This window comes from Zingiber officinale, chromosome 4B, assembly GCF_018446385.1.
Source record: "Zingiber officinale cultivar Zhangliang chromosome 4B, Zo_v1.1, whole genome shotgun sequence".
Lineage (NCBI taxonomy): Eukaryota > Viridiplantae > Streptophyta > Magnoliopsida > Zingiberales > Zingiberaceae > Zingiber > Zingiber officinale.
Window position 1 is genome coordinate 97,140,407 of NC_055993.1, and position 144,179 is coordinate 97,284,585.

The 144,179-nt window shown below is 39.3% G+C and overlaps 8 protein-coding genes and 1 pseudogene across 22 annotated transcripts; 8 read left to right on the plus strand and 1 right to left on the minus strand.

Annotated features, from left to right (window-relative positions):
- Positions 1-18,482: 18,482 nt before the first annotated feature.
- Positions 18,483-19,228, plus strand: LOC121975636 (eukaryotic translation initiation factor 1A-like). The gene has a single exon (XM_042527399.1). It carries the CDS (start codon positions 18,601-18,603, stop codon positions 19,033-19,035), a length of 435 nt encoding a protein of 144 aa, XP_042383333.1. The 5' UTR covers positions 18,483-18,600; the 3' UTR covers positions 19,036-19,228.
- Positions 19,229-36,072: 16,844 nt separating this feature from the next.
- LOC121978423 (zinc finger MYM-type protein 1-like) lies at positions 36,073-38,357 on the plus strand. Its single transcript, XM_042530771.1, has 4 exons — positions 36,073-36,178; positions 36,422-37,919; positions 37,974-38,115; positions 38,217-38,357. The coding sequence occupies exons 1-4, from the start codon at positions 36,073-36,075 to the stop codon at positions 38,355-38,357; spliced, it is 1,887 nt and encodes a 628-aa protein (XP_042386705.1).
- Positions 38,358-40,389: 2,032 nt separating this feature from the next.
- On the plus strand, positions 40,390-46,308 carry LOC121975637 (COP1-interactive protein 1-like). 2 transcript variants are annotated; one of them, XM_042527400.1, is made up of 3 exons: positions 40,390-40,513; positions 42,543-42,712; positions 43,394-46,308. In XM_042527400.1, the coding sequence occupies exons 2-3, from the start codon at positions 42,625-42,627 to the stop codon at positions 46,123-46,125; spliced, it is 2,820 nt and encodes a 939-aa protein (XP_042383334.1). In that variant the 5' UTR covers positions 40,390-40,513; positions 42,543-42,624; the 3' UTR covers positions 46,126-46,308. The 2 variants fall into 2 exon arrangements, with proteins under 2 accessions (XP_042383334.1, XP_042383336.1); XM_042527402.1 differs by lacking the exon at positions 40,390-40,513 and adding an exon at positions 40,989-41,004.
- A 1,180-nt stretch (positions 46,309-47,488) lies between these two features.
- On the minus strand, positions 47,489-84,606 carry LOC121975639 (probable protein phosphatase 2C 52). Of its 14 annotated transcripts, none has more exons than XR_006110378.1 (16): positions 84,418-84,606; positions 83,902-84,159; positions 83,310-83,437; positions 83,138-83,236; positions 82,879-83,037; positions 82,236-82,322; positions 81,887-81,978; positions 81,178-81,252; positions 80,521-80,789; positions 76,375-76,901; positions 75,721-75,774; positions 75,533-75,632; positions 52,194-52,295; positions 51,609-52,065; positions 51,468-51,502; positions 47,489-48,170 (listed from the first exon to the last, which is right to left on the minus strand). XR_006110378.1 is itself a non-coding variant. In XM_042527404.1 (9 exons), the coding sequence occupies exons 2-9, from the start codon at positions 84,006-84,008 to the stop codon at positions 80,586-80,588; spliced, it is 951 nt and encodes a 316-aa protein (XP_042383338.1). In that variant the 5' UTR covers positions 84,009-84,159; positions 84,418-84,606; the 3' UTR covers positions 80,394-80,585. The 14 variants fall into 14 exon arrangements, 1 of the variants encoding a protein (XP_042383338.1); XR_006110373.1 differs by having other exon boundaries at positions 47,489-47,879; positions 48,086-48,170; positions 75,533-75,774; XR_006110374.1 differs by lacking the exon at positions 75,533-75,632 and having other exon boundaries at positions 75,633-75,774.
- LOC121975638 (RNA polymerase sigma factor sigE, chloroplastic/mitochondrial-like) lies at positions 77,722-80,205 on the plus strand. The gene is made up of 5 exons (XM_042527403.1): positions 77,722-78,483; positions 78,779-78,925; positions 79,188-79,424; positions 79,499-79,759; positions 79,835-80,205. The coding sequence occupies exons 1-5, from the start codon at positions 77,860-77,862 to the stop codon at positions 80,027-80,029; spliced, it is 1,464 nt and encodes a 487-aa protein (XP_042383337.1). The 5' UTR covers positions 77,722-77,859; the 3' UTR covers positions 80,030-80,205.
- Positions 84,607-88,689: 4,083 nt separating the features above from the next.
- On the plus strand, positions 88,690-89,076 carry LOC121978424. Its single transcript, XM_042530772.1, has one exon. The coding sequence runs from the start codon at positions 88,690-88,692 to the stop codon at positions 89,074-89,076; it is 387 nt and encodes a 128-aa protein (XP_042386706.1).
- Positions 89,077-105,465: 16,389 nt separating this feature from the next.
- Positions 105,466-108,389, plus strand: LOC121975641 (probable protein phosphatase 2C 8). Its single transcript, XM_042527405.1, has 3 exons — positions 105,466-106,242; positions 107,396-107,501; positions 107,873-108,389. Exons 1-3 carry the CDS (start codon positions 105,550-105,552, stop codon positions 108,187-108,189), a joined length of 1,116 nt encoding a protein of 371 aa, XP_042383339.1. The 5' UTR covers positions 105,466-105,549; the 3' UTR covers positions 108,190-108,389.
- A 32,060-nt stretch (positions 108,390-140,449) lies between these two features.
- On the plus strand, positions 140,450-141,925 carry LOC121977753 (sphinganine C4-monooxygenase 1-like). Its single transcript, XM_042530186.1, has 2 exons — positions 140,450-140,784; positions 141,211-141,925. Exons 1-2 carry the CDS (start codon positions 140,551-140,553, stop codon positions 141,775-141,777), a joined length of 801 nt encoding a protein of 266 aa, XP_042386120.1. The 5' UTR covers positions 140,450-140,550; the 3' UTR covers positions 141,778-141,925.
- A 1,930-nt stretch (positions 141,926-143,855) lies between these two features.
- LOC121975642 overlaps positions 143,856-144,179 on the plus strand; it is an 8,471-nt pseudogene continuing 8,147 nt past the window's right edge.

Sequence of the window (144,179 nt, forward strand, 5' to 3'; positions counted from 1 at the left end):
TTGTTAGCGTTGTATGCTTTTGTTTCTTGTATTTCCGCTGCACATCTATGAAGAAACAAGCAACGCAAATGACGAGCACGCGACGAGCTATTCATCCCCCCTCCCCCTCTAGCTACATTTCGGTCCCAACAATGTTGTCTCTTCCTAATGTTTATACAAACATATAGGCATAACTACAAAAAAAAGCATATAAATTAAGTATTGAAGTAATATACTAAGGTAGATTATACCTAGGAGGCATTTTCAAAGGTTGTGGAGGGGATGATGATGAAAAATGAGGCTTAAAGGCGCCTTGGTGTGGCTGAAATCGCGGAAAAGAACAAACAGAGAGCACCTCTGTTCGCTGGAAAATTCCAGTTTGAAGGCGCCTTCTATTCGTATGGAGGGCGCCTTCCATAACCCATGGAAGGCGCCGTCTATCGGTGGAAGGCACCTTCCACCGTTTTAGAGAGATTTTTCCCGCCACTCCCGAAGGCGCATTCTTTCTATGCTAGAGGCGCCCTCTGGGGGCACCTTCATTTTTCAATTTTTTTTAAATTTGTTTTAAGTTAATTAATTTTGAATTTAGTTTAAGTTAATTTAAAGTTAAATTAGTTTTTTAAAAATATTTTTAAGTAACAATGATTTTTTAATATAGTTTTTAAGTTAAAATAATTTTTAAAATAACTTTTAAGTTAAAATAATTTTGAAACTAATTTTTAAGTTAAAATAATTTTGAAAAAAAATTGAAAAAAATTTAAAATAAATTTTAAGTTAAAATGATTTTTAAACTAATTTTGAAGTTAAAATATTTTTTAAAATAATTTTTTTAAGTTAAAATAAATTTTAAGATAATTTTTAAGTTAAAATAATTTTTAAAATAATTTTTAAGTTAAAATAATATTTAGGTTAAAATAATTTTTAAGTTAAAATAAATTTTAAAATAATTTTTAAGTTAAAATAATTTTTAAGTTAATAATTTTTAAAATAAATTGAAATTTAATTTTAAATTTAATTTTAAATTTGATTTTATTTATTTTAATTTTATTTAATTTTAATTTTAGATTTAATTTTAATTTAAATTTAACGTCCTTAGTCATCTCACCTGATCTATGTTTTCAATCAGGAAATCCTATAATTTTTATGAGATGAAGTTAAGTTCAATTTTTAGGGTTTGGTTTAACTTTGTGTTAGCTTCAGGTTTAGCTTTGGGCTCAACAAACATGTATTTTTTGGATAAACTTCTATGCTATAATGAGTCACCTGGACATCATTAGAGTAACCATACCTTCAAGGTTTTCCAAATAGTCTTATGCACTGAACTTAATATAAAATCTTGGTCTAATTAGCTAGGATCCGTAAGAGGTAGTTTCAGTTAGTTTCACTCAGCCAAATGCACCAGGTCAAGTCATATCTTCCAAGACATAAATAGACAGAGTTTCCATAACCTACTATCATCCAAAACTTCACAAGTACAGTGGGTCAAGTTAAACTTTGTCTTTTTAAGCTAATCCTAATTATCCTATCGGATAGGTTAGTTTTAGAGGTGTCAACTAATTCGGAGTATCCCCCCTGAATTATTAATCTGGATTAAATTTTAGTTCTGGGTTTATGTCGATTACTTTTATAATTATAAAGAACTTGATGATAGTTTGAGTTTGATTTGGTTCTGTAGTTGTTTCTATTATTTGATTTTGGTTTAGTTAATTTAATTTATAGTTAGGATTCTGAATTGGGTTATTTGCTTTTACATAATATACTTTATTTTTAGGTATATATTATTGATTAATTCATACTTGCATGGTTATACACGCTTTTGGAACCCAAGCTTTAATTTGTATTTTATGTTGAGTTATTAGTGACATAAATGATTTATTTGTTGAATTTGGCTTGTAACCAAGCACGGATTTGTTGTATATCGCTTTTTGATTATCTAATATTAGGTCCAAATTTTTAGATATAGTTGTGAAATTTTCTAACAAATCTTTAAGTTTGTTAATTTCAATTTTTAGCGTTGAATTTTTCTCCTCAAGTTTTACGACTTGATTTGGATTTGTCTTTGCAATTTGTTTCTTGAGTTGTTGGTTTTCCTCAAGGAGCATTTTATTTTGATTTTCTTGTTCAGTTAAGTTTTTATTTAAACAAGAAATGACTTTAAAAAACTTTTTGCTTAAATGAAAGTTTACCTCATCAGAACCTTCGGAAACGAGTACAAACTCGTGGCTCGATTCGGGTTCGGACCCGTCTTTCGATTCGTCCTCCGATTCTAATTCGCGGGCCATCAGCGCGAGGTAGCTTCAGTGCTTCTGCTCTTCGGCTTCTGATTCCTCTAAGGATAATTCGTCCCACGTTGCTTTGAGTGTCTTCTTTTTAATTGTCTTGGTTTTGTCGTTCTTTAGCTTTAGGCACTCGTTCTTGTAGTGACCCTTCTTGTTGCATCCGAAGTAGGTCACATTCTTTGGTTCGGTAGTGGAGTTGATCTTCTATAGATCTTTTCTTGTAAAGCTCTTCTTTCTCCCGGTGAACATTTTTCTTACCAAGTTCACCAGGTGTTCTTCATCTTTTGAGTCTTGGTCAGACTCACCTTGTAACGACCCAACCTCCCTACTACTCTCTAGAGATGGACGCTACTTAACTATTGACTCTACTTAACCGGTATGATCGAAACCACGAGGAGTCCTTACCGAAAAATTTCGGTAGAGTCTCCCCTGTACCGGTGACCATAAACTGAGATACAAACATAGTATACATCAGCCACAGGTGGCTGGAACATATAATAAACTCTCACGCAGTTAAATAAGTGTCAAACACCAAAATAACTACTTATTAAACAAAACTCATCTCAGCATGCAATCTAAAACAAGGATAAACTCAAATGACATGGAGTATAAAATACAATCTCAAATGACATGAACTATAAAGTACAATCTCAAATGTTTACAGTCCACTAAAACATGGAAAACTTAATAACGTCCCAAGTCTCTTCCATAGTCCTGGCATCACACACCATCCGCGCTACCTTGTCGTCTTCCTTTGCTAAATCTTTTCCTTTCCTTTATCTGCAGTAAGAGGAAATGCAATCTATAAGCAAAATTGCTTAGTAAGCGCTATCTAACTCACAAAACTCGAATGTGCATATGAATATACTAAAATCTAAAAACTGAATGCTCAAAAGGAAAACTACTCATGCTCATCTACTAGTAAAAGAAACAAGACATGCTGAAATGCTAAACATGTAAAGCTTATTTCACTTGTTCAAAACTTATACTTTTATACTTCAGAATAATAAGTTTAACTGAACTGATACATAAGCTGAGCTAAACTGATGCTAGGCTAGTGCTGAATCTGAACTGTATTCACGTAACTGATTTGTGAAGTTTTGAAAACTATTTTCATAATAGATAAAAATAATAATCAAGCTGCTGATGAGTCTGGCAACTGTACTTGCTATGCGCGCATTCCTAACAGGACCTGAGGCAGCTAGTCCTGAATCTAGTAGGGTGTACTAGGTTATCTAAACCTAGGGACGACTATGGGAGCCCAACCTAAGGACAACTAAGAGTCCAGCACAGTGCCACTGATAAAAGTAAAATACTGATTCATAAGCTGATTTATCTTAATTACTTCTTCTTTAAATGCATTGGCATTTTAACAAGCACATTGTGTGCCAAAATCCCTAAAGTCTTGACTTTGGGATCTACTTAAGGCCTTGGCCTTTTTCTTTCTTATACTTTATCTTTCTTATACTTGTTAATACCTCTATTAAAAGGATGTCTCATACAAAACTGCACTAAAATGCTTATTAACATTGCACTGAAATGCTTAACAGAATTGCATAGAAGTACTTAATAAAACTGTACTGAAATACTTATTAAACTGCACTAAAACTAAATCTGCATACAAGCTTAATCAAATCTGCCTATAAGCTTAATCAAAATTCTGCACTATAAGCTTAATCAAAATTCTGTACTATAAGCTTAATCAAAATTCTGCACTATAAGTTTAATCAAAATTCTATACTATAAGCTTAATCAAAATTCTATACTGCTCTACTTAATAAAAATCTGCACTGCTCTACTTAACAAAAATCTGCACTGCTCTTCTTAATAAAAATCTGCACTGCTCTTCTTAATAAAAATCTGCACTAAAAGGATTCTATTCATCATCTAGCAAAAGGATTCTAATTGGAATGCTTAAGGAAAAGAGAAATGTTCTGTTCGTGTACATCAGAATCTGAAGTGCAGATAGGCCAGCTGATCGTGGCCATTTCATGGCACAAAATCAATTAAAACTTCGCTGGAATTTACATTCCTCTAACTCTCACTTTATGTTCCAAACACATATAATCAACCTCATAGGGAAACCCACTAGAATATTTTCCATAGTTTTCAAAAACCTTACGGAGAAACAGAATAGTGATCATCCAACTCAAGCCACCAAGAAACTACACTTATCCAACAACCATCCCTAACTGTTCACAAAGCACCAACAGAATTGATTCTACACCCTCATAATCCGTTCAACACTTCTATAACAATAGAACCAGCTAAGCATCTTCGGTTAAGGCTTGAACACTACTACAATGTATCCGAAATCTTCATGAACAAAAAAAAAACAACAAACAAATCAAACAAACAAACCTTAATTCCCTTCTTTGAGGTGCACGACAGCCACATCAATTCAACTAGAAATAACTACACTGTAGGACCGTTAGATTCGATAGAGGAGGGGGTGAATATCGATTCGAAAATTTAGAGTATAAACGCAGCGGAAAAGTAAAATAGACACAGATATTTTTTTACTTCGTTCGGAGCCTGTGACGACTCCTACTCGAAGGCCCGTGGTCCTTGACCACTTTCGTTGGGCAATCACTAACAAGTCGAAATATGATTACAGAATGAATACAGGAAATGCTAGTGAAAATAAAGCAATACCGACAAGGAAATTAAATAAAAACCGAAGTAGCACTTTGTCGGAGCGTTGTTGGCGTCGCACTGAACGTCGAGCAGTAAGACCAGCAGTAGAAGAGTTCTCAGATAAATTTATTATGAAGCTCCTGCCTGGGGCTTCTTTTATATGCTGTTAAGGCGCTGAATCCTTCCGGCGCACGGAATGTTGCTCAAACCGAGATGCTCCACGTGGCGATCGCAATCGGGATAAAGTTTGCCTCCGGGCGCCGGATCCCGGGCGACCTCAGCGCTGGATTCCTTAGGCCCGCAGAATCCGTCCTGCACGACAAACGTTAGTCCGGAGGCAAATATATATATCCTGTAAAATAGATTGTTAGCACAATTAAAGTTCAACAAATTAATAGCAAAGAGTATGACTTAGATTCCGTCTTTCCGAGACCGGAATCTAGGCACGATCTCGACTTAGACATCCGAAATGGATCTAAGCCGGATCGACGCCTAATGTTCCCTTCCCGGGAACGCGTCCTCGCAGTCACTCCCCTCCAGTGACTTACCTCACCTGCCAGACGTCCGGTCAGCCCGTCGACCCGTCTGGACTTCTCGCCAAGCGTCCGGTCAGCCCGTCGACCCGCTTGGACTTCTCGCCAGCTATTCGGTCAGCCCGTCGACCTAGCTAGACTTCTCGCCAGCTATCCAGTCAGCCCGTCGACCTAGCTAGACTTCGTGCTAGACATCCGGTCAGCCCGTCGACCTGTCTGGACTTCTCCTGCACACTTGATCAAAGTGTCAGACAACAACAAAACTAACTTAACCTATTTGTCATTCATCAAAACCTGGGTTAAATCGTTAGTGCTAACCGCACCAACATACACTACATGCTCAAATTACTTAAAACCTCTTCTCAACTTCCTATAAGAACTCACGGCAGCAAACACACAAGCAACTTCACAGCATGCTTCAAAAAAATCAAGAGAAACAAGGAAACTTCAATCAAATTCAGAGCCACTCTTACCGCAGGTGAGTAAGCAACTTACCGAGATGTTCTTGGACTTACAACCGAAGAAGGAAGGTTCTAGGGTTTCGGATAACTTGAAATCTCCGGCGACTCCTTGCGTCCCCGTGCTCTCCTCGACAAGGGAACCGTGAAGACGGAAGAAACTTCTCGGATTGGACCTTGGCCGGCTGCCGGAAAGCAAAACCCTAGCTTCTCTGCATCTTCGCCTGAGCTGAGGCCGACGCCGCGCGAGATAAAGAGGAGAGGTAAGAAATTAGGTCACGGGAGAAATCAAGCCCTAAGTTCCTCTCTTTATAACTTAGGTATTTCTGTTATCTACTACCATATAAATATTTTTCGCTTCCCTTCTTATCAAAAACACCCGCTTGAGCACTTGGTCAAACGGAACAACTTAGGGTTCGGGTCGGCTGGAGCTTGTGGGTTCAAATCGCGGCCGAATCCCTTTTATTCCTATTTATTTTCCATTTATTAACTACTACTTAAATAAATTTCTCTCTTCTTTTAATCAGCCACGCCTACTTGGGCACTTTGTCAGTCGAGACAACTTAAGACTTTGCTTAACCGGAGGTCTCCGGTTCGAACCTCGGCTTAATTTCTTTATTTTTTTGTAACTTGTTTCTTTTGGTAAAAATACCAAACGAACTCCAAAAATTACATAAAAATACTCTAAAAATCTCTAGAATATTTCTAAAGCATTTCTAAATATTTTTTAACCACTATTAGAACTCGTAATGAGAAAATTTGGGTCGTTACACACCTTCAGATTTAGGGTTGGTTCTTGACTTTTCCTTGGAGGAACTTGCAAAAAGGGCAATACCTTTCTCGGTTCTAGCGTTAGTTTACTCATGTAGCTCAAGTTCACAAAATAATTCGTCTAACTTTAACTTTGAAAGATTCTTTGAAATTTTGTAGGCATCCACGATGAATGCCCACAGTGCATTTCAAGGAAATACGTTTAGGGCGTACATTATTAAGTTGCGGTTCTCCATTTGGTGGTCGATGGTGTGAAGCTCGTTGATGATATCCTTATTCTTGCGTGGAGTTGACTCGCCGATTCTCCTTCCTGTATTTTTATATTATATAATTTGTTTAAATAAAGATCTCTTTTAGTTACCTTAGCATCGTTGGTTCCTTCGTGCAGTTTGATGAGTTTATCCCACAGTTCCTTAGTATTTTTGTGTGGACCCACTCGATTCAGCTCTTCCTTCGTTAGCCTGCATTGTAGTGTGTTGAGAGCTTTGAAATCTGTTTGGGCTTTCTTCTTCATCTCTGGGTTCCAATGTTCCGGGTCCATTGGATTTTTGAAGTTATCGATTGGAGCCTTATAGCCTCTGGTGACGCTGAACCACTGATCGAAGTCTATTTCAGGTAGACTTCCATTCGCTTCTTCAAGTATGAGAAGTCGTCACCATTGAATAGGGGAGGTCAGACAGTGCTGTAACCCTCAGTTTAGGCCATGAATTCTGCACATAAAGAGAGAAGAGAGAGAGGGTCCCAAGACTTGGTCTTGGATTAGTAGTGTGGGAGAAAGAAAAAAAAATGTATTACGACTAAATTGGTGTTGCACCAATTCTGATTAGTTTTCTATAAAACAAAACTTTCCAAAGAGGTAATTATACCAATTTCGATTATGTCGAAAAGCTAAAAAAGATGGAAAAAAATTACCCCCTTTGACTGACTGGTGGTTGCACCAAATCAGAGCGGTACATGCTCTGATACTACTTGTTGGATCATGGCGCACGTGAGAGGGGGGGTGAATCACGTGGTTTTCAAAACACTTCTTTTTTTATTTTTAGAAAACTCGAGTACGCAACGGAAAGTAAGAAGGAAAGCACCAGAAAAAAAAACACGAGCAATTTTTTACTTGGTTCGGAGCCTTCGGTGACTCCTACTCCAAGGCCCAGGTTCCGCAGACCTATCGATGGGCAACCCACTAAAAACCTCTTCCAGTACCCCCAGAAGAGAGAATCGAGTACACAAGAATTAGGTTAAGTGCAACAAACTGCACTTACCCTTTTATAGAAATTTAGTACAGAAAAATAATTGTTACCAACAGTCTTATGGGAATCAAAATGATACGCTTCGTGCTAATGTCTATCTGCCGGGGGCGATCGAAACTCCTCGGAGCAGTCGTCAGGCTCAGCAACTTCGTAGTAGAGTCGTAGCAGCAACCGGAAGCAGTCGGAGGCTCAAATGTGCACGCAATAGCTCGTATTTAGTTGTTATTTCAAATTCTTCTCGAGATTGCCTTATAAAGAGCTTAGAAGGCGCCTTCCAAAGGCCTTGAAGGCGCCTCCAATGGGATAGAATCTATCCCGAAGTGATCGGTGCTTATCTACGAACCAGTCAAATTTTATCCGTGGAAGGCGCCTTCCATAAACAGTACCTAGGCGACTTTCATATCCATGGAAGGCCCCTTCGGGTACTGTTCACCCGAAGGCAGCTTTGTTCATTTGCTTGCTTTCTTTCCCTGCAACAAATGTATTATTCCAAAATACCCTTCAAGACAAGTGTTAGCACAATATATAAAAAATAGGGTAATTAGTTCCTATCCTCCCAGGACCAGGAACTAGTCAAGGTCTCAGTTTAAGGATACCAAATGGACCTAAACTTGAATGACGCCTACTGTCCCTCAACTGAGACGCGTCCTCACAGTCACTCTCCTTTTGTGACTTACTTTTACTTACCTTTTGTCAGACATCCGGTCAACCCTTCGACCAATCTGGACTTCGTGCCAACTATCCAGTCGGCCCGTCGACCTAGTTGGACTTTGTGCCAGTATCCGGTCGTCGCGTCGACCTAGCTGGGCTTCATGTCAGATATCAGGTCAGCCTGTCGACCTATCTGGACTTCTTGCCAGCTATCCGGTCGGCCTGTCAACCTAGCTGAATTTCTCCTGCACACTCAGTCAAAGTGTTAAATCACAACAAAACTAACTTAACCTACTTTGTCATTTATCAAAACCTGAGTTAGACCGTTAGTACTAACCGCACCAACAATAATGAACTAGCTAACTTAGCTAGCTTATCTATAGCTTGATTGTCCGATCGAAGGCTCTTCTGTATAGTGACTTCTTGAAAATTTACCTTTAGCTTCTCGAAGGCTTCTGCATATAACTTGAATTGGGAGTTGCTAATCTCGAACGTCTCTGATAACTGCTGGGCGGCCAACTGAGAACCTGAGTGAATGAGGACCTTTGTGGCTTCAACATGTCGTGCTGCCTATAAGCTGACTATCAAGACTTCATACTCAGCTTCATTGTTGATGGCTCGATAATCTAGCCGAACGGAGAGTTGTATTCGATCTTCTCTTGGAGAGATCAGTAGTACGCCGATCCTATTTCCTTGTCGGGTGGAAGAACCGTCTATATATACTCTCCAAGTTGCTTTAGGTTCTTTGTTTTGGATTTCTGTGATGAAATCAGCCAAGGCCTGAGCTTTGATCGCCATTCAGTGTTAATATTGGATATCAAACTCGCTGAGTTTGGTTGTCCATTTGATTAGCCACCTGGATGTTTTTGGGTTAAGGAGGACTTTTTCCAGGATACTGTTGGTCATGACAATAATCTGGTGAGCAAGAAAGTATAGACGGAGTCTCCGAGCCGCAAGCACTAGAGCACAAGCTAACTTTTTCAGATCAATGTAGCGAGATTCAACATCTTTTAATATATGGCTTAAAAAATACACAGGTTGTTGTTCATGGCCGTTCTACTTGACCAATGCCGATTCGACCGCATGCTCGATGGATGACAAATAGATTCAAAGAGGCCCCTTGTAGAGAGAATAACTGACACAACGTGTAGTAGCTACTCGATACTAGCTGCTATACCCTGTAGAAGATTGATAAGACATTTATAGCAGTATTACAAAACATTTACACCACCTAGGCAAAATTTATAGGATTTACAATAAATTTACAATCAGTTTTACAATAAATTTACACCACCAACTTATCAGTAATCCAGTGTTTGTTAGTAAAATCCTTATGACCAACATGAAAACTGTATTCTCTCATTCTAGCTTGTCCGAAGTTTGTTGGTCTTCTGTACATTAAACTATCGGCGTATCGGATAACAAAAAATGCACAATCTAAACTGAAATATAGAGTTGATTTCACACTGTTAATAATCTAATGACAACCAGGATTGTGGAGATGTATAAAAAATATGGCTAAACATATACTTACGATCTTACTTGTGTAGGACCCGGGACTATAGATACATCAAAGTCTCTTGACATTAGCAATGGTAGCCTTGGATTCCGCATATCGTAATAAGATGGGTCCATATTTTTTAAAAAATCCACTAGCATTAGGATGAAGTTTGTAAGTAACCAATGCATATATAAATCCATTACATAATGATTTTTTCAACATGGCAGGTACTTACAAAACTTTGAAACTTAGATGTGTAGAGTTTTGAGGCTCCAAGGGAGTTATAATGCATATAGTGACCTTCTTGGATGTCTATGATCAGTAGGTGCCAGTGATCGTTTGCATTATTTAATGGACAAAATATATATCTGACTAGCTTGTCAGTGTTAGTGTTTGCTGATAGACCAAATGCCTCATAGTTTATCATTGCAAACAAATCCTATGTATGCACACAAACATTGTTGGAGGAATATATGGAGAATAAAAAATTAGGTAGTAGGAGTTGGTGTTATACTTACAGCAAAACCAGCAGGACAAAATATAGATGGCCAATAAGGTATGCCTAAAGATTTGACTTCCTTTGCAATGATTGCAAAATATGTATTTATGCAATCACCATCTCTGCCGACATTCCAATCGAAAATACACAAAAAAGATGACAAATTCAATGAAATCGTTCCGTTGAACCATATTGGCTTTGTCGTAGCCCTACATAAACCAAAAATAAAACATGCCTATAAATTTGGTTTTACATCAATAGTATCTATTGCTGCTACAATTGGAGCAGTTACAGAAATTATATATGTTATAGCAACTTCTAAATCAGCCATGGTTGATTTTATTCAACAATATAAATGAACTATTTGACATACAATAAGAAGATAATTCCAATGTAGTTTATCCTTTTGTTCACAATAGAAGTATTAACATAATTCATCATATATTTGCATTACAATAAGTGCATAACTCAAGAAACATTTGACTCACTTTAGCTGACTCAGTTTCAACAATGCCTCTGCCACCATATCATCTTTAGTTTTCTTAAAATATGACTTCACTTGCTAAACAAATGCATAAAGACAAGTTTTCTGTGTAAGTAATTATATGTGAATTAGGACTAAAAGATAAAACATTTAACCAACCAAAATCGTACCTTAATGATTTTAGATTTTTGTTTGACAAGCGTATGCAAGAGTTTAGTTGATGAATATGTGACAGCTATATTAGTAGATGAGACAAGGGCATCCGGTAGTTTAATAGGAGGCTCAAAATTTTCCTCTCCTTTGCCCTTAGCCATCTCTCTCTGTCTCCTGCTCATCTTCGAAAGTGACTCTTTTACTCCTTTTGGCCAAGGACACTCCCTTAATCTCTTTGGCAGTTGGGGGTGTCATTCTCTTTATAGCACACCTCTTTGACCTTGTTAATGGCCGATTGGTAGGTAATGGCACTATAACCTTGACAAGCAACTGACTTTGAAGATCTTGAATTTTTCTATCTTGCTCTGTTATAATTTGATCTTTTATATCTATAATTTTGTCCTTCTCATCAATTGTTTTGTCCTTGGAAGCTAATGAGGTTTCTGCATCACTAGCACATAATTGAATCTCAACAATTAACTCACTAATTATGGCCTCCATCTGGGCAATGAGTCGGTCATTGCCCTTAACCACAGACTCCAAATGAACAATTTTCAGCCTCCTTTCTTGACAATTTGTACAAGTCTCTTTCTCCTGCTCAGGCTATGCTTGGGGATTTTCCTGAGTGTCGACTGCCTATTTAGGAAATTGCTCAGGAACTTGTTCAGGATGTCGCTCAGCAGTTGATTGTAAAACCCCCTCAGCAATTTGTTGATTTATATGCTCTACGACATCATCTAGGGAATCGTTTGAGAGCAGATGTGTCTCTAGGTCCAATGGATTTAAATCAACAATTATTTTTGCAGCAGGTAATTTTACGATCCTAGACTTTATTGTCTCCACACAGGAGTCTGACCATTTCCATCTGCATATTCTTAGAAGGGCATACTGTTTGTAATGATCTATTATTTTGACATGTTCATACATCCAGACCTGCAATACAATAAAATTGTTTAAATGAGATATTTTCTACATAAATATTATGAGACTATCATTATATTTAAGCACTTACAGCTAGGAGCTGTGCGAACCGTTTAACCATGGGAGCTTGATTTCCTGCAAGATCTTTTGGTTTCAGCCTCTGGAAAAGAATCACACCAATGGCCCCCAGCCGTGGGCTCATATAGTTATATGCAGCTTTACACCAATTATACCTACCTAAATTAGCAAAATTATCTATAAAATCTATTAATGACTGTACTAGTAATCTAGATATACTGCTAGTAGTAGTAAATAAAACAGAAACAAAGAAATACAATATTAAAAATTGGCAAAAGAGAGTATCAGATTCAGTAGATAAAGGTTGTTTTACGGAGGTTGATCATCTTGCTCTTTAACTCCTTCTGTGTACACTCCACATTATTGAAGTGTTGAAGAAATAGTAGGGTGGTGACAGCCTGCTGGTGCAAATTTACTTCATTGTCTTGGTTTGGGAGTCCTAGAATCAGTGAAACATCTTTCCTTGTGAAGTTGATCTCCTTATTATGAAAGATAAAGCATCTGGCTTTAACGTCCCAATTGTCAAACATATTTTGTATAAGGCTTCGGATATTTGCAATTTCAGGCATGACTACTGCCCAAGAAAATGAGCTTCCATTGATCATCTCCATCTATCGATCGTTTATGTGTAGTGATGATAAAAAACTCTTGAAGTGTGGGTAATTACTTTTCCAATGCACTTTCTTACGGTATACCCGGGAAGCAGCAGTTCTCTGGCTCGCCATTTAATTATGTCAAACAAATACATAAGATCTTAGTGAGTAGTTGCTGCTAAACATGAGTAGCTGCTACACGTTGTAGCAGTTAGGGTCAAGTAGCTGCTACAATAGCGAGAAGCCAATCGAGACTGTAGGGTTTAACCACGTTGTATCAATCATTAGGGTTCAACTACAGTAGCTGCTACAACAAAGATTAACTTTTTTTAAACACTCTATTCTCTCAACCATAATCTTAAATCCGAAAGCCCTAAAATCATTAAACCCCATTGTAGCAGCTAGGAGATGAATCAAAACCCTACAAATTTAAATCCCTAAACAAACCGAGATGACTCAAAACTTTTATCCTTAACAGAATACTTACGACGGAGGCGAAGATTTGGATGAGAAACAAGTCGTCGCAGTGAGATTGATTGACGAAGATACTGTATGGGCACCGATCTACTATGATTGAAATTCTTTCAAAGTGTTTGTCACACGACGAGTTTAGGGGTTAAACCATTGGCCAATGAGAGTAAAAATGTACTTGCACAATAATTGTAAAAAGGTAATTGGTAAGAAAGGTTATTTGGAGATCAATAATACCTACTACGCGTTGTAACAGCTATTCTGGAGTAGCTGCTATAAAGTGTAGCAGCTAATTAGAAGTAATTGCTACACAGTGTAGCAGCCACTCTTGATAAGCTGCTACACCATGTAGCAGTTTCTGACGACTAGTTGCTTTAACGTGCCACAATTGCTTCCACAACGTGTAGAACCTTATTTAATTGATCTAAATAAAAAAACTGAGATTGCTATGATCTATTTATTATTGGTTGAAAATGCAGAGTAAAATATTGTTGAGCGTAAACTAAGAAATAACTGCTACACCTTGTAGCAGCTAACATTGCATTAGCTGCTACAAGGTGTAGCAATTATTTGTCAAAATAGCTGCTGTTGGATCGAAAAGAATTTAGATATCTCCATAATACTATGATATTGTCCACTTTGGGCCTAAGCTCTCATGGTTTTGCTCTTGGGCTCTACCAAAAATGCCTCGTGCCAATGGAGATATCTTTTCTCTTATAAAGATATAATCTTTCCCATGTGTTTTTAATGTGAGACTATGTTTGCAACCTTGCAACCCCAACAATCCCCCCTTCAAACAAAGGACCACAGGCTTCCCAAGTCCGATCCTCGACCCACCAGGTCTTCTTGCTCCTCAGTCCACCCGACCTACTAGGACTTCCTTACCTAGCCACAGCTAGGACTTCCTGCTTGGTGTATGGTCCTCTTGATCCGAACATAGGAGCCCCCACTTTCTTTGTTCGAGATCAATATTGTGCCTACATGGCTCAATCAGACCATTTGTCACGCCCCAGAGGAGTCTCTGTCCGAAGAAATTTCGGCAGCATCTCCCCTGTACGGCGGACAATATGAAACTTTCTACATATCACATATACATCAGCCACAGGCGGCTGGAATGATAACAAAAATAAAAACAAACACCACGCAGTTTATAAAGATATTCAGCCTCTGGCTGTCACAACCACGCAGTTAATAATAGTAATCAATAACAATAGGACTCTGACTCGAAATCCACCCTACTCCACTACACTCGTAAAGCTCAAATCCAACGAACTCACCTCTTCTGCCATCCAGACAGGCACGTAGTAGAATGAAATCCAATATCATATCAAAAATCCATCAAAAGGTATCACTCCATACAATATCCATAGGAAAAATCCAAAGACAATACTAAAACAAAGTCTGATATAGAAAAAGGCCAAAATAAAACAAATAACGAACTAGTAGAGAACTGGCTCTACGTGCAGATGGGGGGCCAGCGACTGGAACTGCTCCGGACAGCCTCAACCTGAAAATATCAACAATGGAGGCGGGGTGAGTCCAACACTCAGCAGGTACAACTGATATACATAATAAAACAAATAACAGATAACACTAATCATGCGTACAGTCTCCTGAATACGAGAAGGAATAAATGCAACTGAAATGAAATCAGGAGATAACTGTACTAACCGGAATCAAGGTACAAAGGTAACAGGTCGTCAGACCGGAGAAAATCATAATCCTGTATGCATGTCAATCAAATGCATCCATACAAATGTAGCATATAAGTGCAACAATCACAAACAATAAAATGCAATAAATGCATATGGTGACCGTGCACTCGGACATCACTGCTCTGACGGTGGTGAGTGGACGGAATCTTGTCAGTACTCATCCTCGGCCCCAAATCATAAATGGGGAGCTCGATGCTCTCATCTCCCAGTACACAATGACGGGAGGATATCTCTGCCGGCTACTGAGTCATCGACCAACGGAGCCAAACAAAGTCCACCATCTGGCTACTCTGTTGCTACACTAAATGCCGGTGAGCCAAACAGGCAGGCCGGCTACCAGCGAGTCCTCGGACCAGCAGACAAGCAGAACCGCCACACACTGTCGATATACCACTAACCCATGGGTGGTGGTGGTGTGTGCAGTACATGTAACTGGCGATGGGCTCAACCATAGTGGAGCCGACAATCGCACAGCATGCAAACATGATGCATGACACTAAGCATGGCAATCTCATGAATAGCATAGCAAGATCCATACATAAATACAAGGTGTACCACAAGTCAATGTATCAAATGGAAGGTACACAAACAGATAGGGTATCATATAAAACCCTAGGTCCAGAACATGATGTATCATATGGTTGGGTCACTACCGAAAGCATGTATGGCCAGATAAATAATAACATGCAGTGCATAATAAACAAACAACATGTAACAGATCATGTAGTGACCAACCGAATAAAATGGAAACACAATTCTTGTTATATGTTAAACACTTTATTATGCATATCAAAAGACATAAGTCAAAGTACCCGCCTCCAATCGAAATGGTCCAACTTCGGACATCGAGATGCTCGTCTCGAATCAAAGTCCTGTGATATCACACATACATTTTTATTTAGCTACAAATTAAACGAATAGCTAAACAAAAATCCTTAAGAACAATTTAGGGGAAAACCCTAAACCATAAGTCTCGACTCCTAATTTAAATCCAACGTTTAACTAGGGTTAATTACCTTTAACCCTAATGATAACGTTAGATTAAAAATCTAAAGCTAATCCAATCTACCAATATAAATTGATTACCTCATACCTAAATCAAATCTATTATCATAACAATCCAAACAACACACAATCCACAACAAGGTTACAATTCTCTACTCTTTACCTCAATTCACAGCCGTGTTTTGTGTTGAAACTCAAGATTGTTGTTAGAACACTTCACGGCAGAGCCTTCCTTTCCCTCACAGCCGTGACCACTCTTCCATTGAAACCCTACACCTGCTGGATCAGATCAGAAGGAGAAAATCAAGTGTGCAACCAAACATTTCCAGTGCAACCAACTCACCTTGTTGGCTAGGATCTAGGGCACGACACAGAGAAGGCACCGACGGTCGGCTAGCGTTGGCAGTGGCCCTCTGCTCAGTATCTCCACTGTTAGGGCAACAAGGAGTCGGCTGTGGCTCTAGTCGCCGGCGGCAGAGGAGTAGAAGGAAGGAGATCTCGGTTATGTGGCTCGGGCTCGAGGGCAAAGGAAGGGTGGTCGGCACTCTCCTCGTTGGCGGCAGAGGATAAGCAGCAGGGGAAAAGGATCGGCTCAGCCGATTAGGAACACGGCTGGGGTCGGCGAGGAAGACGCGAGGAGAGGAAAGGAAGTAGGACTCTCGGCGTCGGCACCTAGGGCAGAAGCGATTCTGTTCGTGCGGCATCGCCGGAGGAAGAAGAAGAAGAAGAGGGCTTCGGTGTGCGACTCAGGAAGAAGAAATCGCCGGCCGGTGGTTAGGGCAGTGAGAGGTTGCGGCGGCGTCGGGGAGAAAAGGGAAGAGGTGCGGGACTTTGGGTTTTTTCGGCGATGAAGAGAAGAGAATAAAGAAATAAGAAATATTTAAATAAAAAGAATTTATTAAAGGAACAATTCCTCACTTAAATCGGGTAGCCCAAACAGGCTTTTCCGAGCCCCGTTCCGGTCCCCGTTAACTCGTCCATACGAGCTCCGAAAAATTCCCGAAAAATATCCAAAAATTCTGGAAAATTCATTTATTATTTATCGTCATTTTTTTCCGGTATTTTACACCATTGCTCTTGTGCACAGTTAGTTATTAAACCTTATGACAGCTCGAGCTCTGATACCAATTGTTGGATCGAAAAGAATTTAGATATCTCCACAATGGTATGATATTGTCCACTTTGGGCCTAAGCCCTCATGGTTTTGCTCTTGGGCTCTACCCAAAAGGCATCATGTCAATGAAGATATCTTTTCTCTTATAAACCTATGATCTTTCCCATGTATTTTCAATGTGGGACTATATTTGCAACCTTGCAACCCCAACAGCTACTACAATTTGTAGCAGTAAAGCAAAGACACTGCAACAACATAAATAATTTTAAATAATTTTTTAGCAAGTTGATATACAGCTACAAAAATATTTTTACGGTTAATATCTGCTAGAAAATATAGCTAGTAAAAAAACAACTTACCAAGCGGCTGCTACAAGTTGTAGCAGCTACATGGAGAGTTAACTGCTACAAGGTGCAGCAGTTACATGTCGAAGTGGCTGCTACACGTTGTAGTAGCTACATGGACAGTTAGCTGCTACAAAGTGTAGCAGTTAACTGTCGAAGTAGCTGCTATAACTTGTAGCACCAAAGGAAAGTTTGTTTGTCCAAGTGGTTGCAGGCATTTGTAGCAAGCGTCGACCTTGCACATCATAGCATAAATTCTTCCTTTTTTCTACGACCGCCATTCCAAGTTAGCTGCTACAAGTTGTAGCTGCTGCAAAGACAGTTTGCTGCAAAGTAGTTGTTGCAACGTTTAGAAGCGATGCAAAGGCGCTGCATCAGTAAAAAAATAATTTCAAATAATTTTTTACCAAGTTGATATACATGAACTTAAATATTTGTAAGGGTAGTATCTGCTAGAAAAATTATCTACTAAAAAAATGACTTACCAAGTGCCTGCTTCACGTTTGTAGCTACAACAAGTATTAGCTAACGCGCAGATGTGGTTGTAGCCTGCAGTCGTTTGTAGACGCCGTCATTCCTGCACGTTATAGAATTAATCCTTCTAATATATGTATGCTATAACGGTGGAGAATAATAAATTAAAATGAAACGAATTACCATTGGGAATGGTGAGAGGTGGTAAGCTCTCACAGCATCTGTGAGATTGAAGACCCCGGTGAAATTTTTTCGACGGGAGCGCGAGATCTGACGGATGACGGAGATGGTGGGAGAGAGAGAGAGAGAGCGACGAGAGAGATTTTAATTTAGGAAATTTTCCACGCTAAAGTTTTGAATAGAAGGTGAAAGGAGAGAGAATAAATGATATTTTTTTTAGCAAAATCGAGTTGGCAACTCCATGTTTGCACGTCACTCACAGTCGCGCACAAATCGTCGCTTAGCATATATATATATATATATAATTTTTATTAGTCTTACTTTCAGATTCGTGCAGATTCCGATGGACGGCTAACTGCCCTCACCAAGGATTATAAAAAAGAGGTTCGCTCAATCACGGCTTCGGTGGCCTGGCCTTCACGCGATCTCCTTCGACGGCGGCGCGAACCATAAAAAAAAAGAGGGGTAGGTAACCCTTTCTAGGGTTAGGGGTTCGATCGACGCCGGAGAAGGATGCCGAAGAACAAGGGAAAGGGAGGGAAGAATCGCAAGAGGGGAAAGAACGAGGCCGACGACGAGAAGCGCGAGTTGGTCTTCAAGGAGGACGGCCAGGAGTACGCCCAGGTCCTCCGGATGCTTGGCAACGGCCGTTGCGAGGCAACGTGCATCGACGGATCCAAGAGACTCTGCCACATCCGCGGTAAGATGCACAAGAAGGTGTGGATTGCAGCAGGGGACATCATCCTCGTCGGCCTCCGCGACTACCAGGACGACAAGGCCGACGTCATATTCAAGTATATGCCCGACGAGGCCCGTCTCCTCAAGGCCTACGGTGAGCTTCCTGAGAACATCCGCCTGAACGAGGGCATTGGAGGCCTCGACGAGGAGGACGAGGGTGGTGCTGACGACTATATCGAGTTCGAGGACGAAGATATTGACAAGATCTAAGGTAGTGATGGGATCGATTGGGCCTTCTTTCTATCTCTCGAATGTTTCAATTTCAGTTTAGTTTATTGTACGTCTAAATTTGCTGCTTGAATGTTTTAAAGTATTTCATAAACCAAGTACGAAGATGCTTATTTGCTGTGTTTTGTGATTCTTATATTTAGATATATATATAAAAAAATCCTATCTTTGAGCACCTTTCGTTATGTTGAGTTTTCTTTCTGAACTTCTTATCAGTTTTCTTTGTTCTTATATCTGATTAAACTTTCACTTTTCTGTTTAAAATTGTTATACAAAGATGATATAAAATAAGTTATGAAGATGTTTATATGCTTTAAATGATCAATTTCTGTGTTTGTGATGCTTATAGTTATCTTTCATTGTCCTTGTTTCTCTGCCTTATATTTTTTTCCTAAATTTGGCCGCATTCTTAGCCAGGTTCATCTTAAGCTTTATTGATCTCATTTCATTCAATATCATAAGAGCCATTCAGGCAATAGCTTTAATTGTGAAGGCGCCACCTTTGTTTTCCCCTGTCTAACTTCAAATTAAGTAGAAAGCAAAACCACCTCTACATTTTAACCTCCATCTCAACTCCACAAAATAAGAGTATTTCCCCTTTGCCACTGTTTGTGTTCAAGCGTATGCGGTCATAAAATGTCTGAGCTTTAATTCATGAAATTTTCACACAGTTTACTTCTTGAAAGGACACTTTTTGATACATGCGTCTTTTCAACTAATGTTGTTTTCTGGAACATTGTTTGATTAGTAAACAATTTTTTTTAAAATTGGACTTCTAAATTTGCTGTAGAAATTTGGTTGAATTTGTTAGATTAACTAAGGATATTCATGTGCTTTTGAATTAACTTCTGTGATGGTTGTGGCCCGTGTAAACAAGATTATTTGAATTCTTACGTGTGGCTTGAGTCCGCCATCTTTGATCATCTTTATTGTTCTCAGAGACCATCTCAATATTTTTTCCTCTCTGTTTTTTTTTTCTCGTATATTAAATGGTAGACTGATCAGCCATAAACACTGCAGTTATGAATTTATTGCTTGAGCGAGCATACATTTGAGGGACTTGCCTCTTGATTGTTCCTTCATCGCCTTCAATTAATTAAATTTGCTTGGTTTTGGTGACACTAGCAAGTTTATATATACTTGCCTCTTGATTGTTCTTTCATCGCCTTCAATTAATTAAATTTGCTTGGTTTTGGTGACACTAGCAAGTTTATATATATATATATATATATATATATATATATATATATATATATATAGTTACAGTAAATCTTGTTGGCCAAATTTTTATCATCATAATGCAGTACATGCATGTAATTAAGTTATTGCTGTGGATCTGGTTGGAGCTTCAATGGTTTGCATTGCCTTGTGTTGATTGACTGATTGGTGACTTTAGTGCTGAAGATTTGATGGGTGTTTCTTGTTTTGATCCTTTCTAGGTCATTAATATATAACTGTTTGCAATAAGGGGATCGATAATTGTGATTTTGGATGGTATATTGACACACGAGAGCATCATTGAATCTCTGGGAAAATAATTCCTTAGACAGAATAAAATCCCTCTACTTAAATAAGTCGTTCAGTCACTCTTTTCATTTCATTGTTGAGCTGGTGGTGAGAAACCGTTTGAGGTGCGCAAGTCACCGTTGCCAGAGTAAGTTTTGGTGTGGGAAGTTTCTGGATTTCGTATGGCTTTTGCATCTGATCTGGTTTAGAGGAGAAAAAAATTGTAAACCGGAGAAAAGAAGGGAAAACTTTTTATTATGGGGGGGGGGGGGGGGGAATGGAGTGACCGGTGAAGTATTGCTCGTTAGTGTTTGTGATACATTCTCTCGGAGACACATTCTGCTTGTGATACATTCACTTGATTGCACATGTCCTCAGTTAGTGCTGTCAAACGGATGAATTTATGACCCGGTGAATTGAGAAATCTTCACTCCAGTTAAAATTTTTAAAGTTGAATTATGAATTAGGTGAGTCAAATCCATGAATTCATTGAGTTTTTCATTTTAGGTTCAAATTTTAGAAGATTTTTTTTTTCCCTCAATCCATGGGTCAATCCAACCCATGACGGTCTAATTTGCGTGGGTCACAGTCCAGACGGATCGGTGTGCTTGATATAAAATGGGTTAATAAAATTTAATTTAAGCTATTTAAATTATTAGGCAAAGCAAACAAATTGACGGATCAATGTGTTTGGATCTGTCTTAAAATGGATGGGTTGATAAAATTCAATTTAATCTATTTAAATTATTCGACGAAACAGATAAATTGAATTGACGGATCTATCCTCAACTGCTCTCGCTTGTGGTTTGCTCACACTGCCCTCTCCCATTTCTAGTCGAATTTTGGACTTCTATAAGTTAAATAAGTTGATTTTGAGTAAAACTATATATAAGAGCATTCAGACTAGCCGAGTTATACTCGGATGACAGTGTGCTTCATAAGAGCATGCAAAATTATAATTTTAGCCGTGATTGAATTCAAGTAAGCTCGTGTTGGATTGTAGTAAAAAGTCGTATGTTGATCTTAAGCGTCTCACCCAACTGGGTAAATTAAAAAAAAAATGTAATTGGTCAGCATGTGGAAGGATATTACGCACAATTTTTATCGAGATTGGAGACCATTGTAATAATACTATTATATATGCTAGCCAACTTAGTCATGAGTTAAATGAATCGTATCACAACATGGTTTGGTATATAACTTGCGGACCATTATTTGAATTATCAATTGAAAAATTTAGAAGTAAATAAATCTTAAAAAGAGTTAATTTTGAAAGATGCAGCATGCAACATGGATTACTTGTGCTTCCTAGGTCGCTAAAGAGTATCCTGCTTCCTTATCCAATATCATAGGTGTTACAGGATGAAAGGCGAAGGAACGGAATCTAAAATTTTAAAATGTTTTTTTTTTGTTTTTAAGAAATATAAATATCTATGTTATATAATTTGAAAAGGTTTAGAAGAAATAAAAATTATGAAATTGTTCATATCTGGTCAATAAATAATAGTTCCTTGCACATCCATTTTCATTAAAACAACAAAAATGGTTAATTTAAAATATTTTAGCACTAAAATAATATTTATAATACTTTACTCAATTCAAAAGTGCCGTGCGTATATACCAAATGACGTGGAAACCGCGTGTCCTCCAAATTAAGATATTTTATTTACATAGCTGAAAAAAATTAAAACTAGATTGATCGAAATAAAGAATATCCAATCCATCGTGATGAATATCACTCCGACTTATCTGGTTATTCAAAAAAAAAAAAAAAAAAAAAAAATCGTCACATTAATAACTCCATTAAAATCGATCCCACGGATATGAAGGGAGGTAAATGTAAATATACAACTGAAAGCACATAGCCGGAAGACTTAGTTGGTTATTCAAGTTGGCTGGCTAAGTACCCGATTGATCGAGATTAGGATTGATCGGACAACGGTGGGTAAATGTCCAAGTTGGCTGTCCAAGTTCCCGATTGACAGGGACAAGGATTGCTCAGACGAGAGTGGGTAAATGTATCTAAGTACTCTACTAATTGGAGCTAAGAGGACTTTGTCGGGCTAAGAGCATTCATAGGTTAAAGATGAAGAGACAGAGATGTTAATAATCGACAGACGTTGAAGATAATCATTGTACATATTAATAATAAAATAATAATAAATCGATAAAACAAGAAAAGGGGAAGAGACGGATATACTTAATAAGGAGAAGGAGAAACAAAAGAGAACATTCCATCTATATTTGTTATTACATCATTGAATGTAAAGAAGTCAAGACAAAGATACCTTATTTCAACAATTAATACTAGTTCCATTGAATGTAAAGAAGTCAAGACAAAGATGTTAGGACCGTTGGCCGACTAGAAAGGGGTTGAATAACTCTGCACAAAATCAAAACAAACGAATCCTTCTCGGACTTATAACTTAATTAAACACTTGCATAAACATAGAACAAATAATGAACTAAAAAGAAAGAGACTCTGGAATTTATTTGGTTACAACCGAAGAGGTTGTTAATCAAAGGAAGTGAAATGAACTAAATTCTCCTTAGGTGAAAAAGCCTTTTTACAACAATTTACGCACAGAAAGATGAAGCTAAATTAGAAAGGAAAGCACATAAGTGTTGTTTTAGTAATTGCTTGTTCTATTTAGCTTCTTAGATCAAGGTTATATTTATAGCTTTGGTCCGGGCGCTTGGACAGGTTCCAGATGTTTGGAGTGGATAGAATTCTATCCCTGACGCAACGGTCAACATCCACGTCGAAGTGGATAAAAATGAGGTTCCGAGCGCCTGGAATGGGTCCGGGCGCTCGAGCCCTAAAAGTCAATAGGGTTGACTTTTTCCGGTCCGGGCCCTCTATTCCAGTTTTGCTCGCCTCAGTCCACGTCTTCTGCTCCCGCTCCACTCGCTTGGGTGATTTCGGCCATCTGGAATAGGACTCACCCGAACCCAACTTCCGGCATTCTCCTCGAGGAAGCTTCGGCTCCGGCTTCTCGTACATCGGAATCGTCACATGCTTCCTTCTCGTCCGCTAGTGTACTTTTTCGCAACTTCGCCCCTCGGATGTACTAAGCCCGTCGGCTCTCTCCCATGCCGATCTTCTCGCTAATTGTGTCTTTTGCTCTCCGAGCAATCTTCCGCTCCAGTTTCTCGTCCCTCGGAAACATCGCACGTTCCCTTCTCGTCCGCCGGTATGCTCTTCCGCAACACTTCGTCCCTCAGACACACCTAGCCCGTCGACTCTCTCTCATGCCGTCCTTCTCGCTAATTGTATCTTTTGCTTGACTTTCTGTGTTTCTAAGTTCCTGCACATTTAGACACATGGTTAAATACAACAGAACCTAACCTAACTTAGTTGATCACATCAAAACCACATTGGGGTTCCAACAATCTCCCCCTTTTTTATGTGAGCAACCTAAGTTAAGATAGGGTAAACAACTCTAAAGTTAAAACAATAAATTTTGCAATAAAGTACAAAAAGTAACAAAAAATTTTAATTTTAAGCTACCTCTCCTAAACTTAATTTTTCCTTCTCCCCCTTTGATCACATACAAATTGGGGTTCCCAAAAAAAAAATTCTAAGGGTATTTTTTTTAACAACGATTAAGTTTAAGTCTGAAGAGAAACTCTTAGTTAAACTAGTAAATTTTTTTAACTAGTAAATTTTTTTTTGAAATTTCCTACGTTTTCACAAGTTTTGTAAAGCTAATATTGAACAAAAAAATCTTCTAAGTTAAACAAAGTTGCAAGCAAGACAAAAAATATATTTTTGAGAAATTTTCAAGTTAAAATTACAAAAAAAAAAATGTTTGAATAATTATTTAAAGCATTGAATACAGAATTTTTTCTTGACAATTTTTTAATTTTCCCTCATAATATTTAAATTTCTAATGTAGTTCTTTATCATTTCTAAAATTCGAAACAAAGAATTTTGAATATGTATGATTTTTTAAATTTTCTATTTCTATTTTCAATTGATCATTTTTCAATTTTAATTTGTCATTTTTTATTTTGATTTTATCAAAATCTTCTAATTGAGAGGCTCTTGTTAGAGTACCTTTTAATTCTTTATTTTCTTTTAATATTTTTTTATTCTCCATTTCTAATTTGTAAGACTCTTTCGACAATATTTTTATATATTTAAACAATTGGTCAGGAGGTAGAGACCGTACCTGAGTTACCTTGTCGATTTCTGATACTCCCCTTGAAGAGCTGCTTTCTTCCGAAGATTCTCCCCCTTCATCGATGCTTATCTGGGATGAGCTTTCTGTGTCCCCAGGAAGGAATTCGACTATAAGGGTTGCCCCGGCAATTTCCTTGTTTTCAGCTTTTAATGATGACTTGGTATCCATCAAGGAGTTGGATTCGGCTTCAATTGATTTTTCGTAGAACTTCAAGAAATTTTTCCAAAGTTCTTTTGCACTTTCGTAGTTACCAATTCTGTCAAAATCCTCCACCGGTAGTATGCTTATTAGATGATATTCAGTTTTACTATTTGACATGAAATTGTCGCACTGCTTTTTGGTTCAGAGGTGTTTTTCAATTTCTTCTCCGTTTGTGTCCTTTGGCGCTTCATAACCATATTTTATTATTAATAAAATATTAAAATCTGTTTTAAGAAATACCTTCATTCATTGCTTCCAAAATGTGAACTCCCCCTTGAACGTTGGTGGATAGATATTAACTCCGACCATCTCGTTGCTTTAGTCGGCGATTAGTCCTTCTGAGGCGTCCTGGCTTTGATACCACTTGTTAGAACCGTTGGCCGGCTAGAAGGGGGGTTGAATAGCCCTGCACAAAATCAAAACAAATGAACCCTTCTCGGACTTATAACTTAATTAAACACTTTCATAAACATAGAACAAATAATTAACTAAAAAGAAAGAGGATCCGAAATTTACTTGGTTACAACCGAGGAGGTTGTTAATCCAAGGAAGTGAAATGCACTAAATTCTCCTTCAGGCGGAGAAGGCTCTTTACAGCAATTTACGTACAGAAAGATAAAGCTAAACTAGAAAGGAAAGTGCACAAGTGTTGTTTTAGTAATTGCTTGTTCTATTTAGCTTTTTGGACCAAGACTGTATTTATAACCTTGGTCAGGGCACCTGGAGTGGATAAAATTCTATCCTTGATGCAACGGTCAACATCCACGTCGAAGTGGATAAAAATGAGATTTCAGCCCTCCCGGGCCCTAAAAGTCAATAAGGTTGACTTTTTTCGATTCAGATCCTCTGCTCCGGTTCTGCTCGCCTCGGTACGGGTCTTCCATTCCGGCTCCGCTCGTTTGGGTGCTTTCAGCCATCCAGAATAGGGCTCACCTGAACCTAATTTCCGACCTTCTCCTCGAGCAAGCTTCCGCTCCTGCTTCTCATACTTTGGAATCGTTGCATGCTTCCTTCTCGTCCGCCAGCGTACTCTTCCGCAGCTTCGTCTCTCAGACGCACTGAGCCCGTCGGCTCTCTCCTGTGCCGACCTTCTCGCTAGCTGCTGTTGGTGCAATATCCCTTAGGTCAAGGTTGACTGGCTTGACCAAGCTTGAGTCTTGGTCATAGTTTCGATGTTTGACAATACATGTAGACACATGGACAATGCAGGTGCAGTTGTTCATATGAGGAGATTCTGATCAGGGACTGATCAGTATGAATGAAGAAGAGTCAAGTAGGTCAAAAGTGACCGGATACCTGACTGGAAAGTCCTAGTGAGTGAAGCTAGGCAGAAGAAAATCCTGGTGAGTGAAGCCAGGTGAAAGTCCTAGTGAGTGAAGCTAGGCAGATGGAAAACCCTAGTGAGTGAAGCTAGGTGAAAGCCCTGGTGAGTGAAGCCAGGCAAGGGAAAATCCAGATGGATCAAGGATGATCAGACATCTAGTGTTGGGAAGTCCAAGTAGGTCAAAGGATTGACTGGATACTTGGCACGAAGAGAAAAGTCCAAGTGGGTCAAAGGGATTGACCGGACACTTGGTGGGGAGTTCTGGCAGGTCAAGGGAGTGACCAGATGCTAGGTATGATGTACCAACAGGTCAAGGTTGACCGGATGTTGGTTTGAGAGGCTTGGGACTTGGTTTTGGGCAAAAACCAAGAGCTGGATCGATCAGTGGATCGATCCAGGCCTTTCCTAGCGAACAGAGAGCCTCTGAATCGATCAGTGGATCGATCCAGAGGTCCCAATCGATCAGCCGATCGATTGGGACGCTGCTGCTTCGCGCGATAAGCGTTGGATCGATCCGTGGATCGATCTAGGCATTTTTCCAGAGCACAGAGGCGCTCTGGATCGATCCGTGAATCGATCCAAAGCCTCCCCGATCGATTGGGAGTTTTCGAATCGATCGAGATCCGACCGTTGCGTCGTATTTGAGCTGCAGGCGGGCGTCTCCTTCAGCATCTCTTCACCGATTCATTTCAGATCTTCACCAGCTCCTCCACAGTTTTTCTCAAACTCGAGATCGCCAGTTCTTGAAGGTTCTTGGAAGTTCTTCCAAGTCAAGAGGCGGATCAAGAGAAGAAGAAGAAACTAGGGTTAGGGTTTTTGCACTCATTGTAAGCTTGTAAGCTTGTATTTCATTACCTTTCCCTTTCTTCTTGTATTGAGTCTTGTAGGGCTTCTCCGCCCTTGGTAGTTACCATAAAGGAGGGTTTTATTAGTGGAGGGTGTGTGTGTAGGTGTGGATCCTTGGACTAGTCACCTCTTGTGAGTTGGATACCAAGTAAACCAACCGTGTTAGCGTTGTATGTTTTGTTTCTGTATTTTCCGCTGCACATCTTGAAGAAACAAGCAACGACGAGCATCTAGCACGCGACGAGCTATTCCCCCCCCCCCCCCCCTCTAGCTACTTTTCAGTCCCAACAAGTGGTATCAGAGCGAGGCCGCTCTTCACCAGAATCATCGCCGGAAGGGTCAAGCATAACAAGAAGAGCTAGAGGGTGAAGAAGTTGAAGCAAAATTGTCAAAGTCAAAGAAATTCAAAAGCTCAACTTCTACAATGGAATTCCGAGATGGGCTCGGATTCGACACGAGGGTGGCTCCACCATACACTTCCACGAGCTTCGATTCTTAGAAATCGAGAATCGAAAATTTTCTTATGATGGAGATAGAGCAATGGTTTGCTCTTATGGAAGGCTTCAAGACTCCAACAAATTCAAAGGGCAAAGTTCTCAAGAGGAGTAAGTGGAGCCAAGAGTAAGTTCAAAGATGCGAGGCCAATGACAAAGTGACCAAGCTTTTGGTCAATTTATTGTCAAGCACCATCCTTTGCAAAATTGGAGAATTTGAAGATGCAAAGAAACTATGGAGTAAATTGGCTAAGCTTCATGAAGAGATCCCCTCCACTGTACAAGAGCAAGAAGAATCCAGAGAGGGTGACTCTTTGGAGCAAGATCAAGAGGAGGACTCCGAAGTTGAGAGATGCTCAACTTCCGAAGAAGAGGAAGTCCAAGAAGCTTCATCCTCAAAGGAGTGCAATCAAAAGAGCAAGGAAGGAGCATATTTCTTGTTTCATGTACAAGAGGATGAAGAAGAAGGTGAAGCCTCCACCTCTAGGATTGAGTGGGAGCAATCTTCATTGACACCGGAGCAAGAGCAAGAAAAATCCTCCACATCCGGGTCAAGAGAAGATGAGGATGAAGAAGCTTCCACCTCCGTAAGTCAAGCAAAATCGAATGGAGGAATATCTTCGGATCAAGAGGAAGCTTCTACCTCGGGATCAAAAGGAGAAGATGCCACCCCTACAAGCAAAGGTATAAACATTTCAATTAATAATAAAAATCATATCATATGCTTTGAATGTAGGGAACATGGGCATTACAAAAGTAAATGCCATAAATTGGTCAAGAAGAAGGGCCAAGTGGCACAAAAAGGCAAGGTGAAGCCCAAGGAGACCATCCCCAATACAAAGAAGAGCAAGGAGCATATTATATGCTTCTCTTGCAATCAAAAGGGGCATTACCGAAGTCAATGCCCCAAGGGGAAGAAGATGGTCAAGGCTCAAAGAGGAAGCTCAATTCAAGGGGGAGTCTCTAATGTGAAAAGAAAGGTAACTTTCATTGAGCCTATTCCCTTGCATAATGGTAAAAAGCATGCTAATTCAAGTTTATATCATTTTAATGCTATTTACCATGAAAATAGGAGGCATGATAAAATTAAAGAAAATCATGTAGCTTATCATGCTAAGACTACTACACCTAGGATTAAGAAGATAGATAAAAATCTAGGCAATCACACTAAGGACCATAGTTATAAGCCTAGAAATAAAAATGCTCATGGGTTTAATGAAAAACCAAAATCTAAGGATTTAATGGTAGAAAATCAAGCCTTGAGGTCAAGGCTTGATAAAATTGAAAAGACCCTAAAAAGGATGAAAAATATCCTATTAGGGCAAAATGAGCATAACCTAGGTTTAGGGGTACAAAAGTCATCCAATGGCCATAGAGGTTTGGGATACAAACCCAAAGCTAAAAAGGATGTGCCTAGTTATCATAGGGTTTCATATAGTTATGGAACAAGTCCTAAGTCTAGTGGGCAAGCCAAAAATACTAGGAAGGTTATTCCTAAGAGTATTTTTGCAATAAATGTGACTAAGACTTCTAAGAAGTCTAAGCAAGTCACTAACAAGGTCACAAGGGAGGCTATCCCTAGAGTTGACCTAGAAAATGTGACCAAGGCTTCTAAGAAGCCCAACAAGGTCACTAGGAAGTTATCTAGGGAAGTTATCCCTAGTGAGTACCTAGAGCATCCAAGGAGCACCAATAGGTGTTGGGTTCCTAGGAGCATTTTCTCTACCCCATAGATGGGTTAGAGAGTGTCAACTCCGATTAGAAGGGTAGTTAACCCAACTTTGAGGAAATTGACACTCAAGGAGCATTTTCAAGGTTTTTGTTAACATTTGAAAATGAAATGAAATTATTATTTACTCTTTGAAAGAGTAAAATGTGTCTAATGGTGGAAAATTTGATTTTATCTTTAATGGCATAAATTGGGAAAACCTAGAGAAATACCAAGTTGGGATTTTGGTATTCTCTTAGAAATTTAAGGCAATCCGGGCCTTGATTTACGTGTTTACTCTTGAGGAAAAATGGAATATGCCAACATTTGAGGATATGCTTAATTTTTAAGTGGCATAAACAAATCAAGAGAAATAGAAATGCCAATTTAGGTTTTGGCATTTTTTTTAAGCATTTAGGGCAATCTAAGTTTAACGTTTTAAGTTAAAACAAGTGGAGATAGCTAAGTGGTTAAGGATACTTAGATAGGCAATCTAGGTATATTTTATTTATGCTAAATGTTGCCATGATTGTTTGCCCATCATATGTCATGACATCATGTCTATTTTTGCATTCATGTTTTATTATGAAAAATCCAAAAATACCATGTCATGACATTCATACATCATGTAGTTATAGGATATATTCTTTTGAAAAATTATTTCCTTTTGATGTATGCCATAACATAATCATGCATTAAGTTTAATTCCTTGTAATTAAAGACAAATGGCATTTAACAACACTTATTAACAAGTGACATCCTAGGTGGATGTCTAATATCTCTAAAATGCCTAGATAGATATGCATGATCCCTAGAATAGGGCAAAACCAAAATCTCACATCTCACAAGGACTATAAGGTGACTTGTATGTGTTTTAGTGCACATTAGATACAAGTGAGATGTTAGGAAGATGAATAAAACTCAAGATGTTGATTTCGTGCATTCTTTTGAGTTTTAGAGTCATCAAAACACATAGTTATGTGTTTTCCCATCATTGGGAAAGCTAATGTACAAGTCATGTGCATTAAGCCCAAGGAATGTGATGGGATATTGGTTTTGAAAATTATTTTAAAAGGTTTTTGGAAAACCTTGGTGAAGGCTATCTTATGATAGTAATCACCATTGAATAGTTAGACACAAACATGAAGAAAACGCTCAAGTTTTAGCAAGTTTTCAAGCTTGTGTCAATCTTTGAAAATATGATGTATTTTCATAGAAAACTATTTTTCCATGATAAAGTATGTCCTAAATAATGTATACACGAAATTTCATGATTTTTGGATTTTTGTAGAATTCTCTAGGGGTTTCTGAAGTTGACTGAATTTGAAATTCAGCAACTATCAGAGCTCCGATCGATCCATGGATCGATTGGAGTGTATGAATCGATCAGTGGATCGATTCAGAAGGCAATTCTCGTGAGCAGAAGCTCGCTGGATCGATCAGCCGATCGATCTACACATCTTGAATCGATCAGTGGATCGATTCAGCTAGGTTCAATCGATTGGAACCCAACTCCAATCGATCCAGGATTCTGATTTTGGTTGGGAAAACTTATTTTCAGCATTTTGAACCTATTTTAGTCTAGGTAACCATTCCTAACCCCTCAAAATACATTTGTATAAATAAAAAGGTGTTTTCATGTTGAAAACAAGGATGGATTGGTTAAGAGAGATTAAGTTGAAGTTTAGGTTGAAGTTTGCTTCAAATTTTTGAATATTTGAACCTCAAAACTTCGTAATTTGAGGTTTCTAAAGGTTTAGGGATTCCAAGTCATTGTTGGTGCAATGACAGAAGTTACTACCATGTCTTTAGGGGGAGGGACCCTTTAAAGACATTAAAATTATCTTTCATAAACCTTGGAAGGTGGTTAACCTTCTTTTCAGAAAATGCTCATGAATGAGCGTTTGAACTTGAAATGGGGAGTGGATATCCTCATTATTTCAAGTGATATTTCAAATGGTTGAAAAATGCTCAAGGTTGGGCATTTGTCTACTTTGAGGGAGAATATAGGGAAAATGAAGGGTATGAGACCTTCATTATGATGTTGATTACGACCTTGAGAAACTCTTCAAGGGGAGAGTTTAAAAAGGGATAAAGGTTCAACGAGTGAAGTTGTAACCAATGATGAGTATCTCTTCAAGGGGAGAGATAGTAGTTGCTTGATGTGTGCCAATAGGGGGAGAATGTGTGGTTTAAGTTAGGCCTTCATTACCTATGGGGGAGCCCATAGGGGGAGAATGAAGGGAACCAACATTCATACTTTGGCATGAAGAGAGTTAAGGTTGTGGGATTAGCTTAACTCAGAGTAGTCCTAACTTAAAGGTATTGTCAAACATCAAAAAGGGGGAGATTGTTGGTGCAATATCCCTTAGGTCAAGGTTGACTGGCTTGACCAAGCTTGAGTCTTGGTCATAGTTTTGATGTTTGACAATACATGTAGACACATAGACAATGCATGTGCAGTTGTTCATATGGGGAGATTCTGATCAGGGACTGATCAGTATGAATGAAGAAGAGTCAAGTAGGTCAAAAGTGACCGGATACCTGACTGGAAAGTCCCAGTGAGTGAAGCTAGGCAGAAGAAAATCCTGGTGAGTGAAGCCAGGTGAAAGTCCTAGTGAGTGAAACTAGGCAGATGGAAAACCCTAGTGAGTGAAGCTAGGTGAAAGCCCTGGTGAGTGAAGCCAGGCAAGGGAAAATCCAGATGGATCAAGGATAATCAGACATCTGGTGTTGGGAAGTCCAAGTAGGTCAAAGGATTGACTGGATACTTGGCACGAAGAGAAAAGTCCAAGTGGGTCAAAGGGATTGACCGGACACTTGGTGGGGAGTTCTGGCAGGTCAAGGGAATGACCAGATGCTAGGTATGATGTACCAATAGGTCAAGGTTGACCGGATGTTGGTTTGAGAGGCTTGGGACTTGGTTTTGGGCAAAAACCAAGAGCTGGACCGATCAGTGGATCGATCCAGGCCTTTCCTAGCGAACAGAGAGCCTCTGAATCGATCAGTGGATCGATCCAGAGGTCCCAATCGATCAGCCGATCGATTGGGACGCTGCTGCTTCGCGCGATAAGCGCTGGATCGATCCGTGGATCGATCCAGGCGTTTTTCCAGAGCACAGAGGCGCTCTGGATTGATCCGTGAATCGATCCAAAGCCTCCCCGATCGATTGGGAGTTTTCGAATTGATCGAGATCCGACTGTTGCGTCGTATTTGAGCTGCAGGCGGGCGTCTCCTTCAGCATCTCTTCACCGATTCATTTCAGATCTTCACCAGCTCCTCCACAGTTTTTCTCAAGCTCGAGATCGCCAGTTCTTGAAGGTTCTTGGAAGTTCTTCCAAGTCAAGAGGCGGATCAAGAGAAGAAGAAGAAACTAGGGTTAGGGTTTTTGCACTCATTGTAAGCTTGTAAGCTTGTATTTCATTACCTTTCCCTTTCTTCTTGTATTGAGTCTTGTAGGGCTTCTCCGCCCTTGGTAGTTACCATAAAGGAGAGTTTTATTAGTGGAGGGTGTGTGTGTAGGTGTGGATCCTTGGACTAGTCACCTCTTGTGAGGTGGATACCAAGTAAACCAACCGTGTTAGCGTTGTATGTTTTGTTTCTGTATTTTCCGCTGCACATCTTGAAGAAACAAGCAACGACGAGCATCTAGCACGCGACGAGCTATTCACCCCCCCCCCCTCTAGCTACTTTTCGATCCCAACAGCTGCGTCTTTTGCTCCCCAAACAATCTTCCGCTCCAGCTTCTCGTCCCCGAGCATTCGAGATACCTATCAAGTACTCTGCATTTCAATGAGCGATAATTTTGCTGCTAAAATTCATCAATGCGTGACAAGATGCTCTCGCTCGTATTGCAGAACATACTTTCAGGCACCTATCCAATTCCTGAGCATGTTTCTAAGAGTTGCAAGGATTTGTAATCCAAGATTTTTGTCGTCGATCCGTCAAAGGTAAATTTAATAACTCTGTAAACCTCAGATGTACTGAACTACTATCGATTCCAGGGCTTGTGTTGCATTTGTTGGATATTGGGGCCTTAATGGACCAATACGGTTTTATGAAAAAATCGGAATGTCATCAATAGATAAAAGTCATAATTGACTTCAAAATTGAAATCTACGTTTCGAGTAGATAAATTTAGACTATTAATTTGCTCAAAACTGATTAAAGGTGAATGAGAAATTAATTGTTTAAAGTCGGCCCAAATAAACATTAATTATTCATTAATGATATATATAAGGAAATGCATGGGAGAATAGTCCCACATCGAAAATTTTCGATGTGCATTCTTTGTTTATTAATGATGTTGTGTTAATGGAGTTAACTCAGAAAAAAGATCAGGTGCTCTCTTCTCAGGGGCGAGCAGGTGCTCGCACCTGTGAGCCCGCCACGTGTGCAATGGGAGCTTTGTAGGCGCACTTTGCACCATTGAGGAGCTTAAATTTATGCTCCATAGGACATTGCAGCGATCTAGAGCGTTGGATCAAAGAGGTGTGACGGATCACTTGTGAAGCGATCTAGAGCGTTGGATCGCGAAGAATCACGATCTGACCGCTTGGGATGAGACTTGATCTGAAGTGTCAGATCGAATGGATCAGTAGATCCAGATCCGATGGCTGATGACAATAGGCGAGATCTGAGAGTACAACTCTTCAGATCTGATTGATGAGATTAAAGTGGGATATGTGAAGGGTTATAACTCTTCAGAATGGACGATCCAGATCGATCTAGCCCAAAGAACACATCCTCTCACCCAAAAAGGCATTCAACCTCTTCATTTGGTATAAATAGAACCCTCCAAAACATTGAGTTATCATGTCATTAGTTTAGGGTTTACCTTTTTAACCATAGGAATTCTTTGTGGAGCAGTATGGGCTAATGAAGCATGGGGATCGTATTGGAGTTGGGACCCCAAGGAAACTTGGGCATTTATTACTTGGATCATATTTGCAATTTATTTACATACTAGAACTAGTACAAATCAAAGTTTGCAGAGTACAAATTCGGCACTTGTGGCTTCTATGGGATTCCTTATAATTTGGATATGCTATTTTGGAATCAATCTATTAGGGATAGGTCTACATAGTTATGGTTCATTCACATTAACATCTAAAATACTAAATAATTGAATAAACTACATAAAATAACGAGTACATATAAGAACAAAACATCATCCCATACCCATATTTATATATAAATATATAGTGAAAGTTCTTTTTTTGTGCGAGTTTTTTAGAACCCTTTGATGCTGGAAATATCAATTGAATCATCGAATTCATCTATTCTACTCTCTCTTGAGCATTCATCTCATCTTGTACATTTAAGAGTCCAAAAAGCCTACGAGAAGGTTCGTTGGTCTCGAAATTCGGAGTGCTACGATTCCAAGACGTTCGTCGTTGTATCTTGGGAACGAATTGCTGCTATCCATTAGCACCGTAGAGGAGCAATATCGTTTACGGAGATAGTGTTGAACACTAGCCTCGACGATCAGTATCAGTTTGCGCACTCCGGGAGATAACGGGAACAACAACATTTTGCAGAGGGGATAGCAATTGCTGGAATAAGAAGCAGAGGCGGATTTACATATGGACTGGGGGGGGCCACGACCCCCCAGTCCACGTGTAATATTTATAAGTAATATACTAATATATTATTATTATTATTTATAAGTTAATTAATGAGATAGGCAAATAGAACTCTGGTCTTGATTCTTTGGAGCGGCACGACGCAGAAAGGCAAATCATTTCAAACCAGTCGACGGCGCAGGTGGCAGCGGCACAGCACAACTCTGGTGTGGAGGTCTCAGATCTCTGCGAAACTACGACGAGAACGTTCTCGATCCCGATTCGAGAGAAAGGTGCAATTCCTCTTCTCCTTAATCCTTACTCCTTAGGGTTTTGAAACTCTTAGAACTGAGAAGGGAAAAAAAACTTTATTTTGGTTGGTGTTTCCATATTCATTTCTTTATCCTACTGTCCCTTTTTAGTTCCTCGATCGATCATCATTCTAAATTTTATTTGTAATATGTAGATTGTAGAACTTTGCCCTTTTTTTTGTTTAAGACTGTTGGCTATTGCCTGTTGATCCTAATAATCTTATTATTGTTTTAAAACGCAACCTAATAATCTTATTATCTAATAATTTATTAGATCCTACCTTGCCTATTAGTGTAATAATCTTATTATCGTTTTAATCCGCCACTATATATGTCACTGCATTTTAAAGGGAAAGTAGAATCTATCACATTATGATTATGGTTTATGAAGCTTACTAGCTTAACACAAATTTATACATTTATTTTATCATTTTTATCTTCATTTTCAAGAATAGGACGATATAAAGTTCACAATTTCGCTGGACTTCTTGATTTTGTTTGCTTTTCTACTTTTTATTTGATTCCTTGATTTTGTTTGCTTTCTCCTAATGATTAATTTAGACATTTTAATTTAATCTTGTTATTTTAGAAATCAAAGTGCATAAATAGTTGAAGTTGGAATTGCTAATTTAATAGTTAATGATCATGAATGATAAAACATTTGATATTTTTGTTTTTTATGTTGTTATTATTATTTACTTTTTATCATTGACTTAATGTTTGGTTTAATATTGTTGTTAATAATTATTATTCACTTATTTGAAATAATTCGAGTTTTCCATTGTTAAAGGTTTCATATACATCAAATGAGAAATACTGTTACGATTGATAAATTTTTTCTAGGGAAGAGAGCAAATGAACTGGATCTGGCTACTCCGATGACTCTATCGACAAGATCAAATAATGATGATCTTCCATCTGAAATTCCTCCTAAAAGATTCAAAAATACAGAAACTGAAAAGGTTGATCTTGATTCTTTAAAGCGTGATCCAGGATTGCGTCGACAAATTTGGGAATATCATCCTAATCAACGTGACGAGATTCGTCGAGTTTATTTGAATTTGAAAGCATATCAACCTATTCTTTAAGAATATCCATTAAATAAAAATATTAAGCACCCTGGAAGATTTCAGTCAACTTGGTATGAACAATTTCCTTGGTTGGTGTATTCACCCACTAAAGATAAAGCATATTGCTTTCCATGTTTTATCTTCAACAAGCCTTCAGGATGCTTAAATCAAACTACATTTACTGTTGATGGATTTGATAAGTGGAAGAAAGTTCGAAATGGAAAAGCTTGTGCTTTCCTAGGCCATATGGGAAAGGATAATGTATCTTCACCCCATCGTAATGCTGAAAAGGAATGTGAGGATTTGATTAATCAAACACAACATATATCAAGAAGATTCGACAATTTTAATTATGAACAAGTTGCAACTAATCGTCTTCAATTGAAGGCTCACATACACGTGGTGTTGTTGCTTGCACTTCAAGGAATTCCGTTTAGAGGACATGATGAGAAATCTAGTTCATCTAATCATGCCAATTTTCTTGAATTTTTGGATGTGTTGACCATGTACAATGATGAACTTTCAAAGGCAATTGCGAAAGCTCCAAAAAATGCCAAATATACAAGTCACGATATTCAGAAACAAATACTTCATGTGCTTTCGATGAGAGTGAAAAATACAATTCGTGAAGAAATTGGAGTTGCCAAGTATTGCATAATTGTTAATGAAGCCCGAGATGAGTCAAAAAGAGAGCAAATATCTATAGTATTGAGGTTTGTGGATATTAATGGATTCATTCAAGAACGTTTTTTTGGGCTTGTTCATGTATCTGATACTGCGGCTTTAACTTTAAAGGATGCTATATATTCTGCTTTGGCTCACTATAATTTGGATGTTCAAAATATTAGAGGTCAAGTCTATGATGGTGCTAGTAATATGAGGGGCGAGTTAAATGGATTGCAAGCTTTGATTATAAAAAATTGTAAAAGTGCTTATTATGTTCATTGCTTTGCTCATTGGTTACAATTGGCTTTGGTTGCAGCAGCAAAAAATGTGGCACCTATTCATCAATTTTTTGATAGATTAACTTTTATAGTTAATATTATTGGTTCTTCATGTAAGCGTAATGATGAATTGAAGAATGCTCATGCATATGACATTGCATATTTGATTGCTATTAATGAACTCGAGACAGGGCGTGGACTTAATCAGATAGGTACTTTACAACGAGCTATTGATACACGCTGGAGTTCTCATTTGAGATCATTGAAAGGTCTAATTAAGATGTTTAGTGCATCGTGTACGGTATTGCTCAAGATTATGGATGATGGGCTTCCTTCTCAACGAGCAGATGCAACAACTATTTATGATGAAATGACTTCCTTTGATTTTGTATTCATCTTGCATCTTATGAAAGAGATTATGGGGATCACAGATATTCTTTGTCAGACTTTACAAAGTAAGTCTCAGGATATTATAAATGCAATGGAGCTTGTATTATCTATTAAGAATTTACTTCAACAGATGAGGGATAACAAGTGGGATGATTTGCTTGTAAAAGTGAAATCCTTTTGTGAACTTCGAAATATTGACATTCCTGATTTCAATGCTCCATATATTAATAAACGAGGTCGAGGGCGTGCTCATCAAGACAATTTCACCATTGAACATCATTATCGAATAGACCTCTTTTATGCTTCGATAGATTCACAGCTGTAAGAAATTAATGGTCGCTTTAGTGATGATGCTATGGAATTGTTCATTCTTAGTAATGCCCTAAATCCTCAAAATGCAGCGGAGTCTTTCAGAGTTGTGGATATATGTAAATTAGTTGAAAAGTTTTATGCTCAGGATTTTACCAGAGATGAAAAAGAACAATTGGAGATGCAATTGAAGCATTACGAGTATAACGTAGTCAAAGGGTCCGACTACAAAAATCTTTCAACCATTTCAGAATTATGTCAATGGTTGGTAAAGACTAACAAATCTGTTACATACAACCTCATTTTTAGAGTGATCGTACTTGTGCTTACTCTTCCGATTTCTACGGCTACTTCAGAACGATCATTTTCTGCGATGAATATTGTGAAAACAAGGCTTCGAAGCAAAATGGAGGATACTTTTCTCTCAGATGCGTTAGTGGTATATATTGAGAGAGAAATTGTTAGAAGTGTGAGCATAGAAGCTATCATTGAAGATTTCGAAAATTTAAAAGAACGCCAAATTCCTTTTAATTAGAGAATTGTAATTAATACTTAATTAAATATACATTAACTTCATGTTTTTGAATCATGGTTTGTTTACAATACTGTCAACATATAGTTTGCTATCAAAGGAAGTTACTGATTGCTTTGAATTATCTCCTATGTTAATTGAAATAAATTGGGTTGATTATGTTTACTATGATGTTTTCGATTGCATCATATTTGTTGTTGCCATGATGAAAGGAAATTTGATTTTGTTATTTTCATTTTCTCATTTTTCTGATCTCTGATCGGTGATTTTTCCTTGTAACTTATAGAGTTTTTTTCTTGATGATCTTGGTAAACGTCGTTTCATCGAGGAGGTGACATTTGTGTTAGCAATGGATGTGAACAATATGTATCAATTTTGCAATATGATTTTTACAAGTTTTAGTGTTCATGTCCTGATTTACTTGTATTCATGTATGATTTTTGAATAATGTATGATTATTAGTGGTGGATGCACATGATTTTTGAATAATTTATGATTTTCAATTCAATAATGAAAAGTTGTGAATTAAAATTAAATAATATTGAATGTTAAATGATATTGTTTACTCATAGAGTTTTCTTCTTGAGATTATTGTTGATGTTTAGGATCTTATTATCAAGGTTTAAATAAGCTATTGAATATTTTCGTCGCTAAATTTAGTGACTGAAAATTAATATCTGTCGTTAAATTTAGCAATGGAAATTTAATCTCGTCACTAAAATGTCTTGACGATCTCAAAATTTGTGATTAATAATTTTAATCGCTATCGTATTTTTTTCTTATAATGTGCAACCCCCTCAAACTTAAAATTCTAGATCCGCCCCTGATAAGAAGGCACTCATGGTTATGAGGCTGTTGCCTAGAGCGATGGCCGGAGAGGTGGAAGTGAGGTTTCGCCATTGTCAAAGCTTGGAAGAGATATGGATGCTCATTGAGGAAGCAAGGACCACTCCGCCATGGCCTCATCTTCTAAGATGGTTTTGCTTGTGAACTGAAGTTAAAGAAGGAATTGCGTGATGTAAAGTTTGTGTGGTGTAACTGTAAAATATCTTAAAGATGCAGGGTGTTGTGTAAGGAACTTTTCCGAAAAGGATTTAGGTATATTATATACGAATTATTAGAACAAATGAATACACATTTTGTTACAGAAATAAGAAATATTAGAACAAGATCAAATCAATTGATCAAGAATCACTTCATCTTGTCTCGTAGTCCCTTGTACATGTTTCGGGTATTGTCTTTATTGCAATTCCAAATCACTCCTTATTAATCAATTGATGAAGAATCTATCGGCTCACATGCCACATTGTTAATCGGCTCACCTTATTTGTTTTAAATGCGTATATTTTTAATCAAATATTTTAATTTATTTTATAAAAAATTTAGGACCGTATTAATTAGGGATAAAATTATAAAAGCTTAAAAACCTAAGAATATATTTTAAGGGGTTTATTCACTTTTTTGAAAAATTCATAGGGTTTTTAAAAATAGTACAGAAATTAATTGTGCTAAATTAGAAATTTAATACTTTTAAAGAGTAATTTGTTCCTTAGGAAGTGAAAAAAAGGAAAATTTTGGAAGCATAATGAAAATGTCCATAACAATTTTGATTACATATGTGGCATCGCCTGCCGTGCACGTGGCACCTTCACTTGGCGGGAAACGAATAACGAGCTAGAGGAATACCAGCTGGCCCACGTGTACAACTGTGAATCCGGTACATTCACCGGCAGTTTGTACCATCCGCCTTCCGATATTGAAACTGATTCCTAATTGATTGCCACCAAATCGTACGGCCATGGATGGGCTCGAACAGATCGGACGGACGTAGGCGCGCATCGTCGGCATCACGACGCGGGACCCCACGCGGTGGTGACTGGTGCGTCCCGTAAATATTACCAAATTAGAAGGGCGTAACGGATCAGGAAGATTCCAAAAATATAATTTGCTCCGCTTTTGTGGAATCATATTAGTCCATTTTCTCCAGTGGAGCAGAGTGTGCGGGTTCTCATCGCCCTTTCCTGTCTCTCTCTCTGTTCATGACTGATTCGAGCATCCGTGAAGGTTGATTCAGGTGTGCTCTTCTCGCATCGTGATCTTTGCATGATTCTTGTGCTTGATCTCTTGATTTTTTTTTTCTTTTGAGTTTTCTCTCGTTTGATGTTGCTGTGCATGATTTGCTTCGGTTCGGCGATTGATACAGATGCGGTTCTTCTCGCATCGTCATCGTGGCATGGTTCTTTTGTTTGATCTCCCTTGGATTCCTTTTCTTGAGTTTTGTGTCATTTGATGTTGTTGTGAATTCTTAGAAACGACCGTGCAATTTGCTTCGTTCATTTTATGATTGTTGGGACAATCCGAGTTGGAGGGAGGTGATTTCATCAAATTTCAAGTCCTTATTTATCGATCTGAACTCTTGTTTGATTATTGAGGCGTTTTCTTTTGTTGCATTCTTCTATCTATTTGTTTTTCGTCGTCTTTTACTTGATTAAGCGTTCAGGAGCTCGTTTTGGTTTGTTGGATATGTTTTCGATGCTTCGAAGAGTTCGAACGATGAAGCTCCAGGTGCGTTCGAACGATTTGGTTTGTTGAATGGTTTTGATCCCTAATTTGTCGAAATCTAGAGTGAGATCGGATCATTTGGGGGAAAGGATATTTAGTCGTGTTTCATGTGATGTAGTAAAATTTTGTCGCATGATATGGAGGTATACTGCAAAAAATTTGTTGTTGGTAGAGAGTTAACATTCTTATTCTCCTTCTGTAGCTGGATATTTACATATTTGCATGATTTCACTTGATCATATGTAGTACGTTGGAGTCTAATGTTTTGGGTCAAACCTTGATTGAATTTTGGAATGAAAAAAATAGGTCGGATTTAAAACTGTATTACTTTTAGGATCATTGTTTATACCCTAACTTTATATGTTTCACTCTGGCTACTGGAATTTCAAGGCCGAGCATAAAAAAATATTTCAATGGAGCAGGCTGATTGTTGGAACAGCTTAAATTCTACAGTTCGTCTGTCAATATAGTGTTCTTGATATTTACTGAAGTCTATGATCATTCGTTTGGTTTTGGACTTTTTGGTCTCATGCATTAGGCAAAATAGTTCAGATGCAAAAATGTCTCGATTATATAAAATATTAAGCCAATCCATCCAAAACATGGAGAAGCGGAAACCTATATATCCTTTAGCAGTGCAGTGCGGTCCACCAATTCCACTAAAACAACTGGAATCTATATTATGGATTTTTAATACCAAAATCAATAAGTAAAAATGAGAAGGCTACTTGGGAGAAAGGGATCCATGTCCGATTGACCTTCAGTTGAGTATGTTGATTGCACGGTTAGCTTATTGTTCATGGTATTTACTGAACTGGGATCATCATTCTTATGGCTTGGCACTTTCCTATCCCGCGCAATAGCCAATTTTTTCCCACTTTTTCTAATCTTTTTTTCCTTCTGAGGATTTTTATACCAAAGTCAATAAGTAAAAATGAGAAGGCTACTTGGGAGAAAGGGATTCATGTCAGATTGACCTTCAGTTGAGTATGTTGACTGCACGGATAGCTTTTTGTTCATCGTATTTACTGAACTGGGATCATCATTCTTATGGTTTTGCACTTTCCTATCCCGTACAATAGCCAATTTTTCCCCACTTTTTCTAATTTTTTTTTCATTCTGACTTTGAGCATGCAGATTCTAGCAATCTGATTTGGTTGATATATTTTTTTCCTTTCAATTATAAGGCATCTGAACTGCATTTTAATTTCTTAAGTTGGTGACCTGTTCTTACATTTATCAATAAAAACACAATTAATCGTGTGATTCTGCCATTTTACTAAGATCCTCACTTTTTTGTGTTTTCAGTTTCACCTTGGAACGTGATGGTTACCCGCCACTGCATTTTACTATCTTTCAAGATCTTACTGCTTAGTATATTTATTGCTGGAAAATTATTTCTTTATAGAGGATTAATAGCTGTTCTCAAACTTTTATCAGTTTTGATGAGTTGAATATTCTTTTCTTTACGTTTTCTGTAGGCGAACTTATTATTAATTTATGAGTGCATCTCTACCGTACTAATATAATTGTCTTTACAGATATTTTTCCAACTAATTGGTATTAGGTTGCGCAATGTTGACTTTCCAAACTTAAATTGACTGCAAAAGGAATTGGGAAACGATGAAGACAAATAAATTTAGCAAATTTATCTCTTCCATTAAAACCCATATCCATCATGGGAACAATGAGAAACTGGAGAATAAGAAAGGTATGATAATCACAGAGGTCGTTTTCCTTTCATCCTATGAATTTTATACTCATGAAGAATCATGCACATGCAGAGTTTTAGTTAATTGCAGTTCAGAAGCTAGTTTTGCTAATATCAATAAGCACAATGAATTTACATTTATGGATCTGCCTTTGTGTATTCATAATGGTTTAAAGTTCATGGTTTACTTGAGAAATAGTAGTTAAAGGTGCGAGCATCCACATCAAATATCCTATTCAAAGATTTTACTCTAAATATTAGATAGGATAATTAAAAAAACCTTTGCATCAACTATCCTATTCATTCCCTAAATTATGCATTTATGAACAGTACTTCTCTAAATTTAGGAAATTAATTCCATTCCCTAAACATTATAGAGGAGAGACAAGAAATAGGAAAGTTGATATATGATGTATTAAAAAGTAGATATCTAAATTTAATAAAATAATTTTTTTACCCTAAATTATACATTTTGGATAGGGAAGTTGGTGTGGATGCTAAAGTTTCATATCATGATGTCTTCCTCTCTAAATTTAATTTTAGTTCAAATTTCATGTGATCGGACTTCATAAAGACATTCTTTGAGAAAATAAGTTAGAATTTTCTTGTGGGTGTGATTGTTATATGGTTGGACAAAAATTTATCTAATGTAATATCCTTCTTGTTCTCATTTTCTTGTAGAAACTGAGAACAAAGTAGATAGATTACTTCAGCTCATAGAGAATGGTACAATCTCTATGAATTCAGTAAACAAGTCTGAATTAACTACTCTTATTGAGGATATTCACAAAAGTTATCAAGCAATCTATGGGCACTACGATGAGTTGACTGAGTATCTAAAGAAGAAATTTCACAAGAAAGGAGACAACAGTGGCATATCATCTAATTTCTCAACATACTCAGAATCCTCCGATTCTTCAGATTCAGAATTAGTAGGGTTTAAAAATAACTCAATTGAGAGTGATGAGGAGCAGGAAGATTACAGTGCAGTGAAGGAGAGGCTTGAATCTATGAGTAGGAGATATGATGAGCTCAAGAGGGAATTTACCTTAACAACAGTGAGGCTCGAGCAGTTTGAAGGTTTTCAGCCCCAATTGTTAAAAGCTCTAGATATGAACAAAGACCTTGAGCAGAAGTTAGAGGCCTCCTTGGAGCAAAAACAAGAATTGAATCAAAGAATGAACACTATGCATTATCAAATTCAATGTCTGGAATCAGAGAAAACAGAAATATTGCAGAAGCTACAAGAGTCTGAAAAATATATTGAAGGATATATTTGTGAAATCAATCAGATGAAAAACAAGCTAATGACAATGGAATCTGATGGCAACCGTTTAAAGCAAGAATCTGAAGAAAAATCCAAGGAAATGACTAATGTCCGGGAGTATTGTGTTCTAGAAAAGGAAATAGAAGCTCTCATACTTCTCAGCAAGATGCAGGAAGATAAAACCTTGGCTGACCAAAGAGATGAAGCTATCCAAAATCTGAAAGTATCAAATGATGAGTTGTGCGCTAAGATTACACAGTTGTTGTCCGAAAACAAAACATTGAATCATGATTTGGATGCAGCTGACAAGAATGGACATGAATTAACCAGTAGATTGGAAGGTGTAGAAGAAGAGATTAAAGCTTCAAAGTCTGAGATCATTGATCTGAAAACAAAACTTAAAATTTCAAACAATGATATTGCCCATTTGCTCAGTGGCATTGAGAGTTTAGACAGGCAATTGGAAAGCAAAAATGCTGAAAATGAAAATTTGGCATTAAAACATCGAGAGGCTGCAACAAGTGCTGAAGAAGAACATGATAAAGTCGAGGTGCTTCAAAAGGAAATAGAAGAGGTGAAGGATGAAATTTCCCATGCATATGGAGCGTATAAATTAGAACTTCAATCTAAACAGCAGAGTGAACATAACTTGTTGATGGATACGAACACAACTACGATCGAAAAGCTTGTCCTGGTTGAAGAAAATAAAGAACTATTGGCCAAAGTAAAGATATCTGAGAATTTGATTGAGGGTCTAAAAGCTCAGCGAAAAAGGTGTGATATCTTGGTATCCGATTTTGAGGTCAAGACACAGAATTTAGAAATTGAACTGAAATCTGCAAATCTCCAATTGACTGAGGCAAAAAAGAAACATAAAACTAATAGTAAACAAATTACAAATTTGGCGATGAAGAACACAAAGCTGTTGGATGAGAAATATTCGCTGCATATTCATATAAGTGAACTGAAGAAACAGTTGACGTGGTCCAGAAACTTCAATACGGAAAGTATCAATAATTTCTCTGAACAAAGTCTGAGTTTATTAAATAAACTGGATGATACAGTTAAACAGAAGTTTTTGGAACAGGAAAACCATCTGATAACTCTAAAAGATGGCTTAAAGAGCTTACATACTTTGTCAAAGCAACTCAATCATCAGTTTCACGAATCGTGCCAGAAGTTGGATCATGCAGAAGCTGTTAGCCAGGAGCAGGCGAGAGAAATATACAAACAGGAGGTGAAGATTGAGGAGCTTCAGAAAACCTTAGAACTATGTGAAGTAGAGAAAGAAGCAGCGAGCAGAGAGATGGCATGCCTGAAAATCCAACTTGATCTTGCAGAAACTGCCAGCCAAGAGCAGGTGATACAAATAAACAAACTGACTGCCAAGGTCGATGACCTTCTGCAAAACCTAAAACTATCTGAAGCAGAAAAGTCAGAAACGAGCAAAGAGATAACATGTCTAAAAAGCCAAGTAGAAAGCCAACAATGTCTGTTCAATCAGAATCTAAAAACCATGGAAGCTGAGTACGCTGAGAAACAAGCGTCGTTGGAATGCAGCATCCAACTGTTGAGGCATGAGGTTGCGATATTGAATACTCAGCTAAAAGAATCAAGGCATGAAGTTTTTAAAGCAGTTCAGATAGGCACGATGGAGGTTTCAGAGTTTTGTCGGGAACTAAATATGTTGGAATCTCAGGTGAAGCAGGAGCACTTCGATAGGTTCACTCAGCTATCTTCCTTGACATCAGAGGCAAGGAATCTGTTGTTGCAAGTCCGCCAACTGATGAATGCTAAGCATGAAATGAACTTGGAGATACAAGACATGGCCCAAAGATTGAAGAACAGTGAAGAGACTATCGCAGCCTTTAAGCGAAAGGCAGAAGAAATGAAGGCTCAGTTAGCCGAGACGGAAAAGGAGATGGGGAATGTAGTGACGAAAAGTATTGAGTTGGATCGGCGGATCGATGAACTGGAGAGGTGCGTAAAGGAAAAGGATGAGGAGATAACGTCAAGGAAAATGGAGAAATTGGAGGCAATAAATCAATTGAGCATCATGATCGATTATCAGCAAGAGAAGTATCGGCAGTTGAGTGATTACGTACTATCACTCAAGTCCGCAAGGCGTTTGGTTGGGTTTGAATAGATTGGCTGATCCTTCGTGATTGATTCATGGAAGTGTAGAAATAAGGTAGTTTAGGGTTTAGTCCCGTAATTTGCTGGTATTCGCATAGCTCCTGTTTTTCCCTTTTTTTTTTCTTTTTTTTTTGTTGTTTGTTTCTATATGGTGGGTTTGTTGTAGTATTTTTAAGCTCGAGTTTTCTTCTTTCCTCTTTTTTTTTTCTTTATTAGCTTGACATAGAATTTCCTGGGTTAATGGTCTGTCCCAGTGCCTCTGCTCAGCAGCTGAGGCCTCAAGCAGCATGTTTGGTTTGGGTTGTGCTCCACCTATGCAACTGGGCCGGACCACACATGTATTGGGCTATTGCCCAAACGGATTACACAGATCGCACTTGGCCCACCATGTAATAAACTTGAGCCAACCCAATCGCAACACGAATTGAAATGAAACGTTTTCAGGCCTGTTACGTTGAATTGGGCCGGAGTTAGACCTAACAAAAACCTAAATGGACTTCTTTTCAGCCTAACTAGTGTGTAATATAGGCCCACTAAGGTATAATAGGCCGGATGTTAGGCATAACACCGATTTAATGGCCCGATCTTTGGCCCATCTTATTCCTTATTAAGCTATATTGGGCCCAACAATTACCGAGTTGATGTACATAGAATAAGAGACCAAGTCGAGTGAGACCTAGGTTAGCCTAGGCCCAACATGAATTACTCGGGCAACCATGCTCAAAAGCTGAACTGAGGTGGGCCTAAAAAACTGGATACAGCAGACATTGTCCACTGCTCCATTGGAACGCGCACTTTCCGTCCCAATTCAGATCCCTGATCTTTATTCCTGATTTACTATACGACTTCAATGCCTAATACCTTTTATCTATTGAATTCATTCGAAAAAAATTAACATTTAAATTATCATAATTCTGTACCTAAATTATATTTTTTTTTACCTTATCAATGATAATTTTTCAGATGAATTTACCAAATAAAAGACATCAAAATTATATAGCGCGCCAGTAGGGATCTGAATTTATTCTGCCATGACAGTAGCCAAAATTTTAGTAAAAAAAAAATAAAATGTAAAAATATTTTATTTTACAAAAGAGGATTAAAAGCATTTAGTGAGATTCTATATTTTTTAAACAAGTTTTCTTAGAAGTAAAAGGATAATAATGTAGTAAACTAAAACTTTCCATGTTCCAACATAATGTCGACACAATTTCAGAAACAACAAACAAAATCTCAGTTTAACTGTTTTTACCAATTTAAATTTACATTCGAGTAAAAAAAATTTTAAAAAAAAAGAGACGATAATTACACCTACCAAAAGATATATCTGATTTTCTCTCGAGTAATATCAGAACTGGCAATACACTACAATAAAACTATATACTAAAGAATATAAATTATATGGGTCTCATTTCAGTTGTTGGATAAAAAAAATAATAACAGCTGGCAACGACAAATTCACTATGAACAATCGAACTACTAAAAAGAACCTCCATACAAAAATTCTTATAGAGGCAAACGCTTCCTATGGAATTATATACAGACACCTAGAGGCATGCATACATATATCATTATCTACTGAACATTCGAAAACTAGGTAATTAAGGCCCTGGATTCCACTAGATAAACCTTCTGGTCGCGCACAAGACAGTGAAGAATCTATCGCATCCAAAATAAAATTACGAACTTCTAAAAAAAAGCGGTTCCAGCAATACGAATACCTCTACGGCTATACTCCTTGCAGAGATCAAAAGAGCCATCTGTCTGCATGAATATCCTTAATTCGTTCACTGGATACGTGGGGTTTTTTTTGGGAGGAAAAAACAAAAAACTTATAATATTGTCTCTCCAATTCAATTCCGGCTTCAGTTCGATATTCTTATTTCTACTCCAAGGATGTAATTTACAACCTCACACACGAAGGCTCATTAAATTAATAAATAATAAAAATCAAACAGCGAAAAGCTTACCTTAACTGAATTGGGTACTAGAGTCCAAAGTCTTCTTCGATGCACAGATCATTCACACGAGCTCCACCATCTTTAGGAAAAATAACTGCTCGTTACCACATGAAAACAGAAAGATCTAATCAACTGTGGGTTGTTTTATCAAATGAATTGAGAGTTAACACATACATGACCAAGGGATAAAAAAGTTTAGAATACACCTGATGAGAAAATGCCTGAAATTACTAGTTGATTCAATTGTAACGAAAAAACATCTAGTCAACATTTAATAAGTCCAGTTCCAAAGTCTCAAACATTGAAAATACAAAACATCCCATAAATGATGCATTTAAGCTTTTAACCAGCGATTGGTGTGCCAATGACACAAACGAAAATTGTGGTACTGGTACATTACCATAACTAGCTAGGATTAAAATCATTTTGCAACAACAGTTGGATGTGGCATGGTGTGTTAATCTCCTTGATAAATTATTGCGACTCCTATGAAAAATATACCGATCATTGCAGTGCTTGAGGTTATATCTGAATTCTGACATCACTTGAACAACAAATAAGACAGCAAATAATGATATATATCAAGTATAAGTTGTTGGTGCAGCGGGGACCGACAAGAGGGGGTGAATTGCCTGCAAGTAAAAACTAAACCCTCCTCAACCAATTTAAACTCAAATAGATGCAATAGCTACAAGATTAAACAGAACTAAAGTATGAACAGAAAAGGAAGACTCAGCTATTTTAACCTGGTTACAACCAAGAGGGTTGTTAATCCAGGACGATGAAAGGCGCAGTAAGAAACTCCTTCTCTGAAGGCGGAGAAGCCTTTTACACTTTGAAGAGCACAGAACTATTGCTTAACTAGAGAGTACAAGAGTTGAATTTCGTTCACTTTTTCGTTGTGTCTAGAGCTGCCCGAGAGCCTCTTTATATATGGGTACGGTTCTCGAGCTTATCAGATCACCTGATCCTTCGAGATCAGGTTTGACTCGAGAGGGATCGGTCGACCGATCCCCAGGTTCGGTCGACCGAACCTACTGTATCTGCCCATTCTTCCGTCCAGGTACAGCCTCTATGGATCGAGCTTAGGTTCGGTCGACCGATCCTTTTGTTCGGTCGACCGATCTGCCAACGGTCTCCAGCTGAGTTAGTCCAATCAAACTGCTCGACTTGGTCTCTGGATAAACTTGGATTCGGTCGATCGATCAGCATGTTCGGTCGACCGATAAGCTCTACCAACGTTCAGCCTCTGATGTGGCATTTGACGTGTCTGCTGAGGTTGGTTTCTGATAAAGAGAGGTTCGGTCGACCGATCAAGGAGTTCGGTCGACTGAACCGTTGACAAGTCAACTTCCTGTGACTTGCTTCGGTTCGGCTCTATGGGTGATTGCGGCCTATCGGAATAGGGCTCACCTGAACCTAATTCCCGGCCTTCTCCTCGAGCGGGCTTCCGTCTGGCTTCTCGTCCCTCGAACGCCGCGCACGTTCTTCTCGCTCCACCGGAGTACTCTTCCGCAGCTCTCTCGTCCTTCGGACGCACCGAGCCCGTCGGCTCCCTTCCCGTGTCGTCCTTCTCGCTAGCTGCATATTCCGCTCGACTTCCTGCACTCCTAAGTTCCTGCACACTCAGACACAGGGATCAGACAAAACGCAGGACCTAACCAACTTGGTTGATCACATCAAAACTACCACGGGGTCCAACATAAGTAGTGTTAGAAAATAATCTTCTAAAAAATACATAAATGTTAAAGAGAAGAACCTAGCACCAATTTTTGGGTAATACTTTTTTTTTTATCTTACTGTCATACCTCAGCCACACTCATTTGACTGACCATGATGTATGATGAAAAAGTAATATTCCTATGCAAAGTTACACTTAGTCCCTCTATAAAATTAGGGTTAACACTCAGCGTGCTAAGAATCATCAAGTTTCTCTGAATACTAGAGCAGGAGGTACACTTATGTGCTCTCTAATTAAACTGGATAACTTATCTTCGGAGCAGCCATTAGTTATGGGAATGATGCAGTGGACTATTAGATGACAGTTTGTATTGAAATTTTTGAAAATGATTACTTTTAAATTCCTGACAATATTTTTGGGAAATGACTATAGTTAATTAAGTAGATTAACGAGCTGTTGTAGAATAATAAACATTCTAGGATTGATAAAAATAAAACATGTTGAAGAAATTTGCGACCAGATTGGGAATGATACACGTGTAATTAATACCAAAGGCTGTGAAAACACCTGAAAATTATCAGTTTTTTAGAATTGTATTCTGAGGATGATATTAAAAATGATATTTTAGTTAGTTAATGACTGTAACTTATCATAACTTTTGAGACACTGTATTATTTGTCAGTGACCCAAACATCAAATAATTCCTACAGCCACTAAAAAGACCAGTAAAAAGTATCCCGATCTGATGACATTCAGTTAAAATCTTTTTTGACTCCAAATTGTTTATCATGACATTTAGTCACCTAATTATAGCAGTCACTACAAAAAAAAAATAATGATTTAGGGACGAAATCTGGGACAAAAAATATTCGTCCCAAAATTACAACAAATTTGGCGACAAAAACAAGCATCGACCCAAATTACCAACGAAATCTATAACAAAATAATTTCGTTTCAAGTTCCCAACAAACTATATTTTCGTTACTAAATTCATCCCATAATTTTGGGACGAATCGTCCCCAAATCATGTACTCCCTTTTAAATTGGAAGAAGAAAGTATGGTAGTATTTATAACAATCCATAATGAGACAATAAGCTAACTTTGCAATGAGAAAATAAAAAAACCTATACAATTAATACAAAAATGCCTCATAATTATTTAATCAAAAAAATAATGAGAACATTGATCAGGATTTTATAGCAACGGTAAATTAAATGGTAAGAAGCACCTTGAAACTAATATGAACCCTCCATTTCATAACAATGAAAAATTAAATTATAAGAAGTACCTTGAAGTTAACTATAAGTATCTTAAATATGATACAATCTATTTTACCACATCAAATTGTTATAATACAGTCTATTTTACCATATCAAACAATAACTACAAATATCCTATTCCCATCTGACATGGAGAGCATGAGATGTATTCTTAAAATTCCTATCATATGAAAATATCTCAAATGAAGAAAACACAAACTAATCAAGATCAATTAGTTGATACTAATCTTTTAGTACTCATGGTTACTTGGTTGCTAGACAAACTCTAATCATAATTCAAAATTTGAACTAATAATGCAATAGTAGCAAATTTCAACAAATTTATACAGAGAATGATATCCTTATTTAACTTTTCAAATGCAACTGATAAAAAAATAAATAATTAAAAGTATAAAATGTTCAACTAAGGGTGTGTTACTTAATACTTACTTTTTTTCTCCGACATATATTTCGCCTCATCAACCCTGTTAAAAATAAATTAACAATATTAATTAAAATAAAAATTAGAAAAGTTAACAAGCCATGGATTAATGTTTAAAACACTGATTATGAGACAAATAATCATCCTACATAATTAAAATCATGAATAACCATCACCGCCATCATCATCATTGTCTTGCGGAGGAATCTGACTTAGAGCGGAGCTCAACTGAAGGTGTCGCATGATAAAATCTTATTGTCGGCGCAACTCTCTCATATCTTGCTCCCTTTCTAGGTCTCTTTGCGCCCTTTCTAGGTCTCTTTGCGCCCTTTCTAGGCCTCTTTGTGATAATATTTCCTTCAAATTGCTAACCTCTTCAGTCAAGTTATTTACTTGGGTTGTAAGTGCTGGTGAGGAGGAAAATGTTCCAACTATTCTTTGGGTTCTGCTTAAGGAACTCATCCCTAATATCCTTCCCCCTTTTGGTCCTCCACTTGCCTCCAACCATAAACTCAAATTATTGCCAACAGAGTCCTCAAACCCTTAACTATCGACACCACCAGCTTGTGAGCATGTTTGGGCTAGCTCGAGTTCATCATACTTTTCCTATTTTTTTAAAACACATAAGATATTGATTAGATATAATAGAAACATATATAATATTAAGACAGTGAAAGTACTTAACTACTAAAATCTAAATCATATATTAAGATCAAATAAATAATAATTCCAACCTTTACTGCTTTTGCTCTTGCCCCACTCCAAGTCTCATCTTTTTTCCTAAAAGTGCGGGTGAAAGTATCAATGAAAGAGGGCTCCTTCCTCATCTCCTTGATCTGAAAAAACATGATTACAAATAATGAAATAATTTGATATAGATAAAAAATTATTATAAGAGTTAAAAAATTACCAATCTCCGTCTATACTCATCTATGTTAATGAAGCCTCCCGCATATATAACAGATGAGTCACCAGAATTGTGAGACTGACTCATTCTATTCAGGTTACTCCTTTGCTTACTCATATTCGTTGCCCAAAAGTTGGAGATCCTCTCCCAATTTTCTTCGGTGATGAAGTTTGACTTTTTTCCCCGATTCTTAGCGTGACTTAATACATGTCTGATGTGATTGCCACATTTTTTTAAAAATATTCTGCGGATCTCCATTTCATCATTCAGGTCCCAATTATTTAACCGTTGAAATGAAGAAAAATAATTTATTATATATTCACTTTAAATTTGATTTAAACTCATGAAAATATACCTTGAACTCGCTCCACCATAGTTGTTTTGTGGCTCGTGAAGTGTTTGAATATGTCATCGATTCTCCTCCCCAATGGTTATTCACGATTCTATTAATTTTGTGAACAACTTGTACAAGATTTTCAAATCTGCATTAAATTACAAACAAACGATGTTAAATAATTAAAATAGATAAAAACATAAAATATTTTATAGTACTTACGAATCTCCAATGGGGACTAAAAAAAACTCTATAACCTGTAGGAACAAATATGAGATGTCACCACTAATGATTTATAGAAACAAATACAGTGTATTAACTGATAAAATAAATAAAATTATAAATGAGACAGTATATAAAAAAACTCAGTGAGCTATAAGTTTGGTAAATTTACATATTAAAGATCAATGTGCTTGTAAAAAAACTAGTACCACAAATGTAAAAAAAATATGTCAAATTCCTTTAAATAAGCTAACAAAACTTATCCATCATCAAAAATCAAAGTTCTCATTGTCATTATCCTCCTCCTCATCATCATCATTATCAATTTCACTTGTATACACATTTATCACTATATCGCTGGGATCTCGTAAAGTTGGAATAATATATTCCTCAGTCTGAAAGGTGTTTGCAACTTCCTCTTGTTGATATGCAATGTTTTCCCAACGTGCCTCAATTTTTTTTCGTGCTTTGGTTTTACAAACAACCCACCAATCAATCTTATCACGTTTCAAACTAGGATACAAATAATAGAATACTTGAATTGCTTGTTGTGCCAACACAAATGGTTCATATCTCTTATAAAATCTCTTATGATTTATTTCGACCAAATTATAATGTGGATGTACCTTCATCCCTCTGACAGAGTCAAACCAGCGACACATAAATAATATAACTTGCATTTGTAGCCCTGGTATTCTACTTCTATAATTTCATCCAACAAACCATAAAAATCATTACTTGCACCTCCTTTATTGGATGACGATACGCACACCCCATTATTCATGGTATTCTTTCCCATTCCATATTCTTGAGTATGAAAATTATATCAATTTATGAAATATCCAAGTGCGTACTAATGATTTTGGACCCATGACAGATGGATTAGTCATTCTTGCTCAAGGTGAGCTTAAAATACCAATTGTTAAAAGTATGCATATGTATCAACCAAATATAGTTTGTTTACTTACATATGATTTGAACCATGCAGCAAATTCTTCTTCACAAAATCGATCAAACTCTTGTGTCGACAATTCAGAATATAAGTTTTGAAATATCCTACTAAAAAAAAACATATTATTATACAAACAATTTATGACATTAAAAAAAATAAAATAAAAATATATACTTACTCATAATATGACGATACTTCTGGACAATTGGATAAAATATAGGTCTGGGCCTGTCATTTTTTACCAGTTAAGTATCTTTATTTACACGGTCCACTTGGTCGACCAAGATAGTTAAAAATTGAAAATGAGTTCACATTTGGATCAATAGGACCCTCATCATTTCTGCCCGCTCTTCGTCTTTTGCTATGAACATGAGGTTCAAAATAATATGATGCAAAAGTTGTTACTTCCTCCATAATTTATGCATTAACAATAGAGGCTTTAACTCGTGCTTTATTTTTCACTTTTTTCTTCAAATGATATAAGAATCTGTTGATAATATAACAAATTATATTAAATATTAATATATAATCCAGGATTAGTAATTTTTTTTCATTCAAAGAGTCGAAATATAAAAAAAAAAAAAAAATTCTACCTTTCAAATGAATATATCCACCGAAAATAAAGAGGCCCTCCAACTTTGGCCTCATATGCCAAGTGAACCAAAAGATGTTCCATGAAATAAAAAAGGGTGGAAATATCCTTTCCAAATTGCACAAAATGATTGGAATGTCTCTCTCTAATTTCTCCATGTGTGAACGTCTCAAAACTGTTGAGCAAATATCATATAGGGAAATACTTAACTCCGTAATCGCTTCCCATACAAATTGTGGTAAGAGTTCTTTAAAAGCGATAAGAATCAGTTTTTGCATTATTATATGACAATCATGACTTTTCATACCAATTAACATGCATTCTTTCATATCGACACATCTTCCAAGATTAGAGACATACCTATCTGGAAATTTCAAAGATTTCAACCATTCACATAGGACACGTCGTTGATCCTTATTTAATATATAAACTGCCTTTGGCTTTGGTCCCCTGCTATTTTCATCGACATCAAGAGTGAGTCTTTTACAAATGAGTCGCATATCTTTTCTTGCATTGAGATTGTCTTTCCGTTGATATCCATCACTGTATTTATCAGATTATCAAAAACATTCTTCTCAATATGCATTACATCGAGATTATGATATATCAAATGACTAAACCAATACGGCAATGCTAAAATATACTCCATTTATGTGTACTCCCATATTCATATGTTGTACCATGTGGCTTTTCAATAACAGATGGAAGTGAAGCACTCTGTACCAAATATCTAGACCTGTCAATCTCAATAGCGGAAGTGTTCTTTCAATCCTATTTTTAGTGAATTCATTTTTATTCTTTCAATCCTATTCTTTATGAAATTATGATTTGCTAGTAAAAATTGTCTATGAGAATCAAAATAACCATCTCATCTTCCCATGATTCAATCTGATTGACTTTGATCTCTCTATACATATTGGGCATTCGAAGATCCCAACAGTACTCAAACCTGATAGCATACCGTAAGCTGGAAAATTATTTATGGTCCAAAGAAGAGCAACCTTCATTATAAACATTTGGTTAGAATGAACATCGTATGTAGGAACAAATTAATAGAAATGGTTGTATGTTATATTGGGAGATGATGCAAATGTAGATGTTTGTAAATTCTATAATCAAGATAGGTATAAGACAACCAGAAGGAATCAACAACGACGTAAATCATACAGCCAGTTGTTTTATTTACCTTTAACTCCTAGGATACAAAGACTGTATGCATCAAAGGCAACTACAGAACACATGACTTGGCATGCAACTCATCAAACAGAAGAGGGGCTAATGTGTCATCCATCAGATGCAGATATGTGGAAAAATTTTGATAGAACATATCCAGATTTTGCAAAGGAGATTCGAAACATTATATTATGTCTCTGTACTGATGGATTTGCTCCATTTGGTAAATCGGGAAGAAATTTTTTGAGTCTCCATCAGTACATAGACATAATCTAATGTTTCGAGTCTCCTTTGCAAAATCTGGATATGTTCTATCTAAATTTATCCACACATCTGCATCTGATGGATGGCACATTAGCCCCTCTTCTGTTTGATAAGTTGCATGTCAAGTCATATATTCCGCAGTTGTCTTTGATGCATATAGTCTTTGTATCCTAAGAGTTAAAAGTAAATAAAACAACTGCTGTATGATTTACGTCGCTATTGACTCCTTCTGGTTGTCTTATACCTATCTTGATTACAGAATTTACAAACATCTACATATGCATCATCTCCCAATATAACATACAACCATCTCTATTAATTTGTTCCTATATACGATGTTCATTCTAACCAGATGTTTATAATGAAGGTTACTCTTCTTTTAGACCATAAATAACTTTCCAGCTTACGGTATACTATCAGGTTGGAGTACTGCTGGCATCCGATGCCCCATATGTATGGAGAGATCAAAGTCAATCAGATTGAAACATGAGAAGATGAGATGGTTATTTGATTATCATAGACAATTTTTACCAACAAATCATAATTTCAAAGAATAAAGATGAATTCACTAAAAATAGAATTAAAAGAACACTTCCGCCATTGAGATTGACAGGTCTAGATATTTGGTACAGAGTGCTTCACTTCCATCTGTTATTGAAAAGCCACATGGTACAACATATGAATATGGGAGTACACATAAATGGACTAAATGGAGTATATTTTGGCATTGCCGTATTGGTTTAGTCATTTGATATATCATAATCTCGATGTAATGCATATTGAGAAGAATGTTTTTGATAATCTGATAAATACAGTGATGGATATCAACGGAAAAACAAAAGACAATCTCAATGCAAGAAAAGATATTCGACTCATTTGTAAAAGACTCACTCTTGATGTCGATGAAAATAAAAGGAGACCAAAGCCAAAGGCAGTTTATACATTAAATAAGGATCAACGACGTGTCCTATGTGAATGGTTGAAATCTTTGAAATTTCCAGATAGGTATGTCTCTAATCTTGGAAGATGTGTCGATATGAAAGAATGCATGTTAATTGGTATGAAAAGTCATGATTGTCATATAATAATGCAAATGTTGATTCCTATCGCTTTTAAGGAACTCTTACCACAATTTGTATGGGAAGCGATTACGGAGTTAAGTATTTCCCTATATGATATTTGCTCAACAGTTTTGAGACATTCACACATGGAGAAGTTAGAGAGAGACATTCCAATCATTTTGTGCAATTTGGAAAGGATATTTCCATCCTTTTTTTATTTAATGGAACATCTTTTGGTTCACTTGGCATATGAGGCCAAAGTTGGAGGACCTCTATATTTTCGGTGGATATATTCATTTGAAAGGTAGAATTTCTTTTTTTTTTATATTTCGACTCTTTGAATGAAAAAAAATTACTAATCCTGAATTATATATTAATATTTAATATAATTTGTTATATTATCAACAGATTCTTATATCATTTGAAGAAAAAAGTGAAAAATAAAGCACAAGTTGAAGCCTCTATTGTTAATGCATACATTATGGAGGAAGTAACAACTTTTGCATCATATTATTTTGAATCTCATGTTCATAGCAAAAGACGAAGAGCGGGCAGAAATGATGAGGGTCCTATTGATCAAAATGTGAACTCATTTTCAATTTTTAACTATCTTGGTCGACCAAGTGGACCGTGTAAATAAAGATACTTAACTGGTAAAGAATAACAGGCAACCCAGACCTATATTTTACCAAATTGTCTAGAAGTATCGTCATATTACGAGTAAGTATATATTTTTATTTTATTTTTTTTAATGTCATAAATTGTTTGTATAATAATATGTTTTTTTGAGTAGGATATTTCAAAACTTATATTCTGAATTGTCGACACAAGAGTTTGATCGATTTTGTGAAGAAGAATTTGCTGCATGGTTCAAATCATATGTAAGTAAACAAACTATATTTGGTTGATACATATGCATACTTTTAATAATTGGTTTTTGACATTAAGTTTATGGTAATTAAGCTCACCTTGAGCAAGAATGACTAATCCATCTGTCATGGGGTCCAAAATCATTCGTACGCACTTGGCCAGCATATTTCATAAATGGATATAATTTTCATACTCAAGAATATGGAATGGGAAAGAATACCATGAATAATGGGGTGTGCGTATCGTCATCCAATAAAGGAGGTGCAAGTAATGATTTTTATGGTTTGTTGGATGAAATTATAGAAGTAGAATACCCAGGGCTACAAATGCAAGTTATATTATTTATGTGTCGCTGGTTTGACTCTGTCAGAGGGATGAAGGTACATCCACATTATAATTTGGTCGAAATAAATCATAAGAGATTTTATAAGAGATATGAACCATTTGTGTTGGCACAACAAGCAATTCAAGTATTCTATTCTTTGTATCCTAGTTTGAAACGTGATAAGATTGATTGGTGGGTTGTTTGTAAAACCAAAGCACGAAAAAAAATTGAGGCACGTTGGGAAAACATTGCATATCAACAAGAGGAAGTTGCAAACACCTTTCAGACTGAGGAATATATTATTCCAACTTTACGAGATCCCAACGATATAGTGATAAATGTGTATACAAGTGAAATTGATAATGATGATGATGATGATGAGGAGGAGGAGGAGGAGGAAGAGGAGGGGGAGGAGGAGAATAATGACAATGAGGACTTTAATTTTTGATGATGGATAAGTTTTGTTAGCTTATTTAAAGGAATTTACTATATTTTTTTACATTTGTGATACTAGTTTTTTTACAAGCACATTTATCTTTAATATGTAAATTTACCAAACATATAGCTCACTAAGCTTTTTATATACTGTCTCATTTATAATTTTATTTATTTTATCAGTTAATACACTGTATTTGTTCCTACAAGTCATTAGAGGTGACATCCCATATTTGTTCCTACATGTTATAGAGCTTTTTTAGTCTCCAGATTCGTAGGTACTATAAAATGTTCTATGTTTTTATCTATCTTAATTATTTAACATCGTTTTTTTGTAATTTAATGCAGATTTGAAAATCCTGTACAAGTTGTTCACGAAATTAATAGAATCGTGAATAACAATTGGGGAGGAGAATCGATGACATATTCAATCACTCCACCGGCCACAAAACAACTATGATGGAACGAGTTTAAGGTATATTTTCTTGAGTTTAATTCAAATTTAAAGTGAATATCTAATAAATTATTTTTCTCCATTTCAGTGGTTAAATAATTGGGACTCGAATGATGAAATGGAGATCCGCGGAATATTTAAAAAGAAATGTGGCGATCACATCAGACATGTATTAAGTCACGCCAAGAATCGAAAAAAAAAGCCAAACTTCATCACCGAAGAAAATTGAGAGAGGATCTCCAACTTTTGGGCAACGGAGGAGAGTAAGCAAAGAAGTAACCTGAATAGAATGAATCAATCTCACAATTCTGGTGACTCATCTGCTATATATGCGGGAGGCTCCATAAATATAATAAGCAGGAATGTATTGCCCAAATCATCCTGGAACGCATAACTACACCTGAAGTAAAGGAAGTAGAACAACTAGGCCTGACTGAATGAGGGGCCTCGGGTTTTGGTTCTACAACACAACCGCAGGTTTGTACTAGCTCTAAAGCAAACCCTGAATGTTTGGGTTGTTATAATTGCTGTAGTGACGAAGAGGATGCAGCCACCTATGATGCCTATGTAGCACCAGATTCTTTATATATAGCCCACAAAGGCAAGCAGAAGGAGGTAATTTCACCTTTAGCAATTAAAACTGTTCCTGAAGAAGAATTATTAGCAGTACAAGCTAAAGCGCGACAGTATGCCATAGAGCAACATAAGATCCGAGAAGAAGAGGCTTATTTAGATTTATTAGCTGAAAATGATTCATTTGAACGAAGTTTTGCCATTTCTCGAAGGCAGTTACGAGATTCACGAGAATACAGGCGACAATTACAGGCTGAATTAGATACACTAAAGGCTCCTAAGGATACCTCTTCAAACAGAGCATCTTCTTCATCAACACAGTTCTTATGTGTTTTTTCTAACGAGGAAACTACAAATAGTAGATGGGAACCCTTGGGACAGCCAGATACAAATCCCAGGTGGGATACCCTTGGTGAACCCAGCGGAAGGTATAATTTTTATGTCAATTATGCTGCACCACCAACGGCTCCTTTTATTCCACCTACAAGATCCACATGGGATGATGACGATAATGATACTAGTGGCCATGATGCTGAAAGTAATGAAGCAGCTCATATTGACAACAACAGCAATGATGAGTACCTTGAGTATTTGCAATACTTAGCGTTGCAAAATACACCAATATCTCCCACACAACAAAATGAATTTATAAATCCATTTGCGGAAGGTGGTGGGGAAATAGTAGCAGCTGGTACTGAAGCTACTGAAAATACTGAAAAAATCCCAGGTATTAATAGATTTGATGATTGGGTTTCTGATTATCCTAAATTGCAGCAGTTGCAGGAACAGATTTATTCCCAGGCGGAATCTGCTTATAAACCACCTGCTGACACCACAATGAATCCTGTGGGATATCCCCCTAATCGAGCTCCAAAAGATGAGCCCGTAAGTTATTCAGCTCCACCTCCAAAACAGAATTTTAGAAGACAAGATCATTCTGAATGGTGGAATCTTCCCACAGCGCACCAGCAAACAGGAGCAATCTTGACACTACCTCCTCAGCTTAACAGAATAGAAGATGTATTCTTAAGGTGGGAAGCTATAACTAAAAATATAGTTGCTCTGCAAAATTTTTCAGATCCCCAAGACAAGGCCGACTACATTGAAAATTTATTAGGGGAAACAGAAAGGCTTTCTTCAACAATGGGAGGATACTATTACTCAACTCCAAGCCAAGCCCAACAATCAGGCAACTCAACATCTGAAGAGCCTTATCACTTTCTGGCTCAATACAAAGAAGTTACCCATAGTCGAGGCCCAGGAGTCTGCACTGTTCTCGAAGAAGACGCCAGGAAGCATCTTGCCGACATCGAGAAGACCGTTGCCAACCAACTTATCCACAACATCCTTGAGCTCAAGCTTATCCAAGATATCAAGGAGGCAGATTTCAGTATCAGATCTGAGCATCCTAAAGGACTCTACTTTAAAGATTCCCTGCCAAGGGTTACAGCTGTAAAGAGTTCTTTATTCGGCGCGTTTCTTCAGCTACAAGGAGTAATCCAAGAAATGGTGGACACTCCACCATGAGAAAAAGAATGAAGGAGCGTGGTGAGCCGTCCCATCAAATCCAAAAGAAGATATGCCTTTATTTTGCTTTAGAAAAGAAGATTCGACTTCACATGGACTGAGCCTCGGGGAGCCGTCCAAATGGAAAAGAATCAATTAGCCTTAGCTGTAAAGAGTCTAGGCTGTGTTGTAAAGGGGTAGACAAAGGAAAAGTAAGGGATACTCGTGAGTGATGATGAGGCCCACATGTGCACTCAGCTCATCCTTATCCCTCTCTTCCCTTCTCTATAAAACCCTCTAGTATACTCATTGCAGAACACACACCGAGTTCCGGTACAAGTTCTACTTTGAGAAGTGTTTCTTGTAAGTCTTAAGTTCTTAAGCAAGTTTTTCTTAATTCCTTTCTAAGTAATTTAGTCCTGTACTTTCTCTTTGGTACATTATCTAAGTTTATTTGGAAAGAAGACGTTTCCGCTTTCTTTTTGGTATCAGAGCTAGTTCTAATGGCTGAGTAAAACCTTACTCAGGGTATTCTCAGGGGAAAGGATGGGTATGGTATATAAATTTTTGGTATGTTGTTCTTAAAAACAATAAAAGACATCTTTCTTTAAAATTCGTACTAGCGAATTGCAGCAGTTGCAGGAACAGATTTATTCCCAGGCGGAATCTGCTTATAAACCACCTGCTGACACCACAATGAACCCTGTGGGATATCCCCCTAATCGAGCTCCAAAAGATGAGCCCGTAAGTTATTCAGCTCCACCTCCAAAACAGAATTTTAGAAGACAAGATCATTCTGAATGGTGGAATCTTCCCACAGCGCACCAGCAAACAGGAGCAATCTTGACACTACCTCCTCAGCTTAACAGAATAGAAGATGTATTCTTAAGGTGGGAAGCTATAACTAAAAATATAGTTGCTCTGCAAAATTTTTCAGATCCCCAAGACAAGGCCGACTACATTGAAAATTTATTAGGGGAAACAGAGAGGCTAACTTGGATACAGTGGCGTATGGCGTATCCAAATGAATATCAAGAGTTGATCAACTCCAGTGATGGAAGAAATGGCACTCAAAATATAATCTCCCAGATTAGAAGAGTGTTCATGCTAGAAGATCCATTCCAAGGATCGACGGATATGCAAGATAGAGCATACCGAGATCTTGAAAGACTAAACTGCCAGCAGGTAAAGGATCTTATCCCGTTCCTTACTGACTACATGAATCTTGCTTCCAAGACAGGAAGGCTTTTTACGGGACCAGAATTGTCTGAGAAATTCTGGCTTAAGCTTCCAGGAGAATTAGGCAGGCGAATCAAATCTGCCTTTGATGAAAAATATCAAGGGAATACTGTGGGAGTGCATCCCAGAGTAATCTTTACCTACAAGTACTTGGAGGAAGAATGTAAGAAGGCGGCATTTAGCAGATCCCTTAAAGATTTGTCCTTCTGCAGTCAAATGCCCATTCCAGGGTATTACCAAGATTCTAAAAAGAAATATGGACTTAGGCGGTCAACTACTTATAAAGGCAAACCCCATCAAACACATGCCAGAGTAGAGAAAAAGAAGCATCTACTCAGAAACAAGAAATGCAAATGTTTTCTGTGCGGTGAAGAGGGGCACTTTGCAAGAGACTGTCCTAAAGAATTCAAAAACACCAGAAGAGTAGCTCTTTTCGAGGGCATTGAAATTCCTGAAGATTATGAGATCATGTCAGTACAAGAAGGTGATGCACCTTCAGATGCCATATTCAGTATATCTGAAGGGGAAGACTACCAGGTGAATACGATCCTTAATCAAGAAATGTTATTTGTCTTCATAGAGCAAACAAATTCATACATGATAGGAAAAACGGAAGGATGGCAACCAATGGTGAAGGTGTCTAAGTTACAGCATTACTGTAACCACATCTGGGAAATCAATGGAGAAATAGCATCTCCATATCAGAAGTGTTCTTGCTGTAAAAGGATCACTATGCAAAAACACCGAATACATTGCAGTGTTTGCCAAATAACCTCCTGCGGGATGTGCACCCGAAATTATTTTGATATGAGCATACCAGTAGAAAGGTCAGTCCCTGTTCCTTTTACTCCTACTAATTTAATTCAGGAACAGCAAAACTATATTACTTGGGCAGCAGCCGAAATTGAGAGACTCAAGCAGGAAGTTGCAAGCACAAAATTATTAGCTGAAATACAGATTGACCAGCTCAAGAAAGAGTATGCTATTGAAAAAGAGGAATTACTCAGAATTCAAAATGCTAATATACTAGAAGTTGATACTGAGAACGAGGAGCTTAAACTAAAGATGGATCTTCTTGAACTTGAAAATAAAGATCTCAGAGGAAGACTAGAAAAAGGAAAGGAAGTTTTTCAAGAAGAAGAAGAAATATTCGAGGAAGAAGCTCATGTCCTTATTGATTCAGGGAAAGAGAAGGTATTCTCCATAGAAGAAGCCAAGCAGCCAAAACTGAAAACAAATGGGCTCTTTAATCTGGTAGTGGAACTCTCTATTCCGGGAATAGAAAATTTCAAAGTCAATGCAATCCTTGACACCGGAGCTACTACCTGTTGTATTGATCAGGTATCAATACCTCCTTTAGCTATTGAGGATAATACGTTTGTTGTCAATTTCAGTGGCATTAATTCAAGGACTTCTGCAAACAAGAAGCTGAAATACGGAAGTATGAAGATAGGGGAGCATCAATTCAGAATACCCTATACCTATGCCTTTCCATTGACATTAGGAGGAAATATTACAATGATTTTGGGCTGCAATTTTATCCGAGCTATGCATGGGGGAATCCGCATAGAAGGCAATGAGGTAACCTTCTACAAAAATATTACAACAATTCATACTCAGCAGGTTGTACCTACAGCCCCTGCAATAGAAGAATTAGAACTTGAGGAAGAAGAATACAATCAAATCCAGGAGCAGGTATGTTTATGGCAACCCGGGCAGCATCTCCAAGATTTGATTTCTGAATTAACCAATGCTGGTTATATTGGGAATAATCCTATGAAATATTGGGCTTCTAATCAAGTTACTTGCAGATTGGCGATTAAGAATCCAGATTTAACAATTGAGGATAGACCTCTTAAACATGTGACTCCTCAGATGATGGATTCTTTCCGCAATCACATAAAAGCTCTCCTTGATCTGAAAGTTATAAGACCAAGTACTAGCTGCCACAGGACTACAGCTATCATAGTACATTCTGGTACAACAGTTGATCCCAAGACAGGGAAGGAAACGAAAGGCAAGGAGAGAATGGTTTTCAACTACAAAAGGCTGAATGATAATACCCATAAAGATCAGTACAGCCTACCTGGTATTAATACCATTATTCATAAGGTTGGAAGAAGTAAAATCTTCTCCAAATTTGATCTTAAAAGTGGCTTCCACCAAGTAGCCATGGATCCCGACTCAGTACCATGGACGGCATTCTGGGTACCTGAGGGACTCTTTGAATGGCTGGTAATGCCATTTGGCTTGAAAAATGCCCCTGCAATCTTCCAAAGAAAAATGGATAACTGCTTTCGAGGTACGGAAAAATTTATAGCAGTTTATATTGATGACATCTTGGTTTTTTCAGAAACAGAGGAAGAGCATCGGGAGCATCTTAAGGTCCTTCTTAATATATGCCGAAGAAATGGGCTTATATTAAGCCCTACAAAAATGAAAATAGGCAGTCCCACAATAGAGTTCTTGGGAGCAACCATTGGAAATTCAAAAATCAAACTTCAACCTCACATTATTTCCAAGGTAGCTGATTTCAAGAAAGAAAGAACTGCAAACTACAAAGGGGTTAAGATCTTGGCTGGGAATTCTCAATTACGCCCGTACATATATCCCTAATCTGGGAAAGATTCTTGGGCCACTATATTCCAAGACATCCCCCAATGGTGAAAAACGAATGAATGGCCAAGATTGGGCTGTGGTTGATAAGGTAAAATCTATCATTAAGGATTTACCTGAATTAGCTATACCACCTGCACAGTGCTATGTGATAATTGAAGCTGACGGCTGTATGGAAGGTTGGGGAGGCGTTCTAAAGTGGAAACCCCAAAAATACGATCCAAAGACTTCAGAATTAATTAGTGCTTATGCAAGTGGGAAGTTTTCCCCTCTCAAATCAACCATAGATGCGGAAATTCATGCTATCATGAACAGCATGAATAGTTTTAAAATTTATTATCTTGATAAGGAGGAGCTTCTCATCCGGACAGATTGTCAAGCAATCATAAGCTTCTTCAATAAAACAGCACAAAATAAACCTTCACGAGTCCGATGGATTTCATTTACGGACTTTATTACCGGGCTGGGCATTCCTGTGCATTTCCAGCATATTGAAGGTAAGGATAACACTCTAGCTGACACTTTGTCTCGTTTGGTTTCTGTAATTACAGGCCCATGGATCCTTACAAACGACGACGAATCGGTTCTTCAACAATGGGAGGATACTATTACTCAACTCCAAGCCAAGCCCAACAATCAGGCAACTCAACACCTGAAGAGCCTTATCACTTTCTGGCTCAATACAAAGAAGTTACCAACAGTCGAGGCCCAGGAGTCTGCACTGTTCTCGAAGAAGACGCCAGAAAGCATCTTGCCGACATCGAGAAGACCGTTGCCAACCAACTTATCCATAACATCCTTGAGCTCAAGCTTATCCAAGATATCAAGGAGGCAGATTTCAGTATCAGATCTAAGCATCCTAAAGGACTCTACTTTAAAGATTCCCTGCCAAGGGTTACGGCTGTAAAGAGTTCTTTATTCGGCGCGTTTCTTTAGCTACAAGGAGTAATCCAAGAAATGGTGGACACTCCACCATGAGAAAAAGAATGAAGGAGCGTGGTGAGCCGTCCCATCAAATCCAAAAGAAGATATGCCTTTATTTTGCTTTAGAAAAGAAGATTCGACTTCACATGGACTGAGCCTCGGGGAGCCGTCCAAATGGAAAAGAATCAATTAGCCTTAGCTGTAAAGAGTCTAGGCTGTGTTGTAAAGGGGTAGACAAAGGAAAAGTAAGGGATACTCGTGAGTGATGATGAGGCCCACATGTGCACTCAGCTCATCCTTATCCCTCTCTTCCCTTCTCTATAAAACCCTCTAGTATACTCATTGCAGAACACACACCGAGTTCCGGTACAAGTTCTATTTTGAGAAGTGTTTCTTGTAAGTCTTAAGTTCTTAAGCAAGTTTTTCTTAATTCCTTTCTAAGTAATTTAGTCCTGTACTTTCTCTTTGGTACATTATCTAAGTTTATTTGGAAAGAAGACGTTTCCGCTTTCTTTTTGAGCATAAACGGAGATTGGTAATTTTTTAACTCTTACAATAATTTTTTACCTATATCAAATTATTTCATTATTTGTAATCATGTTTTTTCAGACCAAGGAGATGGGGAAGGAGCCCTCTTTCATTTATACTTTCACCAACACTTTTAGGAAAAAAGATAAGACTTGGAGTGGGGCGAGAGCAAAAGCAGTAAAAGTTGAAATTATTATTTATTTAATCTTAATATATGATTTAGATTTTAGTAGTTATGTACATTCGCTGTCTTAATATTATATGTGTTTCTATTATATCTAATCAATATCTTATGTGTTTTAAAAAATAGGAAAAATATGATGAACTCGAGCTAGCCCAAACATGCTCACAAGCTGGTGGTGTCAATAGTCAGGGGTCTGAAGACTCTGTTGGCAATAATTTGAGTTTATGGTTGGAGGCTAGTGGAGGACCAAAATGTTGGTGCAATATTCCCTAGGTCAAGGTTGACCTGGTTGACTAAGCTTGAGAAGACTCAAGCTTGAGTCTTGATGCTTGGGTTTCGATGTTTGATAGTACATGGAGACTGACAATACATGACGTTTGCAGGTACAATCGTTCATTTGGGGAGATTGTTGGTACAATTCTCCTCTGGTCAAGGTTGACCAGTTAGATGTGAAGAAGAGTCAAGTAGGTCAAGACTGAATGGATACTTGACTGGGAAACCCTGTTGAGTGAAGCCAAGCAGTTGAAAAATCCTGGTGAGTGAAGTCAGGTGAAAGACCTAGTGAGTGAAGTTAAGCAGAGAAGTCCTATGAGTGAAGTCAGGTAAAAGACCTAGTGAGTGAAGTTAAGCAGAGAAGTCCTATGAGTGAAGTCAGGTGAAAGACCTAGTGAGTGAAGCTAGGCAGAGGAGAAGACCTTGTGAGTGAAGCTAGGCAGTTGGAAAATTCTGGTGAGTGAAGCTAGGTGAAAGACCTAGTGAGTGAAGTTAGGCAGTACGAAAATCCTAGTCAATGAAGCTAGGTGAAGGTCCTGGTGAGTGAAGCCTGGCACGTGGAAATCCAAGTGGATCAAGGTTGACCGTGTTGGAACCCCAAGGTGTTTTGATGTGATCAAACAAGCTAAGTTAGGTTCTGCGCTTGTTTAACCCTTGTGTCTAAGTGTGCAGGAGCTTAGGAACACAGGAAGTCGAGCGGAAGACGCGGCTAGCGAGAAGGACGGCACGGGAGAGAGCCGACGGGCTCGGTGCGTCCGAGGGACGAGGTGACCGCGGAAGAGTACACCGGTGGACGAGAAGAACGTGCACGACGTTCGAGGGACGAGAAACCGGGAAGGAAGGCTGCTCGAGGAGAAGGCCGGAATATGGATTCGGGTGAGCCCTATTCCGGATGGCCGAGATCACCCAAGCTAGTGGAGCCGGAACAGAAGACGAGCTGAACCGAAGCGGAGCGATCGGACGGAAAAAGTCAACTAGAGTTGACTTTTGGGGTCCGGCGCGCCCGGACCGAAGTTTTGACCAGATCGAGCTCGATCTGAGCGTTGGGGATAAAGTTTATCCCTGTGCCGGAACTCCTTGGGCGCCCGATCTTATAAATATAAGACCGGTTTGAAAACATAACTTGTAATCATTTTCTTACATGTTTTCATTTGCTGTCAACGTCTGTAAGAGGCTACTCCGCCCAGAGGAGAATCAGATAAACTTACATATCTTGGATTTGCAATCCGATTACAAACCAAGTAAAACTCGTTGTGCCTTTTACTCTGTTTATTTTATTTATTATTTATTTGTGTCTTTATATAGTAGAAATCAAGAAAGGTTCGAGTTTTATTTCAGGGATCACCCTCCTCTTGCTGGTCCACGAGGACCTACAAGTGGTATCAGAGCCCAACGCTTCGAGGACTAACCGCCGATCAAGCAACAAAGATGGTCGGACCAAGCGTTATGGAAGCGCTGAATGGAGGTATTCTAAAACAGATTTTGAAATTTTATTTATTATGAAATATGGTTTTGTAGCCCACAGATAAAGATGGAAAAGAAAAGAAGAGCGATGGACAAAGAAGGAGCAGAATGAGTTCGTAGCAAGCAGAAGAGTTGAACATCACCTACTGAGTGTTACCGCCTCAAGAGGTCAACCGATCGATTTAAACTAATCGCTAAAGAACTTTGGGAGAAGTTCTTGGAACTCCACGAAGGCACGTCCGAAGCGAAGCTCGCTAGAAGGGACATCCTCCGGAACAAACTGATGAACATCCGTATGGAGAAAGGTGAGAAAGTAGCCGGTCTATATGCAAAGGTAAAAGAACTAGCTGGTCTCGAAAACCTTGGTGAAACGGTAACAAACCGGGACACTATACGCTACGCGCTCAACGCGTTTCCAAGAACTCCGGAGTGGACATCAATCGTTGATGCTTATTACATCTCAAAAGACCTGGAGGTAAGTACTTTAGAAGAGTTGATTTCTACCCTTGAATTACACGAAACTAGATATGCAGAGATATCAAAGGACACAACCCAGACTATGGCGCTGAACGCAACCAACAAGGATGAACCCGAGTCAGACTCCGAAGACGATCAAGAAGCGTACATGGTAAGAAACTTTAAAAAGTTTTTTAGATCTAATAAATTTAAAATGCAGAATAAAAAGAATCAAAAAGGTAGAATAAAGGTACGGTGCTACCAGTGTCAGAAGGAGGGACACCTAAGGGAAGACTGCCCAGAACTCAAGAAGGTCAAAATGAAGGCACCTAAGAAACACAACCTAAAAGCAACTTGGGACGACACCTCTTCAACCGAATCAGAAGCTCAAGAATATGCCGGGATAGCACTGATGGCAAGCTATGAAGGACAAAGTACATCAGAACCCAACATCGATGAAGGGGGAGCGACCTCAGATGGAAGTAGCGAAGCAGGGGGAGATTCAGGCTTCAAGTCTGATATGGTAAGTGAGGTATGTCTCTTACCCCCTGATGAACTTTACTTTGGTATCAAAGCTATGACTAAATCCATGTACAAATTAGAAAATAAAAATGCCAAATTAGAAAATGAAATTTTAGAAACAAAGAGAATTTTGACAAAATCATGTCTTATAGAGGATTTTGAAAAACTGAAAATTGAAAATGAAAAACTAAAAGAAGAAATAGAAAGATTGAAAAATCTAATGGTTCAAATATTTCTACTTTTAGGAATTATAGAGGTTTAAATTGGTATTATAGATTTCATCAAAGTCAAATTAGAAATATATCAAAAATCTATATACCTAAGAAATTCTTGGTTAATCCTGTAGGTAGGAACCTCTACTGGGTTCCAAAAACCTGTTTAATTTAAAATTAAAGTCAGACTTAGCATTTTCAGCAAGGAAATTAAACAACTAATTTCTTTATGAGGCTTTGTCTAAGGAAGTGGTTGTTGCTCCAATAACCAAGAAGGCCTAGTGCCTCGCCACGACCTGGAAGCCAAGTATCGAAATGAAAAGTTTAATTGACTAACTGAAAAAGTATTAATTACTTAATGTTTTAAAAGAGTTATTTAATTTGTGTTAGAAAATATTTTTAAAAAAAATTGAAATTTTTTTTAGAAATTTTTATGAAAATTGACTTAGAAATCTTAGAATTTTTTTTGATAATATTGCCTTATAATTTTTTCTTAAAATTGACTTTTTTCTTATGAATATTAACTTAGAATTTTTTTTGTTAGAAAAGTTATTTTTGGGAATGTTAAAATAAGTTTGAAACTTAAAATTTTATTAACAATTATGACTATTTTTTTTCTGAAAAATGTTTTACTTAATTTTTCTCGAAAGAAAAATTCTGAAGAGTGTCTTTACATAGACATTTTTTTACACTCAAAGTTTTTTTGAATTTACCTTAGACTTGTTTATAACCCCAATTTTTATGTGATCAAAGGGGGAGAAGTATGTTAAGTCTAGGGGGAGGTAATATATAATTTTTCATTTGAAAAATATTTGGACTTATTTGAATATAAATTATTTTTATTGCATGTGTTTACCCTAACTTAACTTGGGTTGCTCACATCAAAAAGGGGGAGATTGTTGGAACCCCAAGGTGTTTTGATGTGATCAAACAAGCTAAGTTAGGTTCTGCGCTTGTTTAACCCTTGTGTCTAAGTGTGCAGGAGCTTAGGAACACAGGAAGTCGAGCGGAAGACGCGGCTAGCGAGAAGGACGGCACGGGAGAGAACCGACGGGCTCGGTGCGTCCGAGGGACGAGGTGGCCGCGGAAGAGTACACCGGTGGACGAGAAGAACGTGCGCGGCGTTCGAGGGACGAGAAACCGAGAAGGAAGGCTGCTCGAGGAGAAGGCCTGAACATGGGTTCGGGTGAGCCCTATTCCGGATGGCCGAGATCACCCAAGCTAGTGGAGCCGGAACAGAAGACCCGGACCGAGACGAGCTGAATCGAAGCGGAGCGACCGGACGAAAAAAGTCAACTAGAGTTGACTTTTGGGGTCCGGGGCGCCCGGACCGAAGTTTTTGACCAGATCGAGTCAAACTCGATCTGAACGTTGGGGGATAAAGTTTTATCCCCGGAACTCCTTCGGGGCGCCCCGACCAGTGCTATAAATATAGCACTGGTTTGCACAGATCATTTAACTAACTTGTAATCAATTCCTTCTGTGCTTTCAATTCTGTTCTTTTCATTTGTGCTGTCAACGTTGTAAAGAGGCTACTCCGCCCAGAGGAGAATCAGATAGTGCGCTTACATTCCTTGGATTAGCAATCCCCTGATTGCAAACCAAGTAAAACTCTGGTGTCTACTTTTCTTTACTTAGTCTCTTTTATTTATTTATTACAAGTGTTCATTATATAGTTGAAATCCGAGAAAGGTTCGAGTTTTATTTTGTAGGGCAATTCACCCCTCCCCTCTTGTCGGCCTCCAAAGGGACCTACAGACCGGACACCTGGTATAGAGAAATCCATGTAGGTCAATGGGTTGACTGGATACTTGGCACAAGGAGAAAAGTCCAATTGGGTCAAAGGGATTGACCGGACACTTGGTGAGGAAGTCCTAGCAGGTTGAGGTTGACCGGATGCTAGGCATGATGTCCCAACAGGTCATGGTTGACCAGATATTGGGTTTTTAGGTCTGTTGAACTTGATTAGGGCAAATAGAAATGACTCAATCGATCAACCGATCGATTGAACGGGTGTCGCAATAAAAGCTCCTCCCAATCGGTCGATGCATCGATTGGGGGAGCGACGCCATTGCACAGAAGCACTCCCAATCGATCACCCGATCGATTGGGAGGTTGGGAAATCGCGCGATAGCCCTGGAAATCGCGCTAGACATGTTGAATTGATTGGGCAATCGATTCAAATGATTTCCGAGAGCACAGAGGCGCTCTGGATCGATCAACCGATCGATCCAAAGCCTCCCCAATCGATTGAGAGCAATTCAATCGATGGGATCCGATCGTTGGCGCAGGTTATAGCCGTTGGCGAGCGATTTTCTGCACACGACTTCGATTCTCTTCTCCGCACGACTTCAGCGAAGACCACAGAGATTTCTCCACTCTCACAGCCAGATCTTAAAGGCTCTTGGGGACAAGTGTAGCCACACTTCCAAGATTGAAGAGGCAACAACAAGTAAGCAAGAAAAAAAGCTCTTTACTTGTATCTTTTGTATTTTCTTCTTGCGTTAGTTGTATTTGTTGTGTGGATTTGTTCAAGGTTTCTCCGCCTTTGGTAGTTACCGTAAAGGAGTGTTTTCTTAGTGGAGAGTGTGTCGCGTGTGGATCCTTGGATTAATCACCTCTTCTTGAGGTAGATACCAAGTAAATCCTTGTGTTAGCGTTGTATTTTTGTTTCTTGTACATTCCGCTGCATATCATCATCAAGAAGCAAGCTACGACGAGCGCGAAGAGCTATTCACCCCCCACCCCCTCTAGCTACAAATCGAGCCTAACACAAAAGAGGGAAGGATATTGGGAATGAGTTCCTTAAGTATAACTCAAAGAATAGTTAGAACATCTTCCTCCTCACCAGCACGTACGACCCAAGTAAATAATTTGACTGAAGAGGTTAGCAATCTGAAGGAAATATTATCGCAAAGAGACTTAGAAAGGGACGCAAAGAGACCTAGAAAGGGCACAAATGGAGCAAGATATGAGAGAGTTGCGCCAACAACAAGATTTTATCATGCGACACCTTCAGTTGAGCTCCGCTCTAAGTCAGATTCCTCCGCATGACGATGATGATGATGGCGGCGATGATGGTGGTGATGGTTGTTCATGATTTTAATTATGTATGATGATTATTTGTCTCATAATTAGTGTTTTAAACATTAATCCATGGCTTGTTAACTTTTCTAATTTTTATTTTAATTAATATTGTTAATTTATTTTTAACAAGGTTGGTGAGACGAAATATATGTCGGAGAAAAAAGTATTACGTAACACACCCTTAGTTGAACATTTTATGCTTTTAATTTTATTTATTTATTTTTTTATCAGTTGCATTTGAAAAGTTAAATAAGGGTATTATTCTTTTTATAAATTTGTTGAAATTTGTTACTACTGCATTATTAGTTCAAATTTTGAATTATGATTAGAGTTTGTCTAGCAACCAAGTAACCATGAGTACTAAAAGACTAGTATCAACTAATTGATCTTGACTAGTTTGTGCTTTCTTCATTTGAGGCATTTTCATATGATAGGAATTTTAATAATACATCTCATGCTCTCCATGTCAGATGGAAATAGGATATTTGTAGTTATTGTTTGATGTGGTGAAATAGATTGTATCATAACAATTTGATGTGGTAAAATAAATTGTATCATATTTAGGATACTTATAGTTAGCTTCAAGGTTCTTCTTATAATTTCATTTACCATTGGTATGAAATGGAGGGTTCATATTAGCTTCAAGGTGCTTCTTACCATTTAATTTACCGTTGCTATAAAATCCTGATAATGCTCTCATTATTTTTTTGATTAAATAATTATGAGGCATTTTAGTATCAATTGTACAGGAATTTTTATTTTCTCATTGCAAAGTTATCTTATTGTCTCATTATGGGTTGTTATAAATACTACCATACTTTCTTCTTCCAATTTAAAATGGAGTACATGATATTGGTAAACTTATGAATGTTAAGTAGATTATGCCCTTATATTTTTCGCTCGATTTTCTTTGTTTCCCTTGGTTCTAGTTTATTTATCATCAAAGATTGTCACTTTAGCATCTTAAATTACTACTCTGTAGAGTGAGTCCTTACCATTATTACAACGAATTTGCCTGCATAAATAGGGTCATTATTGCAACCCGTCTAAGTACATTGAAGCTATAGTTCGGTTATTTGCCTTTTGTTTCACTACTCAATATAACTCCCATTAATACTGTTATCGCCCTCTACATCTTCTACGTGTGTTTGACATCTTCAAACACTAGGGCTACTGGCTAGATCTGTTTCTATGCCTACAATACAATTTATACAACATCCTCAAGCACCAAGCCTTAAACCAAGTTTGTGGTGCCACACTCCCATGCAAGCAAACTAATTATGAGACTGTTAGAATTTAAGTAATTATCTTTCTGGTTACAAATGATCTGGTTTATTTGTTTGTTTTTATGCAGGAAAGTAGATTTGATGGGGAAGAAGGCTTTTGCGGACAAAGAAGATGAGTTATATCTTAGTTTTTTTTTTTAATTTAAATCCTTGTTTAACTTCTTGGATTGTCGGATTTGTATAACTTTTGGAGTGTTGAACTTGTATAATATTTTAGAGTAGCTTGAAGAAGAAAGATCTTGTATAACTTGTTGAGGCCTTTGAATTTGTTGTATTATGATTTGATTTCAATTATTAATAGATGTATGTAAAATAGGATGTGATAATGTTAATTAGGATGTGTTGAATGTATATAATGTGTTATTTGAATTTGTTGTATATATGTATGTATTGATTGAATTGTAGAAATAAATTGTTTCTGGATTTTTTTTTTATTTAGGGACGAATTTGGCAACGAAAATAATTTATCGCCAACTTATCGTAAATACTGTACATCGATAATTTCGCGACAAAATCATTTTCGTTCCAAATTTCATATGGGACGAAATATGGGACAAAAATTTATTTGTTGCAAATTAAATTAGAATTTTCGTTGCCAAATTCGTCGCAAATTTTGCAACAAGAATAATGTTCGTTGCAAAGATTTGATGAAAATTAACGACGAATTTGACAACGAAAATCTAATTCGTTGCCAAATTTTTGTCGCCAAATTAGGGACAAACTTGACACCAAAAAAATAATTCGTCACCGAATTCGTCCCCAAATTCATTGCTAAGTTTGCAACAAAACAAATATTCATTCCAAAATTGTATTCAATATTGCGACGAATAGAGTTTTTGTTACAAGTTTGGCGACGAATTTGAGAACGAAAATATTATTCGTTGCCAATTCCGTCCCCAAATTCGTTGCTAAATTTGCAACAAAAAAATATTCGTTCCAAAATTGTATACAATATTACGACGAATAGAGTTTTTGTTGCAAATTTGGCCACGAATTTGGGAACTAAAATATTATTCGTCGCCAATTCCGTCCCCAAATTCGTTGCTAAATTTGCAACAAAAAAATATTTGTTCCAAAAGTTGGCAACAAGAAGTTTGAGATGAAAAATTTTTTGTGCAGAATTCGTCCCAAAAAATTTTGCAACGAATTTTTTTTATAGATTCGTCCCAGAGAACTATATTTTTTGTAGTGAGTACTAAAGGGAATCCCATGCATCTACAACTTACATAAGCTGCATTTCTGACCCTTTTTGAGATCCAACATCTACTTAAGATGATCATTCTCAGTACTATATAAGTTGGTTATCTAGCTTCCAATACAAAGGCTAAGATGGGAAATTATAAGCAATAAAGAGGTTTATAATTTTAATATTATGTTCACCAAACATATTAAACAATTCAACATACAACCAATATTATGACATGAACAATGCATAGAGAAATATAAGAATAATAAACTTAACTTTTATGCTTTGCAAAACAAGTAGCAATTCAAATCGCCCTTTTAACAAAGAAAAAGCCTGAATGATGAACTAGACATCATGTTTCTTGCAATTGAGTTACAAGTATAAAATTGTAAACAATACCCAGTTAAATCTGTTATTATAATACCTACCTCAGTATCTGAGGAACTGTGACCAGGAATCATCAACCAATCATCACTCTAACCTTTGAACTATATGAGGAAGCACAATATTCCTTATCTGTACACTTACCTGCTTATCCAAATTAGCTAACCCCCAATATTTCACCATGGATCTGATCATCCAATGTAAGGAACAGAGAATATGAATAAATGCTCACAGTGCCTGTCATTTTTCATTAGCATGTACCGCGATCTTCTAACTGTTGATTTACCTAATAATTAGATACAAAGCATGATAAGCATAAACAACATAGCTGAATCCACCAACTAATATATTATGAATCACTAAATAAAGGGATACACAAGTTTGAAAGGGTAATTAACATTAGATGTTTCAGATAAAGAATAAAGGACACAAGAAGTTCGAAAGAAGAAATATCAATCATACTATATAAAAAATGAACTGACAAATTTTCAATAATTGCCAAGAAAAAGACAAAAAAAAGCAAAAAGCCAAGAACTAGCTAATAATAATGGAAAATAGAAACGGTAAATTAGAGAAAAATCCCTAAATGAAACTTCAACTTTGCATGCAGCATGATCAGATATATAGCCAGATAAGCATAACCACCCACCATAGCTGAATACAGCAACCAACCGTTGCGACTCACTGAATAAAGGGACACAAAAGTTTGAAAAAGCAACCAACATTAGATGTTTCAGATAAAGAATAAATGCATAATAACTTACGAAAGAAGAACAATGGCTCATATGAGATCTTTAAATGTAGCGAATAGTTGCTATTTATGTCAAGGAATGGAAAATAACAAGATCTAGTGAAAATTGATGAAACTTGATCCAAAAACACTCACACTCCTCCGGCGACTACTCCCCTTGCGACAAGGGACTTGCAGATGCTAAGGATCGCATAGACGGAGCCTTGAATCACTCTCGCTCGAGCTTTGCTTCCTCCGCGAGGCTTACAATAGTTGCCACCGCCGACTCCCCCAATGCTCTTCCCCACAACATCCTCTGACGCCATCAAACTCTACCGCGACATCGGATCAATCAGAGCCCGAACTCAAACCGTTGTTAGAGCAACGAGATTTTCGGCGATCTTCGGAGGAAATGGATCATCCAGTGGCGATCTACTTGGCTAGTGCTCTGCTCTTCCGCAGAAGGCGGTGGATGCCTGGATGATAGATGGTAGAACACAAAGCATTGCTTGAGAAAGAAGAAAGGCACGGGCCATCCTTCTATAGGCCCCATCACAGAGGGAGTGGAGATACTGAACGAAAAGACTGGACACACATCCACTACTCCGACCCTCGGTTCGAATTGGAGCAAACTTGTGGGTCCAAATTGAACAGCTCGGAAAGCCAAACGTCACGACCCTGAACTGCTGGATAGCAGGAATTACGAAATTAACCTCCAACAAATTGTAGACCGATATTTGGAATTAGAATCTGATTAATCAAAATATATACATGCATGTATATAGACATTTCAATCTCTTCAGTTGAGTCTAGTGATTAGCACATAAGATGTTATCATTAATAAAATTTGAAATTTAAATCTCAGCAAAGCCGAGATAAATATCTTTCTTATATGCTAATCACTATTCTAAAAGTCAATAGTCGTCTCCTCCGATGGATTGACGAGAACGTTGAGGAAGAACATATTCATTTTTTACCACCAATATATATAGATATTTCAGTGTATCATATGTATATATTAATTACATGTATATATTATAATTAAAAAGATAAAAAATTTTAACTGATCATAATTTTACCAACAAAATTTACTAATTTCAAAATGAATTGATACATTTGAATTTATTAATCACAGAAAAATAATATTAATAAATTGAGAAGTACTCATAAAAAAATTATTTATTGAATGATTTCTAACTGCTAAACTGTGAAAATTTTAAATATATTATTATTATTATTATTATTAATTATTATTATTATGTCTTTTTATACTAGAACATTCTATTTGATTAATCATTGAAAATTTTTAAAAACCATAAAAATTACCTCAATTTCGAATGGCTTGTGCCGTTTTACGTGGACCGTGGGGCCCACCGACACTTAGTTACGCTGGAAATATCCGTTGAGTAATTGAAATCCTCCACGCGTCCACTCCGCCAACCACGAAGCCCAAACATATCTCGCTCCATTTCCTTCTTTTCTCGCCGCGTGGAATGATCAAAGGCCGTTCGGTCGATAGCAGTCTGTCTATAATACGGACTTTGCTTTTTCACCCAGCGATTCACCGCCTCAGAATTCCACCGGAGATTGATCGGAGAGCAAATCACTGCAGTCGAAGCAACACCGAATTGGCGCGTTTCCATGGGAATTGTGGCCGTTCCCAGCTCAGCCTCCCGATCGACGTTCGGCAGCGGCGGCGGATTCACGGTCCGCCGCTCGCCGCCTCTACGGCGACCTTTCATCGTCTTGTCCTTCAAAGGCGAACCCGTCCCTAAGTGCTCCGAAGCCGTCGTCTCCCCTCCCGTCAAGGAGGCGAAGAAGAGTCCCGGGAAACGGTCCAAGAGAGGGAAGGGCGCCGTGGTCTCCGCCGCCGCTGTCGCTCCTTCTGCCGACGCTTGCGCCAGAGATCCAGGGTACGATGAGGTCGCCGCCGCTCTTGAGAACATCTACAAGCTAAGCCCGGCTGATGCCTTGGACTGGGAGGCGAACGGGGTGGGAAATGTGGTTAGGAACAGGAAGAAGAGGGCGAAAAGGTTAGGTCTTGAAGAAAGAGTGCGTTTGAGGCAGGGGAAGGAGGAGGAGGAGAGCGTGGAGGCGAAGAAGAGAGGTCGGAGGAGGGATTTGGAAGGGGATGCGGAGACATTAGTGAGGGAGTACTCCATTTCCACCGATTTGTACAGCTTGGATTGGAAGAGGGTGAAGATACCACCAGTTCTTAGCTCGGCTGAGCACAAATGGCTTTTCGAGCTGATGCAACCCATGAAGGTAACACTTTCCCTATGACTCTTTGGTTTAATTATTTCCTCATCTTAAAAACACTAGTAGATTTTGTGTATTTGATCAGTGATTGATTGGACTTTCAGAATAGTTATTGAGTTCATCCATTTTGAAGACATCTTGAATCTTCAAAATATAATTTTATTTTTATTAAACAATAAGAAATTGCAAATAAATATTGTAAACTTTTATTGTATTCAGAATAGTTATAAACATTGATTAAGATTGCTAAGTTCCTCTTTTGGGGATCCTTGAATAAGATTGCTGAGTTTCTTTACAATAGGCAATAATGCAAGTGAAGGAGGACATGTCTAAGGATCTGAACAAGGAACCAACCGATGGTGAGCTGGCAGATGCAGTGAACATGAGCATTCTACAATTAAGAAGACATTTAGAGGTTGGCCAAGCAGCAAGGAACAAGCTAATCAAGGTACCCATTTTATTTTCAAGATAACTGCAGATTGAAGAAATTTACTGCTTTGTAAGATCTTTTATATTTACTTAACAGAAACCAGATCACATGAAACTAATAATTATCCATTGCAACTATTATCTTCATGATTATAACTGTGTTTTTACCTTTTAAAGTTTTTTTTTCATGATTGAATAGCATTGTCACTCAAGTTTACCTATTTAGCTGGGTTATTGAGCATTTCGACCAGATAATCGACATCTAATTCGTACTTTTGCAGCACAACCTTCGACTGGTTTTATTTGTTATCAACAAGTATTATCCAGAGATTGCAACTGGACATAAATTCCAAGAATTTTGTCAAGCGGGTGTCACAGGTCTCATAACTGCCATCGATCGGTTTGAACCCAAGCGCGGCTTCCGTCTGTCCACATACGGCCTCTTTTGGATCCGACATTCCATTATCCGATCAATGACGCTCGCAAGCTTCACAAAAGTTCCTTTCGGGATTGAGTCGGTATGATGACACTGCTACATCGCTGACTTGAATTTGCAACGAATCAGGTTTAGAATTAATTTCCGATCATGCAGGTCAGACAAGAAATCCAAAAGGCCAAACTGGAACTGTCCTTCGAGCTGGGAAGACAACCTACCGAGAAAGAGATAGCCGAACGAGCAGGAATCTCACTGGAAAGATACAATGATGTTGTCAAGGCATCAAAACCAGTGTTTTCGCTCAATGGAAAGCATATTGTAACACAAGAAGAATACATCAATGGTATTACTGATCTAGATAGGGAAGGCGATAAACACAAACAACCTGCACTTCTACGACTAGCTCTCGACGATTTGGTAAGTTTTTTTAATCGCTTTCAAAACCACACCAGCTTCGTGGGTGAGTAATCACAAACCCGTTCAATTCTTCAGCTAGATTCACTGAAGCCTAAGGAAAGCTTGGTGATGCGGCAGAGATATGGGTTGGATGGCAAGGGAGAAAGGACCTTGGGAGAGATTGCAGGGAATCTTAATATATCAAGAGAGATGGTCAGGAAGCATGAACTGAAGGCACTCCTTAAGTTGAAGCATCCAACTCGAGTCGACTACCTTCGTCGATACATTTGACCAACAATTCTGTATATAAGATAGCTACTTTTGTAATCATCAATTTCCTCGTTTACTTTTTAAAGATTAAGTGATGAATCTTTGTATTATACTCACAGAGAAAAGAAAAAAGGTATCGTTGATACATAGATTGTAATTTGTGCAGAAAAAAGACAAGAAGTTGGATTATAACCTAAGAATATGTTCGATTCATGTCAAATATATAATTAGTGTGCAAATATTTTTTGGGAGAAACTTTTTAAAGGAAAATTTGATTACTCTCTCTTTATTTTGCTGATAGGGTAATAGTTTCCTTGCCCTCACCTTCATTCTTTAATTTTTTTTTAATAATTCAGAAAAGGAGTTGATGCTGTAAGAAAACAGATTAATAGACTCGAAAAAAGCAGACATTCAATCATATAATCATCAAAATGTTTCAGGGTTTTCTTTTAACTCGAAAAATTAATTAATGAATGAAACTAGGAAAACAGAGTAATAGACTCGAGAAAAACCTTAATGCTTGGCTGGTGCAGCACAATATCTGATATGCAAAACTAGTCATGCTTTGATTTGCATCTCAACAGTTAGCTTGAGAGCCTCCACATGGAACATGTTGATCTTGAGCCACTAATGGAGGATAATCGATATCCATTCTGTTGTGAAGAAATCGAACGACAACGCATGTAATGTTGTCCGAACTACCACGTGCGAAGGCAGTCTCTGTTAACTTCCTAGCAGCAACTTCAGGTTCCTCTTCCATTCTCACAAGGGAAACTGCATCCTATAGGGATGGAAAAGGATACACAAACGTTGAAATTAGCAACGAACAATGCGCTAGTATTGCCTACTGTAAACCAACCCACACTGATACATTCGAACAAAATATAAACTTGCTATGGCGAGGACGACTTCATGAAACACAAGGCAGTAGAGGATACAATTCATCTTCCAATATGCATTTTTCTTTGACAAAATGCTTTATTAATGCTAACCTTTTGAAAAAAAAAAAAGAAGGTAATGTCGGTAGTATTAACAAAGCAATTATCGACTAGAAGTGGAATTGGAATATGAAAAGAGGCATGGCCAACAATAAACTCCCTGAATTTAGCAGCAGAACTGAAAATAGCTAACAATACTCTGTAAATGTTTATTGAGAAAGCAGATCTAACCTCGTTTGACACGACATCCCAAAGCCCATCACTGGCCAGAACCAGAAATTCCAAGTCCTCATCCACCACTTGTTCCTGACAGAAGGGCAGAGACTTTGTGATACTTGTCAGATAAAATTGTCTTTGCAAGTGCATCGAATCTAATAGACTTCTACGAGTTCTACAGCTAGATAGTGCCTCTGTAAAGTAACATAGATTTATGAAACATACAATGTAATATAGTATACAAACAGCTTGGAGGTTATTTTATGATTCCGTGAACATCAAAATTGTCACTAGTATACTAAACATTAAAGTGAATCTTGTTTTGTAACTCCAGCATGCCACACTTGGATAGGCTTCAGTCTTTGCAATCATATATTACCCTTTTTGTTCTTTTCTTCTTGCAGAGCCTTCCCTCCAAGTTGCACAGATCATCCCCTCCATCTCTCTAGTCTGCACCAACATGGACGCTTGTCTGTGCCTACCCCACGTGTACCTCCCACCCCTGCCCCTTCTCTCTCTCTCATGGAAGGTCTTGTCTGCCCAATTCTACACTCCCCTTGCTGACTCTTGTTGCCACTCTGCCAGCCTATGCTCGGTGTGGGTAATCAGTTTGTTATTATTATATTAGACAATATCGGGGCCATAAAATATGTGAACCAATCTTATAGAGCTAATAGACCATGAGGGAGAGTTTCAGCCAAGTTTCTGCAGTACAATGGAATACCTGAATCTCAGGCTCTGCTAGAACAAATTGTTTTAGAAGGCGGTTGCCAAATGCTCGAGACATTGCTAATATGCCTCCAACCCTCCAGGTACCTACAAATTCAAACAATCAACCCAAGACAATTTCTCAATCTGAGTGCAACCTATTTCCCTTGAAAAATAACCATTGTGCAATTAATTCACTAATTTAAGGAAGAAATATCACATTGCAGGATAAAGAAGCAGGAAGCTCTCTGGTAATACTCAAAAGAACTGTTTTAGGTGATTGTGATTAACCCCCAAATCACAGAACTGCTGAACACAAATGACATTATCAGAGAGGCATATTTCCCAAATGCTGGTAGACTTACCAGCCCACATGACAACTCCTCCAGCATCCTCAATTCTCTTGCGCTCGTCGCTTCTATTCGGCTTGTGATCATCAGAGAGAGGAATTGCTACAACCAAGGATTATTTTCTTTAACAGTTTGTGAAGTTGGTATTTTACATGATAAAGTCAAGAGAGAGATGAAACATGAAACTGAACGATAAAATAAAATGTATTATATGCTCTAGCATATAGTAATTATAGAATTGGTCCATCTTTGTTAACTATAGAATTCATTATATCATTATTTTGAACATTCCCACAATAATTTTAGCCAATAGCACGCTAACATAGAAACAAGTTCAACCCAGAATGAAATGAATTAATTCAACTACTTATAATGATATATCCCTTATTAAAATTTCTGGCGAGAGATAACTGAAAGAACCAGTTTCAGCCACTGAATTGACAAGTTACTTTAAAGTACCAATTAATCAGGTTCCAAAGGAATAATTAAAAAACAAAACCAGTGTCAATCCTTCTAGGACTTGAAGAGAGACAGGTTAACCTTGCTTGTCTGTTCATCTGACATCCCATTTTATGACTGACAAAACAAATCAAATCTTTTTGAAACCATACTTCCAACAAAAAGTCAGGAAAAAAGAAGGATCAAGATTATAAGTCACCTTTTCCAGCCTTACATATTACGGCACGTGAATCACCGACATTAGCTACATATAATTGTTTGTCAATCAAAACTGCAGTAGAGGCTGTAGAACCATCATCTCTAGTCGTATTGCTTTCAGAAGCTAAGAACTCTGAATCAGTTCTTTTAAATGTCTCACCTGTAAATTTACAGAAGAAAACGAATTGAAAACGGCTGCACAGAAAACTGCGTAAAGAATGCTACAATATGCATAAGCAACTTGACAAGATTGTTAGTACTTATTGCGATTTTTGTATCCACCATCAATAATGGATGCTTTGTTAGGTTGTTGAACAGGTGTTCCTTCAAATATTCAGAAGCGCGTGAACCACCATGTCCTAAAATAGAAATTTTCTACATGACAATACTCCATGATCAATCTACAAATAAAAATTATATAATGAACAAAACCATCAAATATCCCAAAAAGGCCGATCAATTTTCCATCAATTTCGGCTGATTTATGATCATAGTTATCCTCCATGCTTGGTCTTTTCCCCTTAAAGCTAGCATATCCACACTGCCAACGAGCATCCACACTGCAAACGATCCTCAAGATGAAATATAAATAAGATATCGAGATAAGATGTTTATTCTAATGAATAAAAAGGTAATGACAGCAAACCATGAATCCCAAGTATTTGGGTTTCACTACATGCATTTTATTCCACAATTGAACTGTAAGTCTGCTAGCAATATCTAGATACTCAAATCATTTCTACTTACATTATCTAGAGTTTTTCTTGTCTTCCCTCAACTCCTCAAACTCAACTCTAATCATTTCAATGTGTCTAATATAAATTATCTTAAAATATGCTATACCATTTCAACATATTTTTTTTCATTCTATCATTGAACTAAACAAAATTATCCCTAGATAGAACCTCACACATCCATCTCCCTAACAAAATCATCGCTGTGAAAATAAAGGTTGCACACACTAATTCCTAAATGTGTAATCAGATATCAAATGGAGAGAAAAATCCATTGATTTACAGTCAACCTTTTCCATCTTCCACTTGCATAATTGCTATTTACTTCGTGATCCTTTTCAGGTGATACATTGTCAGCAGCTCCACGCTCCAAAGCTAGACCTGAATCCACCATCATCGTTGCAAGTCTCAAAACAAAATTCTTATCTCAAGGAGGACCCAAGCCCTCTTTCCACCCTTGTTCCTTTGAAGTCGAACGTTCCGGGTTCTTCGTGCGATTGACAAAGCCGTTTAAGTCAGCATTATATACCATCTATCTTGCTGAGCACCTGCCGTACATGGATATCACGCAACAAAACAAGGATGAGACAATTCACAAATGCAATGTTTAGCGAGAGAGGAAAGGAAGAGAGCACTCTTTTTTTCCTTCAAATATTCCACCTTTAAAACATCAATTCGCGTCATCATAAAGAGCACGTTCTTTTCAATCATAACTTAAAACAACGAAACTACAGATATAGGAGAAAAATTATAGAAAGGATGCCAGATACCAATCAAATCTAACGACAGGACAGAAAAGCAGTCACCTGTATACAACCTCCCGAGCTAAGAACTCCTCGATCCGAGGCCGAGCGCGTAGATCGGAAAGCGGAGAATGAGGCGGCCGGGAGCAGATCGTCGTGACGGCGATCGGCGAAATCGAAGGAAGAGAGGAAAAGGGGGAGATCGGGGAGAAGATGGTGGTTCCTTTTGGCCTCGGTTCTAGTTTTAGCTCGAAATAATAGGCTTCGTGTGGGTTAGCACGAGGCAAGCCGAGAACGTGGCAACGCAAGTCGGCGACAGTTGCCACCGTAGCGTACCGGTATATCGGTCGGTTTCCCGTTATACGATGAACGCCTTAATAATTAAATATCGTGAATTCTAGACTTAAATGCATTTCTGTCCTGATACGGTGAATACGGGAGTGCGAAGGGATTAATACTCAGGTCTAGCACGATTACATAGCTCCATTAAATAGTGCAGCCAATAAGACATTTTATCCGATTAGACCTCGAGTTCCCCTAATTTAATACAATCCCGAGCTATCCCAATTTATTTCAGAACTGAGTCCTCTCGATCAGACTAAATATACTAGACGAATAGTTCGAGTCCTCAAAATTATCATTATTGCTTAGCCAATCTGATCCGTTTGAGAATAAGATCTAATCAGGAATATCATCAAAGTATCGTAATGGTCCATCAGCCCAACATTTTAATATTATTTTTAATATTTTATGTATCCGCTATCAAAGAATCAAGTAAGTATATCTGGGACAATCTATACAGCCGAAATTTTACCCAACAAAATATAGAAATAGTAGGTATATTTTAAGAAACACTATTCAAATTGGTTGGTTTTATTTCGAAAATGCATTAATATTTATGTAGAGAGAAAAATAACAATATATAAAGGGTCTCTACCTACAAATACAAGTAAGCTCCACTATCAGAGCTCTTCATTTCTTCCTCCGTCTTTTTTCTAACTTGAATGTCGGAGTACCTATTCCGAAAACTCTTCCCTGACCTGGTTACTAACGCTTTCTTCTTCTAACTCTTTTGTTTGATGTTTTATCTTGATGACTTGTGGAAAACTTTTGTAAGATCGAACCGATCACCAAAAGGATAATCAATAATACTAACTATAATTATTATTTTTTTTCTCATAGTCAATCTCAACATCATCTAGTCAGCGTGCCATCTTTATATCAATTTATCACTAAAATCTATTTTAATTGTAAGAAGATATATTCTATTAGTACTAAACATATTTTAGAGAGTTCTATTTTTTCTCTGATTAATTAATACGGATGCGGTGATAAGGAGGAGCCTACCTAGCATAAGTCAATTGTAATGGTGTAAGTCAAAGTCAAGATGGTCAACGCCAGGGCTTAAGTAATGCTCGGTCGCACCTGAGCGGGAAGCAGTTCATCGGCCGATCGAAGGGATCATTGTCCGATCGATCATCTGAGTAAAATCAGTATCTAGTCAACCCGATTGACAGGAGAGCAAACTAAGTAGGCCAGGAGCCCGAGCCGAGCGGGCCACCCATCTGACTCGAGGTAGGGCGTTGACATTATACACATAATGAACCAATAAAATAATAAAAGAGGAAAAGACAGATAATTAATAAGGGAGAGAAAATAAAGAAGAACATTCCATCTATCATTAAATGAGAAGTCAAGACAAAGATGTCTTCCGTCGGTAATTAATATCATCATTAAACAGGGGAAGATGAAGGGTCACTGAGAAAGGTATAAAAGGGTATGTCAGGTATGAAGAAAGTCAAGATGAATCTCTGTCCCTAATACTTTCACTCTCTTCTTCTTCTGACTTGAGCGCTAGAGGGTCAACGCCATGGACCCCTTCCCTGGTTTTGATTTTGTTTTGTAAAGAGGAGCAAGGTCTTCATCCCGTCAGTGGTACTGCCATCTCCCCAGCTTTTCAGCTTCACGTCTTCGGACATGATCATTTTGGCGGCGTCTGTGGGAACATAGCCTGCATCCGAACGAGAAGATGGAAGACACTAGACGACTCACAACAGTGACGCTGCCGCAAGAGGATCTCGACGCACTAATACAGGCTCGAGTGACGAAGATATTGGAGCAACAGCAACAACAGGCGCTGGCCGATCGGTAAGCACAGGAGCCCACAGCTTCCGCGGCAGGTCGTTAGGCTGAGCAAGGGGACCGAACGGAGCAGCTTTCCATTGGGAGCCGAGCAAGAGGCCAATCGACACCTATGGGGAAGCACCTCATGCGCCGGTCCCCTTACATCAAGAGTCGTTATGGACTCCGGCAGAAGAGAGGGCCCGAGAGGACAAAGACCGAGAATCTTCCTCGGTTAAGGCACTCGCTCGAGATACAAGGAAAAGGAAGCTACCCAAAGAGGATAATTAGCCCAAGCAGGGCAATTATTGCTCAGAGGCTCCGCTCATACTTCGTCGCTCATCCGATCATCGCCATAACCAACAATACCTTGGGAAGAGTCCTCCTCAACCTACAGGCGTCTGAGCGACTAATCAAATGGACAACCGAACTAAGCGAGTTTGATATTCAGTATTAACCTTGAACGGTGATGAAAGCTCAAGCCTTGGTCGATTTCGTCACAAAAGTCCAAAACGTCGAACCAGCAGCAACTTGGAGAATATATGTCGATGGTTCGTCCACTCAACAAGGCAGCAGGATCGACATTCTGCTCATTTCACCATGGGAAGACCAAATGCAACTTTCCGTTCGACTGGATTATCGGGCCACCAATAACGAAACTGAGTATGAAGCCTTGATAGCCGACTTACAGGCAGCACGGCACGTTGGAGCAACAAAAGCCCTCATTCACTCGGACTCTCAGCTGGCCGCCCAACAGCTATCAGGGACGTTCGAGATTGACAACTCCCGACTCAAGTTATATACAGAAGCTTTCGACAAACTAAAAGCAAATTTTCAAGAGGTCACTATACAGAAGATCCCCCGATCGGACAATCAAACGGCGGATGAACTGTCTAAGTTAGCTAGTTTATTATCACCAGTTACGATCAGCCAGCCGATCGAACAGGTCTCATTAGTTGCGTACATTGACCGGACGGAGAGAGTGGTCTTCTCGATCGACTGGAGAACACCGCTGATTAAGTTCCTCCGATCGGGTAGCACGCCTGTCGACAGGAGACAGCGCGACTATTAAGAAAGAGGGTCGGACGATTCACGTTGGTTCGGCATCCTCCACCGGCACGTCTCGGATAACAGGAGGCAATTCGCGGGATAGAGGCTCAGGAAGTGGTGCAAAGGCTATGACATCCAGTAGGCCTTCACCTCGGTAGCCTACCCCCAGAGCAACGGCCAGACAGAAGTCACAAATCGGGAGATCCTTAGAGGCTTATGTGCTCGGCTCTGTTGGTCCGAGTAGGCCGGCTGTAGAGGGTTGAATTGCCTGAAACACTAAAACAAAACACCTTTCTCGACTTTCAACTCAAATTAATATAGCAATTAAAATAAAATTAACAACTTAAAAGAAATGAGTAAAAGACCACTGTTTACTTGGTTACAACTTAGATGTTGTTAATCCAAGGTAGATGAAAGTTCACTAAGAATCTCCTTCGTTGAAACTGGAGAAACCTTTTACACACAGTGAAAACTCAGAAATGATTAGGAAACTGAGTACAAAAGTTGTTACATCTTTCCTAGATCCAGGGGTCGTTTTATAGACCTTGAAAAACTTGTCTGCAGGCTGAAGGCGCCTCCAGCGAGGCCAAAGGATTAAACTTTATATTTTCCGCAACGACTAAATTGCCTGGTCGAAGACACCTTCCATGGCTAGTTGAAGGCGCCTTCAGCCATTGAAGGCGTCTTCTGCCTGAAGGTCGCGGAGGCGCCTTCAACTCCTATTGAAGGTGCCTCTAGCTGCTCCATAGCTCCACTTTACTTCTTCCGCTGCTCCGATCGCTCGAGTAATTTTGGTCAACCAAAATAGGGCTCACCCGAACCCAATTTTTGGCCTTCTCCTTGAGCAGGCTTCCACTCCGGCTTCTCATCCCTCGAACGTCGCACTCGTTCTTCTCGTCCACCTGTGTACTCTTCCACAGCTTCTCGTCCCTCGGACGCACCGAGCTCATCTCTCTCCCATGTCGTCCTTCTTGCTAGCCGCTTCTTCCGCTCGACTTCCCGTGCTCGTAAGCTGCTGCACACTTAGACACAGGGATCAAATCATAACAGGACCTAACCTAACTTGGTTGATCACACAAAAAACTCCCTTGGGGTTCCAATAGGCTCGACCATGCAGAAGGTACCTGGGTCAACAAGCTCCCAAGTGTCTTATGGGCACTTTGCATGACTCCAAAAGAAGCGACCGGCGTAACACCATTCCAGCTGGTGTATGGAGGGGAAACAGTGGTCCCCGTGGAGGTTGGAGTAGAATCCGACCGGATGCAACTCTACGACAAGGGAAATACCAAACGGAGGTTAATGGAGCTCGACTTGGTGGATGAATCGTGGGATAAAGTCACTGTCTCGCTAATGACATACCGACAGCGGATAAGGCAGAATTACAACCGAAGGGTAATCCTGAGTTCTTTCCAGGTTGAAGATATGTTGTGGAAGAGAATCAAATCGGTCGACGACATCACCAAACTTGAGACGTCATGGGAAGGACCTTACAAGGTCGTACAGAAACTACGCTCAGGGCCCTACTACTTGGACGACAAAGACGAAAGGTGACTCGAGCGGCCATGGAGTGTGAATCATCTCCAACCCTATAGGGCCAAATGAGAGATGCATAAATAAATATAGATGTATTTGTGCATACGACTTCTGGATGCAGGATAGACATGAATAAAAAATAAGTTTTCCAGACTATTGAGCTGATTGGCTAAGTTAAAAGTCGAGCGACGACTATAAACTCTTGTCACCATTAACGGTCGAGAGGCGACCTTAAACCTTTGTTTCCGTCAAAGGTCGAGTGGTGACCTTAAACCCTTATTTCCGTCAACGGTTGAGGGTGACCTTTAACCCTTATCTCCGTCAATGGTCGAGTGGTGACCTTAAACCCTGTCTTCATCAACAGTCGAGCGGCAACCTTAAACTCAGTCTTCATCAACGGTCGAGCGGCAACCTTAAACTCTTGTCTCCATCAATGGTCGAGCGGCGACCCTAAACCCCAGTCTTCATCAATGATCGAGTGACGACCTTAAACCCTTATCTTTGTCAACGGTCGAGCGACAACCTTAAACTCTTGTCTCCGTCAATGGTTGAGCGATGACCTTAAACTCTTATCTCTGTCAACGGTCGAGTGGCGACCTTAAACCCTTGTCTTCATCAACGGTTGAGCAGCAACATTAAACCCTTGTCTCATCAATGGTTGAACGACAACCTTAAACCCCAGTCTTTGTCAACGGTCGAGCAGCGACCTAAAATCCTTGTCTTCGTCAGTGGTCGAGCGGCGACCTTAAACTCTTATCTCCGTCAGCGGTCGAGCGACGACCTTAAACCCTTGTCTCTGTCAGCGGTCGAGCGGCGATCTTGTATCCGTCAACGGTCGAACGGTGACCTTGTCTCCGTCAACGGTCGAACGGCGACCTTAAACCCTTGTCTCCGTCAATGGTTGAGCGACGACCTTAAACCCCAGTCTTCATCAACGGTCAAGCGGCGACCTTAAATCATAATCTTCACCAACGATCGAGCGGCGACCTTAAATCCCAATCTTCATCAAAGGTTGAGCGACAACCTTAAACCCTTGTCACCATCAGAAGTCGAGCAACGACCTTCAATTTGGAACTGATCGATCGGTTATGACATCAAATAACCCGTTGTCGATAAAAAAATCATGAAATCGCACTTGGGGGCATAAACGACTCAGTTTCACTCTGGTTTGTGCGGCAGCGCGTGAACTGAATACAAGTCAAAACTGAAAATGTCGAACGGCAAGAAAAGGACAAAGAAAAAATGGTTTGCCAGATGAACTGTCATTCGTTGATACTTCAAAAAATTACAGAAGGAAAACTCGCACGAGCAGGCTCACTCAAGATAATCTAATACATCATCGGGCAGTGACTCAGTCAGCTTGTCCCGGCTAATAATCTTTCTTGTCAGAGCGGTGGGAGGTAACCGCCTTCCTTTAGTTGATCGAGAGTCCCGTCGATAGCAAAGTTGAATAGACGGAGTGCCCGATTGGCGACCTTGTCATCAAAAACGTCAGCGCGAATGTAGGCCTGCTTCATGAGGTTAAACCTGCTCGACTCAACTCCCTGATAAGTCTCTAAGGCTGCTAGGTATGCCTTCAGCTATGCCTTCAACTTGACCAGCTCTTCATCTTTGGCGTCAAGCTGGGTCTTCGCGACGGTCTGCTCGATCGATCGTCCATCCCGCTCGGCCTTCAATGTGGTCTCAGCCTCCTTTAGGTTTTGGGTCAACACTCGAAACTCCTTATTTTTTATCTCCAAGTTCTCGATAGCCAGAGCTTCCTGGTGTTGGCCAAATTGAGATTGGACTCGAAGGATCTGACCTGTTTATCAAGCCGAGCCAATTGTGCAGCCAGCTTGACGCCTTTGCTCTTCTCCGCCTCCAGGTACTCGGAGCTCTTACTCAAATCGGCTCCTAAATGAGTCATCTCAGCACTCATCTGCTCCAGCTACGCCTGGGAAGCAGATGATTGGTCGCTCGGTGTTGGCAACTGCTTGACTTCTTGCTCCAAAAATGTGAACCATTGGCACATGGAGAGGCTCTCTACCCAATACTGCGAGGAAGTAAGAAATTTTTTATTAGGGGCAAGCGGTGATGAATAGTAACTTGTAAAATACTTACCTCAGTAGACATCTGGGTAAGACTATCGACAAGCGCCCCTGGAGGCGTGACTGCCGCATGAGCTTGTGCGTCGGCCCATATCTGTGCTAGCGGCCCCTGGATAATTATTTGGTGCTTCGGGCTCAAGATTCAGTGTTGTCAGAGTCGCGCCACTCGTCCGTAGGTAGATGGATGACCGTCATTATGTGGCGCTGGCCATGCTGGGCAGACGGGTTGAGGTTACTCTGCCAACCGACCAAGACGCTGACGTCGGCCGGATACTAGACTTTTGAGTCTTCGGCGATGGAGTTGGTATGAAAGTGACTGGCAATGCATAGATAGTTCCTTGCGGCAGTTCGGACAGAGACGACATCCAATCAGATGAAAGCGAAGTATGTGGGATGACCGTTGCTTACTCAGACGCAGGGGTGGAAGTTTTGCCCCGCTCGGATGAAAGACGTGGACTGGTCCTGGTTGGAGTCTGTGTAGCAGAGGTAGTAGATAGGGCGGCGCCTCTTTCGGCTTATTAACGACTCCCCGGAAGAAGCCGATTCTGAGGCCTTGATGACTGGAATTACAAGGAGACGCTCGAGCAGGACAATCACTTCACCTCCAACCATACAGCTGGCTACTCTGTCGCTCCCTTAAGTTGGGGCTCCTGTGCTCTCTCCGAGCGGATCCTCATGAGAGCTGACCAGTTGCAAGCCGTGGTTCTCCAACTTAGCCATGACCGCAACATTGATCTCTGCGTCCGCGAGTTTGACTTTGCCTGCCAGACGTGCGTGCAACATGACTTAAGCTGCAAAAGAAAAAGAGAAATCAGTTAGATTCAAAAGTTAGACTAAGAAGGAGCATACCTAGGCTGGACGAAAGTCATGTGCGGATCGGGCTCAGGCTGAACACGTAGAAAACACCCTCTAGCATCAACTTATGTATATGGTATTTCTGACCGGCCAAGTTGGAAGCTGCATGAAGGAAGTCCGAGCAGCTCTTGTATTTCTTGAGCTTTAGAGGGTTCAGCACCTCTAATTGCCACCTGGTCGAGAAGTCTTTGTTGGAGGATCGGTGGCCGACTTGAAGGGGGGTTGGATAGACTGCACCCCCAAAACTCGCTTCCTACATATTCGTTAGTGCGCAAGCGGAAATACAAATACTAAAACAATGAATATGAAAGCTAAAGACAAAGAAAAGAACTAGCAAACCAATACACGTCAATGTAACGTGGTTCGGAGATGATGCTCCTACTCCACGGCTGTCCGTAAGGTGGACGATCCCGATCCTTCGGTGGATTAGCCCCCGGAACTCCGGCTATCTCAAGTCGCTCCTTGTGGGTGAAGAAACCTCACCACAACACACCAAGACCTCTTGGATTCCACAAACACTTGAGAACTCTTGTGACTACTAATTAGGCTTTAACCAAGTCTAATTTCGTCGTCTTGGCCGGCCATACCAAGCTCCTCCTTATAGAGCTTGGGAAAATCAGTCTTGCTGATTTACCCGTTACCAGTCGACTGGTCCTTGCACCAGTCGACTGGTGCCAGTCCAACGGCACTCCAACGGCTATCTACCAGTCGACTGGTCCCATGACCAGTCGACTGATCCCAGCCATTTCGGGCACAGAAAGCTTCTGTGCTCACCACCAGTCGACTGGTTCCAGTACCAGTCGACTGGTACAACCATAAACTTAGGGTTTCCCATCCCGAGTACATTTCACTCGCACCCTCACGACTCACTTGACTCTTCTTTGCAGCCTTGACCTCTTGCCTTCAAGCCTACTTCCTTTGGCTCTCGTCCCTCGGATGCATCCAAGCCCGCGGCTCGTCCCCAATGCCATCCTTCGCGTATGCCTCGAAGTCGCTTCCCTCGGCCCTTGTCCTCGCTGCTTTATCCACGGTCCCTCGGATGCTCCATCCTTCACCGGACCCGAAGCCATCAACCTGAGTCACATGTGTCACCTGCAGTCCTGCACAACTCAAGTACACATATCAAATAACGATGGTAAACCTAACTTAAACCCTTTGCCCAAACACCAAAACACATGGTCCCTTGGACCATTGGGATTGCTCCAACAATCTCCTCCTTTTTGGTGTTTGGCAATACGTTTAAGTTAGGAAAAACATATAGCAAAACAAACATGCTAAAACAAATGAACTTACGATGCCAAGGCTACACACTTGGACTTACTCCGCCGAATGGACTTACGTTGCCAAGGCTACACACTTGGCAACCGCCGAAACAATGCACCAAGCATGCATTAGAACCTATCACAAGGCTCCCCCTACACCTACGCTCCCCAATGAGCTAGGATTTTACCACGGGCTTTTTAAGAATCTATCCCAAGCCTCCCCCTACACCTCAACTCCCCAATGAGCTAGGATTTTCCCACGGGCTTTTTAAGAACCTATCCCAAGGCTCCCCATATGCACAGACACTTAAGGTTTTCCCAATTTAAACCTTACTTCTCCCCCTTTGCCTAACATCCAAAAAGTTCTCCAACAATATCCCAATTGTTGAAAATTTCTCATCCAAACTGACCCTAAACTCATGTATCAATCCCCCTTGGATCCCATACATCTAAGCGAGTTGACATGGTCAAGAACAGCGCTGAAAAACACTTTCAGGCTGGTATCAGTCGACTGCCTCAAGTGCCAGTCGACTGCCCTCGTCAAAATGAGTTTACAGAGACATTCTGTGCTCAAAAACACTGTTACCAGTCGACTGGTATCTGTACCAGTCGACTGGTACCCTATTTCTGAAAAAATCAGCCTTTTCAGGCCAACTTCAGAAATGCACCAGTAATTCCCTAGACCTCTAAAAATTCCCAAATTTTGTGGAGAGGTCTATTGTACCCTTGTCTACTTGGGAAAAATACATTACAAAATGTATCTATTACCAATCCCAAGATTGACACAAAATCCAAAACTAGCTAAATGGTTCAATTGAACCTTGACCTAAAGTCCTAGTTTTGGCTTCCTCTTGATGTATTTGCCCATACCAACCCACAATGCATCCCTAGCATTGGTTTATATGGCATCTATACATCCAAAATCAATTATCATGCAATATGACCCTTAATGTCATATTTCCTTGCATGAAACATAATCCATGTGTGCTAAATCCCTAGGTTTGAGACTCAAGTCCGTCTCTAAACCATTTGACACACTCCATGGCTCCTCTAGACCCCCAAGTATAACCCACCTGAGATCCATTGGCCATGGGTCCCAAATTGACTCTTGGAGCTCCCCCTAGAGCTCTTTACCTTAGTCACCTCCCTAGGTGACTCATCTATTGTGACCAAACCACAATGATGTCCCTTAGAAGATCTCCTTATCTTCTTGACCTTGGATACATCATCCTTGTCATAATCATATGCAACCCTAGCATATTTCTTTTTATTGGCCTTGGATGACTCTCCCTTGCCCTTATCATGTGCCACCTTAGCACATGGTCTCCTTTTGACCTTGGAGACACTAGATCGGTATCCCAAACCCGATATATCATTGTTGGGTTTTTGACTCCCCAACGCCATACTTAATCCCTTAGATCCAATAGTGAATCTCTTAAGGAATTTCTCTAAACCATCAAGCTTTGCCTTCAAAGCTTGATTCTCCCTTTCTAGGTTCCTAAACCTAGAGTCAACATGTCCACCTTGGACATTCCTAGACCTACCCTTTCTAGGCATATGTCTCCCCTTCTTGGGATTAATGCCTTGGTTCTCTATTACCTTCTTTTCCTTAGGTAATGAGAATTTAACTTGCCTAGGTCTATCATGCATAGGTCTCCTAGGGTTATGATCCAAATTTACCCTATTTCTATCATGATATTTAAATCCAAAATTTTGCATGACTACATAATGATAATCATTATTTTTCCTAGCATGCATGGGAATATAAGAATTTGAATTAAACTTCAAGTTAGGATATACCTCCCTTACCCTTGAAGCTCCCCCTTGATACTTGCTTCTCTCCTTCTTCTCCCATTTCTTTAGATGCGCTAGCTTCTTAATTTCTCCCTTCTTGGGGCATTTGGTGTGGTAGTGGCCCTTCTCTCCACACGTGAAGCATATGATGCGCAATCTCCTCCTTTGGGCCTGTTCACTCCTACAACCCTTGTTAGTGTTTAAATTAACTTGAATGGGTTTAGGAGATACCTTCTTCTTACCCATAGGACATCTACTTTTGTAGTGCCCCCTTTCATTGCACCCGAAGCACACAATGTGATCTTTTGATTTTGTTTCGGTGGAGGTGCTCACTAGGTTGACCTCCAAGACCTCTTCTTCATCCTCTTCACTTGTCTTGGACTTTTCTTCAACCCTTGAGGATGTCTCCTCATCCACACTAGTGGATAGCATTTCTTCATCCTTCTCCTCTTCTTGAGCTACTAATCCCATCTCCTTGGGCTCAACCTCATCATGTGTAGGCAAAAGTTCTTCTCCTAGAACTTTCTTTACCTTGCTCCACAACTCGTGGGCGTTCTTGTATTCACCTACACGACTTATCACGTTAGAAGGCAAAGTTTCAATCAATATTGATATTACCTTTGAATTTGCCTCCGATCGTGTGGTTTGCTCCTCCGTCCAATGTCGTGGTCGGAGCTTCTTCCCTTTCTTGTCTTTAGGGACTTCAAATGGCTCTTCCACCACCATCATTGTATCCCAATCCGTCTCGAAGAAGTTCTTCATCTTCACCATCCAAAAGGTGATATCTCATAAGCTTCCTCCTTCGAACTTTGGCGGATCTATCAAGCCCGTCATCTTTGCTTCCTCGGCGATTAGTCCGACGGAGAGCGTCCTCGCTCTGATACCAATTGTTGGAGGATCGGTAGCCGACTTGAAGGGGGGTTGGATAGACTGCACCCCCAAAACTCGCTTCCTACGTATTCGTTAGTGCGCAAGCAGAAATACAAATACTAAAACAATGAATACGAAAGCTAAAGACAAAGAAAAGAACTAGCAAACCAATACACGTCAATGTAACGTGATTCGGAGATGATGCTCCTACTCCACGGCTGTCCGTAAGGTGGACGATCCCGATCCTTCGGTGGATTAGCCCCCGGAAACTCCGGCTATCTCAAGTCGCTCCTTGTGGGTGGAGAAACCTCACCACAACACGCCAAGACCTCTTGGATTCCACAAACACTTGAGAACTCTTGTGACTACTAATTAGGCTTTAACCAAGTCTAATTTCGTCGCCTTGGCCGGCCATACCAAGCTCCTCCTTATAGAGCTTGGGGAAATCAGCCTTGCTGATTTGCCCGTTACCAGTCGACTGGTCCTTGCACCAGTCGACTGGTGCCAGTCCAACGGCACTCCAACGGCTATCTACCAGTCGACTGGTCCCATGACCAGTCGACTGATCCCAGCCATTTCGGGCACAGAAAGCTTCTGTGCTCACCACCAGTCGACTGGTTCCAGTACCAGTCGACTGGTACAACCCTAAACTTAGGGTTTCCCATCCCGAGTACATTTCACTCGCACCCTCACGACTCACTTGACTCTTCTTTGCAGCCTTGACCTCTTGCCTTCAAGCCTACTTCCTTTGGCTCTCGTCCCTCGGATGCATCCAAGCCCACGGCTCGTCCCCAATGCCATCCTTCACGTATGCCTCGAAGTCGCTTCCCTCGGCCCTTGTCCTCGCTGCCTTGTCCACGGTCCCTCGGATGCTCCATCCTTCACCGGACCCGAAGCCATCAACCTGAGTCACATGTGTCACCTGCAGTCCTGTACAACTCAAGTACACATATCAAATAACGAGGGTAAACCTAACTTAAACCCTTTGCCCAAACACCAAAACACATGGTCCCTCGGACCATTGGGATTGCTCCAACAGTCTTGCCACTTGGATAAGTGAATAAAGAAGTAGTAGTCATTCCAATACTTGTTAGAAGACGACATCTTGTCAAAAAAGACTAGACTCACTCGAGCTTGGAAGAGAAAAGTCCCCAACTAGGACAATTTAGAAAAATAGAAATAGTGAAATAGCCGAGTGTTGGTGCAACCTTAGGTCAAGGTTGACCTGGTTGACTCGACTCGAGTTGACCTGACTCAAGTTGTATTTTGATGTTTGACGAGAACAGAAGAGTTGTATTTTGATGGGAGATTGTTGGTGCAACCTTAGGTCAAGGTTGACCTGGTTGACCTGACTCGAGTTGACCTGACTCAAGTTGACCTGACTCAAGTTGTATCTTGATGTTTGACAAGAACAGAAACTTGAGAGGTTGTGGGTGCAACCCTTGGTCAAGGTTGACCTGGTTGACCCGAGGTGAGTTGACTTGGCACGGAAAAGTCCAAGCAGGGAGCTTGGCACGGGAAAAGTCCAAGCAGGGAGCTTAGCACGGGAGAAAGTCCAAGTATGGAGACTTGGCACGGAGAAGTCCAAGTATGGGAACTTGGCAAGTGGAAGTCGGAGAGGGCTCGATAGCTCGTTCTCCGGACTAGGTCAGAGAGGGCTCGGTAGCTCGTTCTCTGGACCGGAAGTGAAAGACGGAGAGGGCTCGGTAGCTCGTTCTCCGGACTAGGTCAGAGAGGGCTCGGTAGCTCGTTCTCTAGATCAGGAAGGCTGATGAGTGAAGCCAGGTGAAAATCACGGTGAGTGAAGCCGGTGAAAGTCTGGTGAGTGAAGCCGAGCGGATGGAAAGTCCCGTGAGTGAAGCTAGGCGGAAAGGAAAATCAGCCAGGCAGATTGGAAATCTGGTGAGTGAAGCGGTGAAAACCCTAGTGAGTGAAGCTAAGTGAAAGTGAAAGTCCCGGTGAGTGAAGCCGGGCAGTGAAGTCCCGGTGAGTGAAGCCGTGCAAGGAAAGTCCCGTGAGTGAAGCCAGGCAGTTGGAAGTCCCGTGAGTGAAGCCGGCAGGAAAAATCCAGATGGATCAAGGCGTAATGGACATCCGGTGTTGTGAAGGTCAAGTAGGTCAAGGGAGGACCGGATACTTGCACGAAGAGAAAGTCTAAGTCGGTCAAAGGGATTGACCGGACACTTGGTAGGGAGTCTTAGCAGGTCAAGGGAGTGACCAGATGCTAAACATGATATACCAATAGGTCAAGGTTGACCGGATATTGGTTTGGAAGGCGTGAGACTTGGTTTGGGCAAAAACCAAGAGCTGGATCGATCAGTGGATCGATCCAGTGATACACTGGGTTATCTGATCGGTCTGGTGACCGATCAGTAACCAAACAGTATGCTATTGTATGTTATCTGATCGGTCTGCAGACCGATCAGAAAGCGAACAGAAGGCAAAGAGAAAAGGAGGGGATCGGTCTATGGACCGATCAGGAGACGATCAGAGAGTTGGGCGAGTTCTCTGTGAAGAGTGTTGATCGGTCTGGGGACCGATCAGCATAGGTCCTGATCGGTCCCCAAGACCGATCAGGGAGGCCTTGGACCGATTAGGGTGGACCCTGATCGGTCCAGGTATAGCCGTTATGAGTGACAACGGCTATCTCCGTCTTCTTCGCTGTCTTCTTTGCAGTGCAGGTTATAAAAGGAGATCGAGGGCTTCTACAGCAATACTTCTTCTTCTTCCTCTCCTCAGCTGCTACCTCTTGCTTCTGTAAGAGCTTGCTGTTGCTGAGCTCTTCTTAGCTGAAGCTTCGCGTGAGCTTCCTCGGCTGGGGTCTCCAACAGTTGCTGCTGTATTTGGCCCGTGAAGTTGCTGCTTCATCAACAGCCGACGAGAAGGCAAGATTGTTTGTTTTTACATTCATATTGTTGCTTCTTCTTGTGTATTCTTGTACTCTTATTCTTGCTGGTGCAAGAAAGATTGTGGCGAGGTTTCTCCACCCAGAAGGAGTATATATATTAGCCGGTTCTCCGGGGACTCATCCACCGACGGATTGATAGGCTTCGTCCACCTTACGGACACGCCGAGGAGTAGGAGTATATCTCCGAACCTCGTTACATCGACGCGTGTTGAGGTTTAATCTTCTTGTCTTTGTTTCTTTGTTTTATTTTCCGCTGCGCTAACTTTATTTGTAGAAAGAAACGCGAATTTGGGGTCGGCTATTCACACCCCCCCTCTCTAGCCGCGACCATCGATCCTAACACCGAGGAGTAAGGGGAATGTCGTGCAGGCGAAACAAAACGACGACCACACATAGCAGCCAAAGTATTTCGACACTAGTGGATGGAGAGAGAATACGAAAATATTTACAAATGGCAGAGAAGAAAGGATGGATCGGGAACTGCAGACCGGCGGTAAATTTGTCCCTAAAGAAGCATACAAAACCCGAAGGTGACTCGTTCGGGCAGTCAAAAGCCGAAGGAATACCGATTTGATAATCGGAGGGAATTTCAAAGGTAGTTCTCAAACTCTCAGTATCACCTCCGTCGAACCTGGACTCAATAGACGTGTACCAGAGCCCAGGGACGGAGATAGGAGGTTGAGAAAAGCTTGCCATTGGAAATGAATGTCGACGAGAAACAATGAAGAAGTTCGATTGAAAGAAAAGACAATAAGAAAAATGAACAGATCCGGTTGAAGGGTACAGAGAGCTTACTAGAGGAAGGGTATAGAGAGCTTCCTAGAGAGATCGCTACGAGCGCCGGAAGAGTGTAGTGTCGCTGGAAAGTTCGAAGACGGAGACACAAAATGAGGAAGATGACGACGCACGCGAGGTTTATAAACCTCGCGATCGATCGACCTCAGCCGTCCAATCTAAAGCTACAAAAAACTAGAAGAAGATCCCATCATTGATTTTGAAAAGGCGCACGCCTCATTGCAAGAGGATATCCGTCTGTCACATCGAGCGTGTGGCGACAGTGAGGGGCACATGTCCTTCAGTCATCGGATAGCATTTAATGAGCTTAATTAAAAAGATATGACCGCGTGCTCCGCCATAACTATCAGGGATTTACACGGTCTTTAAGAAATCTAAATGACGTCAGCCAAGACCGAACTCACCCAAGGACTCGTAAGGTGTAACGACCCAAAATTTCTCGTTACGAGTCCTAATGGTACTTAAAAATATTTGGAAACACTTTAGAAATATTCTAGAGATTTTTAGAAAATTTTAGAGTATTTTTATGTAATTTTTGGAAGTCATTTGGTATTTTTACTAAACGAAAGAAGTTTCGACAAAAAAAATATCCAAGCCGAGATTCGAACCCGAGACCTCCGGCCGAACCAAGCTTTAAGCGAGTCCGGCTGACCAAGTGTGCAAGCAGTCATTGCTGATTAAAAGAAGAATGAAATGTATTTATGTAGCAGAAGTTAATAACAAGAAATAATAGGAAGGAAAAGGGTTGCAGCCGAGATTTGAACCCACGAGCCAAGCCTTAACCCATGCGCGGCTGACCAATTGTTCACGCAGGTGGATCTGTTTAGAAAATGTAGCAAATTTATTTAAAGAAGTTAACCGAATATTGAGTTATAAGAAGAGAACCTAGGGCTTGATTAATTTTGGGGGTGACCTAGAAAACTCCTCTCCTCTCTGTTTCTGCTCGCGGCGTCGACTTCCTCTCGGGCGAAACCCCATCCGAAACTAGGGCTTCGTCTCCGGCGCCGGCCAAGGGGTGTTTTCGTGAGATTTTCACATCTTCTCGATCACCTCGTCGAGGAGAGCTTGTGGACGCGAGGAATCGCCGGGATTTGCGAGATTCTCCGAAGCCCTAAAGGTCGAACTCGGCTGTGAGTCAAGGAAACAAAGGTAAGTCGCTACTCACCTGCAGTAGGATAGTTCCGGATTCCTATTCCTTTTGTTTCCGAATTTTTCTGTGAAGAATGTTGGTTTAGGGTTTGCTGCCGTGACCTTCAAAGAAATATCAGGATGGGTAAAGGTCAAGCATGTGGTTTTATACCTCAAGCTTTATAGCTTGAATTCAGATTCAAGTTAGTTTCTTGTGTGGATTCCTTTCTTTTTAGATGGCTCTACCTCTTTAGATTGTCCTGTTCTTGGGATGGCTGTGGTGTTGGTTCGGATTCAACTTGGCAAGCATTTATTCCATAGTAGATGTAGAGTTGAGCTTTCTAGGATTTCCGAATGTGATTTCCGTGAATGCTGCTTGTTTCCTTTGGTTTTAAGGTGTTCTTTCCATGGTAGGTTAAGTTTGGAGGAAATCTTTAAGTAATATCGTATCACAGTAGATTAGTTTAAAGGCTATATGGTTCCTACAATTGCTTTTAGGCTTACCTATAAGGTTTCATGATCTAAGTTGTTGTTGCAATGTTTGGTCACTGAGTTAAAGGTCTTTGGTCAAGTTCATGATTCAAATGTGAGTACTTTGGTCACATTTAGTTTAGCATATCAATGTAATCTGGTAACAAGATTATTATGCTCATGTGTTGGTTCGTTTAATGTTGAACCTGCACATTTTTAGTTGTAGGTAGAGCTATCAGACGGGCCAACTCATGGCGGGGCGAGTCAGCCCGTGGCGGGATAACCATTTGGCGGGGCGGGGCGGGGCGGGCCAACCCGTCAACTTGGTGGGTTGGGAAATTTCCAACCCAACCCATTCTAAGGCGGGTTGCGGGTTTGGCGGGCCAACCCGCGGACCCATTAAAATTTTTTAAAAAAATTAAAAAATATTTATATCTTCAACATTTTACTTCAAAAAAGTTTTCTACAATTAAATGTATACATAAACATGTATTTTAAATATAAATGAACACAAACGAGTACTTATGTTGGATGAAAAGTACTATTTTTATTTTAAAATTATAACAAAGAAAGATAATAAATTGGCCTAAAATTTAACTTACATATGTTTTTCAACCCGCGGGTCAACCCAAGCCCGAGCGGGCCGACCCGCGCGGGTCGCGGGCCTAGGCGGGTCGGCCCACGACGGACTTGGGTTGATAAAATTTCAACCCAACCCGCTTAAATTGTCTGGCAGGACGGGCCAATCCGACGGGCCCAACCCAAATTGACGGCTATAGTTGTAGGAAGTAGTTGGTATACATGTGTAGTGTGATGTTCTTTTTAGTGGCTGTTTAAAGCTTTGCTAATAATTGATCTTCCAACCTATATAACAGATAGATGAAGGTTAATGTCGCACCTTCCTAGTTGTTGAGGATAGCTTGTACATCGACTTAGTTTAATGTTTCACCTTTGTTTAGTTTAAAGTTTTCCTTATTCACGCTTTAAGGTTCTTTAGTATTGATTCTTAATTCAGTTTCTAGTTCTTCTTGTATACATGCATATTCGTATTTTTATGAGTTAGATAGCGCTTACTAAGCATTTTGCTTATAGATTGTATTTCCTCTTACTGCAGATAAAGAAAGGCGACAAGGTGACACAGATGGTGTGTGATGTCAGGACTATGGAAGAGACTTGAGACGTTATTAAGTTTTCCTCATTTTAGTAACTAATAAACATTTGAAGTTGTATTTCAAGTTCATGTCATTTGAGATTATTTTTGTTTTAGATTGCATAGAGATGAGTTCCGTTTAATAAGTAGATATTTTGATGTTTGTCACTTATTTAACTGTGTGAATGTTTGATATATATTCCAGCCGCCTGTGGCTGATGTATACTACGTATGTATCTCAGTTTATGGTTACCGGTACAGGGGAGACTCTGCCAAAATTTTTCGGTAAGGACTCCTCGTGGTTTCGATCATACCGGTTAAGTAGAGTCAGTAGTTAAGTAACGGTCACCCTTAGAGAGTAGTAGTAGTAAGAAGGGTGGTCTTTACATAAGGAAAAGGAAAACATGTGTCAAGTGTTGCTGCTCAGTGTCCCGATCGACGCAAAGAACGGGTCACGGGGCTAAACCTGGCAACGGCAAAATGAAGCTGAGTGGCGTTGGCTTGTGGGCCGATCAGTGATTACAAATCGAGCACAGTCCGATCGGATGTTGTAGTATTTGGGTCGAACGGGCCTCAAAGTAGCCAAAGGCACATCTTATCCAGTCAGTCAGACTTGCAGCCTCCTTCAACTAGACTTGAAGGGGAGGCTTGTGATGCGGTGATAATGAGGAGCCTACCTGGCACGAGTCAATTGCGACGGTGTAGGTCAAAGTCAAGATGGTCAATACCAGGGATTAAATAAGGCTCGGTCGCACTCGAGCGGGAAGCAGTTCATCGGCTAATCGGAGGGATCATTATCCGGTCGCCCATATGGGTAAAATCAGTATCTGGTCAACCTAGTTGACAGGAGAGCAAACTGAGCGGGTCGGGAGCCCAAGTCGAGCTGACCAGGAGCTTGAGTCGAGTGGGACACCCGTCCGGCTTAAGGTAGTGCGTTGGCATTGTACACATAATGAACTGATAAAATAATAAAAGAGGAAAAGATAGATAATTAATAAAGGAAAGAGAAAATAAAAGAGAACACTCTATTTATCATTAAATGAGAAGAAATCAAGACAAAGATATATTCCGTCGGTAATTAATATTATCATTAAATAGAAGAAGATGAAGGATCACTGAGAAATGTATAAAAGAATATGCTAAGTACGAAGAAATATAAGAATATGTCTCTAATATTTTCTCTCTTCATTTTTTTATTTGAGTATTGAAAGACCAATATCAAGGATCCCTTTTCTAATTTTAGATTTGTTTTATAAAAAAGAGCGACGTCTTCGTACTATCAATAGAACTACTATCTTTCCGAATTTTATTTTCACGTCTTCGGACATGATCACATACAAAACATGAATCATTATGAATCCTAATCTTGCTACGCAATTTAAGTATCTGTCGCATATATTTTTAATAAAAAAAATCATGTAAATCGAATACGTACCATAATGAAACCCCAAAAATAATCAGAAATAAATCAAAATAAAATTGATAAAAGAAATAATAGAAGCGCAAGGGAAAACAAATCGTGTCATCCATAACTTATTCAACGCAATCCTGATCCGCCACGCGTCTCTCCCACATGGTCAGCCTTCCTTTTTACGAGTCCAGATCCTCTGCGCCCGCCTCCCGTGCGCCCTCTGCGCCCATCGCTACGCGACAAAAAACCCACGCGCTAAGCACGTGCGTTTCTTCGCTCCAGTAATAAAACTCAGCTCCAACGCACACATATCACTTCCTGCTGATCGGTCTATTGACCGATCAGCAAGAATACTGATCGGTCAGCAGACCGATCATCAGGAATGCTGATCGGTCTTGCTGACCGATCAGCATTCCAACAGGATTTTACCCTTCTACCAGTAATTGGTCTTGAATTGGGACCCCAAAGCCCATTAGACCCTAAAATGGAGTGCCTAGATAAGGTTTCTTCTTTTGGATGAAGTAGGCCAAGGGATCTGTAAAGTAAGTACTAATAGATTAAGACCTTGTCATGCATATTTTTAGCACAGTATCAGTGGCAGCAGTACAAAGATAAACAAACAGCAACTTAATGCTTTAAAAACCTTTTAATAGAGAAAGATGATAAAGACTTTAAATTGATACATCTTAAATAACTTCCTGAACCAATCTATAGAAAGAAGCCGTGAAAACTAAGTAAATGTTAAAGACATACTTTAGAATCCATAAAAATTCTGAAATTCCCAATAACCTACACGTCATCCAACACTATAGTCCTTAAGAACAAGCAACAGACAACTGATCAACATGCTCATTTCATGACAACAGAAGTCTGGATAATCAATCAATTCTTAAAATATGAAAGATGTAATCCCCTTATTGGACGACGGAACAAGTTCTCAAGAAGAACCTAGGTACATCTCACCAGATGGAATTCCTGTAGGCCTGTGAAGATAATATCACCAGATGGAAGCAAATATCTTCCTGCTGGAATGCTGATCGGTCAGCAGACCGATCAGCATACCGATCAGCATTCCTGTTGATCGGTCAGCTGACCGATCAGCATTCTTATTGATCGGTCAATAGATCGATCAGCAGGAAACGATATGTGTGTGTTGGAATTGGGTTTTATTACTGGAGCAGAGAAACGCACGTGCTTAGCGCATGGATTTTTTGTCGCGTAGCGATGGGCACAGAGGGCGCACGGGAGGCGGGCGCAGAGGATCTGGACTCCCTTTTTACCGATCGCCCCGCTTCCGTCCGATCTACACGTCGCCGACGCAACCTCCTCCTATTCTCACCCGCACCACCATTCCGAGCCCACCGCCTCATGGCTGCTTCGGACTGCGACGCCTGGATCCAACTAAAACTAGTTAAAAAACTGGGTAGCAATAACAGCCCGCCCTGGACGCCACCCCGAAATCTCTATCTCCGCCAACGATAGCGCCACACGCCGTCCCGAATCCCATCTCGGCCGTCCACCTCTCCTTCGGCCATGGTCCACGTCGCGGGTGGTCCTCTCAAACGGCGATGTGAAGGTGGTGCTCATCGGCGTCTCGATGGAGAATCTGACGGTGGACATTTCTCCACTGCCCCCTTTTTCTTTTCTTCTTAACTAATTCGTGTCGAACCTTTACCTCTTTCCTTTCTCCTTCTCCTTCTCCTTCTCCTTCTTTGCTTCTTTTAAAGCGTTCGAATACATTGTACCATTGTGGCTAAACAATGGTGGGCGACGACGAGCCCCTTTCGAAGGGCGTGGAGGAAGGTAGCATCCTTCTAGAAAACGAGACCCAGGCCGTACTCAAGAAGCCGGTATCCGCTCGCCGACGGCGGATCGAGCTCTGTCGCGCCGGGTTCGTAGGAAACAAGCGCCTCAAGGATCCGTCAGAAGGCGGCTCGATTTCATCGTCTCCTCCAGATCGCGATGCTGACGACGGGCTCGTCGGGATCGGTGTTGCTGAGAGGCCGAAGGGGCCGCCTCCGGTCGCGGTCCATTCTCACGGGGCCGTTTCTGTAATTGGGGGGAGGCGGGAGATGGAGGACGCAGTCTCTGTGGCGCCGGAGTTCGCAGCGCCCTCTCGGCACGACTTCTTCGGGGTGTACGACGGCCATGGAGGTGCAGGGGTGGCGCATCTGTGCCGAGAGCGGCTCCACGTCGTGCTGTCAGAAGAGGCGGCGGGCGGGGGGTGGCCGCGGGTGGAGGGGCGGTGGAGGGAAGTCATGTCGGCGAGTTTCTCGAGGTTGGATGAGGAGGTGGAGGCGATGACATGGGGCGAGTCGTCAGAGAGGACGATGGGATCGACAGCGGTGGTGGCCGTGGTGGGGACGAACCGGATCGTGGTGGCCAACTGCGGCGACTCAAGGGCCGTGCTCTGCCGCGGCGGTGCCGCGGTGCCCCTCTCCTTCGACCATAAGGTAAAGCTTCTACGCGCTGTCTTCTTTTTTTTTTGTTTTTTTAAAATGTCCTTATATTTTATTTTAACAATTATGCATGTGTTTCTCATGGGAGATGGTAATGTACGAAGAAGAAAAAATGGCTTCTTTTTCTCCATCAGATTAGTGTTCAAAGTAATTTTTTTTACTGCAATTTTCTTAACTAAATGCATCGCATGCTCTTGATGGATGAGTTTCCTGACTGTTCTTCACACTTTTTTTTTTTTTTTAAAAATGTACTGTTCTTCTTGAATGATTTAGATCTTCTCAAAATTGAATTTGGTTTTGGGTTGTGATGATATTGGTCCCAATGGTAATGAGGAACCATGTTGATTGTATTCGGTAATTTGGGAAATGAATACTGTAATCCACTCAACAAATGACTCATGTTCTTAGCCACTGGCTTTCTTTCGAACTCATAAAGATGAAGCATTTTTGTTGTTTTCTAGCGTAGAAGTAATTTCTTTCTATATTACCAGAGAAATAAATGGCCCATGTGGTTGCTGTTTCTATTCTGTCATATCAGGAATGATTTCAAAATTATTGTTGGGGGAGATTTGAGAAAAAGTTCAATATGAGGGCATCTCCCACCGTTAGAGTTTTAAATGAGTTTTTTTTATAATTTTAATATGTCACATCAATAATATTATTGAAACATCTCCAATTGTAAGAGCTCTAAATAAGTTTTTTTTTTATCCAATTCATAGTATGAGTTGCATGGTTTCATGCATATTGCATTAATTTCGTGACAAAAGAACATGTTTAAATTTTCATTACTGCTTTTAAACTACAAACCTCAAACTCCACATCTACAATGCTTCAAGACTTTTTATTCAGCTTTTTAGATTTTACAAACCTCTCATAAATCTTGCATTGGAGATGCCTCGAGGGACTAGCAGTCATGTGGTATGAATAAATTCACAAGATGGACGGTTGCAGTGTGTAGTCCATCAATCTAGAACTCATTTAAGGTGCCACCATGCTAGATGAATGTTTAATATCTTGCATGGTAAACATGGAAGTATCTTCTAGTCTTTTATGAAAACCTAAATGCCTGATAAAATTTGGGCCATTCAAAGAATCCGAGTGTTTCCTTTAGTTGGTCTTATGTTTTTTAATTTCTTATCATGCACAGGCTGATAGACCAGATGAGATCGAAAGAATTGAGGCAGCTGGAGGTAGGGTGATCAATTGGGAAGGCTATCGTGTTTCTGGTGTCCTTGCCACATCCAGATCTATCGGTATGTTTCTTTGGACCAATCGCGTGTTGGTCTTATATTAAAGTATTAGTTTCATACTCAATTTTACTTGGAATAGGATACTAGTATTTAATATGCGTGTGAATCGAAATGTTTGATCTAGGTATTTTTTTTAAAAAAAACTACTCGTGATTGATATCAAAGTGTATTATAGATAGAGTCTAAGCTGTCAGCTGTACATGAAACGTTAATGGAGATATTGATTGCTCCAACATAATTATCAGAATTCTAGATCTGCAAAAGATAGTCATTATTCCAGTGAAATTTTACAAGGATGCTCCCCCTCGTTCACGAAGGGTAGAAATAATTATAATCCTCTGAAGTTTATGGATGGTTGTCCATTGCATTTACAGGGGACTATTACCTGAAGCCATTTGTGATACCAAAACCAGATGTGACTGTGACCGAAAGGATCGACAAGGATGAGTTCCTCATCCTAGCCAGCGACGGTTTATGGGATGTGGTCTCCAACGAGTCCGCATGTAGGATTGCGAGGCAATGCCTCAATGGGAGGACGGCGAAGATGTTTCCTGATGCAGTCGGCGGATCGACCCCTACTGAGGCCGCAGCTTTACTGACTAAGCTCGCCATCTTGCGAGGGAGCGAAGACAACATCAGCGTGGTGGTCGTGCAGCTCAAACAACTCCGCATCAAGGTGCCACATTCATGATTAGAGAAACTCGAATTAATCGTGTCTTGTGTTTGGATCTCTTGGCGCCAACTACGAATGGGTGCGAAATGATGTATGTAATGATTGAGGTGGAGATCTAACTCATGTGATTATTTAGTACGATATTTTTGTTTATACGGACTACGATGTACAGCCATATTTCTCTTATGGAAAAGATAATAGTTCGTCTCTCTGTTTTACATAAACTTGTGTAGCAAAGTTCTCTTGGAACGGTGTGGTATGATATGATGGTTGAGATATGAAGTGTTAGTATATTAGATTATGGAGTTAAAATTCGGTGTGTCTAATATCTTGATCATTGTATTAATGATTAGTAGATATTCATGATTTATATTTTTCGTGTTAGTATGAGGAGAGATCGATAGGAATGTTAGGACTGAGTAAATCGTATTTTGCTGCATTGTTTTGGTGTAGCAAAGATATAAGATTTTAATCTTCATTGAATCACGTAAAATATTCAATTCAACTGTTCGTTTTGTTTATCAAACTGTATCTTCAACTGTTCCATGACTAGTTGAAGAAAACAAGGGCCACAAATGGCAGACAGGATTCGATCAACGCAGACCACCTATATAGGTTAGACCTAATATCGGGTTTAGGGTCAGGCTGGCTGACCTAAAGGCGGAGTCACGTAAGCTATTTCCCCAAAGTCCACATTGGCCCTCTTCTAACTCTACTCGGTGCTTGTAAGCTTCTTGCTTGTCCGATAATCTCCCTTCCCTGGTCTTCGTAGGAGCCCGATGCAGCTTCGGGGGTGTTCCTCTCTGTCCTAGGTTGCATGACCTAAAAGCAGTCCCGATGACCTATTGACCTAGTACTATCGATCTGATAGAAGTCAATCCGATAAGTGAATACTCAATCAGAGACGATTCGACCCTATCAGCAGATCGCAATCCATATATAAGATTTAAAAAATAAGTTGAGTTAAGTTTTATGATGTTTAAGTTCAAAATTAACCAAACAGTTAAATAATTATTTAAATTTAACTTGATTTTATTTTTATGAATTTGAGTTTGATTTAAATTTAGCTTAAGCTTGATAAATTTATTTGATTGTTTGAAATTTTTATATTTTAAATTGATTTGGTTGATTATTAGGTTTGATAATATAAACTTATTTATTTTTTTTTTAAAAAATATGTATTTAATATGTTGATAAAATTTTTATTGATGAACATAATCCACAAATATTATTCACAAAAGTTTTTTATGAATATTATTCATATATATTATTCATATATATTATTTGTTGTTTGTAAACATTAATAAGCAATAAATAAATAAATATATATATATATATATATTCAACGACCTTAATAAATTCTTACTAAGTAAAATATCAAGAGGTTCATGAACGTCCATTTAGAGCCCTGGCGTTATACTTTTATCAAATCAAAATAATTTTATATAAAAGAAATGAGATTGCAAATAGGAAAAGTTTCATTCAAATTGGCGGGTCCAATATTATAGCCCATATAACGAATCTCGGCTCACATTTGATCCACTGGGCTCAAAATTGATGTCAAAGCTGACTAAACTTAAATTAATTAATTCACACCACTCCCTTTCTAACTGTATTAATCAATCATACAATGAATTCAGATCGTGACATTAATATATACACACACATTTTTTTCAGTGTCATTAAATAGCACCTCCGATATTATTGCTCGGCTCATAAATGGTCGGCGTTGAAAAAGAATATATAGTAGGCTCTCCAGTTCTATGTCAACTCCACAAAATCCTCTCAATATTTCCTTTATAATTTCACACTTTTTATTAAATATATTTCTTATTTCATTTTTATATTTTACCGTATATAATTATTTTTTTTATAAAATTTAAATCTATAATATGGAATAATATTAAAAACTAAATTATATGTTTACATTCTACTTTTTTAAACAAAAATTGGAAAAAAAATTATTTTAATAAAAAAATAAATGAAGAAACAGCTCCCTAAATAAGGAGCTACTCCATACCTAAATTGAGGGAGCTCTCTTCCATCCTAATGTCACATTGAAGTTAGAGAAGGAGTTTTTATCATGGATTCCCTAATTTTACCTGAGCAGTTTCTTTAAGTTCGAAGTAAATAATGAAACTATTTATTTTAGCATAGTAATCTTTTATATAAGAAAAATCAGAAAATCAATCAAATATCCTTCACATATGTTAAAATATTATTGATCATATCTGAAAATCATGAAGGAGACTGACTGAAGATGTAACTTCTGAGTTGATTGTTTGTAGACCTCACTATGCTCTGTAATACAAGAAACGTCAGTGCCGAACCAGAGAAGAGGTCCCTGGTGTGGACCCTCTGACGTTCAAGTCAGTTATTAGAAAAATGAAAAGAATTTGAGCAATAGTAAGCACAAACGTAAATAGTGAATAACGCGTATCTCCATCGGTGAATGCACTCCCTTTTATATAGTGCCCTAGTGACCGACGTGCACGCGCCTCAAGACACGAGAACACTTCCATAACCGTCCTATGAAAGGACATGTCAAGAAAGTATGTCTGACATCATACCTTAACAGGGTATGCAAATCCCTGATGCGACAGTAGAAACTTCCGTCGTATGATTCGCCTGTTGACCATGCCTTATTATCGATGACATTATCTCCCAAAGAAATATAAAAGGGATTCCACTGTTTGGCCGAGCTGGGGAGCCGGTCGGCTGGGGATCCGATCAGGTCGACCTCAGCCAATCTTCTCCATCATCCTTTAGCCCAGCTAATTGTTTTCGCCCGACTGGACTAGCGCTCTGATTGCCTTAGCATTCCTCCACTTGTAATGAGCATCTGATGTTCTGGCCTTAGTGCTCTTGGCTGTTCGGGCGTTCGGCTCGGACAAGTCACTTGCCCGATCAACAACTGTAGTAGACCTCAGCTCGACCACCTTTTGTGAGCCCATTGGTTCTCTGGCAATGACCGTCTTGACTTTGACCACTATGTTGGCTACTATCTCCTCACTTGACCTGCGCTCAGTGGGCCCCCCTTTATCACTGCATCACAAGCCTTCTCCTCAAAGCTAGTCGAAGGAGGTTGTAAGTCCAGCTAACTGAACAGGTAGTGTTTCTCGTGACCTCCTGATTGGGCATTCCCCTTTTCTTGAGCCTCCGATCGGCTTATGTACTCTTCACAGTCGCCATTCTGCATTATTTTACCGACCTGAGTGTGTAGATGTCGCTCGAATTTGACTTCACAAGTTTGGTTTGAGCTGTCGCTCGACTATCATATAGTCAGAGATCTATGCCGATCGAGGTGGTTGATAGCGACACTTAGCGATTTTTTCACGTCTCGTGGCTTTCTCGAATGAGCGACTAGTAATAGTTGCTAACGCCATCTCAATTTCTGAAAGACTGCGAATCTCCTATCATTATGACCGAGCACGCCACCCATGCCTTTTAATTACACCCCATTAATGCGTTCCTGTGGTCGGCCACTACGTGTCCCACTCTCTGCTATCGTACGCTTGACATGACAGGCGGATATCCGCTGATGATATGACAGATGTCTTTTCAAATTTTATGACCAGATCTTATCCTTATTTTTCATATCCCTTGATCTGACAGCTCATAACCATCACTTGTTGCGTTTTATAAGCCCTTATTTACTCGCCGTCGTCTTCACACTTCCTCGTGTTTTCGATCTCGAGCACGTTCTGTGATGCTTCTCCTCCTCATCTTCGCAGGTAACCTTTCTCAGTAAGTCTCTCTTTTCTTTCCTTCGTTGAATTCACACTTTGATTCTTTCTTGATTTCTTATGGATGTTGTTAGGACCAAAAGTAGCTAGAGGGGGGGGGTGAATAGCTTGTCGCGTTCGCTTGGTGCGCTTCGTTGCTTGTCGTTGCTTGTTTCTTCTTGGATGTGCAGCGGAAAATACAGAAACAAACATAAAACGCTAACACTAGGATTTTACTTGGTATCCACCTCACAAGAGGTGACTAATCCAAGGATCCACACCAACGCACACACCCTCCACTATGAATAACACTCCTTTATGGTAACTACCAAAGGCGGAGAAGCCCTACAACACTCTCAATTCAAGAAGAAGAAAGGGAAATACAAGTTAAGCAAAAGCTTACAAGATGTGCAGTAAAAACCCTAACCCTAACTTCTTCCTCTTGCAATAGATCCGCCTCTTGACTTGGAAAGCCTCCAAGAACCTTCAAGAACTGGCGATCACGTGCTTGTAGAGAGCTGTGGAGGAGCTGGAATGAATCTGAGAAGAGCTCGTGAAGAGATGCCGAAGACCACGCTCGCCTGCGGCTTTAAACCCGACGCAACGGTCGGATCCCGATCGATTCGAATGTTCCGAATCGATCGGGGAAGCTTTGGATCGATCCACGGATCGATCCAGAGCGCCTCTGTGCTCTGGAAACGCGCCTGGATCGATCCACGGATCGATCCAGCGCTTATCGCGCGAAGCAGCATCGTCCCGATCGATCGGCTGATCGATCGGGACCTCTGGATCGATCCACGGATCGATCCAGAAGCTTTCTGTTCGCTGGGAAGAATCTGGATCGATCCACTGATCGATCCCCGGATCGATCCAGCACTTGGTTTTTGCCCAAAACCAAGTCCCAAACCTCCCTAACCAACATCCGGTCAACCTTGACCTGTTGGTACATCATGCCTCGCATCTGGTCACTCCCTTGACCTGCTAGGACTCCCCACCAAGTGTCCGGTCAATCCCTTTGACCCACTTGGACTTTTACTCGTCGTGCCAAGTATCCGGTCACTCCATTGACCTACTTGGACTTCCACCAGATGTCTGGTCAACCTTGACCCATCTGGACTTCCTTCCTTGCCAAGTATCCAGTCAATCCCTTTGACCTACTTGGACTTCCCAACACCAGATGTCCGATCATCCTTGATCCATCTGGATTTGCCTAGCATCCGGTCAATCCTTTGACCTACTTTGACTTCCCACCACGTGTCCGATCATCCTTGATCCATCTGGATTTCCTTCATTGCCAAGTATCCAGTCAATCCCTTTGACCTACTTGGACTTCCCAACACCAGATGTCCGATCATCCTTGATCCATCTGGATTTCCTTCCTTGCCTGGCTTCACTCACCAGGACTTTTACCTAGCTTCACTCACTAGGACTTTCACCTAGCTTCACTCACTAGGGTTTTCATTCTGCCTAGCTTCACTCACTAGGACTTTCACCTGGCTTCACTCATTTCCTTCTGCCTAGCTTCACTCACTAGGACTTTCACCTGGCTTCACTCACCAGGATTTCCTTCTGCCTAGCTTCACTCACTAGGACTTTCTTCTGCCTAACATGCCAGTTAGGACTTCCCAGTCAAGTATCCGGTCAACCTTGACCTACTTGACTCTTCTTCGATTGATATCTTATTGTCAAACATCTAAACCCTAACCAAGACTCAGCTTGGTTAACCAGGTCACCCTTGACCTGAGGGATATTGCACCAACAGATGTCTCCTCTCAACCTCCTCCGCCTATCCCCGGGTTATGGTATACCTTGACCGAGTCCAAGTTTAATGGTGATGAAATTGATCAGATGAAGCTCACGTATCGTTTCCCTTTCGATTATCAAATCCTTATATCTTCAGCCTATGACCGGCCTCATTCGCCTCCCGATGGTTTTTTACCCTTTTTCAAGGATCATTTTTGGTCGGTCTTCGGTAAATACTTTCATATATCCCTGCAACAATTAGTGCCAAATGTCTTTAGGTTGCTGTGTAGGGTGGTCGTGCTATTCCATCTGTATGGCATCCCCTTAGTCCCACGAGTATTCTACTACTTTTACTATCTCAAATTGTCCGAGCCAGTGACCTTTCTGTTCCAAGCCCGAGTAGGCTCTGTCTTTTTTGAAAAAATGCTGACCTCCAATAAGCACGGGAGAGAGCATTATTTTTTTGTTTGCTTTCTCACTCGGTCAAACTTCTCGACCGGCTGGCAAATGAAAGTGATGAAGCCTTCGTCACTCGGGAGATACAGAAGTCAATCCGACTATCTCCAAGCAGCCTCCAATTTGACCGATCAAAAGTATCACATCCACCGGCTGCTATTGGAGAGTGTCTTTACGTGTTTGGGCTGAGCCTAATCTGCACGCTACTGTCCATGACCTTAGGTATGCTCTATTTGATCCTTATATTTGAATCTAACTAATTTTTCTTCATTTTTTTGCAACTCAAATCATGCTGAGGGAGCGTCTGAGCGGCAAGAGCAGGCTCACGGATGTGGAGATTAACACCGTGGGTGTCGCCGAGCTACAGAGTCGTGGCCTGCAGTCGGTCGAGCAATTTGATCATCCGACCTGCGGGGTGGGAAGGATCCACGTACCGGCCAGCAAGGCTGGAGCAAGTCAGACAAAGGCTAGCGATGCCACGACTGCCACGGCTGACCTTCTTCTTGATCGGCCTTCAATGTTGCCGATCGTGGTGCCCTCGAAGTCAACCACCTTCGAAGAACCTCTGATTTGACATAAGAAGCACCGGGGGGAAGCTTCTTCCCAGTCGACCACTTCCGCATTGCAGACCCCCACCCGTACTAGTTCATGCCCTTCCTCCGAGCGAGGTGAGACTTCATCACCCGCCCTTCTCGAGCAAGTGGTTGTTCCTGTTACAGTGTATACTAAAAGCCTAGCTTTTTGTAAACATCTATTTTGAAATAAAAGAATCACATTGGTCATATGTCTACATTTATTTGCTAAGTGTAGTTGTTCAATTAATTTATATTGTAGATAACATGGTATGTGGTGTCACTCACAGAAGATCATGTTATCAGTTCTTTATAAATTATAAACAGTTGCTCACGACTAAGATGGAAAGGAACAAACCGTTGGAATAGTCGTAGTGTAATTAGGTATTAGTTTATCTTGACTAATAAATTACACTAATACACTCTAAGTGTAATAAGTAGGACCATTTAAGGTAAGTTCTTTTTATACTGACTTAATAAAAGAGCAAGACCTTAGTTATTATGGAAGTGTGTGCTCTTAATCCTAATATAATAACAAGCACATATATTTAGTATTTATTTCTTTGACTTGTCAAAGGGTGAGATTTAGCTCGATAAATCAAAATGTCTGATAGATTGGAAAATGATATTACTTATAGTGTGTGTTGTTGATTATAAAAGGAAACTGTGTCCTAGTAATCTAGGTTGATAATGTCCCCAAGAGAAACTCATAAGGATTGTCATGTTAAACCCTGCAGGTGGACTTAGTCTGACATGACGATAAGATTGAGTGGTACTACTCTTGGACTGAGATATTAATTAAAATGAGTTGTCAGTAACTCAATTAATTAGTGGACATCCGACATCTTAAACACAGGGAGACTAACACACTCATAATAAGAAGGAGACCAAAATGTAATTTGCAATTGGTGCAGTAGTTCAATAATAATTCTTTAGTGGTATGAATTATTATTGATGAAATTAAGTTGAGTGTTCGGGACGAACACGGGAAGCTTAATTTCATTGGGAGACCAAAACAATTCCTCCTCTCGGTACCTATTGTAGCCTCTTATTTATAAAGTATTATACCCACCCTTACCCACCTTCTTACCCATCCTAATGGGTCGGCCAAGCAAGCTTGGGTCGGCCAAAGAAAAAAAGATGAGCCAAATAGAGGGGTCGGCCAATGCTTGGAGCCCAAGCATGGTGTGGCCGGCCCTAAACAAAATAAAAGGATTTTTATTTTAAAATTTTTCTTATGTGAATTCCATGGTTTTAAAAGAAAGTTTAAAATTTAAAATTTTCCTTTTATAACTTTCTACAAAAGATTAAGAAGAGATTCGATATCTTTCCTTATTTGTAGATTGATGGGAAAATTTTAATTTTGATAAAACTTTCTTTTTTTGTAACCATGTTCATGATTTAAAAAAAGAGTTTTAAAATTAAATATTTCCTTTTATAAGTTTCTACACAAGATTAAGAAAAGATTAAATATCTTTTCTTATTTGTAGATTGAAAGGAGATTTTAATTTTAGATATAACTTTCCTTTTTGGAAATCATCCACATATTTTAAAAGAGAGATTTTAATTTTAAAAAAAATTCTTTTATAACCAAGGGATAAATTATTAGAGAAATTTTTATTAAAAATTTCTGGAAATAAATTAAGAAGTTTTAATTCTTGTATTAAAACTTTCCTTGTTTGGAGCTTGTAGGTGGCTGGCCATGTAGATAAAGAAAAGGAAATTGATTTTTAATCAATTAAAATTTTCTTTTCATGGCAAAAGAAATTAAGGAAGTTTTTATTTAAATTTCCTTATTTGCCAAGACCGAGGATTATAAAAGAGAGGGTAGGGGTGCCTTCATGGCGAACAACTCTATTCTATTTCCCTCTCTCTCTTCCTTGGTGGTGGTCGACCCTATTGCTTCTAGCTCTTCTCCTTTTCTCTTCCTCCTTTGTGGCCGGCGGCATCAACACAAGAGGAGTCCTTGGTGGCCGGTTCTAGCTAGAAGAAGAAGGAAAGAAAGGAGGCTTTGTTTCTAGTATCCCTTGGAGCTTGGTGGTGGTGGTCGGACCTCTACATCTCTTGGAGAATTGGTGGTGGCCGAATCTAGCTTGGAGAAGAAGGAGCTTGGTGGTTCTCTTCTCGGTAGATCGTTGCCCACACAACGTCCGAAATAAGAAGAGGAATATGGTAGAAGATCAAGAGGTCGTTGCGTACAAAGAAAGGTATAACTAGTAATTATTTTACGCATCATACTAGTTTTTCTTTGTATGAATTCCAAACACAAGAGACATATGATTCTAGATTTTCGGATTAGATATTCGAAGTTGTGTTTTTTTTATTTTTTCGATCTTGTGATTCGATTGTTCTTTTTGGTTAAATCTAATGTTATTTTAGGAAATTAAATATTGAATTTCGTTAAGAGGCTTTGTCGAGGCAGTGGTGGATGCTCCCATACCCAAGAAGGTCATGTGCCTCGCCATGTTTGACCTGGGAGCCAATTTCTGAAATAAATATTTAATTGTATTTGTAACATAGGTAGATTTGGATCAATAGTATTAAGTTCCGCTTGCGATCCAAATCTAAACCATTAAGAACAAATAAGTTAAATTTGGAATCAATAATGTTAAGTTCCGTTTGCGATTCCGAATTTAATTTCTAAAGAACACAATAGGTTGTTAGGAAAGGTTCGACACTTATACAAAATTTTTGTACAGTGAAACCGGTACGATCTTCCTAGGATCAACCAACAGTTCCGATTCCTATTTTCGTGTTATTTGACTAGACACCTTCTATGTTCGAGTTGTCATAGGGGTCATACACACACCGCCTATCGTGTATATGCCTCCTGACTTCTCCTTATTAGCTGCACAGGTATCTACTATTTGGCCATCCTGCTGCTTAAGTCCACAGGCCAAATGACTTCCCAGCCTTCTGGTCTGAGCGGCTAGAGACACATAACAACCATCATCCACTTGCCCACTGATAAGTGGCACCACCCGAACGACGCCGAGCCTTGTTCAAGTCCACATTGGCCCTCTTCTAACTCTACTTGGTGCTTGTAACCTTCTTGCTTGTCCAATAATCTCCCTTCCCTGGTCTTCGTAGAAGCCCAATGCAACTTCGGGGGTGTTCCTCTCTGGCTTAGGTTGCTTGACCCAAAAGTAGTCCCGATGACCTATTGACCTAGTACTATCGATCTGATAGAAGTCGATCCGATAAGTGAGTACTCAATCAGAGATGATTCGACCCCTATCAGCATGTCTCAATCCATATATAAGATTTTAAAAAATCAAGTTGAGTCAAGTTTTATGGTGTTTAAGTTCAAAATGAACCAAACAGTTAAATAATTATTCAAACTTAACTTGATTTTATTTTTATGAACTTGAGTTTGGTTTAAATTTGACTTGAGATTGACAAATTTATTTGATTGTTTGAAATTTTTATATTTTAAATTGATTTGGTTGATTATTGAATTTGATAATATAAATTTATTTATTTATTTTTTTAAAAAAATATTTATTTAATATGTTGACAAAAGTTTTATTGATGAACATAATCCATAAATATTATTCACAAAAGTTTTTTACGAATATTATTCGTTGTTTGTGAACATTAATAAGCGGAATATATATATGTTTATTCATTTAGTTTAACGAGTTCTTTAAAATTATTCATTTAATTAATTATATATATATATTACGACCTTAATAAGTTTTTACTAAATAAAATAATCAAGGAGGCTCATGGACGTCCATTTAGAGCCCTGGAGTTATACTTAATGTTATCAAATCAAAATAATTTTATATAAAAAAAATGAGATTGCAAATACGAAATGTTTCATTCAACTTGTGGGGCCGAATATTATATAGCCCATATAACGAATCTCGGCTCACATTTGATCCACTGGGCTCAAAATTGATGTCAAAGCTGACTAAACTTAAATTAATTAATTCACACCACTCCCTTTCTAACTGTATTAATCAATCATACAATGAATTCAGCTCGTGACATTAATATATACACACACATTTTTTTCAGTGTCATTAAATAGCACCTCCGATATTATTGCTCGGCTCATAAATGGTCGGCGTTGAAAAAGAATATATAGTAGGCCCTCCGGTTCTATGTCAACTCCACAAAATCCTCTCAATATTTCCTTTATAATTTCACACTTTTTATTAAATATATTTCTTATCTCATTTTTATATTTTACCATATATAATTAATTTTTTTATAAAATTTAAATCTATAATATGGAATAATATTAAAAACTAAATTGTATGTTACATTCTACTTTTTTTTTAAAAAAAACTGAAAAAAATATTTTAATAAAAAAATAAATGAAGAAGCAGCTCCCTAAATAAGGAGCTACTCGATACCTAAATTGAAGGAGCTCTCTTCCATCCTAATGTCACATTGAAGTAAGAGAGAAGGAGTTTTTATTATGGATTCCCTAATTTTACCTGAGCAGTTTCTTTAAGTTCGAAGTGAATAATGGAACTATTTATTTTAGCATACTAATCTTTTTTACGAGAAAAATCAGACAATCAATCAAATATCCTTCACATCCGTTAAAATATTATAATATCAAAATATTATTGATTATATCTGAAAATCATGAAGGAGACTGATTAAAGATGTAATTTTTGAGTTGATTGTTTGTAGATCTCGTTTTGCTCTGTAATACAAGAAACGTTAGTGCCGAATCAGAGAAGGGGTCCCTGGTGTGGACCCTCCGACGTTCAAGTCAGTCATTAGAAAAATAGAAAGAATTTGAGCAATAGTAAGCACATACGTAAATAGTGAATAACGCATATCTCCATCAGTGCATACACTCCCCTTTATATAGTGCCCTAGTGGCCGATGTGCACGCGCCTCAAGACACGAGCACACTTCCATAACTGTCCTAAGAAAGGACATGTCAGGAAAGTATCTCTGACATCATACCTTAACAGGGTATGCAAATCTCTGATACGACAGTAAAAGCTTCCGTCGTATGATTCGCCATGACCATGCTTTGTTGTCGGCGACATTATCTCCCAAAGAAATATAAAAGGGGTTCCACTGTTTGGTCGAGGTGAGGGAGCCGCTCGACCGAGGATCCGGCCAGGTCGATCTCAGCCAATCTTCTCCATCATCCTTTAGCCCAGCTAATTGTTTTCGCCCGATCGGACTAGCGCTCTGATTGCCTTAACGTTCCTCCACTTGGTAATGAACATCTAATGTTCTAGCCTTAGTGCTCTTGGCTGTTCGGATGTTCCGCTCGGATAAGTCACTTGCCCGATCAACAACTACAGTAGACCTCAGCTCGACAACCTTTTGTGAGCCCCTTGGTTCTATAGCGTTGACCGCCTTGACTTTGGTCTCCACGTTGGCTACTATCTCCGCACTTAACGCGCGCTCAGTGGGCCCCCTTTATCCTCTCTGTTGGGAGATTGTTGGTGCAATATTCCCCAAGTCAAGGTTGACCTTGTTTGACTGAGCTTGAATTGGGTCAAGCTCGAGTCTTAATGTTTATGTTTTGATGGTTTGACAATACATGTTGACAATACATGTTTGACATTACATGTAGACAACACATGGAGATTGCAGGTGCAATTGTTCATGTGTGGGGATTGTGATGGAGAGTCAAGTAGGTCAAGGTTGACCGGATACTTGACTGGAAAATCCTGGTGAGTGAAGCCGGGTTAAAGTCCTAACTTGGAGGTTAGGCAAAGGAAGTCCTGGTGAGTGAAGCCAGGCAGAAGAAAATCCTGGTGAGTGAAGTCAGGTGAAAGACCTAGTGAGTGAAGTTAGGCAGTGAGGAAATCCTAGTGAGTGAAGCTAGGTGAAAGTCCTGGTGAGTGAAGCCAGGCAGAGGAAAATCCTGGTGAGTAAAGGCAGGTGAAAATCCTAGTGAGTGAAGCTAGGTGAAAGACCTGGTGAGTGAAGTCAGGCAGAAGAGAAGTCCTAGTGAGTGAAGCTAGGTAGAAGGGAAGTCCTGGTGAGTGAAGCCAGGCACGGGGAAATCCAGATGGGTCAAGGTTGACCAGACATCTGGTGAAAGTTCAAGTAGGTCAAAAGAATTGACTGGATACTTGGCACGAGGAAGAAAAGTCCAAGTAGGTCAAAGGTATTGACCAGATACTTGGCAAGAGGAGAAAAGTCCAAGTGGGTTAACGAGATTGACCAGACACTTGGTGAGAGTCCTAGCTGGTCAAGGGTGACCAGATGCTAGGTTTTATGTACCAACAAGTCATGGTTGACTGGATGTTGGTTTAGGGGGCTTTGGGCTTGGTTTTGGGCAAAAACCAAGATTTGGATCGATCAACCGATCGATTGGATCATGCCCAATCAATCGGCCGATCGATTGGGTGAGTCCTCGCGACAAGCCTTCTCCCAATCGATCAATGGATCGATTAGGGAGAAGTGTCGCGCGAACAGAACAGCTCTGGATCGATCAGTCGATCGATCCAGAGCCCCCAATCGATCAGTGGATCGATTGGGAGGTTCGATTCTGCGCGATAAGCCCTGGATCGATCAGCCGATCGATCCAGGAAATTCCTGAGAGCACATAGGCGCTCTGGATCGATCAGTAGATCGATCCAAAGCCTCCCCAATCGATTGGGAGCAATCCAATCGATCGGGATCCTACCGTTGGCGTCGTATTTAGCTGCAGGCGAGCGTTTCCTTCAGAGAACTTCACGCATACAGCTCCGATCTTCACAGGTGACTTCACAGCTTCTCCACAGAGCTCTCCACGCCAGATCTTGAAGATCCTTGGAAGTTTTGTCCAAGTCAAGAGGCGAAAAAGAAAGTTAGGGTTAGGGCTTTTATTGTACTTCTTGTAAGCTTTTGCTTGTTCTTTACTGCCCTTTTTCTTTCTTCTTGTATTGAGAGTCTTGTAGGGCTTCTCCGCCTTCGGTAGTTACCGTAAAGGAGTGTTTTATTAGTGGAGGGTGCGTGTGTGTGTGGATCCTTGGATTAGTCACCTCTTGTGAGGTGGATACCAAGTAAATCCTTAAGTGTTAGCGTTGTATGTTTTTGTTTCTTGTATTTCCGCTGCACATCATCAAAGAAACAAGCAACGAAGAACACGAAGCACGTAACGAGCTATTCACCCCCCCTCTAGCTACATAATCGGTCTCAACACTCTCAAGTCTAGTCGAAGGAAGTTGTAAGTCCTACTGACTGGACAGGTAGTGTCTCTGGTAACCTCCTGATCTAGCATTCCCCTTTTCTTGAGCCTTCGATCGGCTTATATAATCTTCATAGTTGCCTTTCTGCATTATCTTACCGACCTGAGTATGTAGATGTCGCTCAAATCTGACTTCACAAGTTTGATTTTGAGCCACTGCTCGGCTATCATATAGTCAGAATTTTGTGCTGATTGGAGTGGTTGACAGCGACACTTAGCAATTTTTTCACGTCTCATCGCTTTCTTGGACGAGCGGCTCATAATAGTTGTTGACGCCATCTTAATTTCTAGAAAACCATGCAAATCTCGGACGAGCGGCTCATTATGGTCGAGTACGCCGCTCATGCCTTTTAATTACACCCCATTAATGCGTTCATGTGGCCCACCACCACGTGTCCCACTCTTAGCTGTCGCACACTTGACGTGACAGACGGATATCCGCTGATGATATGATAGACGCCTTTCCAAATTTCATGGCCATATCTTATCCTTATTTTTTCCTATCCCTTGATTTGATGGCTTGGAGCCATCGTTCGCTGGGCTTTATAAGCCCTTATTTACTCTTCGTCGTCTTCACACTTCCTCGTGCTTTCGATCTCGAGCACGTTATGTGATGCTTCTCCTCCTCATATTTGCCGACGACCTTTCTCAGTAAGCCTCTCTTTGTTGAATTCACGCTTTGCTTCTTTCTTGATTTCTTATGGATGTCTCCCCTCAACCTCCTCTGCTTGTCCCCGGGTTATGGTATACCTTGACCAAGTCCAAGTTTAATGGTGATGAAATTGACCAGATGAAGCTCACGTATCGTTTACCTTCCGATTATCAAATCGTTATACCTTCAGCCTATGATCAGCCTCATTCACCTCCTGATGGTTTTTTACCCTTTTTCAATGATCATTTTGGCCGATCTTCGGTAAATACTTCCATATATCCCCTGCATCAATTGGTGCTAATTTCTTTAGGTTGCTATGTGGGATGGTCATGCTATTTCGTTTGCATGGCATCCCCTTAGTCCCCCTAGTATTCTACTACTTTTATTATCCCAAATTATCTGAGCCAGTGACCTTTCTATTCCAAGCCCCCAAGTAGGCTCTGTCTTTTTTGAAAAAAAATGTCGACCACCAATAAGCACTAGAGAGAGCATTATTTTTTCGTTCGCTTTTTTGCTCGACCAGACTTCCCGACCGACTGACAAATGGAATAATGAAGCCTTCATCACTCGGGAGATACAGAAGCCAATCCGACTATCTCCAAGCAACCTCCAGTTTGGGCGGTCAAAAATATCATATCCACTGGTTGCTATTGGAGAGTGTCTTTATGTGTTCGGGTTGAGCTCGATATGCACGCGACTATCCATGACCTTAGGTATGCTCTATTTGATCTTCATCTTTGAATCTAACTAATTTATTTTCATTTTTTTCAGCTCAAATCATGCTGAGGACACGTCTGAGCGGCAAGAGCAGACTCGCGGATGCGGAGATAAACACCATGGGGTCATACGCACACCGCCTGTCATGTATATGCCTCCTCACTCCTCCTTGTCGGCTACATAGGTATCTACTATTTGTCCATCCCCGATGCTCAAGTCCACAGGCCAAGCAACTTCCGAGCCTTCTGGTCCGAGCAGCCAGAGACACATAATGACCATCATCCACTTGCCAACTGATGAGTGGCACCACCCAAACGACGCCGAGCCCCATTCTCCAAAACACAGGATTAGGATTCAAAGACCACTTGCACAAGTTTGGGTCGATGCTCAATCTCGTGCGGTGACTATTTCCCCGAGGGAGCTTGCGGATAGTCATACTCAGAGGCCACGGGAGTACGTATATTGCTTTTATATTTACTTGCTTATTTCCTAATCGGCCCTTACTGACTTATTGCTACTGCAGTTCTGGGTCGAGAGCCTGGCCATATGCTAAAGGCTAGCTTTTTTGGAGTACGAAGTCCAACAACTGCGTGCTCTGAGCGGCTCATTAGAGGCTTCTCAAGCGTGTTTGGAATAGCTGACTTGTGAGGTGGCTCAACTGAAGGCCGATCTGGAGAAGAGCTCCGAACAACTTCAAGTTGAATGGAATCAGAGGGAGGAGCAGTCCTCGTGAATTGAGCGGCTCAACAAGCAGGCTAGTAGCTTTGAGTCTAAAATTAACTCCGCCAATACTCGAAAGCTTCGCGCCATAGAAAACTTAGAGATAAAAATAAAGAGGCAAGGGTCTTAATGCAAAATCTGAAGGAGACTGAGGCCGCTCTGGTCACCAAGCGGGAGAGTTGATCAAAAGAGCAAGTGGCCGCAAATCTTCAGCTTAACGCCAAGGAACGGGGTGACGTCGGTCGCCTCTCTTGGTGTGGTGCAATGTGCCCATAGTACACTGGGGAGTTTATTCACCCAGTTGCCTCCAGCATGGTCGAGTTGATCCCGTAACCCTCTCAGGATTTCCCTGTTGGTGACTTTCGCTTGGTCGTTGCTCTAGGGGTAGGCTATGTTAGAGTGTATACTAAAAGCCTAGCTTTTGTATAAACATTTATTTAGAAATAAGAATCATATTGGTCAAATGTCTGCATTTATAAGTTAAGTGTAGTTGTTCAATTAATTTATATTGTAGATAACATGTTGTGTGGTGTCACACACAGAAAATCATGTTATCAATTCCTTGTAAATTATAAACAGTAGCTCACGACTAAGATGGAAGGAATAAACCATTGGAATAGTCGTAGTGTAATTTGGTATTGGTTTATATTAACTATAAAATTACACTAGTACACTCTGAGTGTATTGAGCAGGACCATTTAAGGTAAGTTCTTTTTGTACTGACTACATAAAAGAACAAGACCTTTGTTATTATGGAAGTGTGTGTTCTTAATCCTGATATAATAACAAGTACATATATCTAGTATTTATTTCTTTGACTTATCAAAGGGTGCGATTTAGTTCGATAAATCAATAGGCCCGATAAGTTGGGAAATGATATTATTTATGGTGTGTATTGTTGATTATAGAAGGAAACTGTGTCCTAGTAATCTAGGTTGATAATGTCCCCAAGAGGAGCTCATAAGGATTGTCATGTAAACCTTACGGGTAAACTTAGTCCGACATGACGATAAGGTTGAGCGGTACTACTCTTGGAGCTAGATATTAATTAAGTGAGTTTTCAGTAACTCATTTAATTAGTGTACATTCTATATCTTAAACACAGAGAGACTAACACACTCATGATAAGAAGGATCCCAAAATGTAATTTGGGATTGGTGCGGTAGTTTGATAATAATTCTTTAGCGGTATGAATTATTATTGATGAAATTAAGTTGGGTGTTCGGGGCGAACACGAGAAGCTTAATTTCATCGGGAGACCGAAACTAATTTCTCCTCTCAGTCCTTTTCGTAGTCTCTTATTTATAAAGTATTATACCCACCCATACCCACCTTCTTACCCATCCTTATGTGGCCAGCCAAGCCAAGCTTGGAGCCCAAGCAAGGGCAGACCAAGATATGGCTTGGATTGGATGAAGTGTGGTCGGCCCTAGCTTGAGTCCAAGCTTAGGTGGCCGACCACAATAAAATTAAAAGGATTTTATTTTTAAAATTTTTTTCTTATGTGGAAGTCATGATTTTAAAAGAGAGTTTAAAATTTAAATCTTTCCTTTTATAGCATTCTACAAAAGACTAAGTGCAATGTTTGATATCTTTTCTTATTTGTAGTTAAAAGGAAGATTTTAATTTTTGATAAAACTTTCCTTTTTTGTAATCATCCTCATGATTTAAAAGAGAGTTTTAAAATTAAATCTTTCCTTTTATATTTTCTACAAAAGATTAAGAAAAGATTTGATATCTTTCCTTATTTGTAGATTGAAAAGAATATTTTAATTTTAGAGAAAACTTTCCTTTTGTAAATCATCCATATGTTTAATAGAGAGATTTTAATTTATAAAAGTTTCCTTTTATAACCAACCATGAATGAAATTTTTAAAGAGAAATTTTTATTTCCGGAAACAAATTAGAAAGTTTTAATTTTGTGTTTAAAACTTTCCTTGCTTGGATGATTAAGAGGTGGCCGGCCATATTGAGTTTGAAAGGGAAATTTTTTATTAAACTTTCCTTTCATTGTCAAAGAGAATGAGGAAGTTTTTATAAAACTTTCCTTATTTGCCAAGACCAAGGAATATAAAAGAGAGGGTAGAGGTGTCTCACCTCACAACTTATGTTCTAGTTTTCCTCTCTTCTATTTCCTTGGTTGGTGGTCGGCCCTTCACATCCTCTCCCTCTCCTATTCTTCTTCCTTGGGCGGTGGCATCTTCATCTCAAGGAGCTTGGTTGGTGGTCGGATCTTGCTTAAGGAAGAAGGAGAGATAGGAGGTCTTGTTTCTTAGCATCCCTTAGAGCTTGGTGGTGACCGAACCTCATCTTCTCTTGGAGTTCTTGTGGTGGCCGAAACTTGCTAGGAGAAGAATGTAGCTTGGGTGGTTCTTGTCTCGATAGATCGTCGCCCACACGACGTCCGAGATAAGAAGAGGAATACGGTAGAAAATCAAGAGGTTGTTGCGTACAAAGAAAGGTATAACTAGTAATTGTTTGTCGCATCATACTAGTTTTCTTTGTATAGTTTTTGAAATACCAAACACAAGAGACATATGATTCTAGGTTTCGAATTTGTGATTCGAGTTTGTGTTTTTTTTGTTTTTCGAATTTGTGATTCGATTGTTCCTTTTGGTTAAACCTAAGGTTATATAAGGAAATTAAATATTAAATTTCGTTAAGAGGTTTTGTCGAGGCAGTGGTGGATGTTCTCATACCCAAGAAGGCCAAGTGCCTCGCCATGTTTGACCTGGGAACCGATTTCCGAAATTAATATTTAATTGAATTTGTAACATGGGTGGATTTGGATCAATAATGTTAAGCATCGTTTGAGATCCAAGTCTAAACCTAAAAGAACAGATAAGTTAAACTTGGAATCAATAATGTTAAGTTCCGTTTGCAATCCAAGTTTAATTTCTAAAGAACACAATAGGTTGTTAGGAAAAGTTCGACACTTGTACAAAATTTTTGTATAGTGGAACCGGTACGATCTTCCGAGTAGCAACCAACAGGCTATTGAGGTGAAAGCATGTGCAATGCCAAAGCCTTCACACCACTCCTTGAGGTTTCATCCTGCAAACTGTCTTCTGTTGCCCAAGACGAGCTTGCGAGGAATGCCGAACCGACATAAGATATTTTTCCATATAAATTTGATAACCATATGCTTGGTTATCTTGGCTAGCGGCTCGACCTCCACCCACTTTGAGAAATAATCTACTACAATTAGTAGAAATCTTCGCTGACCAGTTGCCATTGGGAATGGTCCAACAATGTCTATGCCTCACTGGTTGAACGGACATGACACCGTTGACGCTTTCATCTCCTCGGTGGGTTAGTACGGGATATTATGATATTTTTGACATGATAAGCAAGTGGCTACGTTCGAGCGACGTCATTTTACAAGGTGGGCTAAAAGTATCCCGCCAACAGGATTTTTTGGGCCAGTGATCTTCCACCCGGGTGACTTCTGCAGGAACTCTGGTTAACCTCTTGCAAGATGTATTCAACGTCCTCCGATCCGATGCACTTGAGCAATGGCCTTGAAAAAGCTCTTTATATAGTTGATCCCCGATTACGGTGAACCACCCGACCCTCTTCTTCATTAGACGAGCTTCCTCCTGATCGGTTGGTGTGACGCTTGATTGGAGGAACTCTATCAGCATTATCCTCCAGCCGCATGGGAATTCTATCCCGTCCATCCTGTCAATGTGTGCCACCAGTGAGACTTGTTAGATAGGCTTATCCATGACGATTAGCGATAACGAATTGACTAACTTAGCCAACTCGTCAGCTGTCTGGTTGTCCGATTGAGGGATCTTCTGTATAACCACTTCTTGGAAGTTTGCATTCAACTTCTCGAAAGCTTTGGTGTATAGATTGAGTCAGGCATTACTTATCATGAATGTGCCTAATAGATGTTAAGCTGCTAGTTGAGAATTCGAGTGGATGAGGATCCTTGTGACTTCTACATGTCGAGCTGCCTGTAAGCTGGCTATCAAGGCCTCATATTGAGCTTCGTTATTTGTAGCCCGATAATCCAGCCGTACGAACAACTGCGTCTTGTCCTCCCGAGGCGAAATGAAAAGGATGTCGATCCACTTCCTTGCCGAGTGAATGAGCCATCTACATAGATCTTTCAAGTTGCGTCCGACTCGGCGTTCTGGATCTCGGTAACAAAATCAGCTAAGGCATGTGCTTTGATCATCATTCACGGTTGATATTGTATGTTAAACTCACTCAGCTTGGTGGTTCATTTGATCAACCGTCCTTATGCTTCTATGTTAAGGAGGACTCTTCCCAGTGCGCTATTGATCATCACCACGATTAGATGTGATAGAAAATATGGCCAAAGTCTCTGAGCGGCGAGTACTAGTACGTATGCCAATTTTTCGAGACTAGTGTAACAGGATTCTGCATCTTTTAATATATGACTTAGAAAATATACAGGTTGTTGCTCAGGGTCGTTTTGTCACTCCAACGTCGAACCAACCGCATGCTTTATGGATGATAAATAAATCCAGAATAGCTCGTCGGTGTTGGGTTTCGCCAATATAGGTAAGGAGGTAAGGTACTCAAACACCACCAGCGCCTTGTCGCACTCCGCATCCCATTGGAACTTTGTCCCTCAGCACAGTATTTTGAAGGGTGACTCTGGTCAGACGACTTGAAGATGAATCTTGATAATGCGGTGATCCGTCCGATCAGTCGTTGGGCCTCCTTCAAATTACGGGGCGGGGGCATGTCCTATAGTGTCTTCACCTTGTTCGAATTTGCCTCGATCCCCAGTTTGGTGACAATATATCCTAGGAAGCGGCTACTTCTTGTTCCGAACAGGTACTTATTTGGATTCAGCTTGATTCTATATGCCCTCAAAGTTCAGTAGGTTTCTTCGATATCTGCGTAGAGGTCAGCGGCTCGAAGAGATTTTATCAAGATGTCATCAGCATATAACTCCATGTTACGGCTGATCTGCCATCAAAATACCTTGTTCATCAATCTTTGATAGGTGGTGCTCGCGTTCTTCAATCCGAATGGCATGACGTTGTAGAAGTAAGTCTCGTCGGCTATAATGAAGCTGACCTTCTCTTGATCTTCTCGGCCAAGCGACAATTGGTAGTAGCCTTGGTATGCGTCGAGTATGCAGATTAGCTCACAACCCGCGGTGGAGTCCACCATTTGGTCTATCCGAGGTAGGGGATAGAAATCCTTTGAGCATGCCTTGTTCAGATCGCGGAAGTTAATGCAGACTCATCACTTGTTGCCTGGCTTAGAGACCAGCACAACGTTGGCAAGCCAGATCTGAAATTATACTTCGCGGATATGACCAGCCTCCAACAACTTTTCTATCTCCGTTCGGATAATCTAATTATGCTCCGAGCTAAAGTCTCTCTTCCTCTGTTTCACCGGCTGTGCGTCTGGTCGAACATGAAGCTTGTGCTGAGCTACGCTTGGTGAGATGCCTAGGATCTTGTGTGTCGACCAGGCGAACACATCATGGTTTCACCTAAGGTAGGCGACCAGCTCTGCTTTCTTCTTATCTATCAGGTCGACCACGACGCATGTAATGGCTTTTGATCAGCTAGGATGGATCTGATCTCCTCCTTTTCCTCATAGACCAGTGTGGGAGCTTCTTCCATGACGACGTTCACTTCCAGACGCGGGCTCTTCCGCACGACCCTTGCATCGAATTTGACCATCTCGATATAGCATCGCCAAGCTGCCAATTGGTCGCCTTTGACTTCACTCATCTCATTGTCTACCGAAAACTTAATCTTCTAGCAGAAGGTGGACACCACTGCTTGGAACTCATTCAGAGGTGGTCGACCCAATATGATATTGTAGCCGGACGGTGGATCCACCACAATGAAATTTGTTGTCCTGGTCCTCTTGAGAGGTTCTTCTCCGAGCGATATAGCCAACCGAGCCTGGCCGATCGGTAATACTTTATTGCCTGTGAACCCGTAAAGCAGGGTCATTATGGGCTGCAGTTCGCTCTAGTTGATTTGCAGTTGATCGAACGTTTTCTTAAAGATTATATTCATATTCACAAAAGTTCGATGAATAGTATAGTTAGTTATTACCGCTCGGATGATTAAGGTATCGTCGTGAGAGGTCTATACTCCTACTAGATCTCGGGGGCTAAAATCGATCTCAGGTTCCTCAGCCTTTTCCTTGCTGCATCCAACAACATGTATTTCTAGTCACCGAGTGTGTGATTTCCTCTCTCGGTTGGAATCACCGTTGGTCAATCCACCGACGATCATTCCAATTTCACCCAGAGCAGCGTTGTTTCAGTTCTCCTCCTCCTGAACCGAGGGCCTAGTCCGCTCAACAGAAGCTCGGACGAGACTTGTATTATTCTTCTTTGAAGCTGACGATGGAACTATTCGTCCGCCAGTATGTCTTCTTCTTTTCGCCCATCCGACCGATGTCGATGTTGTCACTCAAGAGTCGGTGAGTGACGACGGTATCCTAAAGGTGTTGATAGGATATAAATCAACGTCGCATTATAGCAGTCGCGCATGTTATGCGTCGCCGACTGATGGAAGGAGCAAAACAATAGCGTCCATGAGTTACCTTTCACAGCTTTCAGGCGACCTACTGCTACATGCTGCACGACATGTGTTTTTGGCTTCGGGTGCGACTATGCTACTCTCGATTGGCGGACCTTTGGTGGTTGATGATTGGTGGTCGGTTGTCGTTTCGAGGGAGCAGTATGCTTGGCAGGTGCTTCCTTCCATCATGCCGCTTGAGCTTCCACCACATTTATGTATTTAGTGGTCCGCTTGAGTAGGTGGTCGAAGTCTTTTGGAGGCGTTCGGATGAGGGAGCGAAAGAACTTCCCTTCGGTAAACCCTTGGTCTAAGACATTTATCAATATCCCCGAGGAGACCGATGGAATGTTCATGGTCACCTGATTGACCCGCTTAATGTAGGCCCTCAGTGTTGGTGCAAGGTGCACCAGAATCAAACCTGAGTTTTGATGTTGTCAAAGATTCAAGTTAAGTCTTCTTATGATCTGATGATTTGGCTAAGTGTGCAAGTTATTTACTCAATCAGGAAAGCCCTAGTCACGACCAAACAATAAAGTCCAAATAGGTCTGGAGGACCTAACGTTTAGCAGGTAGGTTGAAGTAAATAACTGGAGAAGCGACAGTGAGGTTGGGTTCCTGAAGGGAACAACCTAAGGTCGCTGATCCAACTGAAAAAACCAGGAAGGTTTCCAAGTTGAGATCGAGACAGTCCTAACTGTTATACTCATGCATAATACTACTCATGTATTATAACTGTACTAACTTTGTTTTGCAGGAATGTTATTGTTATATCGAACTAACTTTATGTTGCAGAATCATATGACTCCTTGGACTTCAAATGGTTATAACTTTTGATTCAGAACTCAGAATCAGGCTCTGTCAGCGGTCACGCTTCCAGCACTCAGAAACCTTCAATTTATCAAGGGTTCAGTCGACTGAATAGGAGGTTCAGTTAACCAATCAAGGCATTTTATCAGTCGACCGAAAAAAGGTTCGGTCGATCGAACAGGCAAATTTGGCAAAACAATTCAGGCTCGCAGACATGGTATCACAACATGATCGGTCGACCAAAAATGAGGTTCGGTCGACCAAACAATAAAATCATTAATGGATCATTAAGTGCGGATCTCAACGAACACGGAAGGTCACCGTTCGGTCGACCGAACAACGGGAACGGTCGACCGAACCATTAAAGATCAGTTAATGCAAAAGATTGAGCCAGCGTCAGACTCCAGCCAGGAAGGAAGGGAGCGGGTTCAGTCGACCGAACAGAGGGATCGGTCGACCGGACAACAATGGCACTTATAAAAGGAGCTCGAGGTCTGAGGCTCAGAACAACTCTTTCTGATCGACTCAAGTTCTGTTCTGCAAACAAACCATGCTACAAGCCTTCATTATCTTAGCAAGCCACACTATCCAGAAGTGCCGACCAAAGCTTCAACTGCATTTACTTGTCGGTATATTTTTATATAAGCTTGCATTGTAATTCACTTAAGCAAGATAGTAAGGTTGCTACTATCTTGCTCATTTGTATAATCTGCTTCTTTCTAAGGATCTCGGAAAGAAGGGTTATAGTGGTTTGCCCATCAGTGCGATCAAGGATCGCGGGCCTTCGAGTAGGAGTCGAGCTAGGCTCCGAATGAAGTAAATGAACTTGTCTCTTTCTATTTTCCGCTGCACAACTCTAATTTTAAAAGGATAAAGAAAAGTTTTAAAAACACGATATTCACCCCCCCCTCTATCGAACTAATTCGATCTATCAATTGGTATCAGAGCCTCGTTAGCTCTAAAATTACTTAACCATTTTTCAAAGCATCTTCTAAAACTTTTTCTTTTCTTCATTTTTTTCTTAGAATATTTTATTTATTTTCCAAACACTGCTAATCCCAAGACAAGAGTCTTGAAAATTCTTTTTGTTTCTCAATTTTTGGTGCAAGAACAAATGACACAATCCGAGGGATATTTGACCGTGCGTCCTCCGCTATTCGATGGAAGCGATTTCCCATACTGGAACAAGGGGATGGAAGTTTTTCTCAAAATAGACATTGATCAATAGCTCATTATCCAATGCGGCTACACATCACCATTCAACAATCCAGAGGAATGGACAAAAGAAATAAAGAAGAAAGTACAAATTGATTCAAAGGTACTCAACACTTTACAATGTGGATTATCAAAAGAAGAATTAAAACGAGTCGACCCCTTCGACAATGCAAAAGATTTGTGGGATAAGTTAGTTAAACTACATGAAGGGACAAATGATACAAAGGTAATAAAGCGTGATCTTTTATTAAATTCATTACTAAATATTAAAATGCTAGATGGTGAGTTGGCAAGGCAACTACGCATGAGGATTAAGGACATCCTAAATGGACTACATATCATCGGCCATCAACTTGAGAATCGTGATATCATCACGTATACGCTTAACTCATTCCCTCGAAACTCCTTATGGGCATCTATTATAGATGCCTATAAAGTTGCGAAGGATCTTTCCATTATTAAATTAGACGAACAATTTTGTGAATTAACATTACATGAACAAACTAACTTGAGTCAAGCCAAGAAAGGGTTAGCTTTGTATGCAGGGCCAAATAAGGAAGCTAAGCCCCGAACAAAATCAGAACCAAAGCACTTGAGTCATATAGCATTTATGGCAAAGACTGAAGAGTCTGAATTTGAGTCTGAAGATGAGTATGAGTCAGAGTTCGACGACGAGTCTGAGATAAGTCATGGATTTGCATCCGTTTCAAAAGGACCCGATAAGGTAACTTTCAATTCGAAGTCTGAAATGTTAAAAGTAATTAAATGTTTGTTTAAAAAATTAACAAAATCTGAAAAACAAAATAACTTGCTACTTAAGGAAATAGACCACCTTAAGGAGCAAGTTAATTTGAGTAACTCGACTAATCAAGTTCAAGTTGGAACTTCGACTCAAGTTACAAAACTCGAGGAAGAAAATTTCAACTTGAAAGGACAAGTCGAGCAACTCAAGGAAATGTTGAAAAAGTTTGAACTGGGATCCAAGTGTTTAAATATGGTACTTGGGTCGCAACGAGCCGTGTACAACAAATCGGGACTCGGCTATAAACCAAATAAAACAAACAAATCATACTTATCTTTAATCAGTCAAAATGTTAGAAGTCAAGTCCAAGCATGGGTTCCAAGAAAATGTTTAACCAAACCAATTAAATCAAACCTCTACTTAGTCCCTAAGAGTCAAATTCATTACTTAGATAAACCTTATCTAAGCTATGACTCAGGGGGAGCAAGTAGAAAAATAATACAACCAACTTGATTAACCAAACTCATACACTTAGGATTAGGTTTATTTTCTGCTTAGAATGGTTAGATGAAAAAGGTTTACCAAACCCTACAACATAGCATCGGAATGGATTGAGATGATAGTACATCAAGGAAACTTTGTCAAAGACATGTCTAGGTTGAATATGGAATTCTACCTGGTGCACTAGACTTAGTGGATCTAACCGAAGCTACCCCAGTCAAACATGGGCTAGTTGGACTAAAATTTAGTATTAAGTTCTTTGAGCGGGAACAGTTTGGAAAGTCTTCAGCAAGTGGTCCACCGTTGATACACAAGAAGGTCATAAGCTTCGTCACTGAACTGAAAATTTATCCTTAGGAAGCTTGCTTGATTAACCCAAAGCTAAGTTTGAATTTAACATGGGTTCAATAACATTTTTCAAACCTAATTAAATTTCAAATCTAATTAAAATTTAAAAATTATTTTAAACTTAATTTAAAATTTAGTTTAAACTTAATTAAAAACTTATTTTAGACTAAATTAAAATTATTTTAAAACTAAATTAAAATTATTTTAAAACTTAATTAAAAATTATTTTAAACTTAATTAAAAAAAATTATTTTAAACTTAATTTAAAAAACTTATTTTAAACTTAATTTAAAAATTAAAATAAAAACTTAATTATTTTTAAAAACTTTATTTAATTATTTTAAAACTTAATTAAAATTATTTTTAAACTTAATTAAAATTATTTTAAAAAACTTAATTAAAATTATTTTTAAAAACTTAATTAAAATTATTTTTAAAAACTTAATTAAAATTATTATTTTTAATTATTTTTAAAAACTTAATTATTTTTAAAAAAACTTTATTAAACACTTAATTAAATTATTTTAAAACTTAATTAAATTTCTTTTAAAACTTTATTAAAACTTAATTATTTTTTTTAAAAAAAAAACTTTGTTAAAACTTAATTCTAATTAAAATTAAAATTAAATTAACACTCAATTAACCCAAACTTAATTTTTAAAATTAAAACTTAAAATCTTAAACTTAAAGGAAAACTAAATCAACTCTAAATTCATAACTAAATGATTAATCAATTAATTAAACTTAAAATCACTAATTAATTAATTAATTCTCTTTAACAATTAATCTTGAAATTTCTAAACTAAAACATAAATTAATAAATAAATTTAATAATAATAATAATAATAAACTTAAATTAATTAAAACTTAACTTAACTAAATTCAAGGTTAATAAATTAATTCATTAAAACTTAAACTAAAATTTAATTTAAATCTTAAAAATATCAACTTAAACTAAAACTTAAAGTAAAATAAAAACTTACATTCCATAAAATTTAATTAATCTAGACCTAAATTCAATACTAAAGTTTAAAACTTAATTCAAATTTAAATTAAATTAACACTTAATCATCTCAAAATTAAACTCTAAATTAAAATGATAATAATTTTTTTTATTGAAAAGAGTACTAAATAATATAAAAATTATAATAATATAAACCAAATCAATCTAACTCAAAACTGATTTAATTAATTACCTCTTAATTAATCAAATTATTTAATAATTAAAGTTAAATTAAGTTAACTAACTTGATCAATTAAGCTAATAAATAAATGAATCAATTTGTAAACCTAAATTAATTATGTTTTCAATAATTAACTTAAAAATAAACTTTAAAGTAATCCTTAATTAATTAATTCTAAATAATTATACAATAAATTAGAAATTAAATAAATCAATAAATTTTTAATCTCAAACCTAATTTATTTTAATTAAAACAATAATTAAATCTTTAATTAAATTAACTTTAAACTTTAACCATAAATTAAACTTTAATTATGTATTAATTTAACCTAATTACCAAAATAATTTGAATCATCTCACACAACTATAGGTTTATTTAGTTTGATAACTTAGAAATGGTGAGATTAATTAATTAAATTACAAACTATTCCAAAATTTTGGTCTAATATATATTTTTCATATCCTGCTTGGACTTTAGGATTATTTAATTAAGGGGGAGCCTTAACATCATTTAAAAACCAATCTTTCCTAGAATTTTTTTTAAAAAAAATATATTCATGTTTTCAAAACTTATTGGTTTAATATTTCTTTTAGACTTATGGATTTTTAAAAATCTCTTTCCAACATATTTAAAAAATTATACACTTATTTTCTTGAAAAAGTATAAATGTTCTTAATTAGAATATTTTGCTTCAGCCTTTCAAATCCTAACTCTTGAATCAACGTTTTCTTTAAAAATCTAAAGATTAATTTCAAAACTTAATTCACTATTTTCTCTTATAAAATTTTCTAAAGTTTTCCTTAGAAAATTTTTCTATCGAATCATAAAATTTATACTTTTTTATTTTTTAACTTACACTTATCCATGAAATTTTTAAGTTGTTCTAAAAACATTTTAAAATTTTTTAACTTAATTCTATTAAGTTTTTATGAAAATATTTTATGAAGTTTTTTTTAAGAAAAAATACTATTATTTTCAATCACATAACTTCTAACTTATAGATAGAGAACCTTGATTTTTTTTTTAAAAAAAAAATCAAATAATTTTTCTAACTCAAACTCTTAATTTTTTTCTCTTGATTTATTTTAAATATGTTGGTTAGTATTACCCCTATTTTTTATGTGTGTCAAAGGGGGAGAGATAGTAAATTTAGGGAGAGTTAAATGTTTGTTTACTTAACTCTGCATATTTTAAACTTTACTGTGAACCTTGGTTGCCAAACATCAAACAGGGGGAGATTGTTGGTGTAAGGTGCACCATAATCAAACCTGAGTTTTGATGTTGTCAAATGTTCAAGTTAAGTCTTCTTATAATCTAATGATTTGGCTAAGTGTGCAGGTTATTTATTCAATCGGGAAAGTCCTAGTCACGGCCAGACAGTAAAGTCCAAACAGGTCTGGAGGACCTAACGTTTGACAGGTAGGTTGAAGTAAATAACTGGAGAAGCGACAGTGAGGTCGGGTTTCTGAAGGGAACAACCTAAGGTCGTTGATCCAACTGAAAAAATCGGGAAGGTTTTCAAGTTGAGATCAAGACAGTTCTAACTGTTATACTCATGCATATTACTACTCATGTATTATAACTGTGCTAATTTTGTTTTGCAGGAATATTATTGTTATATCGAACTAACTTTGTGTTGTAGAATCGTATGACCTCTTGGACTTCAAATGATCATAACTTTTGACTCAGAACTCAGAATCAGGCTCTGTCAACGACCACGCGTCCAGCACTCAGAAACATTCAATTTACCAAGGGTTCAGTCGACTAAATAGGAGGTTCAGTCGACCGATCAAGGCATTTTATCAGTCGATCGAAAAAAGGTTCGGTCGACCGAACAGGCAAATATGGCAAAACAGTTCAGGCTCGCAAACATGGTATCGCAACATGATCGGTCGACGGAAAATGAGGTTCGGTCGACCGAACAATAAAATCATTAATGGAGCATTAAGTGCGGATTTCAATGAACACGGAAGGTCACTGTTCGGTTGACCGAACAACGGGAACGGTCGACCGAACCATTAAAGATCAGTTAATGCAAAAGATCGAGCCAGCGTCAGACTCCAGCCAAGAAGGAAGGGAGCGGGTTCGGTCGACCGAACAGAGGGATCGGTCGACCGGACAACAATGACACTTATAAAAGGAGCTCAAGGTCTGAGGCTCAAAACAACTCTTTCTGATCGACTCAAGTTCTATTCTGCAAGCAAACCATGCTACAAGCTTTCATCAGCTCAGCAAGCCACACTATCCGGAAGTACCGACCAAAGCTTCAACTGCATTTACTTGTCGGTATATTTTTATTTAAGCTTGCATTGTAATTCACTTAAGCAAGATAGTAAGGTTGTTACTATCTTGCTCATTTGTACGATCTGCTTCTTTCCGAGGATCTCGGAAAGAAGGATTATAGTGATTTACCCATCGGTGCGATCAAGGATCGCGGGCCTTCGAATAGGAGTCGAGCTAGGTTCCGAACGAAGTAAATGAACTTGTCTCTTTCTATTTTCCGCTGCACAACTCTGATTTTAAAAGGATAAAGAAAAGTTTTAAAAGCGCGATATTCCCCCCCCCCCCCCCTCTATTGCACTAATTCGATCTATCACTCAGTGCCTCTTTGGCCCTTGCTTCAACACAAATAGGTTAACACTCGTCTTCTGGTAGCTGTGATTGCTGGCGAAGTGGTGCAAAAATGTCGCTCGGAAGTCTTTGAAGTTATGGATTGATCCAACTGGCAATCATCTAAACCAACGTTGCGCTGATCCGGAAAGGGTGGTGAGGAAGACCCGACATTTCACTTCGTCGATGTACTGATGGAGTGTAGTCATATTATCAAACTTGGCCAGATGATCGTCCAAATCGATGGTTCCGTTGTATTTCCTAATCGTTAATGGGGTGTAATGTCGGGGTAAGGGGTTGTCCAAGATCCCCTGAGAGAACTGTTCATTGATCCGCTTGGGCGAATCATCATTTCTTGGTGCTTTCCCTTTCCGTGCATCCCGAACAGGTGCGTCTTCCGATCAAGATCCTGGTTCCCTATTCGCTCGACACTGTGCACAATAAAAGGCGATCAGCGCGTTGGGCACACCCCTATAAGTGCCAGTTGGCTTCTTATTTTATCCCTAAATAAATACATATTCCGCTCGATCTCTATATCCGACCTACTACCCTGCTACTGATGCTGTATGTTTGGCACAATACATATGCCGTGGACTTTTATACCTGACGCTCGATCAACATTTACTGCTGCTATTGTTACTTCATCATTTTACTACTCGGATTTGTATCAGTATATTTAATTTCTCTTTGTGAACACTATCCTATTCTCTATTTTCATGTCTTGGATGCAGAGTACGTTACTATCGACGACGCTAATTATAATAAATATCTTGGTAGATATTAATTGTGCCAAACTTTTTTCCAAATATTAATGAACGAGCGGAAGTCAGATGCGGCACGAGATGTGGCGTTGATGCCGTAGACATTTATTGGTCTCACCTGCTTCATCTGCAAAACCAGCAATCATAACTGCAATTGGTCAACTTTTATTCTGACTTGTAGATTTGCTTTAAGCTACCCAAAACCGTGTAATGGTCGCCATGGATTGACTTTTTTTTATCGTTATCTTTTGGTCAATGGCTTTTAATGGAGGTGATAATGTTTGGATGGATCATGCGGCAAGGTTTGTGTCATAATAAAAGGATTTCATAAATTTCTAGTTGAATATATAAACTAATTCATATTTTTTTAAATTCAAGTATATGAGGCTTGATCCATCTGGAGAAGAATAATCGGATCTCATAAATCGGCTAAATAAATCTAGTTCGGGTCCTGACATGGCACCTAACATTATGGATGATTCAAACTCCGTGAAAAATGTCCAACCAAAAATTTTGAACCCTCGTTGATGCATTCCATGATTATGATTATTGTCTTTTATCATCGTACCGTGCTTCATCAGGCATCTATAAACTAATTCAATGAAGCAAAGATGATTAGTGTTATTCATCATCAATCCCACGATAAAATGAAGAAAAATAAATTATAATATCGAGCGATCGTTAAGATATGAAGATATTTAATCCTAAAGATAATGAATTTCACAGGAATCAATCTTTATCCAATGAAATAATTTTACCATGAGAGAGACTTCAATATGAATCTAAATTGATAAGTGACTATTAATTTTGGGAATAATAATTGGCATACGAGGGAGATATTTTATCTTAATCATGTCAAAATTTGAATATCAAATTTTAAGTTGGTAGTATCTCATACGCTAGCCACTAGACCGTCCCAAAAATGATATCCTAAATCAATTCAACGTGGCAAAAGATGATTTACTGAATCACTTACCCTAGTACCCCCGCCAATCCGTCTCTAGGATAACACGGAAGAGATAAATCACAGGTGGTTACTAGTCATTAGTACAATGACCAAGATACGAGGGAAGACATGCTCAGATGATGCGTCAAATTTTAATCTTATGATCTAATAGGGTACCACCCCATCCTAGACTAATTTTAAAAAAAAATTGATTCTTAGGGTGACTAACTCGACTACACGAAAATTTCCCATTAGTTATCAGGATAAATTGAGAAGAGCATATGATGACCAATCTAGAAATTTAGTATCCTTTAGTTGTCCCCCTTATGTAGAATTTTTTTTTTTATAAATATATTATTTATTATATCTAGAGATGAATCATAAATATTTTAGGTGACAACCTAGATGTTGACACTATAGCCCGAATACTAATTCCAGATTCTATAATGACTGAGTATACTTTACAGAATCACAGGAAATTACATCTAAGTCCTTGTAATTATTGAAAGCGTTCTTTTTATAGTCTCAACTTGACCAAAAAAAAATATATATATCTATTTATGATTATATAGAGAGACCTTCGTAATGTAACTTTGCTCAAATAATTGTTGAATATTTCACAATATAAAAGACATATTTTTATATTTATAACGAGTATCACATTTCAACAACAAAGAATAAAAATAATAATATTTTATTTAAATTTATAAATGATAAAATCCGACAAAATCACTAAAATTATATTTAAATCAAATAAATTGACATTTGACTAAATATTTTTAAGTTCTATCCTCCCTGTTCTGTTCTGTTCTGTCCTGTCCACAGCAGTACAATTCTGTTCTATAAATGCATGAGAAGCCGAGCAAACTGCCCCCACACCACAAGGCACAAACATCATCTGCTTCTTCTCATTGGCTCCAATCAGTTCTTGAAGCTTCAATTTCTCCCTGTACGAACGCATCTTAATCGCCGCAATAAACTCATGGAGTTGTTCTTGCAAGGCGACGAGGCGATGCTAATGGCGATGCCCATCGTAGTTTACTGGCTCTACTCCGGGGCTTATGAGGCCCTGAGCTGCTTCAGCGGCATGGACAGCTACAGGCTGCACTCCCGCAAAGAGGAGAAGAGCAAGAACTTGGTGTCTAAAGCCCAGGTGGTTAAGGGGGTCCTCCTGCAGCAAGTCATTCAGGCCACCCTCACCCTCCTTCTCACCAAGGTCATGATCACTTCATCGTTTATCTTCTTTTTTCCTGAGCGATCTATTTGTCTGGAAAGAAGATACAGAGATCGAAGCATAGAATGATCAAGTTTTGCTGTATTTTTTTCGTCCTGGAGATTTGATATTAAATGTCATTAATGAGTCGATCGGTTCTTAAATTGCTTCACCTGTCCCTGAAGGAAAGAAGTGCTGACTGCGTAATGAATGGTGGAATCAGCTCTGCTTCGGCCATTACTTCTCTGTTGACAAAACACTGACAAGTTCTTGTTCTATTTATATATCTTCTTTTTTTTTCCAGAAAGATTAAATTGCTGCTTTTATAGTTTTGTTTTTATGAATCTAAAATGTGGAATTTGTGATGTTGATTAAAATGGATATCGTTACAATTAATTAACCACTGCTCTGCTCTGTTTCGCTCTGTAGTTTCCCGGCGACGACCCGAACCGCCATAAACCGTCCACCACGGCCGCCGCCGCCGCCGCCGCAGTCAGATTCTTCGTCGCTATGGTCGTGTTCGACTCGTGGCAGTACTTGGTCCACCGGTACATGCACCACAACAAGCTCCTCTACCGGAAGTTCCACTCGTGGCACCACCGCATCGCCGCCCCCTACGCCTTCGCGGCGCAGTACAACCACCCGGTCGACGGCGTGCTGACGGAGACCGTCGCCGGCGGGCTGGCCTACTTCGTGTCCGGGATGTCGCCAGCGACGGCGGCGGCCTTCTTCTGCTTCGCCACGGTGAAGGGGATCGACGATCACTGCGGGCTGCTGCTGCCGTGGAACCCCTTCCACCTGGCCTTCGGGAACAACGCGGCGTACCACGAGGTGCACCACCGGCGTCACGGTGCGGGGAGCACGCATAATTTCGCGCAGCCGTTCTTCGTGGCGTGGGACAAGATTATGGGCACGTATTTACCGTATGCGGTCGTGAAGAGGGAGGACGGGGCTGGATATGAAGTCAGCGTGGAGGAAAACAAGAAGACGGAGTAGCGATCATGTTCACGTACATATTGGGTCTTGAAATTTTTAGGTTTTTTTCCCCTTCTAATTAAGGATGGAAATGTTAAGTTTACTGTATTTTGTTTTCTTAGTCCTGAATGCCTCTCATCATAAATGAAAGCTATAGTATTTTTTTTAACAGTGGTATTATATAAATTTAACAACCCTAGAAATATGAAACCAAAGTGCAAAAAGACAAACCGATAAATAAAATAATCATTGTGGCTAACGGTGATGACCGAACCAATAATTCTCTAAAATATAGGACCGCATTGAAAAATGTAGTCTCTAATAATAGATAGAGAGGATACTGACTATTAAGGGGACGTTTGGTTTAGGAGAATAGAAATGGAGAATGAGAATGAGAATCATTGATTGTTATTGTTAATGTTTGGATTATAGGAATAAGAATGCAAATAAAATAAGGGAATGAATCCTTGAAATTGGGTAATAACTCATTCCCATGTACCTCCCCTTCAATGAGTCATTACCCTATTTTCATCAATCAAAATATTCTCTTATTCCAAAAATACCCTTGACTTAAAACTAAAATTTTCTCCCTTAATATCAAATATCAAAATATATTTATTTAATTTTTCTTTCATATCACTTCTCTTTCCTTGTTCTCTCTCATCATATTTTCTCTCTCATCATTTTATCACACACTTTCTCTCTCCTATCACACTCTCTTTCTTTTTTTCTCATTACATTTTCTCTCTCATCATACTTTCTCTCTCCTCAATCTCTTCCATTGTACTCTCTTTCTTCTTTTTTTCTCATCATACTCTCTCTCTCTCATCATACTTTCTCTCTCCTCAATCTCTCCCATCACATTCCCTTTTCTTTTTTTTCCTCATTACACTTTCGCTCTAATCATACTTTCTCTCTCCTCAATCTCTCTTGTCACACTCCCTCCTTTTTTTCCTCAACACACTTTCTCTCTCATCATACTTTCTCCCTCATCATACTTTCTCTCTCCTCAATCTCTCCCATCACATTCCCTTTTCTTTTTTTTTCCTCATTACACTTTCGCTCTAATCATACTTTCTCTCTCCTCAATCTCTCTTGTCACACTCCCTCCTTTTTTTCCTCAACACACTTTCTCTCTCATCATACTTTCTCCCTCATCATACTTTCTCTCTCCTCAATCTCTCCCATCACACTCAATGTTCTCTTTTTTCATCACACTTTCTCTCTCATACTTTATCTCTCACCATACTTTCTCTCTCCTCAATTTCTCTCATCATACTCTCTCTCCTCTTTTTTCTCATTAGATTTTCTCTCTCTTCATCCTCTCCCATCATATTTTCTCTCTCATCTTCTCTCCCATCACATTCCCTTTTCTTTTTTTTTCCTCATTACACTTTCGCTCTAATCATACTTTCTCTCTCCTCAATCTCTCTTGTCACACTCCCTCCTTTTTTTCTTCAACACACTTTCTCTCTCATCATACTTTCTCCCTCATCATACTTTCTCTCTCCTCAATCTCTCCCATCACACTCAATGTTCTCTTTTTTCATCACACTTTCTCTCTCATACTTTATCTCTCACCATACTTTCTCTCTCATCAATTTCTCTCATCACACTCTCTCTCCTCTTTTTTCTCATTAGATTTTCTCTCTCTTCATCCTCTCCCATCATATTTTCTCTCTCATCTTCTCTCATCATGCTCTCTCCTATCACACTCTTTTTTTTTTCATTTTCTCTCATCATATTTTCTCTCTCTTCATTTTTTCACATTACACTTTCTCTTTCTTTATTCTTTCTGATCACACTTTCTCTCTCATCATTCTCATTATCATATTTTTCTCTCACATTCATCTTTCTCTCACATCTAATTTTTTCTCTTATTTTTCTTTAAGGGTAAAAAAGGAAATTTTGATTTATTCCGATAGAAAATATGTAACTAACCAAACATTGCTTTTAAGAGTGATATCTATACTCATACCCATTCTCATTCTATAATACAATGATTTCCATTCCGATTTCTAATTTTAGGAAAGAACCAAACCCCCTAAATATTCACGGAAGCAATCGCGTCCTGCCGATTCTTCGTTCGTCGCCTTCGCGGCGCATAACAGATCGTGAGGTCATCACATTCACGATATCTGGACGCAGATAGCATGGAAATCTCCACTCTTTACGCCATGTTCTCTTTCCCCGAGGGTTTCGTTCGGCCTCTACTTATCTTGTCATCCCCTTTCTTGCCCTTGGAATTTCTTTCTTCTTCCGTTCCTATCTCGGTGAGTTTTTATTCGGGGAAGCTAGGATCTTTCGCTGCGCTTGTGGACAATGTTGGTATCTTTTGGCGTGCAGGATCGCGGAGAGCGGGGGAAATGTGAGGAATCATGGAGATGGAATGGAAATGGTCGGGGTCTGTGGCGATGCTCGGA

What these genes read in the sequence shown, in the direction of transcription:
- LOC121975641 (XM_042527405.1), top strand. Translation starts at nt 105,550, where the DNA reads ATGGTGGGCGACGACGAGCCCCTTTCGAAGGGCGTGGAGGAAGGTAGC. An exon ending in CCCTCTCCTTCGACCATAAG is followed by an intron (nt 106,243 to 107,395) that starts GTAAAGCTTCTA and finishes TATCATGCACAG; the next exon opens with GCTGATAGACCAGATGAGAT. An exon ending in TGCCACATCCAGATCTATCG is followed by an intron (nt 107,502 to 107,872) that starts GTATGTTTCTTT and finishes TTGCATTTACAG; the next exon opens with GGGACTATTACCTGAAGCCA.
- LOC121978424 (XM_042530772.1), top strand. Translation starts at nt 88,690, where the DNA reads ATGACTCCAAAAGAAGCGACCGGCGTAACACCATTCCAGCTGGTGTAT.
- LOC121975637 (XM_042527400.1), top strand. Translation starts at nt 42,625, where the DNA reads ATGAAGACAAATAAATTTAGCAAATTTATCTCTTCCATTAAAACCCAT. An exon ending in GAAACTGGAGAATAAGAAAG is followed by an intron (nt 42,713 to 43,393) that starts GTATGATAATCA and finishes ATTTTCTTGTAG; the next exon opens with AAACTGAGAACAAAGTAGAT.
- LOC121975639 (XM_042527404.1), bottom strand. Translation starts at nt 84,008, where the DNA reads ATGATGGTGGATTCAGGTCTAGCTTTGGAGCGTGGAGCTGCTGACAAT. An exon ending in GCAAGTGGAAGATGGAAAAG is followed by an intron (nt 83,438 to 83,901) that starts GTTGACTGTAAA and finishes GATCGTTTGCAG; the next exon opens with TGTGGATGCTCGTTGGCAGT. An exon ending in GGATACAAAAATCGCAATAA is followed by an intron (nt 83,038 to 83,137) that starts GTACTAACAATC and finishes GTAAATTTACAG; the next exon opens with GTGAGACATTTAAAAGAACT.
- LOC121975636 (XM_042527399.1), top strand. Translation starts at nt 18,601, where the DNA reads ATGCCGAAGAACAAGGGAAAGGGAGGGAAGAATCGCAAGAGGGGAAAG.
- LOC121978423 (XM_042530771.1), top strand. Translation starts at nt 36,073, where the DNA reads ATGACTCTATCGACAAGATCAAATAATGATGATCTTCCATCTGAAATT. An exon ending in TGATCTTGATTCTTTAAAGC is followed by an intron (nt 36,179 to 36,421) that starts GTGATCCAGGAT and finishes ACAAGCCTTCAG; the next exon opens with GATGCTTAAATCAAACTACA. An exon ending in TGAAGCATTACGAGTATAAC is followed by an intron (nt 38,116 to 38,216) that starts GTAGTCAAAGGG and finishes CCTCATTTTTAG; the next exon opens with AGTGATCGTACTTGTGCTTA.
- LOC121975638 (XM_042527403.1), top strand. Translation starts at nt 77,860, where the DNA reads ATGGGAATTGTGGCCGTTCCCAGCTCAGCCTCCCGATCGACGTTCGGC. An exon ending in CAAGGAACAAGCTAATCAAG is followed by an intron (nt 78,926 to 79,187) that starts GTACCCATTTTA and finishes GTACTTTTGCAG; the next exon opens with CACAACCTTCGACTGGTTTT. An exon ending in GACTAGCTCTCGACGATTTG is followed by an intron (nt 79,760 to 79,834) that starts GTAAGTTTTTTT and finishes TCAATTCTTCAG; the next exon opens with CTAGATTCACTGAAGCCTAA.
- LOC121977753 (XM_042530186.1), top strand. Translation starts at nt 140,551, where the DNA reads ATGGAGTTGTTCTTGCAAGGCGACGAGGCGATGCTAATGGCGATGCCC. An exon ending in TCACCCTCCTTCTCACCAAG is followed by an intron (nt 140,785 to 141,210) that starts GTCATGATCACT and finishes TTCGCTCTGTAG; the next exon opens with TTTCCCGGCGACGACCCGAA.